This window comes from Leucopleurus acutus (assembly GCF_964270905.1).
Source record: "Leucopleurus acutus genome assembly, chromosome: 2".
Classification (NCBI taxonomy): domain Eukaryota; kingdom Metazoa; phylum Chordata; class Mammalia; order Artiodactyla; family Delphinidae; genus Leucopleurus; species Leucopleurus acutus.
The window spans coordinates 142,249,277-142,393,455 of record NC_139143.1 but is presented as its reverse complement, the minus strand read 5'-3'; positions in this window follow the sequence as shown (position 1 = coordinate 142,393,455).

Genomic DNA, 144,179 nt, shown 5'->3' with positions numbered 1-144,179 from the left:
TCATTAGTTATCAGGGAAATGCAAATTAAAGGCACAATGAGATAAAACTACATATCTACTAAGATGGCCACAATTAAAATATATTACAAAACTAAGTTTTATTGAGGATTTAGAGCAACTGGAACGTTCATGGATTAATACTGGGATTGAAAATGTTGTAAGTACTTTGGAAAAAAGTTTAGCAGTTTTTTTTTAATAAAGTTAAACAGACACTACTACTTGTCCCAGTAATTCTAAAACTAACTAGTTTCTAAAGGTAAATAAAAACATTTTGCTCACAAAAACACTGGTACAAAAATGTTCATAACAGTTTTATTCATAATACCTCCAGACTGAAAACATTCTAAATATCTTCATCAGATAAATGGGAAAACAGTTCTATTCATACACTAGAATATTACTCAGCAATTAAAAGGAACAAACTACTGATTCATGCAATAGTATTAATGATTCTCAAAACAATTATGCTGAGCAGAAGAATCCAGGGCACATACAGTGAGATTTCATTTATATGAAGTTCTAGAATGAGCAAAACTAATTTATAGTGACAGAAAGTAGATATGTGGTTTACCTAGGGCTTGAGGTAGAGGCATTGAGTACAAAGTATCTTGAGAACATTTCTTGGGATGATGTAAATGTTCTGTATCTTAGAGAACAAGTAGTTACATGGGATTTTTCATTTGTCAGTCTCATCAACGTGTACACTTAAAGTGTTGTAATTTATTATTTTAAAATTATACCTCAATAACGTTGATTTAAAAGTAAAATTAAAAATAACCAACCTGAAATGATGAGAAATCTTAAACTTATTTCTAAAACAGGCACCAAACATAAAAATTTTTATTACAACTCCTAATAAACATTCAATGATTAAATATTTCCTATATTACATAAAATTTTAAGATTATATAAAAAGATATAAAACTTACCAACTTGTTTTATGAGCCTAGTAAAATTCTGATACCAAAAATTAATAAAAATAGATAAAACAAAAGAGAAAAAGTTAGGGCAAATTTTTTTTTTTTAAATTTCGTTTATTTATTTATTTTTGGCTGTGCTGGGTCTTTTCTGTGCGTGGGTTTTCTCTAGTTGCGGCGAGCGGGGGCCACTCTTCATCGCGGTGCGCAGGCCTCTCACTGTCGCGGCCTCTCTTGTTGCGGAGCACAAGCTCCAGACGCGCAGGCTCAGTAGTTGTGGCTCACGGGCCTAGTCGCTCCGCGGCATGTGGGACCTTCCCAGACCAGGGCTCGAACCCATGTCCCCTGCATTGGCAGGCAGACTCTCAACCACTGCGCCACCAGGGAAGCCCTGGGGCAAACTTTTTTATGAACATAGGTAGAGTAATACTGAACAAGCTATTAGGATATCAAATTAAGCAGTTTAATAATAATAACAATAACAGCAACAAGTAGGGTTCACCACAGAAATGAAAGGATTGTTCACACCCTAAAAATGTTTTAAAATGTATCTCACTCCATTAAACAATTTAAAAAGAAATAACCAAATTATCATATTAAAGGACACCTGGAAAGCATTTGATAAAACTTAACACAGTCATGATAAATTATTTTAGCAAGCTTCTCCCTTCAGTCCTGAGACAAAGTAATAAGACAAGAAAAAGTAAAAAGATGTTTGACTTTTATTAACTGTAGATAATATGATTATTTATATGTACAAATTTAAGTGAGTCAACTGAAAATTTATTAAAAGTAATAAAGCAGTTCAGTAAGTTAGCTTGATATGTGATTAATAAACAAAAATCACAAGTTTCCTACTATCAACAAAACAATTAAAAACAATTTGGGAAAAAGCACATTACATTAAAAATCGAATAGCTAAATAGAATCTACAATACCAAGGAATTAACCTAGCAAAAAAAATGTGAGAGCCATATGAAGAAAATTATAAAATTTTAATAGGGCTATTCAAGCAGAACTGAATAAATGGAGAGGCATTTATTCAATTTTGTAAAGTTATTAATTATAACAAAATTAATTAATATCTATTTAAAAGTTTCTCCTGAAGAATTGTTGCACAAAATGCCAGAATTTTTTTGAAAAGAATACATATAATTACAACACACAAAATTAATTGTATATATGCACTTAGGCAAATTGGATTAGTTGCCTAATTAACATTGAATTTTCTTTTACTTTTACTAAGGTTACCATCTCTCAAGGCAATGTGCTCAGATAATAAAACACATTTGCTAACCTCTCTTGCAGGTAGAAGTGGCCATGTATTAATTACTGTACATACTAATATCACAAGGCAGGGATTTGGGGAAAGCTCCTTAAAAGAAGTCATGCTCAACTCCATACATGCCTTCTTCTCTTTGCCTTCCTTCTCATTTTAGTCTGGAATACAAATGCAATGCTGGGAGTGAAGCAATCATCTTGCAGCCATGAGGTAATGAAACATGAGGATGAAAACTATACTTAGGATAGTTGAGCAAAAAATGGAAAGGCTCTGTTCTTGATGTGAACAAGGGCCATATCAGCCTGGACTCTTGAACTTTTGGTTTCCTGTTTTGTAAGCACACTAAATTTCTCATTTCATTAAGCTACTGTAGGCAGTTTTCTGTTATCCTGTGACATAAAGAAGAATGCAATCTCTAAGTATAAAATGCTTCAAAGCTACAATAATTAAAATATCGTGCATTGTGATATTAATGATAGAATAGACAAATATGTGAGTGACAGTCCATAATTTACATTTATAAATATAAATACTATATATATATAGTATATGTATACATTAGTATTGGAGATATATATATATATATAATTATACGTGTAATATATATATTAATCTTCATAAAATAGGCATTGAAAATCTGTACCATATGTGGGGCAGCTAATTTAAAGCAGCCAGCAGATGAAGAAAAATTTCACCAGGACAAATCTGTCCATCTTTGGAAGTTTTCCCACATTCTGAGAGCCTGCCCCCCTTGTCCAAGCAGCTGCACAGTGATCTCCCTTTTTGGACTGTGGTGCTCTCTGTATATTCTGCCCCTCACATCATAGAGCATCCCCAGCTCATTGCCCTCTATGACCTAATTTGCTCATCTTTGTTTTTCATCACTATCTGCCCATGGGAGTCTTTGTCCTGCCCTGCCTCAAGCTGGTGTCAAATGATCCCTAACACTGGACCTTTCACAATTGGTAAATTCTTGCTGATTCACTCTTTAACTCAAAAGTCAATTTTCCTGTTAATGTTCAGGATTCCATCCTCTGCACTCCTTCCTGCCACCCATTTATGCTGATTGATTAGGTCAGAAAGCTCAAGCTTTTCATTTAGTTCTTCTTAACACCCCTGTCATTTAAGTCCATTAGTATTTGAATAGTGGACTTTAAAATATTATATTAAGTTTTATTGCTTTTTGACAAAGGCAGTTCAAGAATAATTTCTGAATACCTTATAGAAACCATAAAGTGTCAGAGTTACAAGGGTCCTTGGAGATCATCTGCTATTACCTCTTATTTTACAGATGGAGAAAGTGCAACCCAGAGAGGGGAATGATTTGCCCATTGCAGCACATGTCATTAGTGAAGGAGCTGAAGATAAAAGCCTAGAATTTTCTTGATTTTCACATTAATCTCCAATTGTTTGAGTTTTCTTCCTTGCTAAGGGCCACCCTATTTATTTGTCTTCCTGTAATCATTTGGGGATTACTGTTCTTCACTGTCAGGAGGAGATGGGCCCATAAAGAATAATCCCAGTTTCTTTCTCCATTCTCTCACTTGTTTTCCCCAGGACATGAGGACTGATTTATCTAATTGGAGAAGTGGCAAAAACCTAACAACTCTGATAAGTAGAAACAAAGTCACCGAAATGGCATTTCAGCAGTGTTGGCCCATCTCTCTCTCATTCTTTTGAACCACCTGGTCCTACACAGAGTGGGTTGCTGTGCTTTAACTCTCCATATTATCAAAGGATCAAACAGAGGCTGATCTTTGCTTCATCACAGCCAGCTACAACTACTTTGTAAAGTCAGCTTCTCATGTGTTCTGATTTGTATATTCAGTATGGGGGTAGGAGACCTTATCATAATTCTTCAATTTAACTTTACTAGTAATAAAACTAACTCTACTTCAATCCTTACTTTATTCTTTGTATCTGTTCATGAAAGACTAAAAACCTGGAGGGGAGAAGTGATGTATTAAGCTTGCCCTAATAGCTAGTATTTGTTTCTATGTTTTGAGCACCTAGGCATCAGGTTATGGATTTTAGGGCTGAGTGTCAGAGAGGGGAAGTGTTTGGAGCACTACAAGAGGCTGAATTACCTGGTTAATTACAATGGCATTCTAAAATGCAAATTTGGTTTTATTATTCTACTTGAAGTGATTCTAGGCTTCCCATGCCCTAGTATTTTCCAAATGGATGTGAATACCCTGCGGACGGATGTATAATATGGTAACAAGAGACAACAAGGATGTGTTAGAATATCTATTTCTCTTTATTTTTCATAACTTTCTTATTTCCTTTTTGCATATTTTATAATGTACATAATCTATCAGAGCAATACATGTTAAGTTTATACATTGAATGTGCATATATTGGGAATGAGTGCCTCAAAGCATTGACTCATGAGGGTAACCGATTAAACAAGTTTGGATACATCTGATCTAGGATTTCAAATTCTTCGTGTGAAATATAAGCCTATCTGCTATCAGGTTGACACTTTAGCCTCATTTCTTTCCAATCCTCTTCTTTGAAATCATTCTTTCAATCAGTATTTATTGAAGGCTTATTCTGTGCCAGGCACAGTGAGAGGCAATGGAGAATATTACTGAAGAAGAGTGACAGAATCCTGACCCTCATGGAGTTTACTTTCTCCCTGAGACTGCAGGGAGAAAATCTGATCTTGCCTGGGGGCCCAGGGAAGGCCTTCTTAAGAAAGTGGTATTTGAGTTCAGAAGGATGAGTTCTTTCTAGGCATAACAAATTACTGGAAGTTCCTAGAATTTGTTAAAGTATCCCACCTAACACTTATATGGGTTAGTCCAGCTGTTTTGAAAGCTCTTTCTCCAGCCCACACCCACTTTTTCGTATAAATTCTCATTCTCATGTTAGATTCTTATGGAAACCCACTCATTCTCTGAACTACTTACATTATGGCACTTACTTCCTATATCAAAATTTTCTTTGTGTATATTGGCCTTTGGCACTGATCTTGTTTCTCATTGGCAGCACATTGCTTGGAATGGTATGTTGAATTGGGTAGAAACTCCCTAGTATTCAGTCATATTAAACTATTTTCTATGTTATTTGTATAAAATATTCTCCATACCTGGAAAGTTCTTTCCTATTTCTTCACCTGTTTAAGTCTGGGTTACTCCACACAATTTAAATCTCTTAGGGAAGCCTTCTTTAGGCCACAGGAGATGGTGTTCTTTGCTTTCTTTCCCGACTTTCTAGATGGCCAGAGTATTTGAACATTCCACAGAATAAGTAATCAATAGTATTGCAATTATGTGTATTGCAATTATGTGTTTCTACAACAAATTCATGATCAAATTGATGGGAAGAATATTTCTTATTACCTTTTGTATTTTTTCCTAACATCCAACATTGTACCTAGCACACAGTATGTCCTCAAAATGATGGTTTGAGTAAAAGAATAAAAAAATGCACATTACTATCGTAACCTATAAGGCAATCCTAACATCTAGTTTCATGTAAAAGGGAGCAATAAGAACACAGTGGGGAGTAAGTTCTATGAGTGTGCATTTGTATGTTCATATGTGAACATATGGTGCCTTCATCTTAGTGTATGACTAAGGGTTAATGATATACATAATCTGTGTTTAGTTTTTGCTGTTTATTGTCTGTCTTCCTTTCTATAATTTAAAGCACACTGTGAAAAAGTCCTTGTCAAATTTACTGCCATGTCTTAGCTCCCAATAATTCCTGGCTCATAGTAGGTGATAGGTAAAAATTGTGTTAAATGATAAATAAATAATACTTATTTAGGGCTTGATATGTGTGAATAGTTTGTCTGGCATCTTGCATATACTTCCTCATTCAATACTCACAATAACCCCGTGTTGCTGATGAGTCAATTGAGGTTGGGGAAGTGAAGTGACAAGCCCAAAGTCCCCTAGCTCTTAAGTTCAGAGGCAGGCACTCAAACCGAGAACTCTCTGGCTCCAAAGTCTACATTAAAAGTGAAGCCAAATTACCCTTACATTAAAAAAAATTGCCCTTGGGTACATTTCTTAATTAACCCCACCCCTGTGTTTAGAGAAAAGAAAGCTGTGAACCAAGAATAAATTATATTGCCTTGTAAACTGTGAACTGCAAACTTGTGAAGTAAGGGTAAATTAATTGTGACCAGAACATGGCCCCAGCCCAGCCATATATGGCTCTCACAACAACTTGGAGATGACAGAGGAGGAGAAATGTGTCCACACCGAGCCCAATCTTTCTCCAGTTCATTTCTGGAGGACTGACAACAAAGCAGCCTTTCCTATGCAGCTGGCTAGGCTGGGAACTTGTCCAAATGCTTGAAGGTAACTTTGATTCTCAGTGGTTTGGCTGAAGGTAACTCTGACTTCAGTGGGGTTAGGTCGTGGGTAAGAGCTGGCTCCTTTGACATCACCTTGCAGCATGTGGCTCAGCCTCTGTCTGACTTGGGCACTTTGTGCAAGAAACTTTTTCTTTCCAAACAACATATCCTCCTTCTGACCTTACATCGAGAATCATTTTTATTCCAGAGTGATAACAAGTTTTTCCATGCTCCCATGGCTGCTGACTATAACCGAGGGCAAATGTGAAAGGCAAATGGATCCAGGGTGACATGTCCTGTCACTTTCTAGGCCGTAGACACTAGATGATGTGAGGTTATATATGGTTTCCTTGGCAGCCTTGAGTCTTGTCTGTGGCAATGGAGCTGGCAAATGAGTGATTGTGAATGTTCACACAAGAGTGTACAAAGGGAGAAGACTTCTTGAAACAAAGAAAGGAACTCCAATTTTATCCAGTCTTGATCATTACATACATTGTCCGATTGGAATGCATTTAATATGTTCATTTATCATGTTCCTACTATACTGTATGCATATGCACACAAGGAAATATAGTATATAATCTCTGAGAACATGTGTTTAACAGAAACCTACATGAAATGAGCCATGTGAAAATCTGAGGACTAGTTACCAGTCAGAGGCAAATGTAAAGGCTCTGAGGTGAGAGAATCCCTGTGTGTTCTAAGTGTAGCAAGAAGTCCAGTGTGTCCAGAGAAGAGGGAATGAAGGAAATGGTGGTAGGAGATGAAGTCCAACAAGAAGCCAGGAGTTAGGGAACCATTGTACCTACCTCTTAGACTGTTTTAGTCCATATAATGGAAAATCCATGGGAAGATTCTGAGCAGGAAAGGGGCATGACTTGACTTCCTATGCTAAAAGGAACACTCCGCTGGGGAGTGGAGAATAAACCTTGGGAAGGTGAGAACAGAAGCTGACTGACAGGTGAAGAAGCTATCACTGCAACCCAGGAGAGAGCAACGCTGGCTTAGACTAGAAAGTGGAGATAGAAGTGGATGGTGAGAAGCTACAGGATTCAAGGTATGTTTTGAAGGTGGAGCCTGAAAGATTTGCTAATATGTTAGATATGGAATGGGATGGATAAAGAGAAGCTGATGATGACAAGCTTTGGCTTGAACTGTGTATATTAAGGTGGGGAACAGGGTAGGAAAGGTGTGAATCTGGTTTTAAGTGGGAAATCAAGAGCTCTCTTTCAACATATTAGGTTTGAGATGTCTATTAACCATCCCAGGGAGATGTTAAGTAAGCAGTTAGTTATGTAAGTTCAGAATTCAATTGGGGCTAGAAATAAAAATTTATAGTTAGCATCATATATTTAAAGTGATGGAATTGGATGATATCATCTAGGAAGTAAATTCAGGTAAAGAAGAGAAATCTTAGAAAAAAAGTACTGCTCCCTAGTAACTCCAATAATTTATTAACAAAGGTATTATTCAACCCCAAATAATTCAACCTATTCTTTGTTGGGCCATTTTCTATGGGCTAATAGGGATTTTAAAATATATAAGACAAAGACTTTGCCCTCAAGGAAAAGAGGTTGGTGTACTGCAAAGAACATTGCCAATGAGCACTAAACCTGCCCTACCTCTTACCAGATGTGTGATGTTGTACAAACTACTTAATCTTTTTGGCTTTCAGTATTTCTGTCTTACAGGTGAGGTGCTAAGTATCTATGTTAGCAGTTTTATGAGAATTAAGTTACCTATTAAGTGTATGATAGTCTATAAATTCTAAATTATTTCTCTTCAAAGAATGCTCGTTTGGGGGCACTGTTCCCCCATACATCTTCCACGTAGTCCAGACTCCAAGCTGCATCAGGGCAGGGAGCACTTTTATCTTGTTTTTGTGCCTAGCATCATAGGTTCTCGATAACTATCTGTGGAGTAAATTAAGTGTGAAACCAGTAAGTGCATTTGGATAGGATTTAGGTGCCCGGATACTTACATGAATCAAAGTAAATTCAGTTCCCTCACCTCACAGAATTTCCACACAGCCCGGGCATTTCAAGACAGTGAAACTCAGAGAGAAAATACAAGCAAGATAAAATACATAATCCAAAATGAATGACATAGAATTTTTTTTCCAACACTGTATTTGCATGTAATTCAGTCATGCTGGACTACTTTTATGCCATTTAGAGCAAAGCAATGCATCTAAATAAAACAAATATCTAATTTTAAAAATATTGTAGAAATTTACCAATCTTTAATATTTTGATTAACATCACAACTACTACTAATACTAATATTTATTACTAATAATTAACAATTATGTATTATATTTTCTTAAAAATTCACTGGTGAGGAGTATTTAGCAACAACACACAATGGGATTTTTGAGAGATGCATACACATCTGTAGTACCCTAGTCTCAGGATTTCAGTAGCTCACTTTTCATCCTCTTCTTTGCATTCTTCTGAAGTCTGAAACTCTTCTTCAAGGACAAATGACTCCTGCTATCCCTGTATCTACATGTATTTTGTTTGTTTTTTGTTTGTTTAAATGCAAATTAATTTAGATTCTCTGTGTGTCCTGCCCTCAGATCATCCCCCCCCCAACTCTCCCTCTTTTTAAAAAAAATTTTATTGGAGTATAGTTGATTTACAGAATTTTATTAGTTTCAGGTGTACAGCAAAATGAACCAGTTATACATATATCCACTCTTTTTTAGATTCTTTTCCCATATAGGTCATTACAGAGTATTGACTAGAGTTCCCTGTGCTATACAGTCGGTTCTTATTAGTTGTCTATTTTATATATAGTAGTGTATATGCCTACTTTCCCTCTTGATGGGGACCTTCTTTCTTAGTAGTCACAGCAGGGAAGGTGTCCAAGCAAGGGAGGAATCCAGTGACTTGGAACTGCTTTTATAATCCTTATAAGATATGTTAGAAAGGTTGACTACAAAAGGAAACACATACTCCTTAAAGAAATAGGGTCTGAATGGAACCTATGACAGTGTCATGATCTCTGAGGGGAAGTTAAAAAGGAGAGGATGTGTGAATGGCCTTTTCTCACTGACAGGGCTTCTGCACTCTCTTCATATTCTCACCTACATTCATTTCCTCACTGTATCAGTCTGCTAGGGCTGCTATAACAAGTACTGCAGACTGGGTGGCTTAAAAAAGAGAAATATATTTCTCACAGTTCTGAAGCCTAGAAGTCCAAGATCAAAGTGTTGGGAGGACTGGTTTCTTCTGAGGTCTCTCTCCTTGGCTTGTAGCTGACTGTCTTCTCCCTGTGTCTTCACATGGTCTTTCCTCCATGTGTGTCTGTGTCGTAATCTCCTCTTCTTATAAGGACACTAGTCATATTGGATTAGAGCCCACCACAGTGACATCATTTCAACTTAATTACCTCTTTAAATGGGTACTGGGGGTTAGAACTTTAACATATAAATTTGGGGAGGGGACACAGTTCAGCCCACATGACCTATGTAGGAGGATTTCTGCACTGCTGTTTCTCTCTGATTTTCCATCTTGGGAAGATCTGGGAAGCCCCAACAGCACAGTAAATTAAAAAAAACATAAAATTTGAGTTAGTACATAGTATGACTACTAGCTGAGTACTGTAGTAGATGGAGGCTTGAAAGAGCATTAACTGTACTTCTTACCAAACTCTAACCTCTGGAATTTACACTTCTTATTCACAACTTATGAATGGATGAGTGAAGAAAAAAAGAGCTTCTAACTATACTGGCATATATTTCCACAACAATTTATTTTTACCCCTAGGTGTCAGGAATGTCTATTTCTTTCAAGAGGCTGACAAAAACTTCTCTGTTGAGTTGGGAAAATCTCAGAATCAAGCAACCAGATCCTTCCTTTTGCCCTGAGAAGTTCTGAGGAAGAAAATAGGTCAGCATTAACGAAAGCAATATTTTCAACTTGACAAACTGGTCTCTTTGTGTTCTTTGGCTGTACTCAATGACAGAAATGTAAAAACATGTTCAAATGAAGGAGGTAATAATCTGCCTGTGTCAAGTTTGGGGCTTGGTTTGGTTCTGCGTCATATTGAAAAAGTGACATTGGCATAGCAAGACATCTTCAGAGGTTGATTGACTGGAATAGGAAAGGACTGGAAACCAGGAGACATTTAGAAAGGTGGAAGAAATCAAAAATGTTTCACCTGTTAAAAAAAGGGAGGAGGGCAAAAAATACAACTATCTCTTTTTACATATTAAGAGAGTCATATGGAGGGAGGTGGGGACTAAGTTCATGTGTCTCCAGAAGGCAAATCTAGGACCAGTACATGGAAATATCAGGGAGTAGATGTAAGTTAAGGAATCTTCTAAAGGTAGGAGGAGGGTTAAAGTTAATGTTCATTTTGCTCTTCATATTTTGCTCTTCTGTATTTTCCAGTTTTGTTCTCTATAGAATTATATTTCATGTTATAATCAGAGAAGAAAACAAATACATGTTCTAAAGTAAAGAGAAGAGAGAACTAACATTTATTGAGATATTATTTGCCCAGTATTTGACATATGTTACTGGATAAAACAGTAATAGTCTAAAGTTAGTTGGGTATACATATGAAAGATTATTTTTTTCCAGTCACTGCTCTCAGATGTGCTATTTTTATCATCTATTAACTTTTTTGATGAGTGCTATAATTTTCTAATCACTTTAAATTTTTAAAAATTCAATCAGTACAACATTAAATTTCAAGCTGATTAACCAACCCCTCCTCACCAATCAGTTCAAATTTGACTCATGTTTCTAGGGGACTACAGCCACGTGGTGTATGTGTATGTGTATGTGTAGGGGGTGTGATCCATGCTTCCACACTTTCATTCCTCATACTTCTCCCTCCTCTCCATCTTGTTCTGTCTCCACAGGAGGAAGGGATTAGGAGAAGTGGGGGAAAATATTTATATTTAACTGGGTCTGCAGTTATATCTTCTATCAGATGTTGCTACTCCTCCTCAGGACACAGATTGGTCTGTGTGGCAGGTGTCCAAACAAAGGCTTTTTTGTAGGGCTCATGTGTATGTTCTTGCACAGTTTTACAATTGGTATATTCCACTCCTACTCTACATTTTTTCCTCCATAAAATACAACTACAGCAATACCATTGGAAATACACCTCATCCTCTTGCAGCCAGGGTCCCCATGCCAGTGTGGAGTTGCTCTCCTGGCTGGCACTGGCAAGGTGACTCCAAGTCATCTTCTCTGGAGTCTTCTGATCCTCAGGAAAGTCATCTGTTCTTATTACATCAAGTGGTGGGCATGAACTTGTTTGAAATCTCTATTCTCCACACTACCATCTTCCTCTAACCCTCTTCTTCCTTGCTGAAAGGGGCACTGGGTGGATCAAAACTCCATTGCATAAGCAGTTGTCTAAGCAGGGAATGAGATGCCAGTCTCTCCTCCTTGAAGGTAATCCTATTCTTTGGCATTGATTCTCTTGAGGTCTCTCTCATTGGCTTTGGGATGAAAAAGAAAAAGCAGCAGCACTCCTCCTACTAGGTCAACTACTCATATCTCTTATGATGCTCACTTTCTGTCATTTTCCTTCTTAAATTTGAGGAAAGGGAGAACTGGTTGAGCATAGGTGGTATGTTTGCCTACTTCTTACTGAGCACGGAGAAAGGCCCAGTTGTTGGCATTTGTTTTGGTTGTTCTCACCATGTAATATTGGATTTTTAATTTTTTTTTAATGCTCTGTTTGGAGTCCTACTCTCCTCTCCCACTCTAGGGCAATAGGAAAAATCCTGTTTATCATCTGTGATATATACCTGATACCATTTAGCCCTCATGAAAAACTATAAAGAAATACTATTGCCATTTTATTGACAAGGACATTTAGACTCCAAGAGGCTAAGAAAGTACCTACTGTTGCTCCCTGTAAGGGGAAGAGCCAGGTGGGGGGAACCCAGGCCTGGCTGACTTAAAGTTTTTCTTTGTCCACTCCACCAGTAGTGGCCATCTATGTACAGAATTATGAACATGCTTTTATCTAGAAGGCCCAGTTTTTACCATGACCAGTCATCTTCTCTTAGACTTGGGTTCCTCCTGTTCAAAAGAGGGATAAGTGTAGTGTCTATCCTCAGAGGACTATTTGGAGGATTGGAGGTTATTATAAATCTAAAATGTTTAGCTCTAAGAGGAAATACACACAATGTTCTGGGTTCTCATCCTGCAGAGAGTTGACTCAGACAGTACTACTGGATGCATCACAAAAGATGTTCTAATAGTTGAGGACCCTACCCCATAACCCTCTTCCTATGAAAAGGGAAGTGGTGTAGGGATTATCTGACTGACTTCCTGCTTATAAGGGGAAGAGCTTCTAGGTGCCCCCTCTGGTATCAACCTGTTTCCATAGAGTTCAGCAATGGTGAGATGGTTTCCTGCAAAACTTCTGACAAGAGTAAGGAAATGAGATTTCACAACCATCCCAGATTTGTCTCTCCTTGAGAGTTGTAACAATTGCTGTAATTTTGTCAAATTAGTAATGATCCACATGGTAGTGACAGCAATAATATACACAGTGGGTTATACATAGAGCTACACACAAATAATGAGCTCCTTGTGCCTGGAAAAGGTTGAACTGAAAGCTAGGTGGTCATCTTCTTACCATCTGAAGAGAGAATTCCAGCATTGGGTCAAAGATTAAAGAGAGGACCTATAAGTTTCCATTGAACTCTGGATTTCTCTCAGACTATGACTGACTTGAATTGGTTGCATGGATCCAAGCTTTCCTTCTTGGCTTAAACCACTCCATGCTGTTCCCATTTTGACCCAGCAAATGTACCCCATCTCCAAGGCTGTCCAGTTCATCTGCATCACTGAATGGTAATTCTGACAAAGAAGAAAAACAGAGCTCATTCCTTGAGCCAAACATACCACATTTATTTTTCCCTTTCCCAAATATGCAGACAGTTTATTTAGAGAGCCTAGTGGTTCAGCTCTTGTTATATATTATTCCTAATAGACGTGTTTGCTCACATCTCTGAGACTGCACTGTGGGGGAGCTGTGAGATGATTTCTTCCATTTTTCCAGATCATATTTAATACAGATGCAAGCCACATTTTTCGTAGTGTGACATAATCTCATCAGAATGATCAATTCCTTCCGTTGCAGAACCAATAGGCATACAACCTTGCCTAAGAGAAGTACTTATTGGATACTTTTGGATTCCCCATCACTATTTGTTACCAAAAGCAACACTACTCTAGGGCTAGACCCACACAGCCTTATTTCTTTGGGTTGACAAACACTTTTCAGGTTGGTTTAGCATGAACTGCTGGTGAACAACTGCATCTGTGAAAGTTAATGTCCTGTACCTTAGCCCAGATGAATAAATTCATCTCTTTATTGGCACCATGAAGACTTTCCATTTTTTGAACATTTAAAGTTCTTTTTTATGCATTAGGAGAAATTTTCAGCCAAGGCCATCTGATTTCTGAAACAGAGTTTTTGAATGTTCCCAGTTAAGTAGAAAAGGCAAAGATGAACAACTAAAATAATAAAAAGAAAGAAAAAAAAAGAAAGAAAGAAAGCCGACCAACTACACTAAAAAACATTTAAATCCATTTCTCTATGGGCTAAATTTCCTCAAACACAGAAAAAGCCAAGAGGTTGGAAGCTTGTTTTTTATTTCTTTTTTAAATGTTACTTTTTTCAATTTATTTTTATATTGGTAGATGATGTGAGACTCATTACATTTTATAGCCCTGAACAAAATCTTAAAATTTCTTACTAATATTATGCAATGACATAATGCCATTTGTAGAGGTGTCACATAAAGCAATTGACTTTTACTGGCTTCTGATGGCAGGACTTGCCATTTTATATTGTGTTTTATGTAAGCAGTTTCCATATTTATCGACCTCACAGGATTTCTCAAGTTGCTTAATTATGGTAGGAAGAAGATATCTCTGTGGCCTGACACAAGAGCTTATTAAAACTCCTTTTAAAAAGGGAATGGAAGAAGTGGAGAGGTGAATGAAATTAACATTTAATAAATGCCTGCTATGGGCTGGATGCTGTAAGGTACAGATGAAAGAAGAGGTACCTACCATGAAGTAGGCACTGCCTTGACAATACTCTGGAAGGTGTATTTAGTTTCCTAATTTCACAGACAAGCAAACTGAGGCTCAGTTGTTATGCCCAATGTCACAGCAGCTATTAAGTGGAGGTGCTAGGATATCCACTCAAATTTGACTTCAGGTCCATGCTATAAAGTCACAAAAGACAGCATTGCTCACATAATAGTGCCTCAGATTCTATTGCTTTGGAAGTGGGTAGGTTCTCCCTTTGAGAATTCCTACTCAGAGGATGAAGGTTCAAGAGGACCTATCCAGTGAATTAAAAATTGGAATTTATTTTTATCACCAAGATCTCTACTCATTTGTTTCCAAAGTTTAATTAAAGGAACTCTACATCACCAAAGGAAATGAGACTACATTTTGCAGAATGTTATTAAAAAATTATGCAAGATAGGAGAGCTCCCTATATCCTGATATTCTACCCTCATGTTACTGAGTTCCTTCCCTGGAAAGTCCATCTTTTTCTTTTCACCTAGTCCTGCAGCCTCCACATCTGGATGAGGCAGCTTCTTAAGTAAGAGAGAGAGGTGTAGCAGAGATTGGTGGGAAAAGGAATCCAAGTCACACTGACTAATAGACTATTAATGCTCTACCAGACCTAAGAGATTCCCTAATCAAGCTTTTGATTTTTATACTGGAAAATTTTGAGGCCCTGAAAGGGGAAATAAAAAGCTTTTACTTATAATCTTCCACTGATCCATCCCCATCAGTTGGAAGTAATGCTTGGCCAAAGGGTTAAAGTGTACATAGTTACAAACTGATGGTCACATTGCCAGCTGCAATGTCTTGGGAGGGGCCATGGTCCCTAGCACTCTGAGCTTACCACTCTCACATCAGTTACCACAAGGATGTCATGGTTTTATCTTGCTAGCATTGACCTCATTGTTTTCTGTGCATTTCCCTCACCTCTGCTCTCACTGGTCCTCAGGACCAACTTTCCTCCTCCCAGTCCAAAATGAAGCAAAAATAAAGATTTGAAGAATTCATTTATTTCTGTGGTTGAGGTAGAGTCTCAAATTTTTGGATGCATGCATGAAGAGTCCCTGAGATTAGATAATTCCCAAATGTGGGGGAAGAAAAGTGAAAAGGCAGAGTAGTGATTTAGGTGGGAGAAGGGTAGGTGGGAAGAACTGGATAAGGATTCCTTTAATTGAGAGGCAGAGAGAGCAACATTAGGACACGAGGGAACAAATAGTAGGAAAACAGAACAAGCTTTCCTTGAGCATGGATATTTCACCTGATGGTCAATTTCCCTTCAACATTACTGGGCATTGCTAGTCCAAGTCAATGAGAATCGACTGAGCAGAGAGAGGGATGCTGGACAACTTGATGAGGATAGCGTCATGGAGGAAGAAGCTGGCTCCCTGACCAATGTGCAAACAAGCAGATCGAGTGGTGCAGCAGTGACACCAACACCATCACATAAGATATGGTACTTGCACTCCTTCCTCTCTATTGTGAGCAACTGGTGGGAGAGCTGTGTCATTCCCTGTGTAGCCCCAGCCAGCTGTTATAGTTTCTCATGTACGGCAGGCAGTTGGAAAAAGTTTGTTGAATAAGTGAGCCAGTGTATGAAGTAATTTGTCCAAATTAACAGTGAGTTTAATGATCTGATTAGGATAGAACCCAGGGCTCCAAACTCAAGTCCAGTGGTTCTGCTAAACATCCTCTATTCAGTGGCACAGAGGATAGATAAATAAAATACAATACAGAACTGCTCTGATTGAAGGAGGGGTTACATAGAGTACAGTTTAAAATGCACTTTCCTATTTTAAGCATTGATAGTGTTCAGGTAGCAAGGCTAACCCCTCTCAGTCAGTAACTCTGGCTTCCAAGAAGTGTAACTTCTTGAGCACAGGATATCTCTATTCAATTTACGTTGACTAAGCCTAGGTTGCCTTACAATATTGAAGATAGAGGGTACTTGTAGCCTTGAGACCTACGATTTGAGGTTTTCCTCTCTCTTGGTTAGGATTGTTTCCTTACAAGCATTTGGCTACAGAGCTGTGGTCAGATCTAAGTAACTCCAATATCAGCTGGGAGAAATCAGTATTCCCTGAGGATTACAGCCATGCCAGCTGGGCCACTAGTTCAATTCCTAAAGATGGAAGGGACACTTAAGACCATCTAGTTCAGTGGTTCTCAGCTGGGAGTTATTTTGCCCCCAGGAGCCATTTGGTAATATCTGTAGACATTTTTGATTGACAGTTAGTGGTGGTCCTGGCATCTAGTGGGTAGAGGCCAGGGATGTAAACTATCCCACCATGCACAGGACAGCCCGCACAACAAAGAATTATCTGGTTCAAAATGTCAATAGTGTTGCTATCACAAAAACCTGACCTAGTCCGTATATCTTTCCAGAGTAGAATTCATCTACAGTGACTCACATACGGGATTTTCTAGCCTCTGTTTAAATATGTCAAGGTGTAGTGCTCACTGTTTCACTGGCAGCTTGTTCCACTCCTGGACAAGTCTTTGTTTAATTGCTTGTTCTTGGTGCCCTCAGAAGCTGAATGCCTGTTACCACACTGTTTCATAATTATCTGATTCCTATGTGTCTGTTGCACCCATTGGACGGTGAGCTCTTTGAGGGGCTGAGCCTAGTTCATATTTATCTTTGCATTCCCAGATTCTATACAATGCCTGATACCCAAAAAAATTGCTAGGTAAAAGATTCGGTGGGTAAACAAATGAATTAAAGAATTAGAGGTCTTACATTCCAAGCTATACTTTTTTTCAGGACTGAAATTCTCATGCTTAGTTCTAGGTAGTGAAGCTCTAGGCAATGAAATTTGTCTCTTGGACAGGAGGTAGGAGAGAAGGACCACATGCTGCATCAGGCTCTATCTTGCCATTTGCTTCTAGGCAATCCTTGTGAGTCTGGAAAACTATACATACTCTTACTTTGCATTTTTCTTTCACTGGAAGTAAATTTCCTATAAAAAGTGCCAACACTGGGGGCCAATGGAAAATATTTTATAATCAACAAGTTTAATTTGCTGAGTGCTATGCGTTAAAATCACTGAAGTAAGTTGGGTTGGCCAATTCCCAAATTCCATTGCCAAACTGAGAAACACTTTCTCAATTTTGCTATAAGTGGCCGTGAGCCATTGGACCACTGAGCTTGGACCAATATTAGAAGGAAGGAAAGAACATGGAAACCAATTCTCCCTTGGGGTTGAGAAGACCAGAGTAATTGACCACACTTTTTCAATTTCACTTTAAAGTCAGTAAATAATAATGGTAACTCACATTTGTAAAGAGCCTACATAGGATTTTTACATCTGTCCACCTTCTCAGACTATAAAAAATGTCCACCTAGGAGGTAGGGGTTCCAGGAAATATGGGAAACCACAGGACCATATGATGGATTTTTTTTAGAGAACCAATTATTTTTTTAAAGAAAATGTGGAACAATTTGTTATATTAAAACACTAATATATTGTGAAATAGAATGAACCATTGGCATAGTCTTTTTAGAGATAACTATCTTCAAAGAAACTCTGAATTCATAGTGGGGGTGTTTAGAAATATATTTCTAGACCATTCTCTCAATTACGTTTGAAAGAAAACAGTGGAAAAGTTGACACAATTTGGCAATATTATCTCCTTTAATGTCATGACTCATCCTTTACTTTTTCTGGAATTTTATTCTACCTTCTCTTGTTCAGTCTTCAAACACATTCTTACACATTCTCCAAGGCTCAACTCAAATATTTGCTATATTCTTTTTGAAGATTTCTTTGACTCCTGGCAGTGGCTCCCTTCTCCATGCTCTACCTGCCTACATTCAGTCGTGTCTCAAACTATAATGTAATTAGCTGTTTATACCTCCATCTTTCCTGATAGGCAGGAATATTCTGGTGGGAGGAAACCATATCTTAACCTCCATACCCCTTATGGTGACATTTCTATAGAAACAACCTGGAACAAATTAACCTCATAGTCAGGTCATGATAAGAAGCTTCTTTACAAATATTTCCAAGAGACTCTGATCATATATTGCTTTTCTTTTTTTAATAAACATTTTATACAATTTTAAAGGTTAGTTTCCATTTACAGTTATTACAAAATATTAGCTATATTTCCTGTGTAGTACAATATATCCTTCAGCCTGTCTTACACCCAGTAGTTTGTATCTCCCACTCCCTCATCCCTATATTGCCCTCCTCCCACTGATAACCACTAGTTTGTTCTCTATATCTGTGAGCCTGCTTCTTTCTTGTTATATTGACTAATTTGCTGTATTTTTTTAGATTCCACACCTAAGTGATATCATACAGTATTTTTCTTTCTCTGTCTGACTTATTTCACTTAGTATAATGCCCTCCAAGTCTCATTCCTTTTTATGGCTGACTAGGCTGACTAGTATTCCATTATATATCTATATATATCTATATATATATCTATATATCTATATCTCTCTATATATATATATCTCACGTCTTCTTTATCCATTCATCTGTTGATGGACATTTAGATTGCTTTCATATCTTGGCAATTGTAAATAATGCTGCTATGAACACTGCAGTGCATGTATCTTTTTGAATTAGGGCTTTTGTTTTTTTAGGATATATATTCAGGAGTGAAATTGCTGGATAATATGGTAGTTCTATTTTTAGATTTTGAGAAACTGCCCTTCTGTTTCCCATAGTGGCTGCACCAATTTACATTCCCACAAACAGTGTACAAGGGTTCCCTTTTCTTCACATCCTTGCCAACACCTGTTATTTGTGTTCTTGTTGATGATAGCCATTCTGACCCGTATAAGGTGATACCTCATTGTGTTTTTGATTTGCATTTCCCTGATGATTGGTGATGTTGATCATCTTTTCATGTGCCTGTTCGCTATCTTCATTTCCTCTTTGGAAAAATGTCTATTCAGTTTTCTTCATCTATTTTTTAATCAGGTTGTTTGTGTTTGTGATGCTGAGTTATATGAGCCGTTTGCATATGTTGGATAGTCACCCTTCATCAGTCAACTCATTTAAAAATATTTTCTTCCATTCTGTAGGTTGTCTTTTCATTTTGTCTATGGTTTCCTTTGCTGTGCAAAAGCTTTTAAGTTTAATTAGGTCCCTTTTATTTATTTTTGCTTTTATTTCCCTTACTTTAGAAGACACATCCAAAAAAAAATTTTGCGATTTACGACAAAGAGCGTTCTGTATATATTTTCCTCTGGGAGTTTTATAGTATCTGATCCTTCATTTAGATCTTTACTCCATTTTGAGTTTATTTTTGTATATGGTGTTAGAGAATGTTCTAATTTCATTCTTTTACATGTAGCTGTCCAGTTTTCCCAGAACAACTTATTGAAGAGACTATCTTTGCTCCACTGTATAATCTTGCCTCCTTTGTCATAGATTAATTGACCATAATTGCATAGGTTTACTTTTGTGCTCTCTATCCTGTATCTTTTACCTGTTTTGCTTTTCTTGATTAATCAACTTTTATTTAATTGTATTAATTATTATTAATTAATTTTGTATCCTGCAACTTTACCAAATTCATTGATTAGCTCTAGTAGTTTTCTGGTAACATCTTTAGGATTCTCTATGTGTAGTATCATGTTATCTGCAAACGGTGACAATTTTACTTCTTCTTTTCCAATTTGGATTCTTTTTATTTCTTTTTCTTCTCTGATTGCTATGGCTAAAAATTCCAAAACTATGTTGAATAAAAGTGATGAGAGTGGGCAACCTTGTGTTGTTCCTGATCTTAGTGGAAATGGTTTCAGTTTTTCACCAATGAGAACGATACTTGCTGTGGGTTTGTCATATAAGGCCTTTATTATATTGAGGTAAATTCCCTCTATGCCTACTTTCTAGAGAGTATTTTTTTTATCATAAATGGGTGTTGAAGTTTGTCAAAAGCTTTTTCTGCATCTATTGAGATGATCATTTGGTTTTTCTCCTTCAATTTGTTAATATGGTGTATCACATTGATTGATTTGCATATATTGAAGATTCCTTGCATTCTTGCAATAAACTTCACTTGATCATGGGGTATGATCCTTTTAATGTGCTGGTGGATTCTGTTTGCTAGTATTTCGTTGAGGATTTTTGCATCTATGTTCATCAGTGATGTTGCCCTGTAGTTGCTATTTTTTGTGTGTGACATCTTTGTTTGGTTTTGGTATCAGGGTGATGGTAGCATTGTAGAATGAATTTGGGAGTGTTCTTCCCTCTGCTATATTTTGGAAGCGTTTGAGAAATATAGGTGTTATCTCTTCTCTAAATATTTGATAGAATTCGCCTGTGAATCCATTTGGTCCTGGGCCTTTGTTTGTTTGTTGGAAGATTTTTACTCAGTTTCAATTTCAGTGCTTGTGATTGGTCTGTTTATGTTTTCTATTTCTTCCTGGTTCACTCTCAGAACGTTTTGCTTTCTAAGAATTTGTACATTTCTTACAGGTTGTTCATTTTCTTGGCATATAGTTGCTTGTAGTAATCCGTTATGATTCTTTGTATTTCTTCAGGCTCAGTTTTTACTTCTCCTTTTTCATTTTAATTCTGTTGATTTGAGTCTTCTCCCTTTTTTTCTTGATGACTCTGGTTAGTGGTTTATCAATTTTCTTTATCTTCTCAAAGAACCAGCTTTTAGTTTTATTGATCTTTGCTATTGTTTCCTTCATTTCTTCTTCATTTATTTCTGATCAGATCTTTATGATTTCTTTCCTTCTGCTAACCTTGGGTTTCTTTGGCTCTTCTTTCTCTAATTGCTTTAGATGTAAGGTTGTTTATTTGAGATGTTTCTTGTTTCTTGAGGTAGGATTGTATTGCTATAAACTTCCCTCTTAGAACTGATTTTGCTACATCCCATAGGTTTTGGGTCATTGTGTTTTCATTCATTTGTTGCTAGGTATTTTTTGATTTCCTCTTTGATTTCTTCAGTGATTTCTTTGTTATTTAGTAACATATTGTTTAGCTTCCATGTGTTTGTATTTTTTACATATTTTTTCCTGTAATTGATATAGTCTATGGCATCATGGTCGGAAAAGATACTTGATAAAATTTCAATTTTCTTAAATTTACCAAGGCTTGATTTGTGACCCAAGATATGTTTTATACTGGAGAATGTTGTATGAGCACTTGAGAAGAAAGTGTATTCTGTTGTTTTTGAATGGGATGTCCTATAAATATCAATTAAGTCCATCTTGTTTAATGTGCCATTTAAAGCTTGTGTTTCCTTATTTATTTTCCTTTGGATGACCTGTCCATTGTTGGAAGTGGGGTGTTAAAGTCTCCTACCTTTTTTGTGTTATTGTCGATTTCCCCTTTTATGGCTGTTAGCATTTGCCTTATGTATTGAGGTGCTCCTATGTTGGGTGCATATATATTTACAAGTGTTATATGTTCTTCTTGGATTGATCCCTTGATCATTATGTAGTGTCCTTCTTTGTCTCTTGTAATAGTGTTTATTTTAAAGTATTTTTTTTTCTGATATGAGAATTGCTACTCCAGCTTTCTTTTGATTTCCATTTGCATGGAATATCTTTTTCCATCCCCTCACTTTCAGTCTGTATGTGTCCCAAGGTCTGAAGTGGTCTCTTGTAGACAGCATATATATGGGTCTTATTTTTTTATCCATCAGCCAGTCTATGTCTTTTGATTGGAGCATTCAATCCATTTACGTTGAAAGTAATTATCGATTTGTATGTTCCTATTACCATTTTCTTAATTGTTTCAATTTTGTTTTTGTAGGTCTTTCCTTCTCTTGTGTTTTCTGCCTAGAGAAGTTCCTTTAGCATTTGTTGTAAAGGTGGTTTGGTGGTCCTGAATATTCTTAGCTTTTGCTTGTCTGTAAAGGTTTAAAAATCTCTGTCGAATCTGAATGAGATCTTTGCTGGGTAGAGTAATCTTGATTGTAGGTTTTTCCCTTTCATCACTTTAAATATGTCCTGCCACTCCCTTCTGGCTTGCAGAGTTTCTGCTGAAAGATCAGCTGTTAAGCTTATGGGGATTCCCTTGTATGTTATTTGTTGTTTTTCCCTTGCTGGTTTTAATATTTTTTCTTTGTTTTTAATTGTTGATGGTTTGATTAATATGTGTCTTGGCATGTTTCTCCTTGGATTTATCCTGTATGGGACTCTCTGTGCTTCCTGGACTTGATTGACTATTTCCTTTCCCATATTAGGGAAGTTTTGGACTGTAATCTCTTCAAATATTTTCTCAGTCCCTCTCTTTTTCTCTTTTTCTTCTGGGACCCATATAATTCGAATGTTGGTGCATTTAATGTTGTCCCAGAGGTCTCTGAGACTGTCCTCAATTCTTTTCATTCCTTAGTTATTTCTGCTATTTTATCTTCCAGGTCACTTATCTATTCTTCTGCCTCAGTTTTTCTGCCATTGATTCCTTCTAGAGAATTTTTAATTTCATTTATTGTGTTGTTTATAACTGTTTGTTTGCTCTTTAGTCCTTCTAGGTCCTTGTTAATGTTCCTTGTATTTTCTCCATTCTATTTCCAAGATTTTGGATCATCTTTCCTATCCTTACTCTGAATTATTTTTCACGTAGACTGCCTATTTCCTGTTCATTTGTTTGGTCTTGGGGGTTTTTACCCTGCTCCTTCATCTGCTGCATATTTCTCTGTTTTCCCATTTTGCTTAACTCTTGTGTTTGTGGTCTTCGTTTTGCAGGGTGCATGTTCGTAGTTCCTATTGTTTTTGGTGTCTGCCCCAAATGGGTAAGGTTGGTTCAGTGGCCTGTGTAGGCTTCCTGGTGGAAGGGATTGGTGCCTGTGTTCTGGTGGGTGGGGATGGATCTTTTCTTTCTGGTGGGCAGGGCTGTGTCCAGTGGTATGTTTTGGGGTGTCTGTGATCTTAGCATGATTTTAGGCAGCCTCTCGGCTAATGGGTAGAGTTGTGTTCCTGTCTTGCTAGTTCTTTGGCATGTGATGTCCAGCACTGGAACTTGCTCTCCATTGGGTGGAGCTGGGTCTTAGTGTTGAGATGGTTATCTCTGGGAGAGCTCTTGCCAATTGATATTACACTAGGCCGGGAGGTCTCTGGTGATCCAGTGTCCTGAACTTGGCTCTCCCACCTTAGAGGCTCAGTCCTGACACCAGGCCAGAGCACCAAGACCCTGTCAGCCACATGACCTGGGAAGCCATCCTGTCACAGAGTTGCCTGAGGGCTGGGCATCCTGTTGGGGGCTCCTCTCCTCGGGTCCCGGAGATGCCTGAGGGGCACCCTCCTATCAGGGCTTTCCTGGTCAGGTGCAGTAACCTGAGGGCCGGGGGTTGGGTCTGAGTTATGTGGGGCGCTGGGCACTCGGTGCTCACCTTCTCTGCTCCAGAGTGCAGCATCGGGGGGGTTCAGCCAATGTCTGAAGTCCAGGTTATGGCTTCCATCCAGGTTTACATCTGGCCCCCAGGTTTACAACTTCAAGGTTCTCCAAACAGCTATGTGATTGAGCCATCTAATCTCTGTCAGCCTGCCCCAAGTGAAGAAGAGATGAGCCTTCTTTACCACACCTTTTTTACTTTTCCTCTGTGCTCAGTGTAGTTCCACTTGCTCATAGGGGGCCGCATTCAGAGGCCTCATCCCCTGCACTTCAGACCAGAGTTTCTCATGGGAAATCAGCAAGTGAGTTTCAAGGCAACTTTCTATATAGCATTACTGAGGTAATACATAACTTTTGGTATTTTCCATCATCATCGCATGAGTTGGCTGTCACACAGTCCATGAAGAATTTAGAGTAAACTGCCCCCTGGGAATTCCCTGGTGGTTCAGTAGTTAAGACTCCATGCTCCACTGCAGGGGGCACAGCTTCATCCCTGGTGGGGAAACTAAGATCCCACAAGTCTGAATTCATGTAAAGTTGTTATATTCTCATCTGTGCCTCCAAATCTTTACTGCAAATATAGGTTGTAAGTATCTACTTCCAATATTTCTTCTTTAACATATAAAGAGATCAGTTACTTGTGGCCCAGAAGTCCGTGGAGCTGCCCCTTTGACCTCCATGAAGGCTATAGATTTGCGGCCACAAATGCACAGTTCACTCCCCGACTCTGGTTTGAGAAGTCATTCAAAGCCTTTGGGCCAGAGCCTGTTCCCACACTTGGCAGGACTCCTGAGGCAAGGGAGGTGGTGCGAGGCATTGGGGGTTGCTAGATAGGTTTCAAAAACCAAACTCTTTATGGGCAAGCCTGGAAAATGGGGCCCCTGTCACCCACTGCATGCAGGAGTTTCTCATCCCAGGACTCCTCAGCCACTCTGTCCATGTTAGCATTTTATAACTATCATCTCTTTTAACCCATGCCACACCTTGTGAAGTACCATTGATTCTATGTTGCAGATTAGGAAACTAAGGTCTGTACATGTAAATCACTTGTTCAAGGTCATACAAGATGTAATCCTTATATTTGGATGGAAGTTTTAATATAATTGAGGCAATATAATATGTACACACACACACACACACTCTCATAGTTTATTTTCAAAGAGATATTTATTATGTGTCAAAGCTGTAGCAAAGTAAAAAGAACAGAAGTTCTGAGTCCTGATCATGACTCTCTAACCTAATAGCTGTGTGACTTAAAAGTGGGATAAAATCTATTTTTCTCTTTACATCCATTCTCCTCCAGCACAGAGCATATTCCCAACACTGTGCCCTGTCTGAGTCCTGTGAGACTGACCTCCATGGACTGCTCTCTTAGGCTCTCTTACTGTCTGCCTTCTGGTTTGGTTTGGCCAGAGGGAAGCATCAGAGGGGAGATAAAGAACACAAGGCATTTCTTCACATCCTGCTACCTCACTTACTCACTGCTGGGCTGAGGCTTGAGAGCTCCCTCCTCTTAGAAACAGTGTTGGGAGGTGGCTCTCCAGTAGGTATAGCTTTTAGCGGGTTCTAGTAGCATCTTTCTCTCCTTGTCCCAGGCAGAGAGGTGGTAATGCTTCTCACATTATGAGGATCTCCTAGAGCTTTACTATTTCTCCTATTTCCCTTAACCCTGCTCACACTCTGTAGTTGAGAGAGCACTTTCATTCAACTCGCTTCAAACAGCCCATTGAGTGTACCATTTCTGTTAGGACAAAGACTGACATGTGTCAGCCAGCCCCCTTTGTCTGAACCTCAATTTTCTCATCTGTAAAATGGGGACACGAATTTTGTGAGGGTAAAATCATATGTGTTAAAAGTAAACATAAACTTTGTAAAAGTACTAAAAAAATTTTGTCATCATAAACTTATTGTTCTTTTCAATTAAAGTTTGCACTTTCAGTTTCCAAATATATACTAAAAATCTATTATCGGTAAGGCCCTATGCTAAATGCTGAGGGAAATCCTCTAAGCAGAGATTTAATTAGAGATGGGAAGAGTTGATTTAGGCTAAGAGAGGGAATAAGGGTCTTGTTAGATAAAAAGAGATGATTTGGCTGTTAAAGAGTAGTAGGATTTTTGCTCAGTGAAATTGGGGAAAGATGTAAAAGATTCTAGGGGAGGGGAAATGAGTTAGGGGTTTTGCAGAGGTTGGAGAAAGCAAGGCATATTCAAGGTGAGTGAGTAAACCAGTTTCATGGGAGATGAGGCTGGGCTGGAGGGTTGGAATAGATTTTCAAGGTCTTTGTAAAGTAATTATATGCTTTAGGAGCCTGGATGAATAAGAAGGAAATAAATTCCAATATATCTTAATATCTTTTTCCTACTATGGCATCTGTCCTATGAAAAGCTCTGCACTGAAAAATAAGTGATCCAGTGGGATTTGGATGTCTTCACAACATGATTCGATTGATTGTCCTAATGGATTTTGCAGCAGATTGAATATTAAAGTAGCCAAGAAAGGATTTGACTGAAAATAGCTAATTTAGGCCAACTGGTACCTTTTTCAACATATATTTATTGAACCTCTGCTATGGGACTTTATTTTGGGGCCCAAGAAGGTAAAACACATACACACATAGTTCATTTATTTGGGCCCTTCTCCATACCTTTACTCCTGCCTCTCCCCCACACATGCTCCTTAGGGTCCAGCAGAAGACCTGGCATATATTTTGTAGATACACAGGTGTATTATTTTTATTCCTTTTGGTTAAATTAAAAAATGAATGACTCATATAATTTATTTATTTACTATTTTTTTAAACATAATTTTTATTGGAGTATAGTTGATTTACAATATTGTGTTAGGTATACAGCAAAGTGAATCAATTATACATATATATATATATATATATATATATATATATATATATATATATATATATATCTCCACTCATTTTTAGATTCTTTTCCCATATAGGTCATTACAGAATGTTGAGTAGAGTTCCCTGTGCTATACAGTAGGTTCTTATTAGTTAGCCATTTTATATATAGTAGTGTGTTTATGTCAGTCTCCCAATTTATCCCTCCCCCCATTTCCCCGTAGTAACCGTAAGTTTGTTTTCTACATCTGTGACTCTATTTCTGTTTTGTAAATAAGTTCATTTGTACCATATATTTAAAATTCCACATGTAAGTGATATCATATGATATTTGTATTTCTCTGTCATATTGACTTTCACTCAGTATGACAATCTCTAGGTCCATCCACGTTGCTGCAAATGGCATTATTTCATTCTTTTTTATGGCTGAGAAATATTCCATTGTATATATGCACCACATCTTCTTTATCCACAGAGCTACACAACAGAACTTTCTGTGTTGATAAAAGTGTTCTGCATTTGTGCTGTTCAACATGGGAACCACTAGTGCATGTGGCTATTGAGAACTTGAAACATATCTAATGTAAATGAGGGACTGAATTTTAAATTCTATATAATATGATTTAATACAGATTTAAATTTAAGTAACCACATTTGGTTAGTGGCTACATGCATGGGACAGTGCCGTTCTAGAGAGAAGTAGTCACAAGTAGGAAATCCACATAGACTCCATTCATCCTGTCTTCATAACATTCCACAGTGAATGAAATCCTTTTCCATATAGTCTCTTTGCTACAGTGTTTGAGCCATGATTTGGGGTAATGTTCTAGGCCTTCCCATGAGTTTCTACCAAGTTGTTCCACTTTTAAAATGTTGTTTAATCCATGTTTACTCAGCTTCTCTCCTGAAGGTAAAATGTGGTTGGCAGGAAATGATTTTCCAGCTGTAATCATTGTGATTCACTGAATGTGTCTATACCTGCTGGGCTTAAAATAGCACAACCTTAATTTAATAGCACCTGTAGTCAATCTAAATAATTATAAAAAGGCTTGGTAAGCCTGTGGTGTTGCTGAGAGCAAGTTGCTACCAGAGAGTTGCTGTGTGAATGACCAACTGACCAACCTGCTAAGAACTTCTACTCAATAGATAAGATGGGTAAGCATAATGTGCTTATTGTTTTTATGATTATTTGAAAAATTGTGTGCATGTATGCAAGACAGAAAATATTGATGTTGAAAAACTTAGAATTCCCATTTGAAATATAGCGTCAAGGAAGCCTTTCCTAATTAAGCGTCCTAACATTATGCAACCTCAAATTACCTGTCTTTGATACAGCTCAGGCTCAAAATCTATGTTGCCTTGAAGTAAGCCTGAGATCAGCTAAGGAAAGGAAAATATGTTACTAGTTTTTCTAACCATACTGAAGTTATTTGTGGTCCTCTAAATACTACATGGTCTTGCACATTGCCACTCCTGTGAGAGTCCTATTTCTTCAGCTAGGAATGCCCCTCATCTCCTTTGTTGACTGATAAACATTAGTTTGGGTTGTCTTTCAAAAACCAGCACAAATAGTACATCCTTTATTGAGATTTCTCTGACTTCCCAATAAATGCAGTGAGATACTTTACTTGGGAATTTGCACATACTTTAATAAAAGCAAATTAATCGCTATGGATATTTGTTTTTTATGTGTGTGTACCATGAGAATGTGAGCCCAATAAGGACAGGAGCTGTATTTAATTAATCTTTGTATTCCCAAGAATTACTGCAAAGATCAATGATGTTTAATTCAAAGTTGTTAAATATAAAAACATGCTTCACCCTTTAGAGCTAGAATGTCATTTCAAGTTAGTTTTTGTTTGTGGTGTGTGATTGGAATAACCCAGAACAGAGAGAATCCCCAAATGTTTGGGATTATATACTATATGAATTTAAGGACGTTTTCCTTTTTAAGTGTGTTTTGTTTAAAATAATGTTAAAATTTATCCCTTCACTCATTAACAATGCTCTGAGCCTCTACTAATCTGACTAACTTGAAATAGTCTTTATCACTTACCACTACTACCATCACCTGCCAGGGATCCGTATATTCAATTATTCTCTTTGAGTATTCCAGAGGGATGGGATTTTCTATATAAAATATACTACTGAAATGTAAGTTCCATGAGAACACGTATTCCCTTTTTTTCCAGTTTTGAATGCTGACACAATTCATACCCTGAACAGTTACTTTGTACTTAATAAGAATTCAACATATATTTTATATTAACAGCAATCAACAAACGTAATCAAACTTGCCCATGTCTTTACAATCCCTCATTTCACCATCCAGTAGAGATACCATCCTGCTTAATTGTCCATGATCACTCTGCTACTCACAAGTTTCTGCCTATGCCACCGCCTGGCCCCCTCCTGACCTCCTCTAGACAATAGCACTCCATACCCCCAGGCCACTGTCCATCCCACTGCTGACCTTCTCTATAAACGAACATCTAGGATTTCATCACCATCAGGTCCACTCTTTCCACTTTACATGGCCAGGTCTTTCAGTGGGAGTTTCTGTAACACAGCTGATGCATCCTAGTGACTCCATTCCTCTCTCTAAATGACTCTTCTTTCCAGAACACACAGGTGACTCTGGGGTAATTGTGGTGGGTTTATCTTTGGGTGAGAGAATGCTCAAACGGAATCTGCTAGTGTAATTGAAAATACAGCTCTCTCCAACAATCAGGCACATTTGGTCTGGCCCATTCTATGAGAATTCACTTTACTGTGATTTTTTCCCTCTTAGGAACTTTATTTTCTTCTTCTTTAGTTCAAGTGCCTTCAGGAACATCCAGTTTATTGTATAGCTATGGATCTAAGTTTATGTCCTTCTCCATGAAGCTCCTAGGTCACCTGAAAATTAAAATATGTGTTTGGACATCTGTTTATGTCTTTCCCAAAGCTGGTCTTCCCAGAGAAGTCAGATTATCCCAAGTGTGGCTCATGGAACAGAAGCTTGAAAGGAGTAAAATTGAAAGTCTTTGTAGTAAGGAGGTTGGTAAGGTGGTCACTATTGTTAAAGAGGTCATTATTGAGGCTGAAGTCAGAAATGGAATGGGGTGGGGCCCCTTAGGCTCCCAGTTATAGTGTGTCATAAACCAAAGAAAAGAAGTTACAAGACTAGGTTACTGGATAGAACTTTCTATAATAGTGATTCACAATCCTGGTGGGGTATGAGAGTCACCTGGGAGTCTTAAAAATTTTTTTTTTTTAGGATGCACCTCAGGATTCCCAAAACTCTTTCACAGTGATGTATCTCACTTAGTATGTCCTGGGTTCTGGGAGGCTGGTCACAGAGGGCATAGGGTAGTGCCTCCCAACTTTTACATATATGGAACACTTAGAAAATGATAATGCTTAATGTTTGCACAGCACACTGTAGAGAATAAACACAGAAGCTTGTGGCCTGACATAACCATCCCAAGGGGCTCCAGCTGCTCCAGAGCCAATATGGTGCCTAGATTGCTGAGAAGATTAATCTTGGCACATTTAAATTTGTGTGCCACTGCACATGCTCAGTTAGGAAGCTTAGAGAAAGTGTGACCTATCTCAACCCTCCAGTTTATTCAGTATCAGATCTGAATGAGGGCAAATTAGCTTCTTAGTTCTGTATTCCTGGAACAATATGTCCTTAAAGAAGGTGAAAGAGAGCTGAAAAATTGTGGAAGGTAAGTGACTCAAACACAATTTTACATAGATAAATTCACAAAACAATAATATGCATGAAGATAAGAATAACTGAAACCTATATATTAACACCTTACTTTCATGTTTTGCTCAAAAATCTTAAAGTCCTAATTCCCTACCTTGGCATTGGGAGTTCTCTTTTGTCAAGACCTCTATTTCTAAGTGTATCTACTTTTGTCTTCAAATAACCTAAATTCTAGCCAAAAAATATCCCATGTGTTTACTGATGGGAGTTTGGTATTTTTAAACAGCTAGTTTAGACTCACAATTGCTTCTCTTCCTAAATCACTCATCCTTCATGAGCCAGCTCAAATTTCACTACGCTTATTGAAAATTTTCTGATCTCTCCAGCCACAAATCATATTTCTCTCTTTCATACTTCTGTAAACTTTTATCTGAGCCTCTATTATTCTGCTTGTCACGTACTATGTTATATCTATTTATACATGACCTGATTAGTGGGAATTAGACAGGCTTTGGTTGAAATCTAGCATTTGCCACTTACTAGATGGATGACCTTATAAAAATTATTTAAATTTGCTGAACTTCAGTTTCTTAGTCTAACGGATTAAATGTAAGAGTATCTATCATGTAGTAGACTTTTGGCAAACAATGGCTTCAATTCTCCATCTCAAACCTTTGCCCTTGCAAGTGGCTTTGTAGGTCATGCATCAATAGGTGGAGTCTGTGTCCCCACTTCTTGAACTTGGGCTGGTCTTGAGACTCACTTTGGCCAGTAGAATGTGATGAATGTGCCTGTTCTGAACTTAGGCCTCAAGAAAACTTGCGTGCTCCCACTTGCTCTCCTGGAATCCTGCTTAACTGTTGTTCAAACAAGCCAAGGCTAATTTCCTGAAGCATGTGAGACCACTTGGAGCAAAGATAAGCTGTCCCAGCTGAAGACATTGTAGGTCAATCAGCAACCAGCTGACTTACTGACACATGTATAGGTGAACACAGTTGGGATGAAAAGAACCCCCCGCCCCGCAACTTCCACTGAGCCCAACCCAAATTACCAAAACATAGATCTGTGAACTTTAATATATGGCTGTTTTAAGCTACTGGTGCCCCAACTTTAGCTTGCATCAGAATCACTTTGGAGGTTTGTTAAGATACAATTATTTGGCCCCACCCATCGAGATTCTGATTCATAGGTCTGAGAGGGGGGTCCCTAAATTGTATTTCTAGCAATTTCCCATCTGATTCTAAGGCAGGTGGTCCAGGTCCCGTGTTTTGAGAATGACTGTTTTAATGTGTTAGGTTTTGAAGTAATGTAGCAAAAGCTACCTGATAGACAGGGGCACTCAGATAGTAGGCACTCAAGTCTAGTTATTGCTATCTGTTATATTTCTTCAACTAGCCTATAATTTCCTTGAAGAAGATGACTATTATCTAGTAAATATATCCTCTCTTATCTCTTGAATTGCAGTACCTTGCATGTGATAAACATATTTTGATTCAGTATCCTACACAAATAGCAAGCAAGTGTCATACAGAATTCCTTTGCTCTTTATAAGTATAATATTCTCTTTCATAATTTGGGAAGATTTTCTAAAGATAATTTAATACCCTTTGATTCTAAAATTCCTTCTTATTTCTTACATTCATATGTCTATGAACTTCTGTCAAAAATAAATAATAGAAGGTCACAGTTTTATTATGGGATGGCTGCAGATGTATTGTGCTACTGTAGTTAGAAGGGTTGAGGATTCTGGTAAGAAGGTAGCTTAAGTAATCAGCCAGGGGAAAAAAAAAAGCCAAGGAGAGAATGAATAGCTTGGGAGAAAATGGAAAGATTAGTGGACCAGAGATCTCTATAAGATCTAAAGGCAGTTTTGGTGAGAATACAAAGGTAAGAGAACAGGAAAGGAAAGAGTATGGTCAGAATGTAAGCTATTAGAATTTAAGATCTGGAGAATGAACTTTTTAAATAATGCCCAGGAAATATGTATTTTAAAACAGATCCCAAAATGGTTCTGATATGCAACAAGGTTGGTAATGAATATTCTGCTATAATATGCTCTTTACTTTTGTTGAAAGCCATGGTAAGAGACAAACATATTATACCTACTTCTGCAAGGGCTAAAAACTGATGCTGAGAACATTACCCATTATATCATTCAATGTTTCCTACAAAACTCCATGTAAAAAAAATTCTGTCCAATTTAGTGCCAGGAAAAAAGACAAATTTACCTTCCCTGAGGAATTGCTATATTTCTTCCTTTATGGTACTGAAAGTTAGAGAATTCACCATGGTGGCTTCTTCCTCATTGTTGCTAAGCAGCTAAGAGCCAAGCCTGAATATCAGCCATTTCTAGATTGTTAAGTCCCCCTCCTCTTTCCTCTCAAGGCCCCTTGTGTATACCCCTGCATTACCACTGACACATCATATTTAAGTTACTCATTAAATATATTTCTTCATCATTTTCTTGTAAACCCCTAAAAGTAGGCACATTGGCTTTTATATCCATTCATCTGTAGTAACTAGCGTAGTGCCTGCTGTGAAGTAGACTATAGGGAAATTTTTTGCTAAGTTATTAACTAAATGCTGACAACTGTTAGATACTTGAATTACATTAACAATAATGGTAGGTAAGTTTGTTCTTACCTTCTTTCATGGCTTTTAATTATATACATGTATATAATATTAAATTAAATTATATTTAATTATAATATATATAAATTTATTATTATCATATGTGTTTCACTGCTGGGTGTTAGGAGGAAATCCTTTTTTCTCATTTCTTGTACTCCCCCTATGTAGAGGGATACCAGTTAGTCTTACATCTCTGGCTTTTTCTCTGTCCCTTTACTGAGTCTATCTAGGAAGGTAGAATGACTTATCTGATTGATAAATCTGAGAATCAACCAGATATGTTCAGCCTAAGAGTCCTCATTTTTACAGTTTCATCATTTACATCATTTAGATCTGTGTTTATTTGCTACACTCCCTTTTATTCCTCCATTCACATAGATCTAGTTTGTCCTCTGAAAGCTCAACTCCCTTTGTAAATACATTCTTTGCTCTTTCATTTCATGGTACTTTTTGTTTATCCTTTGTCATTTCCAGAACTAGAACAGTTTCCTGAGCCCCCATTTCCTCCTCATCTATAAAGTACGCTTCAGTTACCTTATCTACTGCTTTTGGCCCTTCCACAGTTTCTGAGCCAGCTTATTTCCCGAGACTAAGACATCACAAGTATGCTTCTTTAAAGAATTTGTGATTTATTTATCCCATTTTCTCTGTATAAGGAGACTTGCATCTAACTTGATAGTGCCCCACATTTCTTTTTATTTTATTTGCCCATTAATGAAATCTGCTTTATTTCAAATGGCAAAACAACAATGTGGTTCTCCAATATTCACATGTATAATTAGCAGGTCTTACAACAAAGAGCCCCAGAGGTAATATAAAAGCAGACAAACCATGTAACTCCAGACTAGTCTTTACTTGGTTCCGAATGAAGGTCAAAATTTGTAATCTGAAGACCAAAAATATCTTGGAATGGTATATAGACCTAGTTGGTGAACATGTTAGATGGTATGAAACCATATTAGATGATATAACTCTAATGTCTGAATGTAGTGTATATAAGAGCTATTTAGTAAAAGACTATAAGAAAAACATGTGAAAATAATCTGAATCAAAGATTTTATGATCCCATACTCAACCCAGGGGTGTTTGGAGTTCCCAGAACAGTACTCCCTGTTGTGGCTCAAGTTCTTAAACAATGAGTTAGCAGAAGGGGGCCAAAATATATTGACTCTGCCTTTACTTTGATAAGACTAAGTTAGAAAATAGTTTATACATGGGACAGTAAACTCTAATATTGATCCAGATTACATATATTTACTCACTTAATTACAGACATCGCCAAACATACACAGGCCTCCTCAAGTGTGTTGGGCCTCCATAAAATAGTGGCAAAGTGGCACGTATGGGTAGGAAAGAGTATGTACTCTTGGGATTTACATGCTCCAAGAGGAAAGAGGAAGGGACTGCACCGAGCAACCTCAGTTTACACTTGCTGAATTTACCTGTCATATTCACATATCTGTCACTCCACTCTCCTTGGACCGGAGTGTATAAAGAGACAACATTCAGAAGTATTAGAGAAATTGGGGCAAATAGACTGAGATTAATCAACAAACAGTAAAATAAATTTGAATGAAAGAATGGAAAAAATAATTGGGAGGAGTCCACTGGAAAATGTATATATTTAGGTAGGAAAGACTACTTTGAAATCCCTAGGTATTGCCATTAGAATACTACATTGAGAACCAAAATGAAAACCTTATGAAAGGGCTTGTGGATAAACTGACTTCTAGTAACACCTCTAAGATCCAGGCCATTGCCTGAGGGTAGCTTAACAGTGACAGTGTCATCAGCATGCAATCATACCAAGCTAATACCCACACAAGTATAAATTTAGAATTGCTCAGTGAAGCACCATGCTATTATGACAATAAAGACAACAGAGAGGCTGACATTTATGAGCTCTTCCTCTGTGCCAGGCATGAGCTAAGTGCTATATATATTACCACACTTGATCCTCTAAACAATTCTGTACATTACATATCAATATTCTCATTTTATAACTAGGGAAAACAAGGCAAAGTAACATACTAAATAAAGCTCATAAAGCTGGAAGTAGCAAAGTCAGGATCTGACCCAAGATTGGCTAACTATAAACCCAGTCTTTTTTTTTGCATATGCCAAAGTAAACACATCTGTAAATATTATGGGGCTGGATTGTGAGAACTCTAGGACTTCTGACTTTCTATATTTCTATGACCTGACACTGTGAAAAGTTCCTGCTAGTTAAATGCTACCCCAGATCATCGCTTTTCTTCTTTCCTCTTTTCATTCCTTTGTTTCTTCTCTATTTGAAAGTTCCAGTGGGCTAATTGGAAAGGTCTTCCATAAATATAGTAAAAGTCATTATGAGGTTATCCAAAGGACAAAATGAGGAGGGAGGGTGTGCTACAAGTGGAAAATTATTGTAAGTTTGAATTACAACCTAGTTGGACCTGCTTAGGGCTCAGTAGAGGATCACATTATATACCAAGACACTGCTAAATAGATTTTACTTTAAATTCGAAGACACAAAGAAGATAATTTTAAAATGGAAGATAAATATTTCACATATGTTTTTAGATCTCATAATTTGAAAGACTAATCTCTGAAAAATTATGTAGAATCCGGATCATCATCATTATAGGAAATATTCCAGACAATTTCTAAAATATATGTATTTCCCCAATTTAACTAATATTGTTCTAGAAAGAGCACTGAACTTGGAAAGTAAAGGTTTGGATCTTACTGTGTGAAATAGGATATGTTGGTTAGTCTCTCTGAGCATCAATTTCTTCATCTGTACAGAAGGTTAAGTAATATGTTTCACAGACTTATTATGAATGATCAAGAAAAAAAATGTATGTTAAAGTGTCTGGCTCAGTGCAAGGCCTCTAGCTGATATTAATGATATATTGTATTTAAATCAGTGGAGGTACATCATTACATTTCTTCAAATTCTCAGATCACTTTCTTGACAAATGTCATAATCTTACAAAAACCTGAAAATAATTTGTATTTATTCAGTCATTAAATTACCAATTGTTTTTTGGGTGCCTATGATAAGCTAGATACTGTGTTAGCCTCTATGGATATAGAAATTAAAGAAATGTCTTCAAATTGCTTATGATTGAGTAGAGAAGAAACAAGAAAATAATTATAAACAGTGTGCAAAATGCTATGGTAGAAGAAATCCCCCAGAAAGAACCCCTAACCATAAAAGAGAAATGATCCAAAAACAAATTGGTAAGTGGAGTCTTTCTTAGGAAACTCAGTAGATTTCTACTTTTGGCCAAATCATGTTGTTCTTATGTAACTCTGACTCTTATAACTGGAAGATACTTTGTCTGAGGTATTGAAATGCACACTGGACTTGGGAATAAAAGAACTAAATTTTAGGTCTGGGTTTGTCATTTAGCAGTTGCCTGAATGGGCAAGTCAAAATAATTTGTGAATTTTAGCTTTTCCTTCTGGGAAGCATGTGTGTGTGTGTGAATTAAACAAAAGAAATTTTCATTCATGTAACATTGCAAAATAGCTAATCAAATGGCTAAGTTCAGAAGGTCAATAATAGTGGTGGACTTTAGGAACTGTGAAAGGGCAAGAAAAATCTCCAAGTTTGCTTCACACATGGCAGTGAGCTGAATGGCACTACAAGTCAAAGACTGACTATATGTGCCATTATTTAATGCCAGCCGAGGGCCTGATTCTGTCTCCTGGAGCCAATGATGGCATTTCAGGCAAAGATGGCAAATAAAGGGTATGCATGCTGACACCCCAAAAAGTGTCAGACAAGACACACCTCTGAATATAGTCCCCTGAGTTCAAACACAATCTCAAAATCCTTTCTCAACACTTTTAGTCCAGGTAATCACTACCAGTCTGAGTTATCTGTCATTTTAGATTCCTAATCAAACTCTGACAAACAGCCTCTCTGACATGGCTTAAGTGCTGCCTTTTAGCTAATCAGGGTACTGCCTGGAAACTTGCAGTGAGCTGGAGGAAATATTAGGAGAAAGAAACATTTTACACATTCATTCCAAAAACATTCAGAAATTATAATTAAATTTGTACTGTAACCAAAGACAAGATGGTGTCTACAAGTGTCCTCACAGCTGCTGAGCTTCATGCCCAAGCTTCCTAAGTTTATTCTGAGTTTCCATAACTGTCTGCTACCTAAAGTCATCTACTTATGTATTTCTAATAATATACAGGGATGAAAGCCACTCATAATAGCTTAGTCACTGAGACTATATTTTTTGAATATTGACTGAGTATATATATATGTATATATATATATATATATATATACACACACACACACATTTACAATGTACCTAGGTATATACATGTGTGTATATGTACATACATATATGCAGGTTACATTTATTTATAGGCATTTTATATTGTTAATGCTACTGTTACTATACTGTTTTTATTTCAATTTCTATTATTCAAAGCTAGTGTATTAGCTCGGGATGCCTTAACAAGATACCACAGACTCGGTGGCTCGAACAATAGAAATTTAGTTCTCATGGTTCTGGAGGCTAGAATACAAGATCAAGGTGCCAGCAGCGTTGGTGTCTGGTGAGGACTCTTTCTGGGGCTTGCAGATGCTGGCTTCTTGCTGTTTGTGTACATGCAGAAATCTGCAAGATCTGTGAGATCTACTGTCTCTTTTAAGGACAACAGTCCTATTGGATTTAAGGCTCTACTTTTATGACTTCACTTAGGCCCTATAAGAGGGTCATACAAGTTATCTCCAAATACAGTCACAATAAGGGTTAGGACTTCAACATATGAATTTTTTTGGGACGTGATTCAGTTATAACAGTACATAAGAATATAATTTTTATTTATTGACTTTGTGTTGTGAAGCCTTGCTAGACTCAAGTATCAGTTTTAGGTAGCATTTCTGTAGATTCCTTAGTATTTTATACTTAGACAATCAGGCTCTCTGCAAATAAAGACATTTTCATTTCTTTATATTAAATCTGATGGCTTTTACTTTTTAACCTAGGCTTCTTGCACTGGTTAGTATCTCCAGGATAATATTGATTAGGAGTGCCTTGTTTCTGAATTTAGGGAGAAAGAATTCAGTGTTTTTCCACAAAGTTAGCAGTAGGTTTTTCCTAGTTACCCTAAATCAGGTTGAGAAAGATCTCGTCTATTATTAGTTTGCTAAGAGTTTTTTAAATAAATGAGTTTTGAATTTTATCAAATGCTTTTTTGCACATGCTGAGATGATCATATGGTTTTTTATTTTACTCTTTTAATAAGGTGATTTTAACTTATTGATTTTTCCAGTGTTAAACAAATTTACATTTCTGAATTCCACATGGTTATAGTATATTATCATTCTTACATATTACCAGAGTAGATTTAATAAAATTCTCAAGAATTTTATTTATGAGAAATATTGGTCTTTAGTTTTCTTTTTTTTTTAACATCTGTATTGGAGTAGTTTTATTTTCTTACAATGCTTTTGGTTTAAACATCTGAGTAATATTTGCTTCATAACAAGAGTCAGAAAGTGTCCCATCTCTTTAGTTTTCTAGAAGAGTTCATGAGTGATTGATCAATTGGTATATATAAATGGCTGATAGTTGTATGGTCAGGCCACTCAAGATGGCTGTTGTCTTGCTCTCTGTACATCCCCTGCTCAACCAGTTCCTGCTTCATCTACACCCTACTCACACGACTATTCAATCCTCTTATTCATAGGGCTTAATCAGTAACTACCTACCTGCTTGTCCCCCTGTCCCAGCCGCTGGTTTCCTTGGTAACTGATGATCCAACCTGACGTAGATTCCCCCTATAAATGGTAGCCTCCTTCTCCTAGGAGTATTGAAGACTTGCTGCCATGTCCCTCCTGCTCTCTGCCACACATGGTGGGGTGTTGCTCCAGGATGATGCTTCCGACTTGTAAGATTCCCTATCCATATAATAAACCACTGACGTCTCTGTTGCTCTCTCTGGGCTCTTCAGTTTTGTGGCTGGGCAATTACAAGGCTTGAAGAACTACAGAGGGCAGCCCAACAATAGTGTTCACCAGTGAAGTCATCTGGGCCTGGATATTTCTTTGTTGGGAGGCTATTAGCTACAACTTTAGTTGCCTTAATATATTGTATTTGGCTATTAAAAATATCTGTTTCTCCTTGAGTGATCTTTGGTAGCTGTGTCTTTCAAATAATTTCCCCATTACATCTAAATTGGCCAACTTACTGGCAAGATGTTCATAGTATTCCCTTTCTTTTAAATGTCTTTAGGCTCTGTAGTGATGTTCTTTCTATTATTTCTAATATTAATAATTTTTATATTCTCTTATCTTTAATTAGTTGGGTTAGAATTTTATAAAGTTTATTTACCTGTCATTGGAAGAGTTTTGGTGTTTTTTCCTGTTGTTCTTCTGTTTTCTTTTTCATTGATTTTTGCCCATTTTTATTATTTCCTGCCTTTGACTTTCTTTTAATTTAATTTGCTCTTCATTTTTCTATTTTAAGGTGAAAGATTATATAATTGTGTTGAGAGATTTTGTTCCTAGTATAATCACTCAGTGCTATAAATTTTCCTCTAAGCACTGTTTTAGTTGCCCCTCACACATTTTGATGCATTTTCATTTCTATCCAATTAAAAATATTTTCTAATTTCCCTTGTGCTTTCATATTGTGTATTTAGAAATGATTTTTTTTAGTTTTAAATATTTGAAGGAGCTTTCAGATGTAGTTATACTGTTGATTTCTACTTTAATTCCATTGTGGTCAAAAAACAGGCCTCTCATGACCGTGATACTCTTCAGTTTGTTGTGACTTGTTTTATGACCAGCAAATGATCTAAGTAAAATTTTTTTTTTTTTTCCGGTATGTGGTCCTCTCATTGTTGTGGACTCTCCTGTTGCGGAGCACAGGCTCCGGACGCGCAGGCTCAGTGGCCATATCTCACAGGCCCAGCTGCTCTGCGACATGTGGGATCTTCCTGGACCGGGGCACGAACCCGTGTCCCCTGCATCAGCAGGTGGACTCTCAACCACTGTGCCAGAAGGAAGCCCCTAAGTAAATATTTTGAGTGCTCTTAAAAAGAATATATATTCTGTTCTTGTTTTCAGTGTTCTATAAATGTTAGTTAGGTCATGTTGAGTGATGGTGTTAAGTCTCCTATGTTCCTATTAAATTTCTGTCTACTTGCTCCATCAATTATTGAGATAGGAATGTTAATCTCTAGCAATAATTGTAGATTTGTCTATTTCACCTTTTATTTTTATCAGTTTTGCTTTGTTTTAAAGTCCTGTTATTAGATGCATACAAAAGTAGGATTATGTCCTTAAAGAATGGATCCTTTGATCATTATGAAGTATTACTTCTTAATGTTATTTATTGATCAGATTTGTTACCTAACAGGCTTTAGGAAAATGAATCTCAATAATGGATTAGTTTTAATGGAGGGAAAGAATCTTAATCAGCCTTCTTCAGTTACCACAGAGAAGCAAGCTTATAATAGGTTGAAAGAGGCCTAAACATGAAGGTATAGGAAGTTATGACATGAGGCAGTCATCCTAGAACACAGATTCTTTCCTGCTTAAAAAAGTTCTATGGAGCCACCTTTTCTATAGGGTGGCAATTTTAAAAAAATTGAAGTATAGTTGATTTATAATGTTGTATTAGTTTCAGGTGTACAGAAAAGTGATTCCGTTATACATAGATATATCTATTTTTTCAGATTCTTTACCCTTATAGCTTATTACAAAATATTGAGTGTAGTCCCCTGTGCTATATAATAGGTCCTTGTTGGTTATCTATTTTGTATATAGTAGTGTCCTTTTGTTAGTCCCAAACTCCTAATTTATCCCCCCTTTTCCCCTTTGGTAACCATGAGTTTATTTTCTATGTCTGTGGGTCTATTTCTGTTTTGTATATAAGTTCATTTGTATCATTTTTTTTAGATTCCACGTATCAGTGATATCATATGATATTTGTCTTTTTCTTTCTGACTTGCTTCACTTAGTATGATAATCTCTAGGTCAATCCATGTTGCTGCAAATGGCATTTGTTCATTCTTTTTTATGGCTGAGTAATATTCCACTGTATATATGTGCCATATCTTCTTTAACGATTCATCTGTCAATGGACATTTAGGTTGCTTCCACATCTTGGCTATTGTAAATAGTGCTGCAATGAACATTGGGGTACCTGTATCTTTTTGAATTATAGTTTTGTCTGGATATCTGTCCAGCAGTGGGATTGCTGGATCATATGGGAGCTCTATTTTTCATTTTTTAAGGAACCTCCATACTGCTTTCCATAGTGGCTGTACCAATTTACATTCCTACAAAGAGTGTAGGAGGGTTCGTTTTTCTCTACACCCTCTCCAGCATTTGTTATTTGTAGATTTTTTGGTGATGGCCATTCTGACCAGTGTGAGGTGATACCGGATTGTAGTTTTGATTTGCGTTTCTCTAATAATTAGCAATGTTGAGCATCTTTTCATGTGACTTTTGGCCATCTGTGTGTCTTCTTTGGAGAAATGTCTATTTAGATTTGCCCATTTTTTGATTGTTTTTTTTTTTTTGATATTGAGCTATATGAGCTATTTGTACACTTTGGAGATTATTCCCTTGTCAGTCACATAATTTTCAAATATTTCCTCCCATTCTGTATTTTGTCTTTTCATTTTGCCTATGGTTTCCTCTGCTGTGCAAAACTTATAAATTTACTTAGGTCCCATTTGTTTATTTTTGTTTTTGTTTCCATTACTCTAGGAGAAAGATCCAAAAAGATATTGCTGTGATTTATGTTAAAGTGTGTTCTGCCTATGTTTTCCTCTATAGGGCACTTCTAAGATTTTCCACTAGAATGTCCTTCCGTGGCATAGGGACTTGGTCAATCTTGTTCATCAATGTATGCTCAGCATCTAGAAGAATGTCTGGCACACAGTAGGTACTTAATAATTATTTAATGACATGAAATCTAAACATCTTAGGTTGGCATTCAAGGCCTTTCACAATGGGCCTTAGTCTCATTTATCATCACCTCTGGCCTTGTGAATCCTGTCAGGGTAAGGGATGAGAAAGAATTGGAATGAGTTGTCAGTACCAGATCTTCAAAGACAGAGCTGCAACCAAAGATAGTTTGAAGATCAATGTACTAGAAAAAGGCAGGACAAAATTTTAGCTATCTGGCAGGAATGATATTAAGTGTTATAGGGCTACACTAAGAGAAATGTCAGTGCTGGGTCAGTGCAGTTACGTCCGTTTGGAGTCTTTGGGGATCAGGAAGTAAAGGAGATTAAGTATAGGTTATATTTGGGATGTATGAAGTAGCACATTAATTTCCTTTGACAGTGGTTGTGGGCAACATCGCTTTTATTAAAGGCCCAGGCTCCAGTAGACTATTAATGCATCTTAAAGGCTCTCTGTGTTTGGCCCTAGAAATGCCACCGTCACATAACATGGCACTTCTTGCCATTACATGACCACTATACACATTCATACTACCTTTGCTTTGCTCCTGTCATTTCTTCTTTCTAGAAAGAAACTCTCTCCCCTATACCTGCTTTCCTGACTTCCTGGCTGGGTGAAATCTTCCTTTCTTATCCTTCATGATTCAGATAAATTAGTAATGTTTTCTGAATATTTTACTGGTCCCCTCCAGACAAAAATTTCTCCCTTCTGTTTTTCAAACCCTTCATATCTGGCACCCTCATAGCAACTATCATATTCTATAACAATTTCTATTTATGTGTCTGTTCCCTATATATAATGGACCCTTTTTTATAAATAAAAAACATACCTTTGATCCCTAACATTTTTTTATTGAAGTATTGATTTACAATATTGTATTAGTTCCAGGTGTATAGTGATTCAATAATGTTATAGATTATACTCCATTTAAAGTAATTGCAAAATAATGGCTATATTTTCCTGTGCTGTACAATATATCCTTGTTGCTTATTTATTTTGTACATTGTAGTTTCTATATCTTAATCCCCTACGCTTATCTTGCCCCTCCCCACCTTCCCTCTCCCAATGGTAACCACCAGTTTGTTCTCTATATCTGTGAGTCTAATTCTGTTTAGTTATATACAGTTGTTTTATTTTTTAGATTCCACATATAAGTGATAACACACTGTATTTGTCTTTCTCTGTCTGACTTATTTCACTAAGCATAATACCCACTAGGTCCATCTATGTTAAAAGTGGCAGAATTTCATTGTTTTTATGGCTGAGTAATATTCCATTGTGTGTATGTGTCATGTCTTCTATATCCATTCATCCATTGATGGACTCTTAGGTTGCTTCCATATTTTGACAATTATAAATAATGCTTCTATGAACATTGAGGTGCACAAACCTTTTCAAAATAGTGTTTTGTGTTCTTTGGATATATACCCAGGAGTAGAATTGCTGGATCATATGGTAGTTCCATTTGTAGTTTTTGAGGAATGGCAATACTGTTTTCCATAGTGGCTGCACCAATTTACATTTCCACCGACAGTGTACAAGGGTTCCCTTTGCTCCATGTCCTCACCAACATTTGTTATTTGTAGACTTTTTGATGATGGCCATTCTTCCCAGAGTGAGGTTATAACTTATTGTGGCTTTGATTTGCATTTCCATGATGATTAGTGATATTAAACATCTTTTCATGTGCCTACTGGCCATCTATATGTTGTCTTTGGAAAAATGTCTATCCAAGTCTTCTGCCCATTTTTTAATCAGGTTGTTTTTGATATTGAGTTATATGAACTGTTAATATATTTGGTTATTAATCCCTCATCAGTCATATCACTTGTAAATATTTTCTCCCATTCAGCAGGTTGTCTTTTTGTTTTGTTGATCATTTCCTTTGCTGTGCAAAAGCTTTTAAGTTTAATTAGGTCCAATTTGTTTATGTTTGCTTCTGTTTCTCTTGACTTAGGAGGGTGATACAAAATAACATTGCTATAATTTATGTTAAAGAGTGTTCTGCCTATGTTCTCTTCTAGGAGTTTTATGGTTTCACGTCTTACATTTAGGTCTTCAATCAATTTTGAGTTTATTTTTGAACATCGTGTAAGGAAATGTTCTAATCTCATTCTTTGACATGTAGATGCCCAGTATTCCAAGCACCATTAATTGAAGAGACTGTCTTTTTTTCATATATTCTTGCCTCCTTTGTCATAGATTAATTGACCGTAGGTGTGAGGGTTTATTTCTGGGCTCTCTATCCTGTTCCATTGATCTAGGTTTCTGTTTTTTCTTTTGCTAGTGCCATGCTGTTTTGATTACTGTAGCTTTATAATATGGTCTGAAGCCAGGGAACATGATAATTAGAACCTTGTTCTTTTTTCTCAAGATTGCTTTGTTTATTTGGCCTTTTTGTTGTTCCATATAAATTTTAGAAGTATCTGTTCTGGTTCTGTGAAAAATTTCATGGCTATTTTGATAGGGATTGCATGAAGTCTATAGATTGCTTTGGATAGTGTGGACATTTTAACAATATTATTCCAATCCATGAATGCAAGATATCTTTCCATTTCCTTGTATCATCAATTTCCTCATCAATGTTTCATAGTTTTCAGAGTATAGGTCTTTTCACATCCTTGGTTAAGTTTATTCCTAGATAGTTTACCCTTTCTGATGTAATTTTAAACAGGATTGTTTTCTTGCATTCTCCTTCTATAGTTCATTTTTAGTGTATAGAAAAGCAACAGAGTTCTGTATATTAATCTTGTACCTTTACTGAATTTATTTATTTGTTCTAAAAGTTTTATGGGGAGACTTTAGGGTGTATGTATATGTGTGTGTGTGTGTGTGTGTGTGTGTGTGTGTGTGTGTGTGTGTGTGTATATATATATATATAATCATGTCATCTGCAAATAGTGGCAGTTTTACTTCTTCCCTTCAAATTTGGTTCTCTTTTATTTGTTGTCCAATTGCTCTGGTTAGGACTTCCAATACCATGTTAAATAGAAGTGGCAAGAGTGTTCATTCTCATCTTGTACCTGATTTTAGAGGAAAGACTTTCAGCTTCTCACTGTTGGTATGATGTTAACTCTAGGTTTGTCAAAAATGAACTTTACTGAGATATGTTCCCAACATTGAGAGTTTTTATCATCAATGAATGTTGAATTTTGTCAAATGCTTTTTCTGCATTGATTTTGATGATAATCTGATATTTTTTAGTTCAATTCCATTCATTAATAATCATTTCTCACTATATATTATAATAAAAGACAATTGCCAATCAGAGCTTCTCATGAACAGGAAAGAAGCAACATCACACCAGTTTATTAAGAATTCAACTGAAAACAAAATAAATTTAAATTCTGGTTAGCTTGTGCATTGTGATCTTAGATAAACACATATTTTATTCTACTTTAAATGTTACTGAAAATATCTTATATAGGGGAGCAAAATTTGACACCCCAAAATGTGTCTCTTTGACATGAGGATTAATTTAGGCTGATTATTATTTTTTATTAATTTTTATTAGAACATAGTTGCTTTACTACATTGTGTTAGTTTCTACTGTACAGCAAAGTGAATCAGCTATATATATACATATATCTCCTCTTTTTTGGATTTCCTTCCTACTTATGTCACCTAACAGAGTATTGAGTAGAGTTCCCTGTGCTATACAATAGGTTCTCATTAGTTATCTATTTTGTACATAGTATCATTAGTGTATATGTGTCAATCCCAATCCCCCAATTCATCCCACTCCCCCTTAACTCCTTGGTACCCATACGTTTGTTTGCTACATCTGTGTCTCTTTCTGCTTTGCAAATAAGATCATCTATACCACTTTTCTATATAGATTCCACATATGTGCATTAAAATACAGTATTTGTTTTTCTTTTTCTGACTTACTCTGTATGACAGTCTCTAGGTCCATCCACATCTCTACAAACGAACCAATTTTGTTTCTTTTTATGGCTGGGTAATATTCCATTGTGTATATGTACAACATTTTCTTTATCCATTCCTCTGGATGGACATTTAGATTGCTTCCATGTCCTGGCTATGGGATGCAGCAAAAGCAGTTCTAAGAGGGAAGTTTATAGCAATACAATCCTACCTCAAGAAATGAAAAAAGTCTCAAGTAAACAACCTAATCTTACACCTAAAGAAACTTGAGAAAGAAGAACAAACAAAACCCAAAGTTAGTAGAAGGAAAGGAATCATAAAGATCAGAGCAGAAATAAATGAAGAAAACAATAGTAAAGATCAATAAATCTAAAAGCTGGTTCTTTGAGAAGATAAACAAAATTGATAAACCTTTAGTCAGACTCATCAAGAGAAAAAGGGAGAGGGCCGAAATCAATAAAATCAGAAATTAAAAAGAAGTTACATCTGACATCACAGAAATACAAAGGATCATAAGAGACTATGACAAGCAACTATATGCTAATAAAATGGACAACCTGGAAGAAATGGACAAATTCTTAGAAAAGTAAACCTTCCAAGACTGAACCAGGAAGAAACAGAAAATATGAACAGACCAATCACAAGTAATGAAATTGAAACTGTGATTAAAAACCTTCCAACAAAAAAAGTCCAGGACCAGAAGCCTCCACAGGCAAGTTATGTCAAACATTTAGAGAAGAGCTAACACCTATATTTCTCAAACTCTTCCAAAAAATTTCAGAGGGTGGAACACTCCCAAACTCATTCTACGAGGCCACCATCACCCTGATACCAAAACCAGACAAATATACCACAAAAATAAGAAAATTACAGGCCAATATTGCTGATGAACATAGATGAAAAAATCCTCAACAAAATGTTAGCAAACCAAATCCAACAACACATTAAAAGGATCATACACCATGATCAAGTGGGATTTATCCTAGGGATGCAAGGATTCTTCAATATATGCAAATCAATCCATATGATACACCATATTAACAAACTGAAGAATAAAAATCATATGATCATCTCAATAGATGCAGAAAAACTTTCAACAAAATTCAACACCCATTTATGATAATAGCTCTCCAGAAAGTGGGCATAGAGGGATTATCTGATATTTTAAATCCTTTTGTTAATGTGATGCTTCACATTGATTTGAAGATATTGAAACATCTTTATATCCCTGGAAAAAATCCCACTTGATCATGGTGTTTGATCCTTTTTATATATTGTTGAATTTGGTTTGTTTAATATTTTGTTGAGGATTTTTGCATGTATATTCAGGAGAGATATTGGTCTGTAAATGCTTTTTTTGTAGTATCTTTGGTTTTGGTATCAGGATAATGGTGGCCTTGTAGAATGAATTTGAGAGTACTTCATCATCTTCAATTTTTTTGGAATAGTTTGAGAAAGATAGGTACTAGTTCTTCTTTATTTGTTTGGTAGAATTCCCCTATGAAGCCATCCAGTCCTGGAGTTTTGTTTGTTGAAAGTTTCTTTTAATTACAAATTTAATGTCACTATTATTCAGCAGTATCTTCAAATTGTCTATTTCTTCCTGATTCAGTTTTGGCAGGTTTTATGTTTCTAGAAATGTGTCCATGTCTTCCAAGTTGTCCAATTTGTTGGTATATAACTGTAGCATTACAATTGTTTTGTATCTCTGTGATACTGGTTTTTATTTCTCCTCTTTCATTTCTTATTTTGAGTCTTTTTTTCTTGATGTGCCTGGTTAAAAGTTTATCAATTTTGCTTATCTTTTCAAAAAGTAAGCTCTTGGTTTCATTTATCTTTTCTATTGTCTTTTATTTCTATTTTATTTAGTTCTTCTTTGACCTTTATTTCCTTCTTTGTGCTGACTTTGGGCTTTGTTTTTTACTTTTTCTAATTCTTTTTGATGGTAGGTTAGTTGTTTTGTTTTTTGGATTTTTCTTGTTTCTTGAGGTAAGTCTATAACACTATAAACTTCCCTCTTAGAACTGCTTTTGCTGTATCCCATAGAGTTTTGGAAAGTTGTGTTTCCATTTTCATTTATCTTGAGGTATTTCCTGATTTCCTTTGATTTCTTCATTGACCCACTGGTTTTATAGTACCATGTTGTTTGTCTCTACATATTTGTGCTTTTCCCATTTTTCTTCCTGTAATTGATATCTAATTTCATACATTTGTGGTAAAAAAAAAATGCTTTACATACTTTCTATCCTCTTAAACTTGAGACTTGTTTTGTGGCCTAGCATGTGATTGATCATGGAGAAAATTCAATATGCATCAAAAAGAATGTGGATTCTTTCATTTTTGGTGCAATGTCCTGTAGATGTCTAAGTCCAACTGGACTAATGTGTCATTTAAGACCACTGTTAGCTTATTGTTTTTTTTCTATCTGGACAATCTGCCCATTGATGCAAGTGGGCTGTTAAGGCTCCCTACTGTTGTTGTATTACTGTCACTTTCTCCCTTTATGTTTGTTAATATTTGTTTTATATAAATAGGTAATACTGTATTATGTACATATGAATATGATATGAATATTTCTACGCCTGCTTTCTTATCACTTTGATTTGCACGAAATACTTTTTTCCCAGCCCCTCACTTTCAGTCTGTGTATGTTTTTAGCTATGAGTGAGTCTCTTGTAAGCAAAATATAGTTGGGTCTTGTGCTTTTTATCTCATCAGCCAAATTATGTCTTTTAAATGGAGCATTTAGTCCATTGACATTTAAAGTGATTATTTATAGGTATGTACTTATTACCATTTTCTTGCTTATTTTCATGCTTTGTAGTTCTATTTTAGATTCTTACCTTGTGGTTTTATGATTTTCTTAGTGATATGTTAGTGTTCCTTTCTCTCTACTTTGTGTATCTATTGTAGGTTTTTGATTTGTAGTTACCATGGGGTTCCTATATGTCGACCTATAACTATATCTACTTGTTTTTAACTGATAGTCATTTAAGTTTAAACACAATCTAAATGATATACATTCTTTGCTCCTTTCCCCAACATTTTGTGTTTTTAATGTAAGATAACATCTTCATGTTTATCCCTTTAATGATTATTGTAGTTATAGTTAATTTTACAATTATGTCTTTTCATCTTTGTACTAGCTTAAGTGGTTGATCCTCAGCCTTTACTGTATATTTGCCTTTACTTGTGGGATTTCCCCTTTTCTATACATATTTACTTCTTGTTGTAGCCTTTTCTTTTTCCCTTACAGAAGACACTTTAACATTTCTTTCAGGTACTTTTAGTATTGATTAACTCTTTTAGTTTTTGCTTATCTGAGAAGTTCTTTATTTCTTTTTCAATTTAAAATGATAATCTTGCTAAGTAGAATATCCTAGGTTGCAGGTTTCTCCCTTTTAGCACTTTGAATATATCATGCCACCCCCTTCTGACCTGTGAAGTTTCCACAGAAAAATCAGCTGATAGCCTTATGGGATTCCCTTAAATATGACTCTTTGATTTTTCTCTTGCTGCCATAAGAATGTTTTTAACTTTTGCCATTTTAATTATGATATGTTTTGTTGTGGATCTGTTTAGGCTCATCTTGTTTGGGACCCTCTGTGCTTTCTGTAAATATATATCTGTTTCCTTCTTCAGGTTTGGGTAGTTTTCAACCATAATTAAAACAAATACACTTTTTACCCCCTTCTCTCTCTCTTCTCCTTCGGGGACTCCTATGATGTAAATGTTGGTATGCTTGATGTTGTAGCAGATGTCCCTTAACCTGTTCTCTTTTTTTGGTTATTTTTTCTTTTTGCTATTGTGATTGGATGATTTCCATTATTCTGTCTTCCAGATCACTTATGCATTCTTCTGTGGCACCTAGTTCTCTATTAATTGCTTCTAACGTGTTTTTCATTTCAGTTATTGTATTCTTCAGTTCTGACTGGTTCTTTTTTATATTTTCTAGTTCCTTTTAAAATTCTCACTGTGTTTATCTATTCTTTACCCTAATGCAGTTAGCATCCCTATTACTAATGCTTTGAAATATTTATCTGGTAAATTATTTCTGATTCACTAGTCATTTTTTCAGGGGTTTTCTTGTTCTTTCAATTTTCTTATTCTTGTCCTCTGTCTTCTCCTTTTGCTTAACTTTCTCTGTGAAATTAGGTGAAACATTTATTCCACTCTTTAAGAGGTGTCCTAATGTGGAAACATCCTGTGTGCCCAGTGGCTTTGGTGAGAGAGCTGGATCTGACATGAGCATGAGTCACATCTTTCTCTAGGGTGTGCTGGCAGCTGCTACCTTGGTAGAAGGTGTGGGGCTGGAGATGGAGGGCCAGAGCTAGATATGAGCTGGGGCTTTTCCTCTACTCAGTGGCCAGCACCATCCTACTGGGGATGTGGTTAGGTCCCAAGTTTCCAGAAAAGAATTCCTGAGATTTATGTCTGAGCTGACTCTGTTCCATTTAAGTGTGTGTTCTCCCAGCATCAGCACCCTCACCCAAGACAGGAGCAGTGCTAGAGCAAGAGGGGCTTGTGTGGGTGCTTGGCATGGGTTAGTGTATGGACTGTGTTGGCCCTAATCACAGTCAGAGACTTGGACCACTTCTAATGTGCTGCCTTCATAAGCATCAGTTGTGGCTACTCCCCCCCTGCTCTGGATCTGAGCTACCCTTGTCCCTCAAAATTGAGCCTTCCCCTCAGCCATATTGGCCTGCTATGGCTGTATGGAGCTGTGTCGTGAAGCAAGTGAGATCAGAGAGGGTACATGGCTCAGTCTGGGGCACATGCCAGGGTGGTCTTAGGAAACTGACCACCATCCCTTTCTGTTTCAATCTGCTTTCAAACCAGCCAAGGGGACTTTTCTTCCTGGTGCCAGACCCCAGGGCTGAGGCACCTAATATGTGGCTTGAAACTTCACTCCCCAGGGAGGATCTCCACCCATGTGATCCCCTCCTTTTCTGCGACCCCTCCCAGGGACACAGATCCCACCTGATCACTTCTTTCCCTTCTTACCCGATTCCGTGTGGATCTTACTTACAGCCTTGGTTGTATAGGAGTCTTTCTTCCAGTCTCCAGTTAGTTTTCAGTGAGAATTGTTTTGCAGGTAGATGTGTTTTTCATGTAGATGTGTTTTTGAGGGGAGGTGAGTTCCACTTCCTCATACTCTGCCGTCTTGATCTTACTCCCATATAATCCTTCATATTTTTAATTATCTGAGTCTCTACGGCCTCGGATAGTGTTAGTCATGTAAATCAATAAGTATTTTCTAATGAGTTGCTTGAGTGAGTGAATGTTATATAATCACAAAGTTTCCAATTCAAGCATTGTGGGATCTGTGACATTGATGGCTACTCTTGTCTTAAAATGTATTTCATGCCTGTCCTGGAGCCTAACAATTTATCTCCTAGCAAAAATTGAATGAGAGAATACAATGAACATAGTGAGAGATTTCTGGTTTTGTTTAACTTGCATAACCTGAATAAGTAATCCACAGAACAAATCCAAAAAGGCCAAAACTCCGTAAAAACAAAACAAAAAAACTGCAATAGTATTTAGGAAAATGTAAATTAAATGAATCATGGAATGTGCTTCCCACTCATTAAATAGGCAAAAAAAATTTTTAAAGTTATAATAACCTGTGCCTATGGGGATGCAGAGAAAAACAAATCACTGATATATTACTGACAGAAATTTTGAATGCAATTTAATAATAGCTATTATAATAAAATATATACATACCCTTTGACCTAGTAGTCCTAACTCCTGAAAATCTATTCCATAGAGAAAAGTTTGTGAGGATATATATACTGAATGTTCTTTTCAGCATTAGTTGTAGATTAAAACACACTGGTTGAAAATAGTGTCCAGCAATAGCGGTTGGTAAATGTTTTGTTAAGTGCGAAATGCAAGATGAAGGGAACAGTGTGTGGCATGACCTTTATTTTAGAAAAAACAAAAACAAATATAAAATTACTGCTTGCTTAGGACTCCTGCTTGAGTATAGAGAAAGATGGGGAAAGATATGGATTCCAGGTGATCTGTTTTCTAGGGTTTGGGGAAGTGGTATGAACTGAGGAAGGATAAGGATAAAAGAGATGGCAAGAGACCCCAAAGGAATAATTGGCATTAGAACATTCTAGTTTTTCTATTGATCTATCTATGATATTGTGGAAGTAGATAAAAGAAAGTTCTAGAAAGTGATATGAAAAAAATAACATTGATTTGAAAATAGAATGGAGCTATGGGTAAATTTCTTCTAGCATTTTTGTCATTTTGATATCCATAAAATATATTGAAACAAAATATGCAACAAAGTTACTCTGAAGAAAACTGTTGACATAGTTATAAAAATCCCTTTTAGCATATATTTTTTGGAAAATCAAAGCAAAGGAGGGAAATATACACACACACAGACACATTCATTGTATTAGGAAGTATGAACTCCATCCAACAACACCATGACACACAGAAAGGTGTCCTTAATTTGGCTACTGTTCTACTCCTGCAGCTCTCTACACCAACTCCCTACACTGATCCTAGGAGCAATATCTCCTCAGATCCTCTAGGTTGTAAGCTCATTGAAGACAAACACTTTGTCTTTTCATGTCTGTAATCATCACACCTGTGAATGTAGGTATTCAATAAATACATGATGAATTATATTGAAAGGAAAGGAATGGAACTGAATGAATACCATTTGAGGAATCTAAATAGGAAATGTATTTCTGAAAAACAAAATTGGGAGACATGGACCAACATAAGTCAAGCAGCATTTACTGCTTGACAATGAAAATGAATGCAGTAAATTTGCATTTTCTATTAGGAGTAGAACTAGAATATCTAAAATGTTTATAAATAAAGATGGCCTTGATGAATGCAGTTGCACTGAGTCAGTTACAAAAAGACTATTGCATTCTAGAAATGCAAAACAGTAACAGACTTTCAATAAAACAAGTGTCCATGGTCACAACATATAATTGACCTATGCATAATCTGTTCTTTGATATAAAACCTAGATGTAATTCACTTTCATTTAATCCAGTTTTTCCAGAATTGTGAAATGCTCTCTAGACCTGCTTTTTTCCTACTTTAAAGAGAAAGTGTGTGATTTGTTCTACTGTTGTCTCTCTACCATCCCCGCCCCCAGCACTGTGCCACCTAGCCCCTTCTCTCAGCTGGCAAGCACAGGCCCCAGATGCCAACAGTGAAAGATATTTTATCTGCTGCATCTGGTTCCTTAGCAGATTCGACAGGCCTCTGTGCTGGCAGCCTCATAAATGCCTTTGGGCTTGTCACATGGTGAAAACTCCCAACTGGTTGTCTGAATTGCCAACCGTGCTTCAGCTCACTGGAGGGAAGGGGGAAATAGCACATCTTGTCTACCTACTGATAACCTCTCGTGTAAGTGATCAATGGCTTCTGAACTGAAAAATAATCCTAAAGAGCAGCCCCAACTTGGGTTAAATTTCATCCTCTTGATACAAATTTGTTAAGTAGTACATAACTGAGTTTTGTTTCCTTAGCCAGAGAGGAAATCCCCAGCAATTTGGACTTCAGCATGTCTATTCCGAAATTAAATTAAGAAAGCATCAGCATTTTAGAATTGGAAGGAAAATTAAGAGTCAGCTAATCCACCCCCTTAATTTATCTGATGAAGAACTCGGGCTCTGAAAACGTAAGGGATTTGGCCAAGGTACCAAGCAGGACAAAGGAAGAGATTGATCCTGGAGGAATGCTGGGGGTGGGGAAGTATGAAAGCAAGTGAAAGAACAAAGTTTGCTTGTAAGTGGCTGAGTGGAGAAAAGCTTTGGAGATGGTGTGGCAGAGAAGTGAGTCCAGCAAACAGGGAGATCCAATTCCTGTGCTAACTCTGACACTGCTTAAGGTCACATAGCTTGGATGTGACAAGTTATGTAACCTCTTTTAGGCCCAAGTTCCTTCATCTGGAAGAAAAATGAGTTAATCACAGATTCTAACTTGTTTGATTATTTTGAGGATTAAATGAGATAATGTGTAATGTATCTGACAAGGATTAGGCATATGTCCACTTTTTTCAATACATTTTTATTGAGAGTTTATCATGCATTGGATATTATGCTAAACACTTGATAAGTAGTGCTTATTATTGATATAGTTGATGAAACCAGTAAATGAGGACAGGCTTGTAAAACTAGGACAAGAGAGTGAATCTTCTGAGCAGTTTCCCGTTAAGATGCATGCAGGCAGCAACAGCATCCTCACACAGACATTCACATCCACTGCCGCACTGCTCCAATTCCCTCAGCTGCAGTGAGCTCTGGTTTCCAGCAGGGGACATCCACGGCCCAGACAAGGGAAACTCGGGCCAGCTCAGCCTTAGAGATGATGAATGAAAATGATAAAGCACAGAGACAAGCCTGAGACTGGCTTGTTATGGTATTCATTCCACAAAGACAAGAGTTCTGGAAGGGATGAACCCCACAAGTTTCTTGAGCACTGAGCTTACAGGAATGTCAGTGAATTTTAACTTCTCTTAATCCTTTATTTACAAGTTTAGGCCCTGAGAAAGACTTTTGTTTAGGTTAATAGGGAATAATTCTCTTTTGCCCAGGGCAGAGCAAGAGAGCTAGGTTTTGGTGACTCTAACTCACACAAGGTCATTTTTGGAAAACACATCCTGAGAAGTACTATAGGGCTTAGGATATGTATTGACTGGTGTCTGGACCCTAGAGTTTATTTATCATCTATTCAGGAACCAGAGAGATAATGACTAGAAGGTAAATGTATTTTGGGTTAGCTGTATGTTAGTAGTTAACAACCAGCTCTCTGAGAAAAAAAATGTGTACCTGTGTGTGTATGTAAAGTTTATTATACATTTTACTGATATACAGGATGTATGTCACATAATTTACATAAAATATAGAAGAATCTTTATTATAAATGCCATATAGCAAACTGATTCTCATAGAATGTTTTAGTTGGTTTTTGCTGAACTCTTGTATCCACAGTCAAATTATTTTTGCAATTCAATCGTGATTTGACAAAATCAGACTGCAAATATATGCTTGATTTCTATCTACAAAGAGGTCACTCACCTCGTTGAAGAATGAGTATGGTGATGACATGATTGTTGGTTTGGATATTTTCATTTACATTAATGTAAAGGAGAACAAAAATGAAACTACAAAGACATATGTTGAAACTTCATATATTTATTAATGGCATGATCTAAATCTTTGCTAAATCCTCTAATAGTATTTGAATACCAAAATAATTTCCTCAATTATTTGTGTTTACAGTATTATAGAAACTGCACACTTTTGAGTTTAATCTTCCTTATTAACCTATCAATTCAAGTCTAGAAAAATCAACAAAACAACAAATCAAGGCTTGATTTATAGCATTCACCATTTCCATGGTGTAAATACTCCTACCATACACTTCAAGCTATCAAGGTAGTGTCACTGAACAGAGTTGAAAAGATATACACAGTAGTACACCATTATATAGTGTTTCTACCATACAGTTATAATAGACATAAATAATCTAAGCACAGAGATAATAATAAAATGTATTAAAATTATTAGGAAAATGAATTTTAAGTGTTAAACGTTTTTATTCATAAAATCCAGAGATTATCTGTCTTGGGTAATCTTTTTGTAAAAATGAGTCGACACTGCATAGGATTTAGCATATAGTAGCACTTAATACATAATTGTAAAGGAAAGAGAAACCTAGAGCCAGAGAGGCATTTTGAAAAATACTGTATCTAAAATGTTTTTTAAAACTTACTGAACAATTATCATATGAAAAACACCATGCTAAAAGCTTTACGTGGATTAAATCACATAATTCTCATAATAAATTATAAAGGGTATGTATGTATGTATTATTTTCCCCAGATGAGAATCTCTGTCTAACAGATGAGAATGCGAGACTCAGAGAAAGAAAGTGAGTTGTTGAAGTTCACACAGCAAGAAAATATTAGGGCTGGAGAATGAAAACAGCGTTGACTTTAACGATTATGAAACAAAGCAGTGGCAATAACAAAATGTCAGTCTGAATAAAAGCAATGGAAAGAATGGAAAGAATTGGTCTGGGAAGAACACTGAACTTGAAAGTGAAATCTAGCCTTGGCTCTGCTCTGTGAATTTAAACAAATCATTCCACTTCCCAAAATTTTCTGTGTAACAGAGGCTGTGAAATGTACCCCATTCCATTTTAAAGCTGGAACTTCCCTGGATGTCCAGTGATTAAGACTTCACCTTCCAATGCAGAGGGTGTGGGTTCAATCCCTGGTTGGGGAACTAAGATCCCACATGCCTCGCAGCCGAAAAACCAAAACATAAAACAGAAACAATATCGTAACAAAATTCAATAAAGACTTTAAAAATAGTCCACATCAAAAGAAATCTTTAACAAATAAAAAAAAAGTAAATAAAGCTGGGACATAGATGCAGAATGTGCCATCTTCTTTAGCAACCCAATCTGGCTTTGCCAAAGTCTGGCTTCCAGAAATATCAAAGTTGGAATCAACCACTGTGTCCAAACCTTGCTCACCCCGTCCTACTACCCTTTGTCCTTGTACTCTTCATCCCAGCAGAAGTTAACAGATTAGAGAAAAAGGACAAAGAGGCTAAATTCTCTGTTCAGTTTAAAGATCCATAGTCAAGGTGAAAGATCAAGAAATTTGGTCTATTTCTCTTGACTATCTGAAGGTTCCACAATAAGGGAAACACATGGGCAGAAATCAAGTCTGCAGAGGGAAAATGTTGAGTCTTTGGGAACAAATATCCTGTGGTTGCTGGTGCTGGAGAGCAGCATAAAACCATGTGAGGGCTTTCTGGAATACCCTTTTCTCTCTGAGAAAGTACTGTGCATCACTTAGAAGATAACTGAATCTTCTCAATGTGGTCAGATGTGGATGGTCTACTTACAGTATCTAGATCATCGGCCATTGTTTGGCAACATTTCAACCTCCCAATCTATTCATCCACCAAGACAACCTTCTTCACCCATTTCCAATGGTCCAGAGCACTTGTAAATCTCTGCAATCTAATGTGGGGCCCTGGGCATGGAAGGATGACCCTTGCCAGGGCCAAGTAGGACTAGACAGGAGCAACTTGAGCTCTGTTAGGAGCTCAGATGTTTGTGGAACACATCTCCCACCCTTAGCCTAGCCCACCTCCACCTCTCCTCTAGCACTCTATCCACTGATACCATGTGTATCCCTTCAGATGTCTTCACTCCCATATGCTCTCTGGACATGCCTTTATCACACGCTTCTTACTTTATGTGCTTTCCTCGCCAATAGACTGTGAACTACTTCGGAGAATTGTCTGTGTCATAATTCACATTGTAACAGTAGAACTCAGCACAGAAACTGAAATATAAGAGGTGTTAAAATTATTTATAGAATAAATGAATAAATGCTGTGTGGCAGACATATAATCAGTTATTCCACTTCTGGTTATTTATCCAAAGGAAATAACCACTGACTCAAAAATATATATGCACCCCCATGTTCACTGCAGCGTTATTTACAATAACCGATACATAGAAGCAACTTAAATATCCATCAATGGATGGATGGATAAAAAAGTGATACATTGCAGATAGTGGAATATTATTCAGCCATAAAGAAGTAAAACTTGTCATTTACAACAATGTGAATGGACCTTGAGGCATTATGCTAAGTGAAATAAGTCATACAGAGAAGGATACATACTGTATGATCTTATTTACAGGGGGAATTTGAAAAACAAACAAACAAAAACTGAGTTCATAGATACAGAGAACAGGTTGATGGTTACCAGATGCAGGAGGTGGCAGGGGTGTGGGGGTTGAAATGGGTGAAGGTGGTCAAAATGTACAAAGTTCCAGTTATGTCATGAGGATGGAAAATGTACAGCGTAGTGACTATAGTTAATAATACTACATTGTATATCTGCTGTTAAGAAAGTAGATCTTAAAAGTTCTCATTATTAGAAAAATTTGTAACTGCATGGTGATGGATGTGTAACTAGACTTGTGGTTATTTCACAATATATACAAATATCATTATGTTGTACACTGAAACTAATATACTAATTTTATATGTCAATTACACATCAACAAAAAACTTTATAGGGTAATAATTATTAGTGTACTTTTAACAAATGAGGAAGTTGAAGCCTAGAGAAGATGTGAATTGCTCAAGAGTGGCTAGTTACAGAGTAGAGTTCTCTGTGCTATACAGTAGGTCCTTATTAGGTGTCTATTTTATATATAGTAGTGTGTATATGTCAATCTCAATCTCCCAATTTATTCCTCCCCCCTTCCCCTCTGGTAACCATAGATTGTTTTCTACATCTGTAACTCTATTTCTTCTTTTGTAAAGAATCTAAAAAGAGTGGATGTATGTATATGTATAACTGATTCACTTTGCTGTACAGCAGAAAGTAACACAACTTGTAAATCAACTATACTCCAATAAAAAATTTTAAAAACAGTGGCTAGATAGAATTGAAGAATGTCCCAAATCCCAAGTATGATTCCCATTTTAATACCCATATTTCTACACTCTGCTAACTTGATAAGTTGATGTTGGTTAAATTGCTCTAATACTATTATTTTTACTTAAAATTTTCTCAACACTGAAGTATGACAGGATTAACTTTTTAATGTTTAGGCTGAACCTCAGAAGTTTAGATAAGAATTCCAGAAACCAGTTGTAGAAAGCTACTCAGAGAAAAGGGATAAAAGATTTCAGTAGGATTTTTACTCCTTCTGCCAAAAGCATGTATGAGTTGTTCAAGGATGGGTGGGGTGGAGGTAGGCAGGCAGGACTTGTGTGTACCTTGGTTTTTCATGAAAACAAAGTATGGGTTGTGGTGGTTGGTGCTTCCATTCTTCTTACCCTGTGAAGAAATATTTTAAGACAAAATGCTCTAGTTATAGGCCTTGATGCTCATTCAACAAACAGGCTTCTCCATTCCAATTTTAAATTACTTCGTGTCTATTGTGAATTGAGGCTCACATTCCTGTATCTACAGATGTACTTAAATGTTCATTTACCATGTATTTATGTTTCTAAAAATATTGACATTTACATTCTTCTGGAGAGAATAAGAGCTATGTTAAATTACTTCCAAGGATGAGTCCATGGAAAAGAATGGTTTCCCAAAATTTTTTGCATTTCAATATTTGTAACCATGGCAGGTAACTCTTTTATTTGTCAAGACTCTAACCGAAGGGCCTGTATAGCAGAAAGCAGCATTAGAATTTGTCTAATACTTCGAGATACACTGCATATCCCAAGTTAGTCAACTATAGTATGACTTTGACCATGATGTTTCCATACATTGAGCCAAAAAATTCATATTTGGATGAAAATGATAATAGTAGCTAACATTTATTGAGTGGCTATTTGATCTTGGCATTATGGTAACCATTCTACATTTCACTTAATCCCCATCCCAAGCCTATGAAGTGATGACTATTCTCACAGTTTTATAGGTGAAGAAACTGAAGTTTAAAGAGCTTAAGCCACTTACTCAAAGTCACACAGTGTTCCAAAGCTGGGCCCTGTCCTCAGGCTTCTCTGGCTGCAGATCTTCTGTATTCTTACCACATTTCAAAAGTAGACTAAAAAGTCCGACTTCAGACTCTAGGCAATATGTTGAAGTGTATTGAAGAGGGCATCCACAGTCACTGAAACAGGAAACCTGGAAGTAACTATCTGCATGGCTTAGAACAATTATTTGAGTCTTAATTTTCTTACATTTAGAAAGTTTAATGATGTACATCTCACAACACTGAAGGATTAAATGGAAAGTGGGTAAATATCTAACATATAGTTTTCCATAATACATAATTTCCTTTTATGATCTAAGTTTATGATCTGGCATATTTCTTTTGTTTCTGTTCTAACTAGAGCTAGAGAACACTGTTCAGGAACTAAGACCACTCTCCCTACAGCCCCTTCTCTCCACCTCTTGCCTGCTTTTTGTTGTGTATACACACACACACACACACACACACACACACACACACACACACACACACAGAGCTCTCTGTGATCTAGTTCCAGAGCCTTCACATACCTTTTTTTCTTACCTGTGTATACAGTTGCATAATTTCTTTAGGGAAGAAATGCTGTGAATCATTTTGATTTTAGGAAAATAAGCTCCAGGACAATGATCCAGAAAGTAGAGTTATGAGGGTAGGGAAAAAATTGCTCTCATCAATAAACTAAGAAGAATTTGCTGGTAGTCAGATGAGGAAGGAGAAGGAAAAGAGAAAAAGATGTAGGGGCTAAGAAGTGACATGAAAAATAAAAATGTTAAAGTGATAAAGAAAGCCGAAGTTTTAGAGGCAGAAACCTGAGGATGAAATTCAGATGAATTCAGAGGATGAATTCAGAAATTCTCAGTGTTGGGTAGGGCTCAGGGACTAAAAAAAGAGAGATCTTCTTCCAATTCCAGTTGAGGGAGTACACCAAACATTGGTTTCCATCTTAAAACTTACCCCCTTGAGATTAAATATAAAAGTCCAAAAAGGAACAAAGGAAAATGGAACAAAATATTTCAATACATTTCTGAAAGGAGAAAAATTAAGAGAAGTTTGGTGAATACAGAAAATGGAGATATTGCTGCCTAGAATATAGTACTCTGGGCTACAAACGGTGTGTAGCTAGATTGGTCAGTTGATCACCAATCATATTTCTGCTTTTAGCATATTGGAAGGTTTTGTTTCTCTTTCATTGGTGATTAAATTTGGGTCATTGACTGGGTTTGTAGCAAGAGAATGTGGGCAGAAGTAATGTTTGATGCTTTGCAGCCTGGCCCTGATGTGCCCTGAGCAATCCTCCATGGACTCTTGCTTTCCCACTGTCTGAGTACAGAAATTTCTCCAGAGGATTCAGAGTATTGCTAATTGTACAATAGCAAAGAAAACCCATATGTGTTACCCAGGCCTTCCAGTTTAAACATCAGTAAGCAACCAAGTGACATGAAAAAGGCCAATCAGAATGAGTAATGTGCTAATTAACATTAAAGTAAGTGTAAAGAAGATTATACTGTTTCATCATTGACTAACAAATATTTAATGAACACCTGCTATGTGCCACGCTTTTCCAGATGGTGAGATTGGTGAAAAAAGACAAGGTGCCTGTCCTCATGGAGTCTCATTTTCAATAGGCCATGTTAAAAAAAAAACAAACATAAAAATCAATAAATGTAATTTTCCATAGAAGTAAATTCTCTGTAAAAAAACAAAAACAAAACAAAACAAAAAAACAGGTAATGATTCAGAGATCCATTGAAAGAGGGCTATGTGTAATCAGGGATAGTGTTATTGATTAGGTGATTATAAATTTGAAAGTAATGTTGAGAAAGGGCCAGTCATGCAAAGATCCTGGGACACTGTATGTGGGAGAAAGGTCAAATTATGGAATCTAAAAAATAAAAATAAAAAAGTTTCTGATGAACCTAGGGGCAGGACAGGAATAAAGACACAGATGTAGAGAATGGACTTGAGGACACACGGAGGGGGAAGGGTAAGCTGGGATGAAGTGAGAGAGTAGCATTGACATATACACACTATGAAATGTAAAATGTAAAATAGATAGCTAGTGGGAAGCAGCTTCATAGCACAGGGAAATCAGCTCAGTGCTTTGTGAGGTGGGATAGGGAGGGTGGGAGGGAGATGCAAGAGGGAAGGGATATGGGTATATATGTATATGTATAGCTGATTCACTTTGTTATACAGTAGAAACTAACACAACATTGTAAAGCAATTATACTCCAATAAAGATGCTAAGAAAAATAGTGCAAAGTTCATGGAGCAAGGAAGAACTTGGTATGTTCAAGAAACGGAAGCTCACTCTAGTTGGAGCATAAGAGAGCATAGGTTGGAAGAACTCATTTTGGGGCATTCCTCAAAGACCCCCAACATAATATATATCTTGTTTTATTAGAGCACATTAAATAAAATCAGCAATTGGTTCCTGATTTACTTTCAGGAAATCTTGGCTCCATGGCTGGGGAAGAGTCCTCAATAAAATATCTTGTTTAACTTACCCAACTTACAGATGAAGAAACAGAGGTCCAGAAAGGGGTGAGGAATTATGTATGGACATCTAGCCTGTTAGAAGCAGAATGAGGTAGAAATTCTTCAGCTCTGTTTCCTAAACCTGGATAATTATGATTTGAAAAACTAGATTAAAAGCAAGATACATCAATCCTACTCTAGGAGATGCCAATTTAGAAGATGTGGCATGATGTCCAGGAATCTATATTTTAAAAAGAGATTCAGGTGGTTCTTAAGAACTGTGAAGACACAGTGGAGAGACCCATGAGCTTGCACTCAAAACCTAGATTCTCATTCCTATTCCTCCACTGGCAAAGAGTGTGACAGCATCTCTAAGCCTCTGCTTCTTCATCTTAGTAATGGGGATAATGCCAGCCTAGCCTGTCTTCTGGCATTTGTGGAAGAACCATTGCCCCAACTCTCTCCTGATTTTGATAAAGGGAGAGTTTAGTAAATAATAGCTATAACCATGATAAATGTTTATATACAGGACATAAAGAGCTTTCACTTTGATCCTCATTGTCTTTCTTATTATTGGGATGCACAAAGCTGACTCAGTTCCCAATGTAAACCCTGGTTCTTCTCTCTTCTGTCTCTCTATTCTCTATTCCCTATTATCTTTCTACCATTTTTTATTGCCTCTCTTCATAAGACTTTATTAGCTATTTATTTTTAAGTGAAACTCATTCAGAAGTACTCATTTGTCAATGGAGATACTAGTTGAGGTACGCTTCGGGCAGAGAAATGCAAGGCGTGGACAGTTGTTATTTCACACTATGCTAAAAGAAGAGTCAGACTAAAATCTCTGGTTTACAATATGATTCTTTGAAAGGAGATTTTGTTCCCCTTAAAGGGAAATAATTTTAGAAGATGCTGCCTCCGCTCTCCCGTACTATTTTTTTTTTTTTTTTTTTTTTTTGCGGCACGCGGGCCTCTCACCGTTGTGGCCTCTCCTGTTGCGGAGCACAGGCTCTGGACGTGCAGGCTCAGTGGCCATGGCTCACGGGCCCAGCCTCTCCGCGGCATGTGGGATCCTACCAGACCGGGACACGAACCCGTGTCCCCTGCATCGGCAGGCGAACTCTCAACCACTGTGCCACCAGGGAAGCCCTCCCCTACTCTTTTTCAAGTTTCCCTCCAGGATATATGAAATACTGTTTAAGAGCTAAACTTTTCCCCATTGCATCATAGATTCCAGCAAAACTCCAGGCTGGTAAAAGTGGTGTAGGGTAAAATCAGCACAAATGATGCTGACCAATCCAGTTTTATTATCTAAACAAAGTGAAAAGGGCAAAAAAGCTAACCTGGCTTTAGACTATGTAGGCATTTTAGTCTAGGGCAAAAAATGGCATCCATTTCATTACCTATGCCAACCCCAAATAGATGAGAGCAGCTGCTTCAGGGCTATTCAGGAAGGAAACTTGAGGCTGATATGGACTTTATCCTAAAGAGAATCCTGACTGGTGAGACATACTTATCATGAACCCGGGAGGAGGGTGAGGTTGTGATGTGCCAGAAATTTGCTCTGTCTGGAGTGGAGAGAGGGCTGTGCTAGATAAGAAAAATCACATGGGTTAGAAGCCAGAGGATTTGATTCTTTTTTTTTTTCAATTGAGGTGTAATTAACATATAACATTTTAGTTTCAGGTGTACAACATGATGATTTGATATTTGTATATATTGCAAAATAATCACGATAGTAAGTCTAACATCCACCATACATACTTACAAAAAATTTTGCTTGTGATGAGGACTTTTAAGATCTACTCTTATAACAACTTTCAAACATGCAATACAGTATTATTAACTATAGTCATCATGCTACATATTACAGCCTCATGACTTTTATTACTGGACGTTTGTACCTTTTGATCCCCTTCACCCATTCTGCTCACCCCCACCACCACCACTGCCTCTGGCAACCACCAATCTGCTCTCTGTATCTATGAGCTCATTGTTTATTTTTTAAATAAATTCCACATATAAGTGATCATACAGTATTTGTCTTTCTCTGACTTACTTCACATAGAATAATGCCCTCAAGGTCCATCCAGCTGTTGCAAATGGCAAGATTTTATGGCTGAATAGTATTCTGTTGTGTATATATGCCAAAATTCCTTTATCCATTTATCCATCAGTAGACACTTAGATTGCTTCCATGTCTTAGCTATTGTAAATAATGCTGCAGTGAACACTGGGGGTGCATGTATCTTTTCCAATTAGTGTTTTTGTCTTCTTTGGATAAATACCCAGAGGTGGGATTGGTGGTTCATATGGTAGTTCTACTTTCAATTTTTTGAACCTCCATACTAATTTTTATAGTGGCTGCATCAATTTACATTCCTGCTAACAGAGTACAATAACTCCCTTTTATCCACATCCTTTCCACCGCTTATTTCTAGTCTTTCTGATAGTGGACATTCTAACAAGCGTGAGGTAATATCCTATTGTGGTTTTGATTTGCATTTCCTTGATTAGTGATATTGAGCATTTTTCATGTGTCTCTTGGCCATATGTACGTCTTTTTTGGAAAAATGTGTGTTGAGGTTTTCTGCCCATTTGTAATCAGGTTTATTTATTTATTTTTTTTGCTAATGAGCTATATGAGTACTTATATATATTTTGTATATTAACCCCTTATCAAATATATGATTTGTAAATATTTTCTTCCATTCAGTGGGGAGAAAATGTCCCATTCATTTCCCTGATGATTTCATTTGCTGTGCAGAAGCATTTTAGTTTGAGGTAATCCCACTTATTTTTGCTTTGTTACCTTTGCTTTTGGAGTCAGATCGAAAAAATCATTGCAAAGACTGATGGCAAGGAGCTTGACACGTATGTTTTCTTTTAGGGGTTTTATGTTTCAAGTCTCACATTCAAGTCTTTAACACATTTTGAATTAATTTTTGTGTATGGTATAAGATATTAGCCTTGTATCATTCTTTTGCAAGTGGCACTCCAATTTTCCCTGTACCATTTATTGAAGAAACTTTCATTTCCCCACTGTATATTCTTATTCCTTTGTCATAAATTAATTGACAATATATGCATGGGTTATTTATGGCCTCTTATCCTATTTCATTCATCTATATGTCCATTTTTATGCAAATACCAACTGTTTTGATTACTATGCTTTTGTAATACAGTATGAAATCAGGGTGCCTGATGCTTCCAGTTTTATTGTTCTTTCTCAAGATTGCTTTGGCTCTTCAGGATCTTTTGTGGTTCCATACAAATTTTAGGATTGTACTATTTCTGTGAAAAATGCCATTGGAATTTTGATAAGGATTGCATTGAATCTGTAGAATGCTGTGGGTAGTATGGACATTTTAGCAATATTTTAACAATATGACTCTTCCAACCCATAAGCATGGAATACTTTTCCCTTTATTTGTGTCTTTAATTTCTTTCATCAATGTCTTATAGTGTTTAGTGAACAGCTCATTCACCTCCTGGGTTAAAATTATGTCTAGGTATTATTTCTGATGCAATTGTAAATAAGATTCTTTTTTTTTCTTTAAAAAAAAATTTTTTTTACATCTTTATTGGAGTATAATTGCTTAACAATAGTGTGTTAGTTTCTGCTTTATAACAAAGGGAATCAGTTATACATATACTTATGTTCCAATATCTCTTCCCTCTTGCATCTCCCTCCCTCACACCCTCCCTATCCCACCCCTCTAGGTGGGCACAAAGGACCAGGCTGATTTCCCTGTGCTATGCAGCTGCTTCCCGTTAGCTATCTATTTTACGTTTGGTAGTGTATATATGTCCATGCCACTCTCTCACTTCGTCACAGCTTACCCTTCCCCCTCCCTATATCCTCAAGTCCATTCTCCGGTAGGTCTGTGTCTTTATTCCTGTCTTACCCCTAGGTTCTTCATGACATTTTTTTTTCTTAAATTCCATATATATGTGTTAGCATGCGGTATTTGTCTTTCTCTTTCTGACTTACTTCACTCTGACAGACTCTAGGTCCATCCACTTCATTACAAATAGCTCAATTTCGTTTCTTTTTATGGCTGAGTAATATTCCATTGTATATATGTGCCACATCTTCTTTATCCATTCATCCGATGATGGACACTTAGGTTGTTTCCATCTCCTGGCTATTGTAAACAGAGCTGCAGTGAACATTTTGGTACATGACTCTTTTTGAAATATGGTTTTCTCAGGGTATATGCCCAGTAGTGGGATTGCTGGGACGTATGGTAGTTCTTTTTGTAGTTTTTTAAGGAACCTCCATACTGTTCTCCATAGTGGCTGTACCATTTCACATTCCCACCAGCAGTGCAAGAGTGTTCTCTTTTCTCCACACCCTCTCCAGCATTTACTGTTTCTACATTTTTTGATGATGGCCATTCTGACCAGTGTGAGATGATATCTCATTGTAGTTTTGATTTGCATTTCTCTAATGATTAATGATGTTGAGCATTCTTTCATGTGTTTGTTGGCAGTCTGTATATCTTCTTTGGAGAAATGTCTACTTAGGTCTTCTGCCCATTTTTGGATTGGGTTGTTTGTTTTTTTGTTGTTGAGCTGCATGAGCTGCTTGTAAATTTTGGAGGTTAGTCCTTTGTCAGTTGCTTCATTTGCAAATATTTTCTCCCATTCTGAGGGTTGTCTTTTGGTCTTGTTTATGGTTTCCTTTTCTGTACAAAAGCTTTGAAGTTTCATTAGGTCCCATTTGTTTATTTTTGTTTTTATTTCCATTTCTCTAGGAGGCGGGTAAAAAAAGAACTTGCTGTGATTTATGTCATAGAGTGTTCTGCCTGTGTTTTCCTCTAAGACTTTGATAGTTTCTGGCCTTACATTTAGGTCTGGGCTTATTTTTGTGTATGGTGTTAGGGAGTGATCTAATCTCATACTTTTACATGTATCTGTCCAGTTTTCCCAGCACCATTTATTGAAAAAGCTGTCCTTTCTCCACTGTACATTCCTGACTCCTTTATCAAAGATAAGGTGACCATATGTGCGTGGGGTAATCTCTGGGCTTTCTATCTTGTTCCATTGATCTATATTTCTGTTTTTGTGCCAGTACCATACTGTCTTCATTACTGTAGCTTTGTAGTATAGTCTGAAGTCAGGGAGCCTGATTCCTCCAGCTCCATTTTTCATTCTCAAAATTGCTTTGGCTATTCGGGGTCTTTTGTGTTTCCATACAATTGTGAAATTTTTTGTTCTAGTTCTGTGAAAAATACCAGTGGGAGTCTGATAGGGATTGCATTGAATCTGTAGATTGCTTTGGGTAGTAGAGTCATTTTCACAATGTTGATTCTTCCAATCCAAGAACATGGTATATCTCTCCAACTATTTGTGTCATCTTTAATTTCTTTCATCAGTGTCTTATAATTTTCTGCATACAGGTCTTTTGTCACCTTAGGTAGGTTTATTCCTAGATATTTCATTCTTTTTGTTACAATGGTGTATGGGAGTGTTTTCTTGATTTCACTCCAGATTTTTCATCATTAGTGTATAGGAATGCCAGAGATTTCTGTGCATTAATTATGTATCCTGCTACTTTACCAAATTCATTGATTAGCTCTAGTATTTTTCTGGTAGCATCTTTAGGATTCTCTATGTAGAGTATCATGTCATCTGCAAACAGTGACAGCTTTACTTCTTCTTTTCCGATTTGTATTCCTTTTATTTCTTTTTCTTCTCTGATTGCTGTAGCTAAAACTTCCAAAAGTATGTTGAATAATAGTGGTGAGAATGGGCAACCTTGTCTTGTTCCTGATCTTAGTGGAAATGCTTTCAGTTATTCACCATTGAGGATGGTGTTGGCTGTGGGTTTGTCATATATGGCCATTATTATGTTGAGGAAAGTTCCCTCTATGCCTACTTTCTGGAGGGTTTTTATCATAAATGGGTGTTGAATTTTGTCAAAAGCTTTCTCTTCATCTATTGAGATGACTATATGGTTTTTCTCCTGAAATTTTTTAAGATGGTGTATCACGTTGATTGATTTGCATATATTGAAGGATCCTTGCATTCCTGGGATAAACCCCACTTGATCATGGTGTATGATCCTTTTAATGTGCTGTTGGATTCTGTTTGCTAGTATTTTGTTGAGGATTTTTGCATCTATTTTCATCAGTGATATTGGCTTGTAGTTTTCTTTCTTTGTGACATCTTTGTCTGGTTTTGGTATCAGGGTGATGGTGGCCTTGTAGAATGAGTTTGGGAGTGTTCCACCCTCTGCTATATTTTGGAAGAGTTTGAGAAGGATAGGTGTTAGCTCTTCTCTAAATGTTTGATAGAATTTGCCTGTGAAGCCATCTGGTCCTGGGCTTTTGTTTGTTGGAAGATTTTTAATGACAGTTTCAATTTCAGTGCTTGTGATTGGTCTGTTCATATTTTCTATTTCTTCCTGGTTCAGTCTCGGCACCTTGTGCATTTCTAAGAATTTGTCCATTTCTTCCAGGTTGTCCATTTTATTAGCATAGAGTTGCTTGTAGTAATCTCTCATGATCTTTTGTATTTCTGCAGTGTCAGTTGTTACCTCTCTTTTTTCTTTTTTAATTCTATTGATTTGAGTCTTCTCCCTTTTTTTCTTGATGAGTCTGGCTAATGGTTTTTCAATTTTGCTTATCTTCTCAAAGAACCAGCTTTTAGTTTTATTGTTCTTTGCTATCATTTCCTTCATTTCTTTTTCATTTATTTCTAATCTGATCTTTATGATTTCTTTCCTTCTGCTAACTTTAGGTTTTTTTTGTTCTTCTTTCTCTAATTGCTTTAGGTGCAAGGTTAAGTTGATTATTCGAGATGTTTCCTTTTTCTTAAGGTAGGATTTTATTGCTATAAACTTCCCTCTTAGAACTGCTTTTGCTGTATCCCATAGGTTTTGGGTTGTCATGTCTCCATTGTCATTTGTTTAGGTATTTTTTGATTTCTTCTTTGATTTCTTCAGTGATCACTTTGTTAAGTGGTGTATTGTTTAGCCTGCATGTGTTTGTATTTTTTACAGATCTTTTCCTGTAATTGATATCTAGTCTCATAGCATTGTGGTCGGAAAAGATACTTGATACAATTTCTGTTTTCTTAAATCTACCAAGGCTTGATTTGTTACCCAAGATATGAACTATCCTGGGGAATGTTCCATGAGCACTTTAGAAAAATGTGTATTCTGTTGTTTTTGGACGGAGTGTCCTATAAATATTAATTAATACATCTTGTCTAATGTATCATTTAAAGCTTGTGTTTCCTTATTTATTTTCATTTTGGATGATCTGTACATTGGTGAAAGCAGGTTGTTAAAGTCCCCTACTATGAATGTGTTACTGTCGATTTCCCCTTTTATGGCTGTTAGTATTTGCCTTATGTATTGAGTTGCTCCTATGTTGGGTGCATAAATATTTTCAATTGTTATATCTTCTTCTTGGATCGATCCCTTGATCATTAAGTAGTGTCCTTTTTTGTCTCTTCTAGTAGTCTTAATTTTAAAGTCTTTTGTCTGATATGAGAATTGTTACTCCAGCTTTCTTTTGGTTACCACTTGCATGGTATACCTTTTTCTATCCCCTTACTTTCAGTCTGTATGTGTCTCTAGGTCTGAAGTTGATCTCTTGTAGACAGCATATATATGGGTCTTGTTTTTGTATCCATTAAGCCAATATGTTTCTTTTGTTGGGAGCATTTAATCCATTTACATTTAAGGTAATTATCGATATGTATGTTCCTATTCCCATTTTCTTAATTGTTTTGGGTTTGTTATTGTAGGTCTTTTCCTTCTCTTGTGTTTCTTTCCTAGAGAAGATCCTTTAGCATTTGTTGTAAAGCTGGTTTGGTGGTGCTGAACTCTCTCAGCTTTTGCTTGTCTGTAAAGGTTTTAATTTCTCCATCAAATCTGAATGAGATCCTTGCTGGTTAGAGTAATCTTGGTTGTAGGTTTTTCTCCTTCATCACTTTAAATATGTCCTGCCAGTCCCTTCTGGCTTGCAGAGTTTTTGTGGAAACATTATGTGTTAACATTATGGAGATTCCCTGTGTGTTATTTGTTGTTTTTCCCTTGCTGCTTTTAATATGTTTTCTTTGTATTTAATTTTTGACAGTTTGATTAATATGTGTCTTGGCGTATTTCTCCTTGTATTTTTTCCTGTATGGGACTCTCTGTGCTTCCTGGACTTCATTAACTATTTCCTTTCCCATATTAGGGAAGTTTTCAACTATAATCTCTTCAAATATTTTCTCAGTCCCTTTCTTTTTCTCTTCTTCTTCTGGAACCCCTATAATTCGAATGTTGGTGTGTTTAATGTTGTCCCAGAGGTCTCTGAGACTGTCCTCAGTTCTTTTCATCCTTTTTTCTTTATTCTGCTCTGAAGTAGTTATTTCCACTATTTTATCTTCCAGGTCACTTATCCATTATTCTGCCTCAGTTATTCTGCTATTGATCCCATCTAGAGTATTTTTAATTTCATTTATTGTGTTGTTCATCATTGCTTGTTTCATCTTTATTTCTTCTAGGTCCTTGTTAAATGTTTCTTGCATTTTTTCTGTTCTATTTCCAAGATTTTGGATCATCTTTACTATCATTATTCTGAATTCTTTTTCAGGTAGACTACCTATTTCCTCTTCATTTTCTAGGTCTGGTGGGTTTTTATCTTGCTCCTTTAACTGCTGAGTGTTTTTCTGTCTTCTCATTTTGCTTATGTGACTGTTTTGGGGGTCTTCTTTTTGCCGGCTGCAGGTTCATAGTTCCGTCTGTGTTTGGTGTCTTTCTCCAGTGGCTAAAGTTGGTTCTGTGGGTTGTGTCTGCTTCCTGGTGGAGGGGACTAGTGCCTGTGTTCTGGTGGATGAGGCTGCATCCTGTCTTTCTGGTGGGCAAGTCCACGTCTGGTGGTGTGTTTTGGGGTGTCTGTGGACTTATTATGATTTTAGGAAACCTCTCTACTAATGGTTGGGGTTATGTTCCTGTCTTGCTAGTTGTTTGGCATAGGGTGTCCAGCACTGTAGCTTGCTGGTCATTGAGTGAAGCTGGGTGTTGGTGTTGAGATGGAGATCTCTGGGAGATTTTTGCCATTTGATATTATGTGGAGCTGGGAGGCCTCTTGTGGACCAGTGTCCTGAAGTTGACTCTCCCACCTCAGAGGCACATCACTGACTCCTGGCTGCAGTACCAAGAGCCTTTCATCCACACGGCAACCACTGTATATTGTTCCAACTCTCTGCTCCCAGGTCTGCCCTGGTTTTTGCCTCAGTCCAATCCAATATTGAGAATGGTCAGACTGTCACTTCAGGAAATTAGTTCTGGAAGATGGAGGTCTTAGATTAGGATGACAGGACTGTTGAGTTCTCACAGGAGCTCTCTTTCTGGTTTGTAGTATGACCATCTTCCTGCTATATCCTCACATGTCAAAGAGCAAGATTATTTTCTTAATTTCTCTTTCTGGTAGTTCACTATTAGTGTATAGAAATGCAACAGATTTTTGTATATTAATTTTGTTTTCTGCAACTTTACTGAATTTACTTATTCTAACAGTTTTTTTTTGGTGTGGAGTCTTTAGGTTTTTCTATATGTAATATCATATCTGTAAATAGTGACAGTTTTGCTACTTCCTTTCCAATTTTGACATCTTTTATTTCCTTTTCTTGTCTGATTGCTGTGGCTAAGACTTCCAATACTGTGTTGAATAACAACGGCGAGTGTGGGCATCCTTGTCTTCTTTTTGACTTTAGAGGAAATGCTTTCAGCTTTTCGGTGTTGAGTATGATGTTAGCCATTGGCTTGTCATATATGGCCTTTATTATGTTGAGGTATAATCCCTCTACCCACTTTGTTGAGAGTTTTTCTCATATATGGATGTTGAATCAGAAGGTCTTGATTCTTGGCATGTTTAGGATAATTTCTAGCTTTGTGATCTCAGACAAAAAACTCCATCTCCTCACTTCTGAAAGTGAGCTAATCTCCCTGGGTGAATGAATGAAGAGTGGGTGTTATAAAATAATTACAAATATAATTAATGGGATTGGCATTTCACTTATATTTTACTTTACATTTTTTTGATTACTGGTGAAATTTTCTAACTGACCTCTAAGACCTGGTCCTTCACCCACTTTAGGACACAGACCTTAGATAAAATCTGAAGAATACTCTGGCTTTCCCTCCCTACCACAATGTCTGACCCTATTAATTGGAGTTCAGTCTTCTCCAGCCAGTATTGTTTAAGTTACCTCCTTTAGTAACTCAGTGACTTTTTGTTTCCTCTGACCAAAACTTACATCAGATGCCTCTCTTGCATAGTGTATTCTATCTTTCCATTTACACATAAGAAAACAAATCTAACTACATTTATGTCTTTATAGAGATAATCTTCAATCAGCTTTAGCTTTAAATAAATTACTTTCAAATTTTGGAAACTTAATTCCTATTTTAACATTATTATAATACTACATCTTTGAAATGCCTACTCATATTTTGCTCTTCTATACTGTAATGCAGGACATGATTCTCAACTGAGCATCTGTGGTTACTGCTGGCAATTGTGCTAATTATGTTTTAGTGGTACACTATGGCTATTCTGTCTCCTGATCATTGTGAATTATCTTAAATTTTAGATTTAAACCATCAATACAAAAAGCTGTTATCAATGACAAAAAAGAATGCATCTCTGAAATCACTTGTTGATATCCCTTACTTCTGAGTTTACAAATTTAAATTCTACCCACCAGCCCTATGATTATAGCAATAAAAACCATTTAGCCTTCTTGCTTCTCAGCTTTCCAAAACCACAGGATTCTCTAAAAAGTGGTGAAAAAATATCACAACTCCCCAACTATCAGGCTGTCATCACTACCTAAAGACACAGGTGATGGTCATCTCATTTTGCATTTACATAAACCCATCTATCCTTCATTTAATGTGCTAAAAACCAATATCTATCCTAGGGCCCAGGATAGAATAATTGTTACAACAATTTCCTTGTGTAAAAGCATCTACAGAATTTTTTTGTAAACACTGTATGACTCTTTTTTTAAAACATCTTTATTGGAATATAATTGCTTTACAATGGTGTGTTAGTTTCTGCTTTACAACAAAGTGAATCAGTTATACATATACTTATGTTCCCATATCTCTTCCCTCTTGCATCTCCCTCCCTCCCACCTTCCCTATCCCACCCCTCTAAGTGGTCACAAACCACCTAGCTGATCTCCCTGTGCCATGCTGCTGCTTCCCACTAGCTATCTACCCTATGTTTGGTAGTGTATATATGTCCATGCCACTTTGTCACACTTACCCTTCCCCCTCCCCATATCCTCAAGTCCATGCTTAAGTAGGTCTGTGTCTTTATTCCCGTCCTACCCCTAGGCCCTTCATGACATTTTTTTTCTTAGATTCCATATATATGTGTTAGCATATGGTATTTGTTTTTCTCCTTCTGACTTACTTCACTCTGTATGACAGACTCCAGGTCCATCCACCTCACTACAAATAACTCAATTTCGTTTCTTTTTATGGCTGAGTAATATTCCATTGTATATATGTGCCACATCTTCTTTATCCATTCATCTGTTGATGGACACTTAGGTTGCTTCCATGTCCTGGCTATTGTAAACAGAGCTGCAATGAACATTTTGGTACATGACTCTTTTTGAGATATGGTTTTCTCAGGGTATATGCCCAGTAGTGGGATTGCTGGGTTGTATGGTAGCTCTATTTGTAGTTTTTTAAGGAACCTCCATACTGTTCTCCATAGCGGCTGTATCAATTTACATTCCCACCAACAGTGCAAGAGTGTTCCCTTTTCTCCACACCCTCTCCAGCATTTATTGTTTCTAGATTTTTTGATGATGGCCATTCTGACCGGTGTGAGATGATATCTCATTGTAGTTTTGATTTGCATTTCTCTAATGATTAATGATGTTGAGCATTCTTTCATGTGTTTATTGACAATCTGTATATCTTCTTTGGAGAAATGTCTATTTAGGTCTTCTGCCCATTTTTGGATTGGGTTGACATTAAAAATACATCCAGTGTGTGACTGCAATTCTCTTGGGACTGTAACTCACTCTCCAATCAGTTAGTATGAGTCCAGGAGGAAAAGTGGTCATCCTAACTCATTTGGCTACAGGTTTTAACAGGTGTAAAGAACATTAAATTCACTCAGAACAAGGCAGCATTTCCGATGGGCAGGAAAGTGACAGTTAACACCCACCTGGTTTCACCCAACTAGAGGAGGCTGAATATTAAGGCATTATTGCTTTTTTGCTCTTATTTCAATTTGTGTCCTTGCTCATTTGTTATACATTATTCCTATGCTTGATCGTAATGTTACTTGGGGTCCTCCATAGCTAGCATACCATATCAGTGTGGACTCTGTCTGCTTTCCAGAGTTCCTTAGCACCCGGCAGAGTCTTCTCAGATGTAATTTTTGCTTCTAAGTTTGGCCCCCATGTGTGTAACGTTAATTTCTCTGGCCTCATATAATTCATTCAGGGACTTACACCAGCTGAGAACCACATATGGGAGTCCAGATTTACAGAGCTTTTTGATTTTATGCCTTGCCAGCCCAGAAGAAACAATTTTCTGGTTGAATTTTGACTGTTTGCCCTGGTTGTATAGTCCACTAGTAAAGGCAGATTAAGAAACCACAGTCAACAAGAGACGCGTCCAACAGCAGGTTGAGCCAGTCAGCAATCTTCCACAACTTTTCTGCTGTCCTTGCTTCAAGAGTCACGCAAATGCTCTTTGTCCACTCTCTTTGAAATCTCAGCTGCTATTTATGCATCCTGCTGCCATGGGTCCAGCTCACAGTCTGATTTCTCTATTTCCCAGAGAAGTTTTCCTGTCTCCCAGTTTTCCCAACTGTTCCTTTTAACTGTGTGCCCTAGGCAAATTATATTTTCTCTCTGAGCTTCATTTCTTTTCTAACTGTAAAATGAAAAGATTGGATTAAATGAGTACTCTTATGTCTCAAATAAAATTCAAGACCACACTCTAACCTCATAGAATACACTCGCTCTCAAGAGTTTTGCACAGCAGAAAATGACACTCAGCATTTGGAACAAGAGATACCCAGATGTGGAGTTGGACATCCCTAGCACTGGTTTACCTCCTTTTTTCTGGCTTTCAAATAATGTGTCTTCATCTCTGCTCAGAATCTTGACGTTCTTTTTTTTTTTTACAACAATTTATTGCCAGGAGAGGAAAAGGAAGATGCAAATTATTTTGAAAGGAGATGGCCAACATAAAGCACATCTGGAATAGAATGACTTGCCAAGTCTCTCCAAACAGAAAGAGTTTAGCAATTCTGAGCATAAGGTAGGCAGCTCCACACATACTTTATTTTTCTGTAATTGAAATCTAACCTTTCTTTCTCCCCTATATTTTTCACTTAGGCCACCCTAAAAGCTATATTTCTTCTGTTCTATCTACTTATGAGGTTTTTTTCCTCCAAAAATAAGAAATGAGATGACAGGACCATCTATAAGATTACAAATTTGTCTTGGAATTAGAATGGGAGCAACTCCTTATGCCAAATGTATTTACAGTCATCATTTATCATGAGTGTCAGTATGGTTAAAAAAAAAAAAACGTGATGCACAAAACTGTGATGTCCCTGGTTTAAAATTAAGAAACTAATTGAGCAAATGTGACCAAGGAGAGCAGCATGGGTAAGGGGTGCAATTAAAGAAATAATAAGCTAGAGAGGTGCTTGAGAAGTAGAACATGGCCATCAAATTGCAAGGGGGTGGAGGGATTAGAAATAAATCAAGAGTTCTGGATCAAGTAAAATGGGGGCAATGAAAAGCACAAGCAAACTTCCAGCTCCACAGCTAAAGCAAGATTCACTTTAATTAAGCAAGGTGAGAATTGTGAGTACAGGCACGCCCTAATTTTCTTAAGATTCTAATTGAGACCCACATCCTAGCTCCAAAGCCACTTTTACTTGAAAACACTCATGTAGGTTAAAATAATTCATTACACTTCAGTTAGTCATTGACCTACAAATGCATTTACTTGGTAATTGTTCCTGGTCCACTTAACTTAATCATTTGGTTGTATCTCTATGCTTCAGAAGAGTACACCTACTGCGTTATGAGTTTTACCATCTTTTACAACCAAAAAAAAAAACCAAAACTTTTTTTCTGTGTAATTGACATACAATAAACTGTGCATATTTAAAGTGTACAATTGATATGTATTGACATATGTATACAATTATGAAGCCATCACAGTAATCAAGATAATGAACATACCTATCACCTCCTAAAGTTTCATCATGTCCTTGGTAATTCTTCCCTCCTGTCCTTCCCTGATCCCAGCATCTCTTAATCTGCTTTCTGCTACTATCAATTAGTTTACATTTTCTAGATGTTTATATAAATGAAATCATGTATCATATATATATTTTGGGTCTGGATTCTTACAGAATAATTATTTTGAGATTCATCCATGTTTTTGCATGGATTAATAGTTCTTTTTATTCATTTTAATTGCCAAGTAGTATTTTCTTGTATAGATACATATTGCAATTTATTTATTAGTTTATAGACATTTGGGTTATTTTCAGTTTGGGGCAATTACAAATAAAGCTACTATAAACATTTGTGTGCAAGATTTTCCATAGATATATATCTCCTTTCTTCCTGATAAATGTCTAGGAGTAAAATGGCTGGATAATATGATAAATATGTTTAACTTCTAAGAAACTTCCAAACTATTTTCCAAAGTAGTTGTATAATTTTACATTCCCAATAGCAGTGTATGAGAGTTCTAGTTTCTCTGTAAACTCACTTACACCAGGCATTCTTACCATCTTTCTTACCAACAAAAAAACAAAAGCAAACAAACAAAAAGCTTTAAGGATGCTGTCCATTCACTAATTGAATGCCTACTATATGACAGGCCCATTGACTGGTCAATAGGATTTTTTGTGACACCATATAAAATAGGGAGAATCAGTTTTGCAAACTGAAGAAGAAAGTATGTCTGTTAGGATCACAGAAAAAGAAAAGAAACAACAACAACAACAGTGGAGCTAGGGACAGGATTTGGGGGCTCAAGAGTCATGTTTCAATAGTGCATTTGATTTTCAGAATAGCTGCAATAAGGGAGAAAATGTCATAATCCTTTAAATAGATCACCTAGATTTGATTTGAATGCACAGTGAGAGCAGGCCTATAATATGTCAGTTATTTTAGATGCCTACATGAATATTATCTGCCTTATGAGCTCAAAATAAAGACTAAGGCTTTATATGATTGCTGGTGTAGATAGGGAAAGAGAGGATCAGGGATATTAAAGGACTTGCCCCCAGTGTTACACAGCTAGAAAGATGTGTAGGCACATAAACAATTCAAATGTATACTTCCAGAGCTCTTTTCTACATTACACATTTGAGATTAGTTTACAGCTCAGGTTGACTGTATTTCCTATATAACCAGCTGGTTCATTTCCCCATATGTAGGATAAAACTGATAAGCATTATAGCTACTACCAAGAACCTACTATATGCATACTATTGGAACATGTCATGGATCCAATGGAGGGAAGAAGGTGTTGACACCTCAAGGTTGAATATTACATGAATTTGCTTTACCTGGTTTCCTTGCTACTGGAGCATAAAATAGAACTCAATATTGACAAATGGGTTCTAAAGAAAAATATGCCTCTTTAATATGAAGAGATGCACAAGAAGAAATTATTCTCCTACTTGATAGATATGACTATGTCTTTAAGGAACCTATATAGCAACCAGTCTGCAACCTTTAGCAGAGAAGTTGTGATCACATTGAAGATGGTGTAGCAGAAAGGTACAAAGCACAATGACCAGTGTTGTTAGGTCATTGAATTTACCAACCTTGAATATACCTTTCATGGACTGAATATTTGTGTCTCCCCCAAATTCATATGTTGAAGCCCCTAACTCCCAATGTGATGACATTTAGAGGGTGAGGCCTTTGGGAAGTAATTAGGTTTAGATGAGGTCATGAGGGTGGCCCTTCATGATGGGATTAGTGTCCTTATAAGAAAAGGAAGAGTCACCAGAGATCTTTCTTTCTCTCTGCCAAGTGAGGACACAGAGGGAAGGCAGCCATGTGCAGAAAGAAAGTCCTCACCAGAAACTGAATCTGCTGGCACCAGGACATTGGACTTCTGGACTCCAGAACTTTGAGTGGCTTAGACAACAGACATTTATTTCTCAGTATATGATATTTTGTTATGGCAGTCTAAGCTAAGGCACTGCCCTAATGCAGACTTCTTATGAAATAAAATTTCCTTGCAGTTTAGTTCACTATTAGTTGGTCATTCTGTTCCTTGTGCTAAAGCATCCTAATTGATTCAGCTTGAAAACTACAGGTCAGGCACCAGACTCAGTACCTTCAAATAAATTATCCCATTTAATCTGTAAGACAAGGCCATGAGATAATTATTGGTATACTCATTTTGAAGACAGGGAAACAGAAGCTCAGAGATTAGATGACCTACCCAACTTTAGACAGATAACAAGTGGTAAAGAGTCAAACCAAAGACTATTTGACTGTAAAGTCCATACATTTTTTTTAACATCTTTATTGGAGTATAATTGCTTTACAATGTTGTGTTAGTTTCTGCTTTATAACAAAGTGAATCAATTATACATATACATATGTTCCCATATCTCTTCCCTCTTGCATCTCCTTCTCTCCCACCCTCTCTATCACACCCCTGTAGGTGGTCAAAAAGCTGATCTCCCTGTGCTATACGGCTGCTTCCCACTAGCTATCTATTTTACTTTTGGTAGTGTATATATGGCCATGCCACTCTCTCACTTTGTCACAGCTTACCCTGCCTCCTCCCCATATCCTCAAGTCCATTCTCTAGTAGGTCTGTGTTTTTATTCTTGTCTTGCCCCTAGGTTCTTCATAACCATTTTTTCCATTAGATTCCATATATATGTGTTAGCATACAGTATTTGTTTTTCTCTTTCTGACTTACTTCACTCTGTATGACAGATTCTAGGTCCATCCACCTCACTACAAATAACTCAATTTTGCTTCTTTTTATGGCTGAGTAATATTCCATTGTATATATGTGCCAAATCTTCTGTATCCATTCATCTGTTGATGGACACTTAGGTTGCTTCCGTGTCCTGGCTATTGTAAATAGAGCTGCAATGAATATTTTGGTACATGACTCATTTTGAATTATGGTTTTCTCAGGGTATATGCCCAGGAGTGGCATTGCTGGGTCATATGGTAGTTCTATTTTTAGTTTTTTAAGGAAACTCCATACTGTTCTCCATAGTGGCTGTATCAATTTACATTCCCACCAACAGTGCAAGAGTGTTCCCTTTTCTCCACACCCTCTCCAGCATTTATTGTTTCTAGATTTTTTGATGATGGCCATTCTGACCAGTGTGAGATGATACCTCATTGTAGTTTTGATTTGCATTTCTCTAATGATTAATGATGATGACCATTCTTTCATGTGTTTGTTGGCAATCTGTATATCTTCTTTGGAGAAATGTCTATTTAGATGTTCTTCCCATTTTTGGATTGGGTTGTTTGTTTTTTTGATATTGAGCTGCATGAGCTGCTTGTAAATTTTGGAGGTTAGTCCTTTGTCAGTTGCTTCATTTGCAAATATTTTCTCCCATTCTGAGGGTTGTCCTTGGTCTTGTTTATGGTTTCCTTTTCTGTGCAAAAGCTTTGAAGTTTCATTAGGTCCCATTTGTTTATTTTTGTTTTTATTTCCATTTCTCTAGGAGGCGGGTCAAAAAAGAACTTGCTGTGATTTATGTCATAGAGTGTTCTGCCTGTGTTTTCCTCTAAGAGTTTGATAGTGTCTGGCCTTACATTTAGGTCTTTAGTCCATTTTGAGTTTATTTTTGTGTATGGTGTTAGGGAGTGTTCTAATTTCATACTTTCACATGTGCCTGTCCAGTTTTCCCAGCACCACTTATTGAAGAGGCTGTCTTTTCTCCACTGTATATTCCTGCCTCCTTTATCAAAGATAAGTTTACCGTATGTGCATGGGTTTATCTCTGGGTTCTCTATCCTGTTCCATTGATCTATATTTCTGTTTTTGTGCAAGTACCATACTATCTTCATTACTGTAGCTTTGTAGTATAGTCTGAGGTTAGGGAGCCTGATTCCTCGAGCTCCATTTTTTTTTCTCAAGATTGCTTTGGCTATTCAGGGTCTTTTGCATTTCCATACAAATTGTGAATTTTTTGGTTCTAGTTCTGTGAAAAATACCATTGGCAGTTTGATAGGGATTACATTGAATCTGTAGATTGCTTTGGGTAGTAGTGTCATTTTCACAATGTTTTTGTTTTGTTTTGTTTTTTAACATCTTTATTGGAGTATAATTGCTTTACAATGGTGTGTTAGTTTCTGCTTTACAACAAAATGAATCAGTTATATATATACTTATGTTCCCATATCTCTTCCTTCTTGCATCTCCCTCCCTCCCACCCTCTCTATCCCACCCCTCCAGGTGGTCACAAAGCACCGAGCTGATCTCCCTGTGCTTTGCGGCTGCTTCCCACTAGCTATCTACCTTACATTTAGCAGTGTATATATGTCCATGCCTCTCTCTTGCTTTGTCACAGCTTATCCTTCCCCCTCCCCATATCCTCAAGTCCATTCTCTAGTAGGTCTGTGTCTTTATTCCTGTCTTACCCCTAGGTTCTTCATGACATTTTTTTTCTTATTCCATATATATATGTTAGCATACGGTATTTGTCTCTCTCTTTCTGATTTACTTCACTCTGTATGACAGACTCTAGGTCTATCCACCTCATTACAAAGAGCTCAATTTCGTTTCATTTTATGGCTGAGTAATATTCCATTGTATATATGTACCACATCAATCCAAGAACATGGTATAGCTCTCCATCTATTTGTATCATCTTTAATTTCTTTCATCAGTGTCTTATAATTTTCTGAATACAGGTCTTGTCTCCTTCAGTAGGTTTATTCCGAGGTATTTTTTTCTTTTTGTTGCAGTGGTAAATGAGAGTGTTTTCTTAATTTCACTTTCAGATTTTTCATCATTAGTGTATAGGAATGCAAGAGATTTCTGTGCATTAATTTTGTGTCCTGCTACTTTACCATATTCATTGATTAGCTCTAGTAGTTTTCTGGTAGCATCTTTAGGATTCTCTATGTATAGTTTTCTGGTAGCATCTTTAGGATTCTCTATGTATAGTATCATGTCATCTGCAAACAGTGACAGCTTTACTTCTTCTTTTCTGATTTGGATTCCTTTTATTTCTTTTTCTTCTCTGATTGCTGTAGCTAAAACTTCCAAAAGTATGTTGAATAATAGTGGTGAGAGTGGGCAACCTTGTCTTGTTCCTGATCTTAGTGGAAATGGTTTCAATTTTTCACCATGTTGGGGGGACGATGTTGGCTGTGGGTTTGTCATATATGGCCTTTATTATCTTGAGGAAAATTCCCAAGTCCATACTTTTTTAATTACAATACGACAACTCACTGGAGAGGCTGTGGTATAAATGTAAATTTAATTTAAAAATATATAAACTTAATTAATTATGAAGACAGGAACATGCTGGCTATTTTATTAAGGTGACACAGTTTAACTATACTTATATATATATATATATATATATATATATATATAACTTAACTATACTTATATATATATATATATAAAACTTGAGGCTTATAGCAGTCTTGAAAAAGTCCAGATAATCATTCCTTCAGTTATGTTTTTCAAAACTGAATCTTTAGTGCATGCTATATGTCAGACACAAAACTAGCCTCTGTGAGATACAAAAGCTTGGGATACAAAGAAGTAAAATACGTGATTCCTGCCACAATATTTGGGTTGGAGAGTCAGTAAACAATATGACAGATGCCTCAGTTAAGGGTACTATATATAAAATGTTTGCTACAAAGTGTTTTGCAATTTACATTGTGTTTTAAAATTCAAAAACTTTATCACACACGATCATTTAGAGTAGAATGAGCAGTTAATGATAAGGGTTAGTTTCTGTGTATGAGAAAGGAGGATACCTGAACAGATCTGCCTTTAGAGTTGGAGGAGGGGGGCAAGTGGATGGATCAGCTGGAAGGATGCCCCCAGATACTTGTCAAAATCATTCCTGAATGCAACTGTGAGTCTCTCCCCAGGGAATTTCACCTGAGTTTCCTGGGCCTGGATAGAATTGATGCAGCAGTCTGTGATGTCCAGAAGTCTGATTGAAACTTTCTGAGAACAGAGATTCACATTGAAATAAATAGAATAGGAAACCAGTGTGTGGTAACCTAATTCTTCCCATATAGCAGGTTCTTGGTGGAAAATAACAAAACAAATTTTAAAAGGAAATTCTTGTACCAAAGCAACCAGTTCGAAACAGCGATGTGTATCAGACCACAGAAAACTCTCCCCCAGTGGAAGTTGTGAGAAAAAAAAAAAAAAACCCTCTCTACTAGAGTCACTTAAAAGTAGCCTGATTAAAATAATTAGAAATTTACTCTAGGGAACAATCCATTAGTAGTCAAGGATGTACCAGATGAATTGATATGTCCCTTAAAGTCCTCCTTTCCATAAAATAACTTTCTGGGCATTATGTTTTTGTTGTTGCCTTCATTAATTTTTTTTTTAGTTTTGTTTTCTTCAAGACACTACCATTCACTGGCTAAGTATTAATAAAGAAGTACTTTCTAGAGTGAAAATAGATCTCTTCAGGGCAAGCATGGAACACTACCCTGATCTCTCTGGCGTGTTATAGGTATCTTATTTGGGATGAGGGGGAAAGGTTTGAATATCTTCATCAGCCCCTCCACCCCCCTTCTTGAGGAGCCTTAAGGGACTAGAGTTGTCTCTTGTTGGCGCCAGTCACCCGCTTTTTGACTGAGGCTGGCTTGTCTGATTTATCTATTTTCTGACATGGTTTTTCTTACAGGCTGAAGGAAAACATAACTTTTGTGGAGAGCAGGTGCTCTTTTCCACAATATTCAGGTGGTTTGGAATAATCCCAACTGTAGTACACTTAAACTAACTACAAATGTATCCTTCTGTTAAAAAGTAAGATTCAAATCAGGATCTGGGCCATGTGAGCAATCTGGAACCTCTAGAGGAAGCCTGGGGAATTCCTCAACAACAAAATACCTCTGTAACTCAGTCTAGATAACTAGTGGACTCTAAATTGTGACTATTTGCAGAAAAAGATGAAAGGTCCTATGGAAACGTTTGCCTAAAAGCAACTTTAGTTTTCCCTAATTTGGTTATTTTACTCACCATGTATGATTCCCCCTTGCTGGCCTTCCTGTCCTTTCCCTATTTCACTTTTGTCTTTATTGTATAGTCCTTTATTGAACACATGTCTGCTAAACTCTTGGACTGTAAAGATCTTTCAGGGAAAATCTTTCTTTCTTGTTTGTACTTGTTAGGTACAAATTAAGATGCTCTAACAAAAGACTCCAAAATACGGTGGCTTGTGTAAGATAGAAGTTTGTTTTTCTCATGCAACAGTTTGGAGATAAGTGATCCAGGGCTGTTGGAACCTCTGCCCTACAAAATCATACAGAAATGCATATTTCCTCTAACTATGGATTTGTCCTTCTCTAGGAAGTTTTCTTCCTCATCAGAGTTCAATGTTAGAAGATTCTCTCTCTAAATGTAAAGGAGAAAAAAGTGGATACTGGGACAATTATCATCTTTTCCATAAGGACAAAGTAGAAAAGACATTGAAAAAGAAACCAGAAAACCTCAGTAACTGGCCTGGTCACTGTGGAAGGTTGCTTGGTCTTTTGTTTCTTTGTTTGTAAATGAGGGGTTGAACAAGATATTTCTGAGGTCCTTTACAACCTCAGTGTTATATGAATCACTTTCCTTACACACTTTATTTACTTCTGACCTCTATTTTCATAATTCAAAAAGGAAAAAGTGAACGTCAATTTGCTTACCAACAGTGAGCAGTGTTTTCTTTCTTTCCATTTCTGATTATTTTTTAAAATGGAAAATGAAGTGTCATTGCTTTTACTTTGATAAGTTGTAATATGCCTTTTCCATCATTCCTCTTGCTCTCAGCCTTCTCTCATATTAGCAGGTAAACTGGTTGTTCCTGAAAAATAAATCACTTCAGGGAATGTTCTTTGAGGAAAATTTAAAGAAAGGCAAACTTTGTTTTCTTTTTTTAAAAAATAATAATTAGATGCTATTCCCTTGCCTTACTTCTTATAGAACTATTAAACAAATCCTTATGAAAAAGGAAAGGAACAAAGAGAAAAGCAGTAGAGATGAGAGTCTCTGGAAAACTCATTGGATGGAAAAAAGAATCAGAGAAATTTGGAAGACAAATATAAACCCTATGAAAATCTATTGTGATTATTATATTAAATCTAGAGAAATATTCAATTTCCTACATACCACAAACATCATCTTTCAGAAAAACCCTCATAACTAGAGTAGACTGTTTCTTCTTACTTTTTTATAACAGCTTTATTGAGATATAATTCACATACTATAACATTCAACCTTTTAAAATATAAAATCGGGGGCTTCCCTGGTGATGCAGTGGTTGAGAGTCCGTCTGCCGATGCAGGGGACATGGCTTCGTGCCCCAGTCCGGGAAGATCCCACATGCCGCGGAGCAGCTGTGCCCGTGAGCCGTGGCCGCTGAGCCTGCGCGTCCGGAGCCTGTGCTCCGCAACGGGAGAGGCCACAACAGTGAGAGGCCTGTGTACCGCAAAAATAAAATAAAATAAAATATAAAATCCAGTAGTACTTAGTATGTTCACAGAGTTATACAACCACCATCACTACTGAATTTTAGAATATTTTTGCCATGCTCAAAAGTATCTATTAGCAGTCACTGCCCACCCGTCTCCTTCCCATCTCCAGCCCTTTTTCTACTTTCTACATCTATGAATTTGCCTACTCTGGACACTTTATATAAAACATATCTGGGTTTAGTTTGGGGCTCTCATTTTTATTTCACTGTTCTATATGTCTATTTTTAGTATAGTAACACACTATCTTGATTACTGTAGCTTTGTAGTAAGTTTTGAAATCAGGAAATGTGAGTTCTCTTAATTTATTCCTTTTTCAAAATTGTTTTGGATATTCTGGGCCTTTTGAATTTCTATATGAATTTTAGGATCAGCTTGTCAGTATCTTGAGAAAAGGCATCTGGGATTTTGATAGGGATTAACCAGCATTTGTAGATAAATTAAGTTTTCCAGTTTGTGAACAAGAGATATCTTTTCATTTATTTAGGTTTTACTTAATTTCTCTCAATAATGTTCTATAGTTTTAAGTGTACATGACTTGCATTTCTGTGGTTAGTTTTATTCCTAGGCATTTTATTCTTTGTGATGCCATCATAAATGAAGTTTTCTTTAATTTTATTTTCAAATTGTCCATTACCAGTGTTTAGAAATACAATAAATGTTTTGATATTGATCTTGTATCTTGAAGAATTTATTACTTGTAGTTTTCTTGTGGATTCCTTAAAAATTCTATATAAAAGAACTGCAGATAGCTTTACTTTTCCCTTTCCGATTTGGATGCATTTTTTTTTTCTTGCCTAGTTGCTGTGGCTAGTACAATGTTGAATAAAAGTGAACAATATTGTCTTGTTCCTAATCTTAGGAGGGAAATCTTCACTCTTTTATACCGTGTTAGGTGTCAGTGTTTCATAGATAACCTTTATCAAGTTGAAGAATTCTCCTTCTATTCCTAATATGTTGATTGCCTTTTATCATAAAAGAGTGTTACGTTTTCCATGTGCACTTGAGAAGAATGTGTTTTTCTGTTGTTAGTTGAAGTGAACTTCAGATAACTATCAGATTTGGTTGATTTACAGTGTTGCACCTTGCTGATCTTCTACCTAGATCTACTATTATTGAAAGTGAAATACTGAAGTCTTTTACTTCTGTTGTTGAATTTTCTATTTCTCCCTTCAATTATATCAGTTTTTGTTTCATGTATTTTGGGGTTCTGTTGTTAGATGCATCTTGTTTATAACTGTTATGTTTATAACAATGGATTGACTTTTTATTATTATAAAATATCCTTTTAAAGTTAAAATAACAATTCTTAAAATCTATTTTGTCTGATACTATATAGCCACTCCATATCTGTTACTATTTTCATGCCATATGCTTTTCCATCCTTTTACTTTCATGCTATTTGTGTCCTTGAATCTAAAATGAGTCTATTTAAAGTGTGTCTTTGAAAGTAAAATGTATTGTTATATCATTTTTTTCCATTCCATCAAGCTCTACCTTTTAAATACATTTGGCATTTTCTATAAGTTTTACATCTTTTTTGTTCCTCCTCTATTTCTCCATTACTGTCTTCTTTTGCATTAAATTCATATTTATAGTATACCAAGTAATTCCCTTACTGATTCCTTTACTCTGTATTTTTTAGTAATTTTATTAGTAGTTGCCTTCAGGATTACAATTAACATCTTCACTTAGTTCACATTATTACTAATTTAGTTTCAATAGAATACAAAAAAATTTGCTCCACTATATTGCCTGCCTCCTGTGTCCTTTTATTATACAAATTACATAATTATACATTATAAGTCTCTCAGCACAGTTTTACAATTATTGCTTTAGCTGTTGTCTTTTAAATTAGATAACAGAAAAGGCTTACAAACAAAAACTACATTTATACTGTGTTTTATAATGACCTGTTGTCTTCATATGGATTTAAGTTACTGTCTGTTGTCTGTTCATTTCAGCCTAAATGATTACTTTTAGTATTTCTTGTATGGCAAGTATGCTAGTGATGAGGTCTCTCAACATTTATTTATTTGGAAATATGCTAATTTCTCCATTTTTGAAGGATAATTTTGTTTAACATTGAATTTTTGGTTGACAAAGCACATAAAATGTCATCTTACTGTTTTCTGTCCTTCATGGTTTCTGATGAGATGTTAGTTGTTAATATTATTGAAGATCTCTTATTCATGATAAGTTGCTTTTCTCTTGCTAATTCCAAGATTCTCTTTGTTTTAGCTCTCAACAGTTTGACTATGGTGTATCTAGGTATGCATCTCTTTGAGTTTATTGTACTTGGAGTTAATTGAGCTTCTTGAATGTGCAGAATAATGTTTTTCATCAAATTTTGGACACTTGGGGCCCATTATTTAAAATATTTTTTATGCTTTTTTCTCTCTCCTTTCCTCTTGGACTCTTATTTATGTTTGTTTGTATGCTTGATGGTGTCCCACACGTCTCTGAAACATTATTCTTCATTCGTGTTTCTTTCTATTCCTCAGACTGGATAATCTCAATTGACTTTTTTTTTAAATTCACTGATTCTTTGCCTACTCAACTCTCCTCTTGAGCTCCATTAATGAATTTTTATTTTTTAAATTTCTTTTCACATCTTTATTGGAGTATAAATAATTTACAATGTTTGTGTGTACCACAAAGTGAATCAGCTATATGTATACATATATCCCCATATCCCCTCCCTCTTGAACCCCCCTCCCACCCTCCCTATCCCATCCCTCTAGGTTGTCACAAAGCATCGAGTTGATCTCCTTGTGTTATGCAGCAACTTCTCACTAGCCATCAATTTTACATTTGATAGTGTATATATATATATATATATATATATATATATATATATATATATATATAGTTGATTTACAATATTGTGTTCATTTCTGGTGTACAGCAAAGTGATTCAGTTATATATATACTTTTTCATATTCTTTCAATTATGGTTTATTACAGTATTCTGAATATAGTTCCCTGTACTATACAGTAGGACATTGTTGTTTACTTTCTATATAGTAGTTTGTATCTGCTAATCCCAAATTCCTAATTTATCCCTCCCCCATCCCCTTTCCCCTTCAGTAACCATAAGTTTGTTTTCTATGTCTCTGAGTCTGTTTCTGTTTCATAAATGAATTCACGTGTCATATTTTCATTTCCACATGTTAAGTGATTTCATATGGTATTTGTCTTTCTTTCTGAATTACTTCACTTAGTATGATAATCTCTAGGTCCATCCATGTTGCTGCAAATGGCATTATTTCATTTTTTATGGCTGAGTAGTATTCTATTTTGTATATATACCACATCTTCTTTATCCATTCATTTGTTGATGGACATTTAGGTTGCTTCCATGTCTTGGCTATTGTTTTTAGTACTATAATGTGGCAACACTGGAAGACAGATTTCCTCTTCCTCAGAGTTCTTTTTGTTGCTGCTTTTTATTGTTTTCTAATTGCTGCTGCTGTTTATTTGTTTAGTGACTTTCCTTGTCTAATTCTGTAAACTATGTATTCTTTTTCATGTGGGGTTATTGATGTTTCTTCTTGATTAGCTCATTAGTCAGATAATTATTAAACAGATTTCCTTAAATTCATGAAACTGATAAGTATCCCATCCTTGACTGAGGGTCTCTCTATGTGATGGGACATGCTTTTTAAGGCTCTGGCAGGAAATTTTTAATTCTGCTATAGTTTTAACTCTCTGCTTATACAAAGCATCAAGGTCAGTTAGAGGTGAGAGGTTATGGCCTTCTATGGTCTTTTCTGGGCACATGGGCTTTTGAATTCTTAGGAATATGTCAGAGGTTTTCAATGCACCCTATGGACATCTCATTCTCCAATTTCTCTTTTTAAGTTTTTTTGTCAGTCTTTTGTTAGCCACAAACGGTACCACCAACACAGACAGCTGAAATGCTAAGCAATTCCCAGTGATTATTTTTGACAAACATCCTGGAGATAGGTCTGTTAACACAGAGTAAGCCTTGAATCAGGTCAAATAGAGAAAAACTCTGAGAGTACAGCTTTTCAGGAGTTGTCAGAAAAAGTCAAATAGTGACAATTCACTGAAGATGGGGGTTTTAGGGAAACTCTGACCATACAGAGTCAGAGTACAATGGCTGCTAGGCTACTACTTTTCACTGTTGTTGATGTTGCAAGGATATTGGTTTTCAAGGTGATTGTGGAGCTGAGGAGATAGGGATGGGAACAGGGAAAGTGAAAACACCACAAGGCTTGCTGTTCTTACCATGATAATGCCATTTTCCTTAAATAACTCTCATCATATTGTTAATTTCCAGAGTGCTGAAAAAGTTTTTTTTTTTTACAAGTGTTATCACTACTTATTTAAAGAAGCATATTTTTCAGGTCTTTACTCCCCCATTCTGTAACTGCTATTTTATTTCACCTACTTTTGCAACATATCTTTTACTGCATTGCTGTGGTGCCAAATCCATTCTTGGATGTTTGGGGCCAAGTACCTATTTGGTTCTCTCAGGGTTGAAATATTCTGAACTTTATATTTTATACTTGAGTTCAGATTTCATTATCTTTTGGATCTAAACTGGGTGATTGGAAAAACTTGGAGCCTTCTGAAGACATGTGTGGGAGAAGAGAAGATTGACAGCCCTATTTTCCTCAGCACTCTCTGTCATCTATGAACACCAGTTGATTCTTCTCAAAATGGCTTTTGCTGTGGTGCATTGCTCCTGAATAGCCAGCTTGAGAACAAGATTCAATTATGTTCTCTGGGATGAAATGACTTTCTCAAATAAAGAAAATCCAAGTTAGACATGATTCTTTCCCCTCTTCCCCTTGCAGGAGAGTACAACCAGAATTTAAGGTATCAGGCCAAAGATAGGGCTCCAGTTATTTCAGGGCTGACATCACTGTCTCTGATTTTTGTGCCTAATTTATACTCTATCCATATTCTAAACTCTATACTCTTCTTTCATTTTTCTTTCTACAATTATTTATTCAACATTTACCATATGACAGACATTTGGGCTGATCCCTGATGACATAAAAGTATATTAAACATATTATATTCTCTCTTCCCAACCTGAGTTAATATACCCTAGTCCTCTAATTGGCTCCCCCAGTATCTTGCCCTGTAATCTTGTAGAAGTCTTTTCCCTTCTGATCCTCCTTATATTCCTCAAGTTTTATATGGCAGGCTTATATTAGGTATATTTCAGACCTTTTCCCCACATTGGATAAATTACCTCTATACTCCCATTTTCTCCTCTACTCAAAAAGTTCAACAGAATGAATGGTCAATCTTATTTTCATTTAAGCTATCATTTATTAAACATATTCCAGGAACTAGGCCAAGCATTTTTATATTGGGTTATTTCATTACATATATGTGTATATGTCTTACATTCTTATAATACCTAGCCTTATACCAGATACTATTATTATTCCATTTTAATAGAAGAATAAACTAAAGCAGAATGCTTGACTTACTTGTCCAAGATCAGATGACCAATAAGTAGTTGAGCAAATATTCAAACTCAGGAAGTCTAATTTCACAGTCTGTGGCATTACTTATTATAGAATACTATATTTCTATGAAAAAGTTATGAAGAACACAGTCACTGCAGTGACACTGTCCACAGAGTGAAAAGGCAAACTATGGAATGGGAGAAAATATTTGCAAATTATATATCTGTTAAGGGATTAATACCCAGAATATATAGAGAACTCCTAACACTCAACAACAACAAAAAATTCAACAACTCAATTCAAAAATGGGCAAAGCACTTGAATAGGACTTCCTACTCCATGATTCCCCATCATCCTGCTTCTTTCCAATTTGGAGGCTATTTATAGTGTGAATTCTTAGAACTGTATCTTCCCAATTTTTTTCTTCAGTACTACTCCCAACGTTTGGGTGCAGGCAAGTCACCACACTATTCAGCTTGTTCTACTGAATCTTCTGTATTTGATTTGTACTTTAGCATTATTATTCTTATTGCTGGCTGCAGCTTCTGATGATTTATTTGGCTATTTTTAAATAGTTTTTTTTTTAATTTTGTGGTTATAACTTTTTATTTCTTTTTTATTTATTCTGGGAGGGAAAATTCCTGATCTAGCTTTATTCTATATTCTTAACCTTAACATTTCCCTTATTTAACTTAAAATGTTCCTATTGTAATAAAATCCCATTCCTCAAGGATACATTTCTAATGTGTCTTAGAGGTATGTATATCATAAGTTTTTTCTTTTTAACTTTTATTGATGTATAGTTGATTTACAATGTTGCATTAGTTTCAGGTGTACAGCAAAGTGAATCAGTTATACATATACATATATCCACTCTTGTTTAGATTATTTTCCCATATACATCATTACAGAGTATTGAGTAGAGTTCCCTGTGCTATACAGTAGGTTCTTATTAGTTATCTATTTTGCATATAGTAGTGTGTATATGTCAATCCCAATCTCCCAATTTATCCTCCCCTCTCCTTATCCCTTAATAATTATGTTTGTTTTCTACATCTGTAAAATTATTTCTATTTTGTAGATAAGTTCATTTTTATCATTTTTTAAAGATTCCACATATAAACGATATCATATGATATTTCTCTTTCTCTGTCTGACGTACTTCACTGAGTATGACAATTTCTTGGTCCATCCACGTTGCTGCAAATGGCATTCTTTCGTTCTTTTTTATGGCTGAGTAACATTCCATTGTGTATATGTACCATATCTTCTTTATCTATTCCTATGTTGATGGACATTTAGGTTGCTTCCATGCCCTGGCTATTGTAAGCAGTGCTGCAATGAACATTGGGGTGCATGTATCTTTTTGAACTATGGTTTTCTCCGGGTGTATGCCTAGGAGTAGGATTGCTTGGTCATATGGTAGTTCTATTTTTAGTTTTCTAAGGAAACTTTATAATGTTCTCCATAGTGGCTGTACCAGTTTACATTTCCACCAACAGTGTAGGAGGGTTCCCTTTTCTCCACACCCTCTCCAGCATTTATTATTCATAGACTTTTTGATAATGGCCATTCTGACTGGTGTGAGGTGATACCTCATTGTAGTTTTGATTTGCATTTCCCTGTTTTTGCATCACTAATAATTAGTGATGTTGAGCATCTTTTCATGTGCCTTTTGGCTATCTGTATGTCTTCTTTGGAGAAATGTCTATTTAGATCTTCCACCCATTTTTTGATTGGGTTTGTTTTTTTGTTATTGAGCTGCATGAGCTCTTTGTATATTTTGGAGATGAATCCCTTGCCAGTTGCTTTGCTTGCAAATATTTTCTCCCATTCTTAGGGCTGTCTTTTTGTCTTGTTTATGGTTTCCTTTGCTGTGCAAAAGCTTTTAAGTTTAATTAGGTCCCATTTGTTTATTTTTGTTTTCATTTTCATTAATCAAGAAGGTGGATCAAAAAATATTTTTCTGCTATTTATGTAAAAGAGTGTTCTATGTTTTTCTCTAAGAGTTTTATAATATCTGGCCTTACATTTATGTCTTTAATCCATTTTTATTTTATTTTTGTGTATGGTGTTAGGAAGTATTCTAATTTCATTCATTTACATGTAGCTGTCCAGTTTTCCCAGCACCATTTATTGAAGAGACTGTCTTTTCTCTATTGTATATTCTTGCCTCCTTTGTCATAAATTAGGTGACCATAGGTGCATGGGCTTGTATCTGGACTGTCTATCCTGTTCCATTGATCTATATTTCTGTTTTTGTGCCAGTACAATAGTGTTTTGATGACTGTAGGTTTGTAGTATAGTCTGAAGTCAGTAAGCCTGATTCCTCCAGCTCCATTTTTCTTTTTCAAGATTGCTTTGGCTATTCGGGGTCTTTTGTATTTCCATACAAATTGTTACTTTTTTTGTTCTAGTTCTGTGGAAATGCTATTGGTAATTTGATAGGGATTGTGTTAAACTTGTAGATTGCTTTGGATAGTGTAGTCATTTTCAAAATATTTATTCTTCCAATCCAAGAACATGGTATATCTTTCCACCTGTTTGTGTCATCTTTTATTTCTTTCATCAGCATTTTATAGTTTTCTGAGTATAGGTCTTTTGCCTCCTTAGGTAGGTTGATTCCTAGGTATTTAATTCTGTTTGATGTAATGATAAATGGTATTGTTTCCTTGTTTCTCTTTCTGATGTTTTGTTGTTAGTGTATAGGAATGCAAGAGATTTCTGTGTATTAATTTTTGTATCCTGCAACTTTACGAAATTCATAGAAGGGCTCTAGTAGTTTTCTGGTAGCATTTCATAGATGGGGGCTAGTAGTTTTCTGGTAGCATCTTTAGGATTTTCTGTATATAGAATTATGTCATCTGCAAAGAGTGACAGTTTTACTTCTTCTTTTCTAATTTGGTTTCCTTTTATTTCTTTTTCTTCTCTGATTGCCATGACTAGGATTTCCAAAACTATGTAGAACAATAGTGGTAAGAGTGGACATCCTTGATTCATTGCTAATATTAGAGGAAATGCTTTCAGTTTTTCACCATTGAGAATGATGTTTTTGCTGTGAGTTTGTCATATATGGCCTTTATTATGTTGAGGTAGGTTCCCTCTATGACCACTTTCTGCAGGGTTTTTATCATAAATGGTGTTCAATTTTGTCAAAAGCTTTTTCTGCATCTATTGAGATGATCATATGGTTTTTATTCTTTAATTTGTTAATATGGTGTATCACACTGATCGATTTGTGGATATTGAAAATTCCTTGTATCCCTGGGATAAATCCCACTTGATCATGGTGTATCATCCTTTTAATGTGTTGTTGGGTTCTGTTTGCTAATATTTTGTTGAGGATTTTTGTGTCTAAGTTCATTAGTGATATTTACCTGTTATTTTCTTTTTTTTGTGATATCTTTTTCTGATTTTGGTATCAGGGTGATGGTGGCCTCATAGAATGAGCTTGGGAGTGTTCCTTCCTTTGTGATTTTTTGGAAGAGTTTCAGAAGGGTAGGTGTTAACTCTTCTTTAAATGTTTGATACAATTCGCCTTTGAAGCCATCTTGCCTGGACTTCGGTTTGTTGGAAGATTTTAAAACACATTTTCAATTTCAGTACTTGTTATTGGTCTGTTCCTATTTTCTGTTTCTTCCTGGTTCAGTCTTGGAAGGTTGTTTCTAAGAACTTGTCCATTTCTTTTATAAAGAAAGAAATCTTCTTGTTCATAATTTTTTTTAAAATTTATGAAGGCTTGATTTGTGACCCAAGGTGTGATCTATCCTGGAGAATGTTCCATGTGCACTTGAGAAGAAAGTGTATTCTGCTTTCCAATGGAATGTCCTATAAAGATCAATTAAATCTATCTGGTCTTATGGATCATTTAAGGCTTGTGTTTCCTTATTAATTTTTTGTGTGGATGATCTGTCCATTGGTATAAGTGGGGTGTTAAAGACTCATTTAAGGCTTGTGTTTCCTTATTAATTTTTTGTGTGGATGATCTGTCCATTGGTATAAGTGGGGTGTTAAAGACTCCCATTATTATTGTGTTACTGTCGATTTCACCTTTTATGCCTGTTAGCATTTGCCTTATATATTGAGGTGCTCTTATCTTGTATGCATATACATTTACCATTGTTATATTTTCTTCTTGGATTGATACCTTGGTCATTAAATATTGTCCTTCCTTGTCTCTTGTAACAGTCTTTATTTATTTATTTGTTTGTTTATTTATTTTTTAAAGAAGATGTTGGGGGTAGGAGTTTATTAATTAATTTATTTATTTATGCTGTGTTGGGTCTTCGTTTCTGTGCAAGGGCTTTCTCTAGTTGTAGCAAGCGGGGGCCACTCTTCATCACAGTGCTCAGGGCCCTCACTATCGCGACCTCTCTTGTTGTGAAGCACAGGCTCCAGACGCGCAGGCTCAGTAGTTGTGGCTCACGGGCCTAGTTGCACCATGGCATGTGGGATTCTCCCAGACCAGGGCTCAAACCCGTGTCCCCTGCATTAGCAGGCAGATTCTCAACCACTGTGCCACCAGGGAAGCCCAACAGTCTTTATTTTAAAGTCTATTTTGTCTGATATGAGTATTGCTACTCCAGCTTTCTTTTGATTTCCATTTGCATGGAATATCTTTTTCCATCCCCTCACTTTCAGTCTGTATGTGTCACTAGGTCTGAAGTGGGTATCTTGTAGGCAGCATATATATGGGTCTTGTTTTTGTATCCATTCAGCCAGTCTATGTCTTTTGGTTGGAGCATTTAACCCATTTACACTTAAGGTAATTATTGATATGTATTTCCTATTACCATTTTCTTAATTGTTTTGGACTTGTTTTCATGGGTCTTTTTTCTTCCCTTCCTCTTTTGTTCTCTTGTGGGTTGATGACGATCTTTAGTATTGTGTTTGGGTTGTTTTTTCTTTTTTGTGAGTGTGTCTATTGTACTTTTTTGGTTTGCATTTCCCATGAGGTTTTGATAAAGCAGTTTATATATATACAAGGCTTTTATAACTTGCTCGTCTCTTAATTTCAAATGCAATTCCCATTTCCTGCATTTGATACCTTCTTAACATTGGCATTTCCCTTATTTAATTTAAAATGTCCTTATTGTATTAAAATCCTGTTCCTCAAGCCTACATTCCTAATGTGTCTTAGAGGTGTGTATATTATGAGTTTTTTTTAAAATTAATTAAGTCTTTGGGTAGGCACTTAACTAGTGGAAAATATTGTGTTTAGATTCTTAGGTTCAAGCTCTGGTTCTTCAAATATGCAATCTAGGAAAGTCACTTATTTTCTCTGAATTTTGTTTTTTCATAAGCAATTAAGAAATACCTGTTTTCCACCTCATGTTTTTTGAGAGAATCAAGTGAGGTATTGTAAATGGAACTCCCTTGTAGATTCTCTAATGTATAAATTAAGGGAATTGTGATGATGATATGATGATGGTGCTGATAATGATGATGAATTGCTTTTTAGTAATAAGGAGTGAAAAAGCTCAAGGGATTACATCAAATTGTTCCTGGCTTATTGACACTTATCATGACAGTGTGACCCCATGGATTTCCATGGAGGGAAATCTTAAGTGTCGGGGAACTTCCTCTCATCTTAGTGGCAAGATCTGGTAAAATATAAGAAACAAATGAGAAACTTAAGATGTCTGCATTTTCAATAAGCAAAGCCACAGTTTATTTTCAATTAAATTATTTTCAGTCATATGCAATTACCAAATGCAGTTAGGCCATTCATTATGTAGAGAAGAGAAATGCAGCATCACTTGTGTTATTTTTAGTGACAGTAGAGCAACTGAATGCAAAGTACCATGTTACTTTTCTCCTAGTTTTTGTGTCTATGAGTTAATTTTCACAGTTGAAAAGAAACAGTGCTCTCTTTCATGTGGGTTATATTTTCCCAAGTTTCTAGGCTTGTACTGGAGTACAGTTCATCCATCTTCCATGACACTCCAACCTGACTGCTTCTCTGATACCAGTATCTGGTGTTCTCTGTAAAATATAGAAGGCAGTCTCCTTGGAAAATTAAGACTAATTTTTCACAGCACTGGTGAAAATTCAAATAACAGTGGATAAATGTCAACTTTCTGAAATACTATAGAAGATAAAATTTTCCAGTTGTACTCCTGAGACCCACATTATAATTCCTCCACTTTCTTAGTGACTTTAGCAAACTACATTTTCCTCATCTATAAAATGGAAATATAATAGAACCTATCACATGGGGTTATTGTAAGTATTCAATGTGTTCATATAGCTAAATAACAAGAGCATGGTACCTAATAAGCTTTCAGTCTATAGTATTGACTACGAGATAGTAATGATGGTGTTTAAGCTTCATTCACTTTTCTACTTATTCATTCTACAGACATCTTGTTGAGTGATTTCTATGTGTCAAAAATGAGGTTAGAGGAAGTGGAAGTGGAATGATTTGTCCTCCTCACTCAGCCTCTTATAACGACATCCAAGGTATATCAGTTCTAATCCTAAATATTTTGAAGTTCTATTTCTCTCCTATTTAATCCCTTCACCAACCCCCCAATCTTTGTTTCTTTATATCTTTCCTGGAGTATTTCCAGAGACTCTTAATTGGTCTTCTTGACTCTTGCCTGACCCCTTCCAATACAACCTCCACTCTGATGCACAAGATAACATTCTAAAACATGTCTCATTCTGTTACTCTCTTACTTACACGTTTGGTTTCTCTACCTCATCTAGAATACAGCACAATCTCTAGATCCTGAATAGATATCAATGTCATGATATCTGCTGACTCTCTCTCCAGTCCTATTTTTGACCACATTTCCTTATATGCATCCTATCCCATCAGCTTTACTGAAATACTTAACACTTAGAAATGTATTGTACTCTCATTTCCCAACATTTATGAGGACTAGTCCTCTTGCCTGGAAAATGCTTTCTTGAGCACAATCCATTTTCAGACAAAATTAGTTTTTCTACCTTCCATGCCCTCTCCACTATGTAGCTCTAATTTGAGCATTTAACACTTGTGTTGGGTCTGTTGAACATTGGGGTGCATGTATCTTTTCAAATTATGTTTTTCTTCAGGTATATGCCTAGGAGTAGGATTGCTGGGTAATAAGTTAGTTCTATTTTTAGTTTTTTTAAAGAACCTTTATAATGTTCTCCATACTGGCTGTACCAGTTTACATTTCCACCAACAGTGTAGGAGGGTTCCCTTTTCTCCACACCCTCTCCAGCATTTTTTTTTGTACATTTTTTGATCATGGCCATTCTGACTGGTGTGAGGTGATATCTCATTGTAGTTTTGATTTACATTTCTATAATAGCCATTTTGAATATCTTTTCATATGCCTTTTGGCCATCTGTATGTCTTCTTTGGAGAAATGTCTATTTAGGTCTTCTGCCCATTTTTCAATTGGGTTGTTTGTTTTGATGATATTAAGCCACATGAGCTGTTTGTATATTTTGGAGATAAATCCTTTGCCAGTTGCTTTGTTTGCAAATATTTTCTCCCATTCTGTGGGTTGTCTTTTCATTTTGTTTATGGTTTCCTTTGCTGTGCAAAAGCTTTTAAGTTTAATTAGGTCCCATTTATTTATTTTTGTTTTCATTTCCATTACTCTGGGAGATGGATTGAAAAAGATATTGCTGCAATTTACGTCAGAGAGTGTTCTGCCTATGTTTCCCTCTAAGTGTTTTATAGTGTCCAGTCTCATATTTAGATCTTTAATTCATTTTGAGTTTATTTTTGTGTATGGTGCTAAAAAATGTTTTAATTTCAAGTTTTTACATGTAGCTGTCCAGTTTTCCCAGCACCATTTGTTGAAGAGACTGTCTTTCCTCCATAGTATAATCTTGCCTCCTTTGTCATAGATAAATTGACCATAGGTGTGTCGGTTTATTTCTGAAGGGTTTTGGGGAGGGATCATTAGGGAGTTTGGGACTGACATGTACACACTGCTATATTTAAAAAGGATAACCAACAAGCACCTACTGTATAGCACTGGGAACTGTGCTCAATATTCTGTAACAACCTAATAGGGAGAAGAATTTGAAAAAGAATAGATACATGTATATGTATAACTGAATCACTTTGTTGTACACCTGAAGCTAACACAACATTGTTAATCAACTATATACTCCAATATAAAATAAAAACTTAAAATAAAGTGATTATTTTATTTTATTATTATTATTATTTTTTGCTTTATGTGGGCCTCTCACTGTTGTGGCCTCTCCCGTTGCGGAGCACAGGCTCTAGACACACAGGCTCAGCGGCCATGGCTCACGGGCCCAGCCATTCCATGGCATGTGGGATCTTCCCGGACTGGGGCATGAACCCGTGTCCCCTGCATCGGCAGGCGGACTCTCAACCACTGCGCCACCAGGAAAGCCCTAAAGTGATTATTGATAGATATGTCTTCATTGCCATTTTGTTACTTGTATTCTGGTTGTTTTTATATTTCTTCTGTTATTATCTTCTTTTTTTAGTTTCTTCCCTTGTGTTTGGATGATTTTCTTCAGTTATATATTTGTGTTCCTTTCTCTCTAGTTTTTGTGTATTCTACTGTTGGATTTGATTGTTGGTTACCATGAGGTACATATATGTTGACCTATAACTACATCTACTTATTTCAAACAGGTAGTCATTTAAGTTCAGGCACATTTTAAAAGATCTACATCTTTTACTCCTGTCCCTACATTTTATGTTTTTTATGTCATATTTTACACCTTCATGTTTATCCCTTTACTGATTATTATAGTTATTGTTGATTTTACAATTTTGTGTCTTCATAATAACTTATTTAAGTAGTTGATCCTCAGCTTTTACTATATATTTGCCTTTACTAGTGGAATTTTCCCTTTCCTATATACATTTACTTCTTGTTATAGCCTTTTCTTTTCCACTTAGAGAAAACTCTTTAACATTTCTTTTAAGGTAGGTTTCATATAGAACTTTCAGTTTTTGCTTGTCTGAGAAGTTCTTTATCTCTCCTTCAGTTCTAAATGATAATCCTGCTGGGTAAGTTATCCTAGGTTGCAGGTTCTTCCCTTTCAGCACTTTGAATATATCATGTCCCTCACTTCTTTCTATAGATTGCAACACTTCTGCAGAAAAATCAGCTGATAGCTTTATGCTATCAGCTTGCATATGACTTTGTATTTCTTTTGCTGCCTTTAGAATTCTCTCTTTATTTTAACTTTTTCCATTTTAATTATGATATGTCTTGTTGTGGATCTGTTTGGGTTCATCTTTCTTGGGACCTTCTGTGTGTCCTGTACCTGGATATCTGTTTCGTTCTTCAGGTTTGGATAATATTCAGCCATACTTGTTTGACCCCCTTTCCTTGCTCCCTTCTCCTTCTGGGGCCCCTGTAATTCGAATATTGGTATGCTTAATGTTGTCCTAGATATCACTTAAACTGTTCTCCTTTTTTAAATTTGTTTTTCTTTTTGCTGTTCTGATTAAGTGATATCCATTATTCTATCTTCCAGATCACTTATGCATTCTTCTGCATCACCTAGTCTGCTGTTAATTCCTTCTAGTGTATTTTTTCATTTCATTTATTGTATGCTTCAGCTCTGACTGGTTATTTTTCATATTTTTAGTTCCCTGTTAAAATTCTCACTGTATTCATCTATTCTTTTCCCTAATTCAGTTAGCATTCTTATTACTAATGTTTTGAACTATTTATCTGGTAAATTGTTTATTTCTGTTTCATTATTTTATTTCAGGTTTTTTGTTGTTGTTCTTTCAACTGAAATGAATTCCTCTGTATTCTCATTTTTCTTAAATTTCTTTGTCTCTATGAAATTAGGTGAAACACTTGTCCTTTGCAGTCTTGAAGGGGTGTCTTTCTTTGGGAGCTTTTCTATCCAGGGTGTATTTGCCCACTGGCTTTGGTGGGAGAGCTGGATCTGACATGAACACAAGTCACATTTTTCTCCAGGGTGTGCAAACAGCTATTACCTTGGTAGGATGTGGTGCTCGGGATGGAGGGACGAGGGCCAGATCTAGGCCTGAGCTGGGACTTCTTTTCTGCTCAGTGGCTGTCACTCTTTATCATGCTGGCGTTAGGTCCCAACTTGCTGGAGAAGAAGTCCTGAGAGTTGTGTCCATGCTGACTTTGTTCCCTTTAAGTGTGAACTCTCCCCAATCCCAGCACCATCATCCTTGCCCCAGAGCAGAGCTGGTGTAGGTGGGGCTGGTATGGGTGCTAGGCATGGGTGTGGGTGTGCGCCAGGGCTGCAGTCAGTGACTCAAACTATTTCTGATGCACTGTCTGAGTAAGCACCAGTAGTGGTTGCCCCTGTCCTGATCAGACATTGCTCTGGGTCTGAGCTGGCTGTTTCTCTCCCAGCTGAGCTCTCCCTTTGTCTGCTGCTGCTCTCACTCTGGTGTGCAGCTAAGCCACAGAGAAGGCAGGGCCGGTGCTGGCACTTGGCATGGGTCTGGGCATGAACTATGATGGTTTAGTTGCAGTTAGAAACCCAGACTACTTTTGATGCACTGCCTGTGTAAGTTCCGTAGTGGCTGCCCCTGCTCTGCTCAGAGATTGCTCTGAGTCTGAGTCACCTTTGCGCCTCAGAGCAGAGCTCTCCCCTTGGCCACCACAGCCCTTGCCCCAGTGTGGAACTGCATTGTGAAGCAAGCAGCGCCTGAGCAGTCACTTGGCTCAGGCTGAGGCCCATGCCAGGGCAGTCACAGGAAACAGACCAGCTCTTGTGCTGTTTCAATTTGCCCTCTCTGCCCTGTTGCAGGAGTAAGCAATCATGTGTGCACTCTTCACGGGCAGATTCCAGGCTTCCTGCAGCCCTTATGTTAATCCCACAGGCCCTCCAACCAACCAAGAAGACTCATCTTCTCGGCATCAGACCACAGGGCTGGGGCACCCATATGTAGCTCAAACTGCTCACTCCCCAGGGAGGATCTCCACCCGTGAAATCCCCCTCCTCTTCTGAGTCCCCTCCTAGTGGCACAGGTCCCAACTTGATCATTTCTCTTCCGTTCCTACTTGATTCCCCATGGATATTTCTAACAGCCTTGGTTGTACAGGAGTCTTCCTGCCAGTCCCCAGTTAGTTTTCAGTGAGAATTGTTCCACAGGTAGATGTTTTTTAGATGTGTTCATGGGGAGAGGTAATTTCTTTTTTTTTTTTAACATCTTTATTGGAGTATAATTGCTTTACAATGGCGTGTTAGTTTCTGCTTTATAACAAAGTGAATCAGTTATACATATACATATGTTCCCATATCTCTACCCTCTTGCATCTCCCTCCCTCCCACCCTCCCTATCCCACCCCTCTAGGTGGTCACAAAGCACCAAGCTGATCTCCCTGTGTGGCTGCTTCCCACCTAGCTATCTATTTTATGTTTGGTAGTGTGGGAGAGGTAATTTCTATGTCCTCCTACTCTGCCATCTTGATCCCTTCCTCTAAACTTATACAATGTTACATGCCAATATATCTCAATAAAACTGGGGGAAGTGGGAAGAAAAGCAAGTCTCAGCAATTGCAAATCTGACACTAAAAGTAGAAAGTCTCTGATTTAGGACCATAGTATCTGACATTTCTCTCAGTCTGGCTTTGACTCTCTTTAGAATCTGTCTTGTTTCTTCATCTTCCCTAGCTGGATTGGGTGTCACATTACTTGGATTGAAAAAGGATGATAAACCTGTTACTACTCAAAAAGAAATTGCATTTAAAACCATAATTTATAAAATTCTGCTGGACAAGTTTTACCAACAATAACAAAGGTATGGAATACAAATGTGAAGCTTCTCTCTGTCATTAGACAGCTACCCTAATATCATGCAAATGTCACTAGAGAACAGATTTATGTATAATAGAGAAATGAAAATATATAGAAGTATAAATGTACATATATATTCAATCATATAAATATATGATTTAAATGATTTTCTTGGCAGATAAGTAATAGGTTTAAAATTAAATCATAATTCATTAGGTAATTTTGGTAAGATTCTCTGCTCACTGCCAAATTGTTCATAAATTCCTACTGGAATCAATTACTTAATATTACTACCTTATATCAACTACACAATTCCTATTCTTTTCCAAAATATAATATTTCAAAAAAGGAAAGTTCAACATCTCAAGTCAACTGTGGCTCACATATATATCTAATAGTAATTTCCTAAATTTGTATTTGGGCTCAACATGTTACAAAGTGCTTTAAGGTTAAATCTCATTTGTTTTTCGCAGGGATAGGTACCCTTGCCTCACCAACTTGGAATGTCTTAATGGCTAGCATGAACTTATTGGCCAAAATGTTTTGGTAAATTGGGTTGTAATAATTCATTTATTCTTCTGTATCAAAAGATATTTTCCATCAATTACTCTACATTTTCCTTAATCTATGTCTCTGAGCTCTTATACATGCTAGATATTATCATTATAAAAGAATATGGGGGCTTCCCTGGTGGCGCAGTGGTTGAGAGTCCACCTGCCGATGCAGGGGACGCGGGTTCATGCCCCGGTCCAGGAGGATCCCACATGCCACGGAGCGGCTGGGCCCGTGAGCCATGGCCGCTGGGCCTGCGCGTCCAGAGCCTGTGCTCCACAGCGGGGGAGGCCGCAACAGTGAGAGGCCCGCGTACAGCAAAAAAAAAAAAAAAAAAAAGAATATGGATTTAACAAGTAGTTGATTGATTAATGTCTGTTTCTTTTGTTTGCATTTAATGGGGCTAGTGTTGCATAATTTCTCCTTGAACAAAACCTCTGAATTAACATCTATGTATATTAATCTTGCTAAGGCTCAGTTCTCTCACTTGTAAAATGGGTAAATAAATAGTACATAACACATAGTGTTTATTTTATGATTTAATGATATAATCTATGTGAATTCTGAGCACAGTGCTAACTAAGATTGAGCAAAAGAAAGAAAAAAGAGAAATGGTGACTACTGTTCTCTTTCAGCAAATGGATTAGTTCCAATCACTTCAGTCATTTTGCTGTTTACTTGAGAAAAATTGTATAAATTAAAAGAAGCATATATTTACATCTCAAAGTTAAATGTGAGTGGATACTCGGGGACAGTGTAGTGACTTCTCTAGACAGCTTTTTAACTTTGTCTTCCAAAGGGCTATCTATTGGCCTGGCAGCTGAATCATCGAAAGTCATAATTAGGTGTGGAGACACTGGACGGCAAGTAAGCGGGCTGTACAGTGGCTCTCAGGAGCAGAGATGAGGTAACACTGCCATGTTTGTTTGTGGACACTTTGTTAACCACAGTTGTCGTGGCTATTTGTATAGCATGTCTACTGAGGGTAATAAGTGATGAAAAACATGGAATTTGGGGTCATAATAACTTGGGTACAAATCCAAGTTTCTTATTATCTATTTGATTTCAGACAAGATACTTAATGCCTTTGGTCTATTTCCTCATCTATAAAATGGAGATAATAACACAGTTGAATTTCACAAAGATTCATTACATAAAATCTACACTAAAATATACATTATCTCTCGCACATAATGGCTGTTCCCCTGATGTTTGTCCCTTTCCTTTCTCAGATTAATCCTCCCCTCCTTCCACGCCTATCAAATTGCCTTTATAATCTGGCTCATAGTAACTCAGCCTCATTACTTGGTCACAATACCTCTACTGCATATCTGTGTATTATAAAGAGGAAAGTAAACTACATACACACAATGAAACTGGCAAAGATGGGGAACTTTGTAGTCAGATACATTTATGTTCACGTCCTGGCACCACCACTACCAGCTGTAGATTCCTAAGAAAATTATTTCACATGGCTAAATCTCAGTTTCATTGTCTTTAAAACGATTTATGTGAACTTACTTTCTTGTGTTGTTGGTAAAATTGGAAATAGTGCATGTAAAAAACCGGGAATAAAGCGAGCTATAACAGCTATCTCTGACCTTCTTACTTTGTTTCCCCTATGATAGGTAGATTTATATATAGATATCAAAATAGTACGTACTTGAATGGCAGAATAGATCCAAAGACCAACTCAGGAGGTGAGGGCAGCTTGGATGGGTTGGTGAAGATCGGATTCATAACAGGATGGAGTTTTGACTTAAAGCAGTGTGTGGTGTTGGATCAAGTCAATCAGTGTAACATGTGGGATAGCCTGGAGCTTTGATGGTGCCTTAAAACAGCTGTTAAAGTGCGTTCTCTTTTTTTAAACATCAACTGGAATTATTTAGCCAGGGAGTGTTTGCATTAACCAAAAAGCCGCCCTGCCTGCAGAGCAACTATTAATTGGATTAGATGCAATCTAGCCATCAAGTCTTGATTTATTATGCATGTAAGTCAAATGGATTAGCAGGACAGACAGGCAGACATTGTGAAAAATGAATGAGTAGAGTTGACCAACAAATATTTTATCCCCAAAATGTGGATGTCTTGTTTGTAGAACATTCATTCATCCATACATTAAACAAATATTTCTAGGGTGCCTGATATGTGTCAAACTCTAAAATGTGCTCTGAGGCCCCAAACATGATGAAGATAGAGACTTGGCCCTGAAGGATCCCAAAGTCATGTCGTGGTGTCAGGTTTATATAGACAGACAATTATAGTACAAAGATGTGAGTGCAATGTTTGATATATGCCCAGGTGTTTTAGAAGTACAATTAAATTCCTGATTCATCTTTGGAGGGTTGGAGAAGATCTCAGAACTAAATCTTGAGTATTAGAAGATAGTTAAGAGTCAGGAAAGCCAAGCAGAGAGAGAGGGCATTCTAGGCAGAGGGGATACCATGAGCAAAATCACAGTGGCATGTAATATGTGTGCACAGAAAATATTTGTTGTTGTGAGCACATGAATGCAAAGAGTAAAGAGTGATACGTATAGAAGTAGGTATATTAGACAACCTTGGAGGGTTTTGTTGACTGGGTAAAGGATCTTAGAAATCACACTGTAGGAATATTTAGAATTTTTCAAGCTGGTTTTGCATTTTAGAACATTTTGGTGATGGATATATGAGAAATGCATTTGAGGGAGAATAAAATAATGGTTATTATTTTGGTACAGGTGAGAGATGATAAGAGTGAACTACTGGCAGTGGAAGTAGAAATGCATAGAAAGATTCTGATTCAAAAGATATTTAGACAAGGAAATCTTGAGGGATTTAGTGATTTATTAGATGATAGGATTGAGAACAAGACAGAAGTATGCATGACTCTCAGTTTCTAGATTTAGTGACCAATCACTTGTGTAATTGCTTATTCTACGTCTGTTCATTCTAAATATTACGTCATAAACTTCATGACAGCAAGAACTAGATCTGTTTCTCTCTTGACATATTAAGAGAATTTTTCATAGTCCCTAACACATGTGGATGCTCAATAAATGTTTGCTGAATCAGTGTATCATAGAAAATGAAGGATGATTAAATGGTGAGAGGGGAAAATGATGAACTCCACATTGGATGTGTTGGTTTGCAAATTTAAATGAAACATGAAGACAGAGATAAATAGCAGGTGTGTGTGTATAATCAGGAATAACCAGGTCAGGAATCACTGAAATTCTCTGTCAGATGATTAGGAGTCTCTTACACTGGTAGATCTCTTCTTTATTGGTGATCAGTTGAATGCATTTCCTGGTTGGTCAATTGATTTTTTTCCATTTGATTCATTTCTGAACAGAAACATTTCTTTAGTGCTTGGGCTAAATGAGATTTTCAACTATACTGCATTAGATTCCCACTCTATGAAGAACTGTACAATCTGGGGATTAAGTCTCAGTTCCAGAGGTTTGGTCATGTATTTTAATTTACATCAGGAATGCTCTAGGTTAGTCCTGAAAGAAAAAGAAAAAAAAAAGATATCTTCCCCAGATAGGTAGGGAATAACAGGTTGAAAGAAAAATAACTGAATTGGAAACTGACCAAGACTGATGACTTCATGGCAAATGGTAATTTGCATTGTACCCAGGAAAAGCTGTAAATAGAGATATTTGAAGCCACAGAAACCTGACAAATAATGCCTGACCACATTGCCAAATCCTGACATTAAGACAACAAGGCTACAAAATCAGATATGAGCTAAGTCTGAGGTCATCATCAAAGAAGTTACATCTGCAGTGCTAACTTCACCCTACAGGCAAGGGCTGTAATTGATTAGTGATGTCTGCCATGGGCATAGGAGAGGGATTGATAGTACTTGAGTCAGGTATTTGCCATCACTAATGTGGACAAAAGCCATGTGAAGATAGAAGAAAATGAATCACTGAAGCACAGGAAGGACCTTAAAAGGCATTTGATGGTGGGATATACTTCACAATATGCATGCCATGTAGACATTCCCTGGAGTCCTCTAAAAATGGAAGCACTACGCTTAAATGGCTGATTTTTATTTCTGAAAATTTGACCATTAGAAAGATTTTCTTTAAGGGAAATCAGGCTTATTTTAACCTTTATTGTCACAAGTTATTTTGATGACACAAAGTAAGCTTAATCTTTAAGATGAAATAATATCCACAAGCATAAGCCCAGAAGTAACTGAATTATTTGAATTTTCTCTTTGAAAAATAGAAAATATTTAATCAAAATAATCCTATGTTGACTAAGTAATCAGAGCCATAGTCTTATCTCTGCTTCCTCATTGGCCAATGTCTAGAGTTTCTGGGGAAAATAGTTTCTTGTTTTCAGAGACCTCTATTTAAAGTGATCCTGGGGTCTCCTTCAGTTGTTCATTTAAGGTTTTTTTTTTTAACCAATCCACATTTATGGAGATGTACTATGTGCTCAGTATTGGACTTAGTTTTAAAAGAAATGTGTCTCACTGTCCCTGCCTTCATGAGGCTTTTCATATACCAGAAAATGTTATCACCTTCTCTTCCTTTATCTAGTGCTTTCCTAATCAGCAGCCCATTATTTACAGATAGGAGGTTCCCAAATTGCAAGACCTAAGGGAGTTGTCCTCAGAAAGGACCCTAAAAAATTATCTTATTTCCACATAAAGTCAACAAATTTATTCAGGAGTATAGCTGGGTTCTCTTCTCCTCCTCATTTTCCTTTAATCCCAAAGAGGAATCCATTAAGCACTTGATTTCACAATGACTGGCACTCTTGATAAGGCAGCAAGCAGAAGAATTTCCTTATTAAAAGGGAGCTATGTTTTATAACATGTGACCCAGTTTTCTCCTGATCATGACTGATAGGCCCAGAAGTGGCCATCTAAGCCAAAGAGAGACAATTGATAGACTCACCATATATACACTGGTGCAAAAGCTCTGTCTGATAATGATGACTTCATGGACCAAATAGATTTCTTTGGGCATCTGAGCTGTAAACATGAGGAGATGGTTGTTTAGTTGATTCTGGTAGAAGAGGAAAAGGGAATACATCATGAAAAGTAGACACAGGAAAAGAACTTAGTCATATTAGTGGCAGAGAGCCCCAACATAAGAGTGAATTGATGCCTGCTTTTAAAGGGAGAAGAACTACTGAAGGGGCCCCTTGAGCTACTAAAGGTGTCATCTGACTACTGAAGTTATTATTCTGTCTTAAATATAGCCCCATTTTTATGAGGCTCAGACATGTGATTGATGCTCCTGTTATCTATATTCCATTCGTATACTTACAAAATGCATCCACATTCATACCAACTTTTGAAACAAATGAGTCTATTTCCTATTTGGCCACAAAAATTTATGTAAGGCACATTTACACTCAGTTTCTCTTAGGCACATCTACTCCACGCATGATGGGCAGTAACTCATTGTGCAGCATCTTGTGAAATTCCAGTAAGAGAAGATTCCTACACATAGCACCATGCCCTAAGGAGTGACAGTGACAAATGACTGTACCCAAAGAAGAACAATAAAAACTGTGATCCATCACATATAAAGAACATCTGAAGGCTCTTGACATGATAAGCTTAAGAAAATAAAATGCAGCTAACTTCAAATATATAAAGAGTAAATATAAAAATGGTGCCTCAGTCTTGTATTATATGTGTAAAAGGAGAAGAAATAAGATTAATGTGTGGAGACACATGAAGATGGATTTTATTTAAATACAAGTACATTTCAACATTATTACCTACCTCAGTTTGCCCCCACCCACTCCAGGCCCTCCCAAAACGAATGGACTAACTGCTTGAGTTAGTAAGTTCTCTTCTCCATCACTTGAAGAGTTTGAAAGAGGCTGAGTGTCTATTTTTCACACTGGAAAGGTTGTTTCTGCATGATTGAGAATTTGAAAGAGATAAGTGACAAGGTTGCTTCTAATCCATGACTCCATATCAAATGGCTTCTAGTTTTTAAAACTAAGAATTGACCTCAGGAAGAGCTTTTCTATTTTAAAGCTACCAGGTAAAATAAAAGCAGTAATTCTACTGGAAAAGTTGGACACCAACAGTAATCCATAGACAGAAAACCAGGTACTACTTAAAGAAAGTGCCTCACTGGAATAAGATCATGTGTCTCTAACTATGATTTACACAGATGTTTTAAATTTTTAACAGATCTTGAAAGATTAAAAGAATCTACATTAGGATCAAGAAAGTGCCAGAAAAACTTCCTTTAGAATGTCACCTTTGTTGTAGATGGAAAAGTATTGGGTTTAATCTATAAATCTGGGGTTTTTTTTGTAATTCAAATTTATATTCCAAAAACAGTGTGTTTGATAGATTATTTTTAATCTAGCAAGGTCTAAAGAGCTCTATTGACTGTAGCTTTATGAAACAAGCATTAGATTAGGAAGGACAACTTCAGTTGTAGAAGTTTTGTGATAATTTTAATGTAATCATTCAGTTGCTGAATAAAAAAATTAACCATGCATATTAAGGAAAATGGTTATTGAAAATATAGAATAGTAAAAAAAGAATAGGGAATTTAAGAATTTTTATTTGAGTAGAATGTAGCAATGAACAGGAAAAACAAAAACAAATAAGACTCAAGTCATAAATATCCTTATTGGTTACAAAAGATGTTTGGAACTTATTCTGTGGGTTCTCAACTCCTCTCCATCTCCCAGAGAGCAAAATAAGTCTATATTCTAGTAGTAAGGTATATATTTGGCTCTGTTTCTTTCTATGTTACATGGCTGTCATTGAAGGGTCTAGGCAGTAGAGAAAACACCAATACATAAGCACCATAAGTAAATTCTCAAAGTTCACTAGCCCTCATACCCTTCCTTCTCATCCATCTCCTCCTCCTTCTTCAGTGAATCCACTTTCTTTGAGAGATAATTTAATTTAAATGTTGCAGTGATGGTCTTTAGGAATATGCACACATATTATGGCTTTCTCTCTCTTTTGTTCCACTTGTAATTAGATGCGACCCTGTGACTTTCCTTGACCAATGCATTTGAACACACATTATGTGTGTATCTTTTGGGGCTAGAAAATCTATTTGCTGATGCTAAACCCTCTAGAACTCTTTTCTTTCTGCCACAGCAACATCGAGCTTCCCGTTTGGCCTGGGTAGTGAATAAACACAATGAGGACACAGAGAGAAATCTCTAACTGACCCACATTGCACATGCAGCATGAATGAGGTGGGGGGGAAATATCCAAAAATGTTTCTTGTTTTATCCAACTGAGAGTTTGGAGTTTTCCTGATATGGAAGCATAACATAAAAATCCTGGTTAACATAATTGTAGATATTGAACTTTGTTTCCTTAGGGAACATTGTGAAATGTGAAAAATATTTAGGAAGGGTAGTGAGGGGAGGAGTCTCCCTCCAACACCCCACTGGGAGAACTGAGAATTCTGGACTTGGAAGATTGGGTAAAAGCGTTTGACCTATGGCTGTGTTAGTCTCAAATGAAAAGAGCCTTTAAGTTTGAACCTAAAAGAACTATAAACATAAAAAAGAACCTTGAGCAAGTTGGTGGCACCAGCCTTATTCCACTGGGCTAGAAAAATACTTGTTTGAGTGAATGATATGGGACATTTGCTCTCATTATAGCTGTTGACACCCTGCCTCAGTTTCTTTTAGCTTTAGTGTTCAGAACAATCCCATCCCAGCAGTTGTTGGTAGAAAATTATTCTTGTAATAAAAAGTGCTCCATGCAAGTACAGGGGTGGAGAAACAAGTTTTTAGTGTCCAATCCCCTTCCTGCCATAAATGCTAGAGAATTAACTTGAGAAGAAGAAAATATATTATTAAAAAGTAGTTAAGAATACTTTAGGTATAAAGCAACTGATTTCAAAAAAGAAGAAGAAAGTATGTATGGATTTATAGGTAAAGTTATTTCTCAGTCCTGTGTTATGAATAGATACAACTCCCACAGAGATCAAGGCAATATAGAAGACTTAACAAGCCACTTGGGTAGAGCATTGAACTTCAAGTATTGGCATATTAATTTCAATAATTATCCAACACTTTAAAAAATGAATTAGAAAGGCAGAAGCAGTTTAGCCTAGTGGAAATAGCACTAAAGAGGGGTTCAGAAAGTTTGTCCTAGGGCTGCCACAGATTAGCAATGTGACCTTGGACGTGTCACTAATCCTCATCAATACTCAGTTTCCCCAGATATAAAATGAGTGGGTTAGAACCAGGCAGTCTCTGAAATCCTCATAGCTTCTGAGTGCTGTGATTCTCTGACCCTTTGATTTGGTGTTTATTCCCCAGTCTGACATTAACTAGCTTGAACAAGTCATTTAGTATTTCTGGACTTCATTTGCCTCGTGAGAATAATAATAGCTTATCTGCCTGAAGGAAGGGGCTGGAACCCATTATCTCTCAAAGTCCCTTCCAGCCCTAACATATTTTTCTATGAAATAAATATTTCAGGAGCGCATTATTATGTCTGTTAATGTTTCTACCAGTGGTGTTGATAGGAGCCATATGAATTTTGGAAGAGTGAAAGGGTTGGAATGTAGGGAAGAGAGGAGATAAGAAAGAAGAGTAAAAGGACAAATAAAGACGAGATGATGGAGAGATGAATGTAATGAGTATGGGCAAGGATAAAACCCGGCTTTGACCTTTGCTTTGTCTATTGTTTAAGATGCTTTCAGTTAAAAAGCAAAACAAAGCATCAGTAAAAGCACAGATGACCGAAATCAAACTGGGTACAAATAGAGAGTGTATTGCCTTGTGAATCTTACAACTTCAGAAATATGGCAGCTTCAGGCATAGTTTGAACCAGAGATTCATGATGTCATTGAGATTCCAGTCTTTCCTCTAAAATTCTCTTAATTCTGCCTTCCTCAAAGGGTTGACTTCATTCTTACACTGGGTTCCCTCATGGAGCAGTTTCAGACTTTGTTATACACATTATACTGTCCACAGAAGTACTACTTTTATTTCCTCATTTCAAAGGAAAGATGCTTTGTTTTATTCACTACTATACTCTCAGTGTCTAGAACGCTGACACACACAAAGAAAGCCCTGAATGAATATGAATTAAATGAATGAATAACACTCAGCTCTTAAGGTTTTTTATAAGACTTAATGTAGAAAACGCATATGAAGCACAGTGCTTGATGTATAATAAACACACAAGAAATAGTAGTCAAAATACTAGGTGAGGTAGCTTGGAGTTAATACGGGAGAAAAAGAGGATAATAGCTGACCTTTATTGAGTATTAACAATATGTCAGGCACTGTTCTAAGATGTTAAATATAATAAATCACTTAATTTTCAAACAGCCTTAGGAGGTAGTGGTATTAGTTTTCCCATTATCTAGATAAGGAAACTGAGATGCAGAAAGATTGTGACTTGGCCGAGTTTACACACCCAGACTCAAACTCATTGTGACAATAACACATAGGTTATAATCTTTCACAAAACAGCAAACATAGTAAGTCCCAGTTGAGGATGTATGTATTCTCAAATCATCATGAGTTTCTCAGCCAATATAGGAGGCCATCATGTCTTTTACATTTAAGCTTAACCTGTGTTAGAAATTCTGAAGTAGAGTATAGGGGTCTGTAGCTTTCAGGGTCTGTGCTGACAAATTTTGGGTTCTTTACTCCTTGGTTTGCAGAGTGTCTTCTCCCCATCCTCTCTCTCTTTGGCACTTCTTGGTAGAGACAGTTTGGAGGAGAGATGGTTAACTTGATTAATTAGGTTGACTTACCCTCAACTCTGTAACTCATGGTGGTGTGGAAAGAAAATGGATTAGGGAACTGGATAGACCTGAGCTGAGTTTAAATCTCAGCTCCACCATTTTTCCACTGAGTGAGTACACGAGTCAGTGCAATAATTTCTGGGAGGTAGTCCTACCATTTCCCCCTTTCATGTCTACAGCCCTTATGTTTAACAAGAATTCATCATGTGGGAACTCATCAAACCATATGACCTTGAATTGAAAGGAATCAGGAATGGTTAATTTTTTTCCTGGCCAAGGCCAGCCATGTACAGAAAAGCTATCACTTCAGTCCACAATACAAGGGGATATATTGATCTTTTGAAGGAATGGGTTGCTTCCTTGGGACAATGGCCTGACCCAGTGTACTTTGGTCTAAGACCCTGCATGGAGGTAGTGATTTATAAGGGCCTGTAAGTATCAATAGTGGCAATTTTCTCTAATGCAGCATATTGCTACCTGCCAAGTGACACTGGCCAATGGCACATTACAGACAGACAAAGTGATTTAGAGAAACCAGGCAGCTTTCCCTCAACTCAAGCTTATTTCAAAACCTTCAAGCATAAGTATAACAGCAAAGGTTCTGAAGGAGTCTAGTTGTGTTATGAGTGATTTAGGTTTCTCTGATTATCTGCTCTGTCTCCAGGAATGATTTTGGAGAACAGTGTCATAAGATACTAGTGACCTAATTTCCCTGCTGCAGCAATAATTATCCCCAAGCTCAGCATCATTATTTCAAGCACATAATACAATGTTTTACATATAATATGTACTTGATAAATACTTATCAGTGATTAAATGAATGAATAAATATCCCTGGTTGCCTTGTTTAGGTAGGTCAGAAAACTTTTGGGGTGAAAAAGCTTGAAGTGAAAAAAGTTATGTGACTTTGAACAAATGACTTAACTCCTACCTCATTGCCTGATTTTATCTTCCATATCAAGTGGTTTGCAAAGCCCTAACATTCTTTTTTCCTAAATATTTACATTTGCTCCTGAATTCTGGGCCTCACCACCTCTTGCTTACCCTTCCTGATTTGTTCTCCTTCACTCATATCTTTCCTCCTCTGGTTCCACCCTCCTGAGTGCTGTCAGATGATCTGATCATGTCTTTTCCTCCACTTCAAATCTTTCAGCAGCTCCCAAAAGGCAAATTAGACTCTGTTGATGTATTCAAATACAAAAGTGCCTGTCTTCTGTAAAATGTGGCTTTTTGTAAGAGGTTTTGATGGGCCAGGGCCACCCAAACTTATCAGCTGACTGCTCAGTGGCACAGGGAAAGGAGCACCCTCCCCTTTTCTCACCATTTTGCCAAGTATGGTGAGGAAAGCACTCTCTCAATCTAGATCATAGACCTATTAACTAAAAGGGAAATCCAAATGTCATTTCCAGTTTCCTCCGGAAGCTTTGAGTAAGACACAGAGCTGAGGTGACTGATTCCACTTTATATTTTGCTCCCAGCAAAATGGTATGCTCTGAGTTTTAAGCACTGAGGGCCCAGCAAGCCACTAAATGCATTTTCCCAGGCATGTTTCACCCTCAATTTTTCTAACCTCTTACTATCATGGGGGAAATTTAATCCATATGTTTCTGGTTCATTTACACTTAACTCATCAAAATGTTGTGCTGTAAGAGCGATTTGATGTCAAGGAAGCCTTGTGGGCCTCATTTATACATGTCTTTTCTTTGAACCAGGAAGTTAAGGTTTGCCAGAAAAAGCAGAAATCAACATTTTAAAGGCTGCTTCTTTTTCTAAAGTGAAACTTTAGAACCTCTTACAATGTGAGAATTTCTAAACCCAGAACGCCAGGGTTTTATTGCTTAGACATCAGTGTGCCCTCTAATCCTTTTTCCTTTCTCTCCTTACCCCTAGCCAGACAGTGTGCCGCCATTCTTAAAGAATATTTGAGAAATGAAGAGTTAATTGGGGAAATGGGAGTAGAGCAGGGGGCAAAAAAACAGTGACAAGGAATTTCAGAATCCTGAAACTCAAATGAAGTAATTGACTGTGGAGGACTTCATATGTCATCCGGGATAAACACAGTTCCTTCTGACTTGCTGAGCTAATGGAGATGAATATAACACCATGTGGCTTACCCTGCAGACATCAATTAAGTCTCTTGTAATTGAGACATCTTTGTTGGTCACCCTAGACCAGTGCTGTCCAGTAGAACATTCAGCAATGATTGGAATGCCCCACATGTGTGCCGTCCGATACACTAGCCGTGTGCAGCTATAGGGTATTTACAGAATGACTGTTGTGATTGAGAAACTGAATTTTTAATTTTGTTAAAAAATATTCAACTGAGAAAACTTGAAGACCTAATTGGCTTCATTAAGCTATTCATGAATTGGGTAGCATCCCATCTAGCAACTAGAAGGGTACTCCAAGGGGTTGTACAAAGTGGAAGATTTTTATTGGAAAAAGGGTGGGGCCAGGGGACTATTAGCGAAATAAAAATAAAATTAAAAATAAAGGGTTATTTTTAGACCAGGACATTTTTTACGGGGGGAAGGGAAGGGCAAGGGTTTTATTATGCAGATTGCCTCTTTTTCTTCTGGGGTGGATAGAAAGTCCCACATGGCCCATTACCTCTTTGTTGCTGACCAGAAAATTCAAGACTGATTGATTAAGATTGCATTTCTGGTGAAGGTCAAAACTGTAGTTAGGTTAGATATTATATCTAGGTTTGGTATCATGGGCTTTAGCCCACATGACACTCTTTGGGACCTGGGGTTTTTAACAGTTTTAACTAAATTATATTTTAAATTTAAACACTCACATTTGGACAGTGCAGCTATAGACTCTATGGTGATGAAACAACCACAGCATCTTTTGTGTTTTTGCTACCTCTTAAAATATATTAGGACCTTTATGATACAGCATAAATAAATTTTTAGTATTAAAAATTTAGCTAATGCCATTTTCTGAATAAGGGTGGAAAAACCTAATTGAATCAAGAATATATATCAAAATCCAATAACAGAAGCCAATCCAAAGCTTTGGCTGAATTTGTTTAATAAGGGAATATTCTCTTAGAAAAATATTCCTATCTATTGTATGGAAAACAATTAGACCCAGCTAGCTTTATGATTACAAGTGATTGGAATAAAAGAAAATATGCTTCTTTGGGAGTCAGTGCCCATGGAATGGCCCATATTGTAGTTCTATGTTGTGTTTCTTTAATCATTTTCAAAATATTGATAAGACAGATAGATGATACTTTAGGATGTAATAGTACATGTTCAGTAATAGTCCAGATGCATGAAGATTACTCAAAAGTCTCATGACCATTTCTAATAGCTGAAAGAATACCATGTCTTAAAGATGGCTTAAGGTCTACACAACAAAGCTCTAATCTTCAGAGCAATTGAAAGCTAAAAAGGGGAAGATTAATGAGTCAACATACTTTTGGTCCATTTCATATAAGGAAGCTTTTCTTAGAGGCCTAAAGCAAGAGAGAATTAAGCATATTGCTGTGACTAGTGGCTAGAGTGAGAACCAAAAAATGTCTTTATTTTCAACAGGAAAGATTTTTTTTAACACCAATCACAAAGAGTTAAGAACTCTTGGGGCAATCCAATCCCCCACAGGGAACCTCTCATACTCCATTTAAAAACTAGCCTGCCCTTCTCTCTACATGTTATAATTTTGGCCAAGTTGTGGAAAATATGCTGACTGTTCTTGGCTAGTGAATATTTGGAAAGATCTCAAAATCATTCAATAGGAAAAGTAAAAGGTATTTGAAATCCTTTGAAATATTGAAGAAAAATTACAGTTATGCCTGAGTCACTGGGACTCATGAGTCACGTACCCCCTAACTGTATCCCAATGAATTAACTAATTAATTAACCATTTCTTGGGCTCCTATCTTATGCAAGGCACATTATAAAAGCAGCTTTTGTTGAATATCTCGAAACTTTATTCATTCATTCATCGATTAATTCAACAGCAGTTTTTGAGACATTGAGCCTTGTGTTCTGCTATGCTAGGCCAAAGAAGAGGTCATCTGTGTACTCAAGAGACTCAATCATTAGTCTCAGTAGATTACAAATATGGACTACTCAGTCTCAGTGTTACTACTTGATTATGTCAAAGAGCCTCAACTAGGCAAACTTTTTCACATATGCCTTGGAAACACCTTCTGTCAATTACCACAATTCAGTTTTTATTCTTTTTCTGTTAACAATGGCCATGGAGCTCAGACGACTGCAGTGTACAGTTGTGCTGCCTACTTTCCCTCTGGGTGTCACTATTAGGGAGGCTATGAACAAAAAATATTTCAGAGGTCATAAATGGCACTATGCCTGCAGTTTGCTGAACATCTTCCAGATGGTAACACTGTTTGGTGAACAGAAGTTCTTTGAAATTAGACTAGAAAATAGTGGTGACTACTTCCTATAGATCCCGACTTGTTGCTAAGAATGTTTTTTGTTCCTATTTTGTCTGTCTCTCTAAGTACTATATTTTGAACATTTTCAGGTCAAATCTTCTATTTGGATAGGAGTTTGCATTCATATGTGCTAACTATGGGTCAGATGCTGTTCTAAGTGTTTTACTGTGTTTTTTAAAATCCATAGTCATAAAATTCCTATGAATTTTGTTATTCATATTAGTTATTCTCATTAAAGAAAAAGGAAAATGAGACTAGAAGATAATTGACCCAAATTCACACAGCATGTAATTAAAGGAGCTAAAGCATATCTTTGCTCCATGTCCTGCTGTATACTAAACTCATGCTTTCAATCTCTCCCTTATCCTACTACATCATAGGCTTAGTACATAGTCTTTTTAGTAGGAAATTATCAAGGTGACATACTTTTCAGATAACATGTTCAGACAAGCCATTTCTAGAAAATTTGTATTTCTGGAAAAAATACTAAAATTATGCTAAAGGATAAGAAATATTTTGCTAAAATCCCAATATTAATATTTTTGGAGAACTGTAGATGAGATGACCTTTAGAGAACTCTTACCTTGCTATAATGCTGAAGCAGAGACACACACTGAGGTTTAATATATTAATATTAATGATCACTTAGAGAAGGTGGGCATTAATCACTAGCTAAAATGCTAATAAAAAAACTATAAAAATACCTAATGTTTACTGGATGCTTATATATGCTGCATATGGTACTTTGTCACTATTATCTCTGGGAGCACAGAGAGAAACTCAAGGCCAGTCATTTACAATGACCATCAGGAATCAAACCCAGTGCTCTCTAGCTTTAGAGTATATTCTCTCAACATTCTACTGTACTACCTTGAGATAACAAGTGGGAACACCTTATAGGAGGTCAAGTACTGTAGGAATATAAGAGTAGGTAGGCTGCACACCTATATACTTCATTTTCTGGGTGATAGCCAACTGGGTACTTTAGAATGTAATGTGGATGTACCCTCTTCATATAAAGATTTCTCAACAGAATTCATCACCTAACTGGGGCCCCAAATCACTGTTCCTAGATGGAAAAGGAATGAAAAACACACAGCTATTGAGTGAGTTCTTGACTCAGCAAAGAATAAATACCTGTTTGACAGGCGCTTAACTTCCTTACAACAGTGGAACGTGACACTAGAGAGGAAAAGAAGCTTAAGGAGAGTAGGAGAAAGATCACCCTGATTTAGCATCACTATTTGTATTCCCTGTAAAGATCTTAAGGGCTGAGCCACACATCAGAAGGTCCAAGGGTCCTCACTGTCTATGGTTTGAAGTTTAATACTATTGCCAAAAACCAACTGACATCAGTGACTCTTACCTACAAAGCTCTGATGGAAAGTGTGTACTAAGGGGCATTCATCCATTGAGCAGGGCCATAATTTTGTGAAAGGTAGTTAGCATTGGCAGGTGAGCCATAATATATCTGACCTTCAATCATAAATCAACAGCAGGTAGAAAAACCACTGGACAATATACCTCCTGCCACCAGGTTGCCCATAAAATACAACATAGTTCCCTGGGCAATCACAGATGGATAAAACAGTGTGCTGTTTATAGCATCCTGAATCTCTGGGTTGGACTGAAATGAAAAGCTTTGGTAATCTTCCCACCCCAAAAATCTTTGCTCCTTGGGCATACTGACATGTCAGCGTCTGTTTAAATGCCACAGCTGCAGACCAGTGTCTGAAACCACTGGCTACCCTAAAAATTAGAAGGTGGCATTCAATAGAAACAGCCCCTCCTAAGCCCCAGGTGAAATGGTCCAAGTTTAATGTTCCAAAGAGAGACACAGATTTGTTTCTTACCATATCAAAGGCAAAGAGATCATTTACAACTTGTAGTTCTGCACCCTCATTCATCAAAGCTATACATCTCTGTACCAGAGTTCATAGTTTCAAAAGATGGGCTTTATTTCCCCATCAAAACTTTGTTGGCCACGTACTATGTACAGGTGCTAATGATACAAGGACAAATAAGACAAATCGCATCCAGCCATTTAGAGGCTTTACATACAAGATGACTGTTTGACTTGATTTTCAAGTCTGTATTTCATATTTGGAGGCCTAAAAAGAGTATTTGGTTCTTTCTGGGAGCAGAACAGGAAAAATCTTTACAGAGGTAGGGTTTTCTGAGTGTTGTAAAATGTGTGTGGGATTACCTAGTAGAAAAGCCAGATATGAAATTCATTCCAGCAGAGGAAGCTACACGAGCAAGGGGAGACACATAACATGGTAGGAAAGCTGTCAGCAGTGGATATAGCCGCAGGTGACCTGGGACATGCGGGCTGTGAGATAATGCTGAGCAGAGGCTGGGGTTGGATCACGGAAAGGTTAGGCTAATGAATGTAAGCCCTGTGATTCACAGGGGAGCCACATGAAATTATAGATAGCTGGCCTCATGCTAGAAGATTATGATTTACTGAGTCTGGGTCGGGGGTGGGGGAGCAGAGAATCTGTATTTTCAGCAACATCCCTCACAGCCACCAATAACAACTAATGCTGATGCAGCCAGTCTTTGAAGAGTTTAAGCAAGGAAGAAACATGATCCAGTTTATACTTTAGAAAGATCATTTCAGGAGTAGACTAGAATACAAATTTGTAGGGGCAAGGGCTGAAGTTAAGGAGCCCCTCTTAAGTAATCATTATATTGCCACACATTTGGGATGAGAAACTGATGCTGAGAGAGGTTACGTGACTTCCCCAAATCAGTACAGCTGGTAACAGAGGCATAATTTGAAACCAGATATTTCTCATTCAAAAATCTGGGCTTTTTCATTTACTATGATGACTATGATGTACTTACTTTACCCCACCGCTGCAAGAATGCTACGTTGGCTAAGTCTTAGCCTAAGGTTGGAAGCAAATGAAATAAACTCTGGCCAGTTAAAGCTCCTAAAATAACAAGCACAGGTGATCACAAGACATAGCTGCACACTGGTTGGAACTAGGCATTTTTGCTGATTTCCCCAACCTGCCTGTAATTCACGTGCAGCATAACTGAAACTCATGTAAGTGGCATTACATACAAAAAGACAATTGGAAAAGTGGTACATACGTTAAGCACATTGTCCTCTACTGGCTGCACTGTGATGTAAAAGATGAATCAAGTAAACAATGGCTATAACTAGAAATTACTAATAATTTAGACTTTCATTGAACTAGGCTTTCAGTTTGCATGATCTCATATAATTATCAGAAGAATTTTATGAAGTATGTAGTATTAATCCTACTTTATTTGGGGGCATTTATTTATTTTTAGTTTCTTCTAATTTTATTGAGGTGTAATGACAAAAATTGTATATATTTAGGGCATACAATGTGATGATTTGCATTGTGAAATAATTTAATTTCTACATTCAAGCTAATTAACACTTCCAATACTTTAGTTACCTTTTTGTGTATGTGTGGTTAGAACACTTAATCCTTACTCTCCTAACAAATTTCAAGTGTAAAATACAGTATTATTTTTTTTAGGCGATTTATCTTTCACTTCATTTTTTGTATAATCTAATAGGAAAACATGTTTTAATTTTAAAATATTCAAATGCAGAGAATTTCTGACGGATACAACTTTGGTGGGAAGAAAGTTTCCCCTGGGACACTTTTTGAGGTTTTGTCATTTTTTTCCCCTGGCTTTTTTTTTTTTAATTTTTATTGGAGTATAATTGATTTATAATGTTGTGTTATTTTCTGCTATACAGCAAAGTGAATCAGTTATACATATACATATATCCACTCTTTTTTAGATTATATTCCCATATCGGTCATTACAGAGTATTGAGTTCCCTGTGCTATATATGGTAGGTCCTTATTAGTTATCTATTTTATATACATTAATGTATATATGTCAATCCCAATCTCCCAATATATTCCTCCCCCTTTTCCCCCCTGGTATCCATAAGTTTGTTTTCTACATCTGTGAACATTGGGATATATGTATCCTTTCAAACCATGTTTTTCTATGTATATATGCCCAGGAGTGGGATTGCTGGATCATATGTAGCTCTATTTTCAGTTTTTTAAGGAATCTTCATACTGTTCTCCATAGCGGTTATACCAATTTATATTCCCACCAATAGTGTATATTCCCTTTTCTCCATACCCTCTCCAGCAATTATTGTTTGTAGACTTTTTATTGATGGCCATTCTGACCAGTGTGAGGTGATATCTCATTGTAGTTTTGATTTGTATTCCTAATAATTAGTGATGTTGAACATCTTTTCATGTGCCTCTTGGCCATCTGTATATCTTCTTTGGAGAAATATCTATTTCGGTCTTCTGTCCATGTTTTGATTGGGTTGTTTGTTTTTTGATATTGAGCTGCGTGAGTTGTTTGTATATTTTGGAGATTAACCACTTGTTGGTAGCTTCATTTGTAAATATTTTCTCCCATTGTGTGGGTGGTCTTTTCATTTTATATATGGTTTCCTGTGCTGTACAAAAGCTTTGAGTTTAATTAGGTCCCATTTGTTTATTTTTATTTTCATTACTGTAGGAATTGGTTCAAAAAAGATTTTTCTGCGATTTACGTGAAAGAGTGTTTTGCCTATGTTTTCCTCTAAGAGTTTTATCATATCTGGTCTTACATTTAGGTCTTTAATCCATTTTGAGTTTATTTTTGTGTATGGTATTAGAGAATGTTCCAATTTCATTCTTTTACATGTAGCTGTTCAGTTTTCCCAGCACCACTTATTGAAGAGACTCTTTTCTCCATTGTATATTCTTGCCTCCTTTGTCGTGGATTAGGTGATCATATGTGTGTGGGTTTACCTCTGGGCTTTCTATCCTGTTCCATTGATCTGTATTTCTGTTTTGTGCCAATATCGTACTGTTTTGATGACTGTAGCTTTGTAGTATAGTCTGAAGCCAGGGAGCCTGATTCCTCCAACTCTATTTTTCTTTCTCAAAATTGCTTTGGCTATTTGGGGTCTTTTGTGTTTCCATACAACTTGTAAAGTTTTTTGTTCTAATTCTGTGAAAAATGCTATTGGTAATTTGGTAGGGATTGCATTGAATTTGTAGATTGCTTTGGATAGTATAGTCATTTTCACAATATTGATTCTTCCAACCCAAGAACATGGTATATCTCTCCATCTATTTGTGTCATCTTTGATTTCTTTCATCAGTGTCTTATAGTTTTCTGAGTACAATTCTTTTGACTTCTTAGCTAGGTTTATTTCTAGGTGTTTTATTGTTTTTGATGTGATAGTAAATGGGATTGTTTCTTTAATTTCTCATTCTGATCTTTCATTGTTAGTGTATAGGAATGCAACAGATTTCTGTGTATTAATTTTGTATCCTGCCACTTTACTGAATTCATTGATGAGTTCTAGTAGTTTTCTGGTAACATCTTTAGGATTTTCTATGTATAGCATCATGTCAGCTGCAAACAGTGACAGTTTTACTTCTTATTTTCCAATCTGAATCCCTTTTATTTCTTTTTCTTTTTTTCTCTGATTGCCATGGCTAGGACTTCCATACTTGTCTTGTTCCTGATCTTAGAGGAAATGCTTTCAGTTTCTCACCATGGAGAATGATGTTGTCTGTGTAAAATACAGTATTATTAATTATATTCACCATGCTGTACATTTGACTCCCAGAAGTTATCCATATAACTGAAAGTTTATACCCTTTGATGAACATCTCCCCATTTCCCACACCCCCAGCTCCTGGCAACTACCATTCTATTCTTTGCTTCTGTGCATTTGACTTTTTTTAGATTCCACATATAAGTGAGATCATACAGTGTTTGTCTTTCTGTGTCTGACTTATTTCATTTAGCCTAATGTTCTCCAGATTCACGCCTGCTGTCACAAGTGGCTGGATTTCCTTCCTTTTTATGGCTGAATAATATTCCTGTGTGTGTATGTGTGTGTGCATTCATCTGTTTATGGACACTTAAGTTGTTTCCATGTCTTGCCAACTGTGAATAATACTTCAGTAAATATGGGAGTGCAGATATCTCTTTAAGATACTGATTTCATTTCCCTCTGGATATATACTCAGTGGTATATTGCTTATGGATTGTTGGATCATATTATTTTTCAGTTTAAGAAAGCAAAGCCTAGAGAGTTTCAGTATTTTGCTTAAGACCATATAGCAACTGTTGGAAACAAACCTTAGTCTGTTTGACTCTAAAGCCTCTTCTCTTTTCCACTTTCTCACAATCATTCCATTTTACAATAGTCTAGTTGTGGGTCATTGCCTACCTAGCCTAGACTCCAGAATCCCTGCCACTTTGATGACCCCGAGTGACTACAGGTGCCAGATTATTTGTACTTAAGTGTTATTTATAACTTTTATGTTTGTCACATGTTGGGATACTTTTCTGTTATTTTATTTTTCTATTAATACTAAGCATCAAGTAAGGGTAATAGTATACATCACATGAAATATATAACAAATATATCCCTAGGAGTATGTGGAGAGGGAAATGGGATCTGCCCTTCCTAAACTAATTAGTAACGGTCTTCATTGGGAGTGTTTACTGATTACAAGTCCAGAGGGTAAGACCAGTTTTCCTTGGCTAAGCAGATAATTCCTAGGATCAGAAACACAACTCCCCTAGAGTCAGACTTCTAACAGATTTCAACCTTGGTGCCAACTGTGTTTAATTCCTTCATTCAACAAGTATATATTGAACACCTTTTTTTTTTTTTTTTTTTTTTTGCGGTACGCGGGCCTCTCACTGTTGTGGCCTCTCCCATTGCGGAGCACAGCCTCCAGACACGCAGGCTCAGCAGCCATGGCTCACGGGCACAGCTGCTCCACGGCAAGTGGGACCTTCCCGAACTGGGGCACGAACCTGTGTCCCCTGCATCGGCAGGTGGACTCTCAACCACTGCGCCACCAGCAAAGCCCTTGAACACCTTTTATCACCACACCCTGGGAATGACACAGTGAACAAACCAGAGTCTGCTGCTAAGGAGTTTTATTCTAGTAACTGCTTGACCCAGGTATAGCCACAAGAAGGCAACATATATTTGTTTCTATTTGCTATCTTTCACCCAGATTACAGGCTCGTTGAGGAGAGAGAACTGATGTAACTTGATTTCATTTACCCTAATGTCCTCCCTAGATATGAACAACAGAACACAGAATTTATTCCATGAATTGTTGTTGAATGAATAAATGGCCTTGAATGAATAAATGGCCTAGAGACCCATGTATATTTTTGCCTGGGTGACACTCTGCTGCCAACCAGCATACCACTTTTCATGAAATCTGGCCCAGGGGAACTTTGTGTCAGTGTGTGAAGCCTGCTGGTGGGAAAATAACTTGAGCTATTTATGCAAAGGGTCTGTTTTTGCCTGAAGGCCCCTATGACTTCAACATCCCTGTGGTCAAAGACAAATGCAGAAGACCCTTTGGGATAGGAGGCACACATTCAAAAGCCAGTGAATGCCCTGCAATAGAGAAGTATTCTTTTCTCCAAATATCCCACCTCTGTTGAACAGCCAAATATGGCGCTGGGCACTGAGCAATCCAGTAGTGACCAGACAATTTGCCCTTGAGAATTTCACAAACTAGTGGGAGAGAAATAATCAAAATAGCTTACATGTATTGAGTACTCAACATTCTGAACTCCATTAAATATCTAAGGAATCCTATCAGATAGATGGTAGCTATTCTTTGGTACTGGTGAGAAGCCTCAAGTAGATTGGCTAGTTTGCTCAAGGTCACACACAGCTCATACATGGCAGACATAGGATCACAATTTTTAGATACATAATACCATAATCCATGTACTTAACCAGAATTACACAGCCTCCCTGTAATAATTCCAGACACCTCTGGGTACATGCTTTTGAGGGCCTGCAGAGCCAGGCTGTCAAAAACCTGACTGCCTGGGTTCAAGCCTTGCCTCTGCTACTTGACAATGTATTTAGTCTGTGTCTCTATTTCTTTACTCATAAACATGGATAATATTAGTACCTACCTCAGAGAATTTTTGAGGATACTGTGAGTTAAATGAGATTCTCAAGCTTTACTGATGCTTACTTATTAAATGCTACCCCTTTCATTAGGGCAATGAGTTTTCACTCCTCTGAAAGTGGTTGTATTGATGGCCCTGTTTGTAGGGGCAAAAACCAGAAAAAAGAGGATGGTTTCTTTCCTTCACATTTAGGATACTGAATTATTAACCTTTCCTTAATCTGAATGTAGCATTAGACGCAGGCTATGCTCGTGCACAGAAGCAGTTAAAGAAGAGAGGAAATTATTCCTGCCTCCACCACTTTTTGCCTTCAACCTATCTTTCCCAACTATTGTGTAAATTATGTAAAACCAAACCTTCCACTAAATCTACTCCACATTTGGCATTCTCTCTCAGTAACATGGACACAAAGAGCTGAGAGCAACTCAGACATGCAGTATTTTCAGATGAAATGTCAAAGTTTATTAAGCACGTGACCAACTCCAGTGTTTTTACAGAAACCTGAGCATATGCAATTTATACTAGGACATTAAAAATTCCCAGAAACATCAGATTATTTTTATATAATTCTAATTTAGCTTATTTATGTATTATTCCCCAAAATGACTTTTTAAAATTCTGGGCCTTTGTTTCTGAGTGAGATTTACTGAGTTTTTGCTCCTCTGTGGGACTAAACAATAATAATAAACAACCTAAAGTGGGCACTAGCAAAACAAATGAATAAATTTCATTCAGGAAGCTGAGTAGAGACTTCTCAGGGTAGGCAGAAATAGCAGAATCTTTAGAACCTTCAGACTGAGGAAATTAAGCTGCCCTTCATCATGAATGCTCAGACAAAAGAAAAATGTTTAAGACTGTGTGTTCACATATGCATGCACATGTGTGTATGTGTTCATGTTTCTGCATGCATGTGTAGTATGCATGTGCAATCATGAACAAACGTGGATACATCCGTATACTGGAGTCAGACTTGGTCAGAGAACCCTCCGAGGATGTGGAAAGGAGCTCAATAACACAGAAATGCTTGTCACTCATGAGGTCATAAGATATCTGACTTAGTGAATTAGATGAGATTTCTTGGGGCAATAGTCATACCTCTTACCTTTTAATAAGAATTTACTAGACTACTCCTCACTGTATATAAATGACTTAAAGTCCTCTTTAAAACCCAATGAAATAGGCATTAAATTTCCTGTTTTACTGGTGAGGAAAATTAATCTCAGAAAGCTTGAAGGCAGGAATTGAATATAAATTTCAATGGCTCTAAAGTCTCACTCTTTCCACAAAACCCTACTTCTGGGGAAAGTCTCTATATTCTTTTTTTTTAATTGAGGAATAGTTGATTTACAATATTGTATTTATTTCAGGTGTACAACATAGTGATTCAAAAATTTTATAGATTATACTCCATTTAAAGTTATAAAATATTGGCTATATTCCCTGTAATGCCCAGTATATCCTTGTAGCTTATTTATTTTTATACATCATAGTTTATACCTCTTAATCCCATACTCCAGTCTTACAGCCTCCCCATTCTCTCTCCCCGCTGGTAACCACTAGTTTGTTCTCTATATCTGTGAATCTGTTTTGGTTTTGTTATGTTCATTCATTTTATTTTTTATATTCCACATATAAGTGATAACATACAGTATTGTCTTTCTGTTACTTATTTCACTAAGTGTAATACCCTCCAGGTCCGTACATGTTGTCACAAATGGAAACATTTCATTCTTATTTTTATGGCTGAGTAGTATTCCATTGTGTGTGTGTGTGTGTGTGTGCGTGTGTGTGTGTGTGTATACACACACACACACCACATCTTCTTTATCCATTCATCCATTGATGGACACTTAGGTTGCTTTCATACCTTGGCTGTTATAACAAATCCTGCTATGAACGTTGGGATCCATGTATCTTTTCAAACTAGATTTTTTTTTTAACATCTTTATTGGAGTATATTTGCTTTACAATGATGTGTTAGTTTCTGCTTTATAACAAAGTGAATCTGCTATACATATACACATGTCCCCATATCTCCTCCCTCTTGCATCTCCCTCCCACCCTCCCTATCCCACCCCTCTAGGTGGTCACAAAGCACCGAGCTGATCTCCCTGTGCTATGCAGCTGCTTCCCACTAGCTATTTTACATTTGGTAGTCATTTTCTTTGGGTATATACCCAGGAATGGAATTGCTGGCCTATATAGTAGTTCTATTTTGAGTTTTTTGAGGAACTTCCATGCTGTTTTCTATAGTGGCTGCACCAATTTACATTCCTACCAACAGTGTACTAGGGTTCCCTTTCCTCCACATCCCCACCAGGATTTGTTATCTATAGACTTTGTGATGATAGCCATTCTGCCCACTGTGAGGTGGTATCTTATTGTGGCTTTGATTTGCATTTTTCTGATGATTAGTGGTGTTGTGCATCTTTTCATTTGTCTGTTGGCCATCCATATGTCTTCTTTGGAAAAATATCTATTCAGGTCTTCTGCCCATTTTTTATTGGATTGTTTGTTTTTTGGATATTGAGTTGTAGAAGCTATTTATATATTTTAGATATTAACCCCTTATCAGTCATATCATTTGCAAATAATTTCTCCATTCAGTATGTTGTCTTTTTGTTTAGTTGATAGTTTCTGTTGCTATGCAAAAGCTTTTAACTTTAATTAGGTCCCATTTGTTTATTTTTGCTTTCTTTTCTTTTGAATTAGGAGATGATCCAAAAAAATATTGCTATGATTTATGTCAAAGAGTGTTCTGCCTATGTTCTCTTCTAGGAGTTTTATGGTTTCAGATATCATATTTAGATCTTTAATCCATTTTGAGTTTACTTTTGTATATGGTGTGAGGAAGTGTTCTAATTTCATTCTTTTACATGTAGCTACCCTGTTTTCCCAGCACCACTTATTGAAGAGACTTTCTTTTTTCCATGGTATATTCTTGCCTGCTTTGTCACAGATTAATTGGCCATAGGTGTGAGGGTTTATTTCTGGGCTTTCTATTCTGTTCTAGTGATCTATGTGTCTTTTTTTTGGTGCCAGTACCATGCATTTTGATTACTATAGCTTTGTAGCATAGGCTGAAGTCAGGGAACTTGATACTTCCAGCATTGTTATTTTTCTCAAGATTGCTTTGGCTACTTGAGGTTTTTTGTGGTTCCATATAAGTTTTAGTATCATTTGTTCTGGTTCTGTGAAAAATTTCATGAGTATTTTGATAGGGATCAAAATACTAACTAAAGCAACCTAAATCTATAGATTGCTTTAGTTAGTATGGACATTTTAACAATATTCTGATGGTTGATATGATTTCATCTTTTAAAATTTACCAAGGCTTGCTTTGTGGCCCAGCATGTGATCTGTACTGGAAAGTGTTCCATGTGCACTTGAAAAGAATGTTTATTCTGCTGCTTTCAGAAGGAATGCTATATAAATATCAGTTAAGTCCAATTGGTCTAATGTGTCATTTAAGACCATAGTTTCCTCATTGATTTTTCTCTCTGGATGATCTGACCAATGATGTAGGTGAGGTGTTAAAGTCCCCAACTGTTATTGTCAATTTCTCTCTTTAAGTCTGTTAATATTTGCTATATGTATTTAGATGCTCCTATATTAGGGGTATATATATTTATAATTGTTATATCTTCTTCTTGGATTGATTTCTTGATGATTACATAAAGTTCTTTCTGTTTTTTGAAATAATCTTTGTTTTAAAATCTATTTTGTCTGATATAAGTATTGCTACTCCAGCTTTCTTTTTATTTCTATTTCTATAGAATACCTTTTTTCATCCCCTCACTTTGTGTATGTCTTTAGATCTGAAGTTAGTCTCTGTAGGCAGCATTTATATGTATCTTGTTTTTGTATCCATTTAGCCACTCTGTGAGTTTTGATTGGAGTATTTAGTCCATTTCATTTAGAGTAATTATGGATAGATATGTACTCATTGCCATTTTTTTGTTTTTGGATTGTTTCTATTTCTTTTTTTTCCCTTTTTTCTTTTGTTATCTTCCCTTGTGATGTGATGACCATCTTTAGTGTTATGTTTGGATTCCTTCCTCTTTTGTGTGTATCTATTACAAATTTGTGGTTTGGGGTTACCATGAGGTTTCTATGTTTTTATATATATATATATATATATATATATATGTATGTATATACAGATATATGAGCATATACATAAATATATGATCATCTTAAGTTGCTGAAATTTAATTTCAAATGAATTTTTAAAACTCAGCATTTTTTTTTCTCCCCTCCCTCATCGATTACTGTTTTCAACATCATATTTTACATCTTTTGGTTTTGTGTATCCCTTAACTACATATTGCAGGTATAGATTATTTAATTCCTTTCTTTAATTTTCCTATTAGCTTTGTATCTGGTTGGTTTACTACCTTTAGTGTATATTTGCCTTTAATAATGAGCTTTTTCCTTTCATAATTTTCATGTTTCTAGTTGTGGCCTTTCCTTTTTCACTTAGAGAAATCCCTTTAACATTTCTTATAAAGCTCTTATGGTGATGCTGAACTCCTTTTGCTTGTCTGTAAAACTTTTGATCCTTCCATTAAGTCTGAATGAAAGTCTTGCCAGGTAGAATATTCTTGGTTGTAGGGTTTTCCCTTTCATCACTTTAAATATATTGTGCCACTCCCTTCTGGCCTGCAGAGTTTCTGCTGAAAAGTCAATGGGAGTTCCCTTGTATGTAAACTTGTTGCTTTTTCCCTTGCTGCTTTTAACATTCTTTTTTTTTATCTTTAATTTTTGCCATTTTAATTACAATGTGTCTTGATGTGCTCCTCTTTGGGTTAATCCTGTTTGGGATTTTGTGCTTCCTGATCCTGGATATCTATTTCCTTTCCCATGTTAGGGAAATTTTCAACTATTATGTATTCAAGTATGTTATTTGCCACTTTCTCTCTCTCTTCTCCTTCTATAATGTGAATGTTAACGTGCTTTATGTTATCTCACAGGTTTCTTAAACTGTCCTCATTTCTTTTATTTCTTTTTTCTTTTCAGCTTCAGTGATTTCCACTACTCTGTCTTCCAGCTTACTGATCCATTCCTTGGTATAATTTAATCTACTGTTCATCCCTTCTAGTGTATTTTTCTTTTCAGTTATTGTATTCTTAATCTCTTTGGTGGTTTTTTTAAATTTTCTAACTAACTCTTTGTTAAAAAATTCTAACCTCTTACTCTGTTCATCCATTCTTCTCCTGAGTTCTTTGATCATCTTTATGATCATTACCTGAATTCATTATCAGGTAGATTGTCTATCTCCCCTTTACTTAGTTCTTCTCAGGGGTTTTTACCTTGTTCCTCTGTTTGGAATATGTTCCTCTGTCAGCTCATTTTGCCTAATGTGCTGTTTTTATTTATCTGGTAGGTTACTTACATTTTCTGACCTTGGATAAGTGGCCTTTTTAAGGATATTTCCTATGCATTCCAGCAGTGCACTCTCCTCTGGTCGCCAGAACTATATGTCCTAAGTTTACCCCTTATGTGGGTTGCATGTGTCCTTCTGTTGTGGCAGACTGACGGTGAGCAGTCTGGTAGGTGTGGCTGGCCCCTGGTCTAGTTTGGCCGCAAGGCCCTACCTTGGGTGGAGACTGCCAGTCTCTGGTTGGTGGGTCCAGGTCACAAGATGGCTGGCTGTGGAGCCCTGGTGGTTGAGGGGCTAATGCTGGCTCACTGGCAGGCAGAGCTAGGTTCTGAGGTGGGTGGTTGTGGGCCAAGCTTCCTGGATCTAGCATTGGCCTGCTGGTGGATAGGACCAGCTCCTACAGGGCTGGCTGTGGGTTCCACATTGCCCCAAAGCTGGTGCTGGCCCTCTGGTTAGTGGGAAAGGATTCAGAGCTCCTGGCTGAGGAATCCAAGGTATATTGGAGCTGGTGTCAGTCTGCTGGTGGGCAGGACTGTGGCCCGGGGTTTATGTGGCTACTGCCAACTCACTCGTGCGTGGAGCTGGTCCCAGGAGTCTCTGGCTGCAGGGCACTGAGGGGTCCTGAAGCTTGTGTCAGCCTGCTGATGGGTGGGATGGAATCGCATTGTGGCTTGCTGAGGGGCTCAAGGTGTCCCAGAGTTGGCATTGGCCTGCTTATGTGTTGGCTGAGTCCTGACAAGGCAGGCTACAGGACTGCGGTTATCCTGGGGCTGGTGCCACATGCTAGTTGGCAGGGTTGGGTCCCAGGGGATACCATGGCTGGTGCCTGCTCACCAGGGTGAGGCTGGGTCCTGGGGCCATTACTGGCTCACTGGCAGGCAGAGCCATGTGCTGGAGTCTCTGGCAGGAGGAACCACTGGTGGGAAGAGCTGAGTCCTGGGCACTCTGGCTGCAAGGCCTGGGGGTTCTGGATTTGGTGCCTTCAGCTTATGGGTAGAGCCCAGGGGTTCTGGGGCTAGTACAGACACATTAGTGAGAAGAGCTGAGCCCCAGGATCAATGGCTGCAAGTCCCTGGGGGTCCTGTGTCTAGTGCATGCATGCTGGTATGTGAGGCTGGGTCCTGGGGTAGCTGTGGACTCAGGAGGTCTTAAGGTAGCCTGCCAGCTGGTGAGTGGGGCTGTGTCCCCATTCAGTTAGTTGCTCAGACTGAAGTGTCCCCAAATTGATGTCTATAGGCTGGTGGGTAAGGCTACCTGTAGCCTGGTGTTAATAAGCTAGAGGGTGGATTGATAATAAGCAAAATGGCACTTGTCAGTACCAGTGTCTACATGGTAGAATGAGCTCCCACAAGTGACTGCTGTCACTGTCTGTATCCCAAGGGTGAGCTCCAGTTGCCTCCTGCCTTTCTGGAGACTGAAAGATCAGCAGGTGGGTCTGACCCAGGCTCCTTTCAACTTACTGCTCTTTCCTGGGTCCTAGAGTGTGTGAGGTTTTGTGTGCACCCCTTAGGAGTGGTTTGTCTATTTTCCACAGACCTCTGCATCTCCCAAAAGTAAGCCCTACTGGCCTTCAAAGCCAAACATTCTGGGGCTCATGTTCCTAATGTGAAACTCCTGGGCTGGGGAGTGTGATGTGGGGCTCAGACCTATTGCTTTTCAGGGAGAACCTCTGCAATTGTAATCAATCATCATCCTGTTTGTGGGTTGCCCATCCATGGGTACAGGTCTTGACTATACCATGACTTCGCCCCTCTTATCGGTCTTGTGGTTCCTTCTTTATATCTTTAGTTGTAGAAGATCTCTCCTGTTAGATTTCAGTCTTCTCAGCAGTAGTTGCTCTGTAAATACTTGTAATTTTGGTATGCCCATGAGAGGAGGTGAGCTCAGGGTCTTGCTACTCTGCCATATTGACCAAGCTCTGCCAGTCTCTGTACTCTTTATTTATTTATTATTTTTAACATCTTTATTGGGGTATAATTGCTTTACAATGGTGTGTTAGTTTCAGCTTTATAACAAAGTGAATCAGTTATACATATACATATGTTCCCATATCTCTTCCCTCTTGCATCTCCCTCCCTCCCACCCTCCCTATCCCACTCCTCTAGGTGGTCACAAAGCACTGAGCCAATAACCCTGTGCTATGTGGCTGCTTCCCACTAGCTATCTACCTTACGTTTGTTATTGTATATATGTCCATGCCTCTCTCTCGCCCTGTCACAGCTCACCCTTCCCCCTCCCCATATCCTCAAGTCTGTTCTCCAGTAGGTCTGTGTCTTTATTCCTGTCTTACCCCTAGGTTCTTCACGACATTTTTTTTTCTTAAATTTCATATATATGTGTTAGCATGCAGTATTTGTCTTTCTCTTTCTGACTTACTTCACTCTGTATGACAGACTCTAGGTCTATCCACTTCATTACAAAGAGCTCAATTTCGTTTCTTTTTATGGCTGAGTAATATTCCATTGTATATATGTGCCACATCTTCTTTATCCATTCATCCGACGATGGGCACTTAGGTTGTTTCCATCACCGGGCTATTGTAAATAGAGTTGCAATGAACATTTTGGTACATAACTCTTTTTGAAATATGGTTTTCTCAGGGTATATGCCCAGTAGTGGCATTGCTGGGTCATATGGTAGTTCTATTTGCAGTTTTTTAAGGAACCTCCATACTGTTCTCCATAGTGGCTGAACCAATTCACATTCCCACCAGCAGTGCAAGAGTGTTCCCTTTTCTCCACACCCTCTCCAGAATTTATTGTTTCTAGATTTTTTGATGACGGCCATTCTGACTGGTGTGAAATGATATCCCATTGTAGTTTTGATTTGCATTTCTCTAATGATTAATGATGTTGAGCATTCTTTCATGTGTTTGTTGGCAGTCTGTATATCTTCTTTGGAGAAATGTCAATTTAGGTCTTCTGCCCATTTTTGGATTAGGTTGTTTGTTTTTTTGTTATTGAGCTTCATGAGCTGCTTGTAAATTTTGGAGATTAATCCTTTGTCAGCTGATTCATTTGCAAATATTTTCTCCCATTCTGAGGGTTGTCTTTTGGTCTTGTTTATGGTTTCCTTTGCTGTGCAAAAGCTTTGAAGCTTCATTAGGTCCCATTTGTTTATTTTTGTTTTTATTTCCATTTCTCTAGGAGGTGGGTCAAAAAGGACCTTGCTGTGTTTTATGTCATAGAGTGTTCTGCCTATGTTTTCCTCTAAGAGTTTGATAATTTCTGGCCTTACATTTAGGTCTTTAATCCATTTCGAGCTTAATTTTGTGTATGGTGTTAGGGAGTGATCTAATCTCATACTTTTACATGTACCTGTCCAGTTTTCCCAGCACCACTTATTGAAGAGGCTGTCCTTTCTCCACTGTACATTCCTGCCACCTTTATCAAAGATAAGGTGTCCATATGTGCGTGGCTTTATCTCTGGGCTTTCTATCCTGTTCCATTGATCTATATTTCTGTTTTTGTGCCAGTACCATACTGTCTTCATTACTGTAGCTTTGTAGTATAGTCTGAAGTCAGGGAGCCTGATTCCTCCAGTTCCGTTTTTCGTTCTCAAGATTGCTTTGGCTATTCGGGGTCTTTTGTGTTTCCATACAATTGTGAAATTTTTTGTTCTAGTTCTGTGAAAAATGCCAGTGGTAGTTTGATAGGGATTGCATTGAATCTATAGATTGCTTTTGGTAGTAGAGTCATTTTCACAATGTTGATTCATCTAATCCAAGAACATGGTATATCTCTCCATCTATTTGTATCATCTTTAATTTCTTTCATCAGTGTCTTATAATTTTCTGCATACAGGTCTTTTGTCTCCTTAGGTATTTATTCCTAGATATTTTATTTTTTTGTTGTTGTAATGGTAAATGGGAGTGTTTTCTTGATATCCCTTTCAGATTTTTCATCACTAGTATTTAGGAATGCCAGAGATTTCTGTGCATTAATTTTGTATCCTGCTACTTTACCAAATTCATTGATTAGCTCTAGTAGTTTTCTGGTAGCATCTTTAGGATTCTCTATGTAGAGTATCATGTCAACTGCAAACAGTGAAAGCTTTACTTCTTCTTTTCCGATTTGGATTCCTTTTATTTCCTTTTCTTCTCTGATTGCTGTGGCTGAAACTTCCAAAACTATGTTGAATAAGAGTGGTGAGAGTGGGCAACCTTGTCTTGTTCCTGATCTTCGTGGAAATGCTTTCAGTTTTTCACCATTGAGGATGATGTTGGCTGTGGGCTTGTTATATATGGCCTTTATTATGTTGAGAAAGGTTCCCTCCATGCCTACTTTCTGCAGGGTTTTTATCATAAATGGGTGTTGAATTTTGTCAAAAACTTTCTCTGCATCTATCGAGATGATCATATGGTTTTTCTCCTTCAATTTGTTAATATGGTTTATCACATTGATAGATTTGCGTATATTGAAGAATCCTTGCATTCCTGGAATAAACCCCACTTGATCATGGTGTATGATCATTTTAATGTATTGTTGGATTCTGTTTGCTAGTATTTTGTTGAGGATTTTTGCATCTATGTTCATCAGTGATATTGGCCTGTAGTTTTCTTCCTTTGTGACATCCTTGTCTGGTTTTGGTGTCAAGGTGATGGTGGCCTCGTAGAAGGAATTTGGGAGTGTTCCTCCCTCTGCTATATTTTGGAAGAGTTTGAGAAGGATAGGTGTTAGCTCTTCTCTAAATGTTTGATAGAATTCGCCTGTGAAGCCATCTGGTCCTGGGCTTTTGTTTGTTGGAAGATTTTTAATCACAGTTTCAATTTCAGTGCCTGTGATTGGTCTGATCATATGTTCTATTGCGTCCTGATTGTCTTGGCAGTTTGTGCATTTCTAAGAATTTGTCCATTTCTTCCAGATTGTCCATTTTATTGGCATAGAGTTGCTTGTAGTAATCTCTCATGATCTCTTTTATTTCTGCAGTGTCAGTTGTTACTTCTCCTTTTTCATTTCTAATTCTGTTGATTTGAGTCTTCTCCCTTTTTTTCTTGATGAGTGTGGCTAATGGTTTATCTATTTTGTTTATCTTCTCAAAGAACCAGCTTTTAGTTTTATTGATCTTTGCTATTGTTTCCTTCATTTCTTTTTCATTTATTTCTGATCTGATTTTTATGATTTCTTTCCTTCTGCTAACTTTGGGGATTTTTTGTTCTTCTTTCTCTAATTGCTTGAGGTGCAAGGTTAGGTTTTTTATTCAAGATGTTTCCTGCTTCTTAAGGTGGGCTTGTATTGCTATAAACTTCCCTCTTAGAACTGCTTTGGCTGCATCCCATAGGTTTTGAGTCGTCGTGTCTCCACTGTCATTTGTTTCTAGGTATTTTTTGATTTCCTCTTTGATTTCTTCAGTGATCACTTCGTTATTAAGTAGTGTATTGTTTAGCCTGCATGTGTTTGTATTTTTTACAGATCTTTTCCTGTAATTGATATCTAGTCTCATGGTGTTGTGGTCGGAAAAGATAGTTGATACAATTTCAATTTTCTTAAATTTACCAAGACTTCATTTGTGACCCAAGATATGATCTATCCTGGATAATGTTCCATGAGCACTTGAGAAAAATGTGTATTCTGTTGTTTTTGGATGGAGTGTCCTATAAATATCAATTAAGTCCATCTTGTTTAATGTATCATTTAAAGCTTGTGTTTCCTTATTTATTTTCATTTTGGATGATCTGTCCATTGGTGAAAGTGGGGTGTTTAAGTCCCCTACTATGAATGTGTTACTGTCGATTTCCCCTTTTATGGCTGTTAGTATTTGCCTTATGTATTGAAGTGCTCCTATGTTGGGTGCATAAATATTTACAATTGTTATATCTTCTATTTGGATCATTCCCTTGATCATTATGTACTGTCCTTCTTTGTCTCTTCTAATAGTCTTTATTTTAAAGTCTATTTTTTCTGATATGAGAATTGCTACTCCAGCTTTCTTTTGGTTTCCATTTGCATGGAATATCTTTTTCCATCCCCTTACTTTCAGTCTGTATGTGTCTCTAGTTCTGAAGTGGGTCTCTTGTAAACAGCATATATATGGGTCTTGTTTTTGTATCCATTCAGCCAATCTGTGTCTTTTGGTGGGAGCATTTAGTCCATTAACATTTAAGGCAGTTATTGATATGTATGTTCCTATTCCCATTTTCTAAATTGTTTTGGATTCGTTATTATAGGTCTTTTCCTTCTCTTGTGTTTCTTGTCTAGAGAAGTTCCTTTAGCATTTGTTGTAAAGCTGGTTTGGTGGTGCTGAACTCTCTCAGCTTTTGCTTGTCTGTAAAGGTTTTAATTTCTCCATCAAATCTGAATGAGATCCTTGCTGGGTAGAGTAATCTTGGTTGCAGGTTTTTCTCCTTCATCACTTTCACTATGTCCTGCCACTCCCTTCTGGCTTGCAGAGTTTCTGCTGAGAGATCAGCTGTTAACCTTATGGGGATTCCCTTGTGTGTTATTTGTTGTTTTTCCCTTGCTGCTTTTAATATGCTTTCTTTGTATTTAATTTTTGACAGTTTGATTAATATGTGTCTTGGCATATTTCTCCTTGTATTTATCCTGTATGGGACTCTCTGTGCTTCCTGGACTTGATTAACTATTTCCTTTCCCATATTAGGGAAGTTTTCAACTATAATCTCTTCAAATATTTTCTCAGTCCCTTTCTTTTTCTCTTCTTCTTCTGGAACCCCTATAATTCGAATGTTGGTGCGTTTAATGTCCCAGAGGTCTCTGAGACTGTCTTCAGTTCTTTTCATTCTTTTTTCTTTATTCTGCTCTGCAGTAGTTATTTCCACTATTTTATCTTCCAGGTCACTTATCCGTTCTTCTGCCTCAGTTATTCTGCTATTGATCCCATCTAGAGTACTTTTAATTTCATTTATTGTGTTGTTCATCGTTGTTTGTTTCATCTTTATTTCTTCTAGGTCCTTGTTAAATGTTTCTTGCATTTTGTCTGTTCTATTTCCAAAATTTTGGATCATCTTTACTATCATTAGTCTGAATTCTTTTTCAGGTAGACTGCCTATTTCCTCTTCATTTGTTAGGTCTGGTGCATTTTTATCTTGCTCCTTCATCTGCTGTGTGTTTTTCTTTCTTCTCATTTTGCTTATCTTACTGTGTTTGGGGTCTCCTTTTTGCAGGCTGCAGGTTCGTAGTTCCCGTTGGTTTTGATGTCTGTCTCCAGTGGCTAAGGTTGGTTCAGTGGGTTGTGTAGGCTTCCTGGTGGAGGGGACTAGTGCCTGTGTTGTGGTGGATGAGGCTAGATCTTGTCTCTCTAGTGGGCAGGTCCACGTCTGGTGGTGTGTTTTGGGGTGTCTATGGACTTATTATGATTTTAGGCAGCCTCTCTGCTAATGGGTGGGGTTGTGTTCCTGTCTTGCTAGTTGTTTGGCATAGGTTGTCCATCACTGTAGCTTGCTGGTCATTGAGTGAAGCTGGGTGCTGGTGTTAAGATGGAGGTCTCTGGGAGATTTTTGCCTTTTGATATTATGTGGAGCTGGGAGGTCTCTTGTTGACCTGTGTCCTGAAGTTGGCTCTCCCACCTCAGAGGCAGAGCCCTGACTCCTGGCTGGAGCAGCAAGAGCCTTTCATCCACACGGCTCAGCATATAAGGGAGAGAAAGTAGAGAAAATTAGTAGAAGTAGGAAGAAAGAAAGAAAAGGAAGGAAGGAAGAAAGAGAGAAAAGAAGGAAAGAAGGCAAGAAGGAATGAAAGGAGGGAGGGAGGAAGGAAGGAAGGAGGGAAGGAAGGAAAAAAGACAGAAAGAAAGAAGATACAGTAAAATAAAAAAGTATAATAAAGTTATTGAATTAAAAAATATTTAGAAAAAAAAAAGGATGTATAGAACCTTAGGACAAATGGTGGAAGCAAAGCTATACAGACAAAATCTTACACAGGAGCATACACATACACCCTCACAAAAAGAGGTAAAGGGGAAAAAATCATAAATCTTGCTCTCAAAGTCCACCTCCTTAATTTGGGATGATTCGTTGTCTAAAGGAGGGAAGGAAGGAAGGAAAGAAAGAAAGAAGGTAAAGTATAATAGTTATTAAAATTAATTATTATGAAAAAAATTTAAAAAAAAAACAATGGACGGGTATAACCCTAGGACAAATGGTGGAAGCAAAGCTATACAGACAAGATCTCACACAGAAGCATACACATACACATTCACAAAAAGAGGAAAAGGGGAAAAAAATCATAGATCTTGCTCTCGAAGTTCACCTCCTTAATTTGGGATGATTCGTTGTCTATTCATGTATTCCACAGATGCAGGGTACATCAAATTGATTGTGGAGCTTTAATCCACTGTTTCTGAGGCTCCTGGGAGAGATTTCCCTTTCTCTTCTTTCTTCTCACAGCTCACAGGGGCTCAGCTTTGGATTTGGCCCTGCCTCTGCGTGTAGGTCACTGGAAGGCGTCTGTTTTTTGCTCAGACAGGACAGGGTTAAGGTAGCCGCTGATTCTGGGGCTCTGGCGCACTCAGGCCGGGGGGAGGGAGGGGCACGGCGTGCGGGGCGGGCCTGCGGCGTCAGAGGCCGGCATGACGTTGCACCAGCCTGAGGACCGCAGTGCGTTCTCCCTGGGAAGTTGTCCCTGGATCCCGGGAACCTGGCAGTGGTGGGCTGCACAGGCTTCCCGGAAGAGGGGTGTGGATAGTGACCTGTGCTCACACACAGGCCCTTTGGTGGCGGCAGCAGCAGCCTTAGCATCTCCCGCCCGTCTCTGGTGTCCGTGCTGTTAGCCACGGCTCGCGCCCGTCTCTTGGGTCCGTGCTTTTAGCCGCGGCTAGCGCCTGTCTTTGGAGTTCCTTTAAGCAGCGCTCTTAAACCCCTCTCCTCGCGCACCAGGAAACAAAGAGGGAAGAAAAAGTCTCTTGCCTCTTCGGCAGGTGCAGACTTTTCCCCGGACTCCCTCCCTGCTAGCCGTGGTGCACTAACCCCTTCAGGCTGTGTTCGAGCCGCCAACCCCAGTCCTCTCCCTGCGCTCCGACTGAAGCCCGAGCCTCAGCTCCCAGCTCTGCCCACCCCAGCGGGTGAGCAGACAAGCCTCTCCGGCTGGTGAGTGCCGGTCGACACCGATCCTCTATGTGGGAATCTTTCTGCTTTGCCCTCCACACCCCTGTTGCTGTGCTCTCCTCCGCGGCTCCGCGGCTCCAAAGCTCCCCCCCTCCGCCTCCCACAGTCTCCGCCCGCGAAGGGGCTTCCTAGTGTGTGGAGACCTTTCCTCCTTCACAGCTCCCTCCCACTGGTGCAGGTGCTGTCCCTATTCTTTTGTCTCTGTTTTTTTCTTTTTTTTCTTTTGCCCTACCCAGGTACATGGGGAGTTTCTTGCCTTTTGGGAGGTCTGAGATCTTCTGCCAGCGTTCAGTAGGTGTTCTGTAGGAGTTGTTCCACGTGTAGATGTATTTCTGGTGTATCTGTATCTGGTGTATCATCCGCATCTTACTCTGCCGCCATCTTCCTAGCACCCCCTGTACTCTTTAATAACAATATCACTTGTGGTGCTTAGGAATTCCTGTGTCAGTAGGCTTTCCCAGATTTAATATGAAGGAGAGAAAATATTATTTTAATTAGGTGTATTATATCTGAAAAGCAATAGCTAAAGACCTAAAGATGGACACATCATCAAACATACTTTGAAAAGTCAGCAGGTTTTTATATAGGCTATTATAATAACCCTATGGTCCACAGCTTGCCTTGAGCACTACCTTCCAATTACCTAGTCTGTTTTTTCTATCTGGTTTTAAAAATATATCTTCACTAGTCCCTCTCTTCCAGCCAAGGTGCTCAATAAATATTAGTTGAATGAGGATAACAAATATAATTCAAGGGTTATGGAATAGCCTCATGAATTTTAAAGTTTTATTTCATTGATCTCTTTGAAAAGTCCTTTCTTAAGAACAACATAAGTGGCATTGGATTCAAATGAATGAGATTTGCTATTCCATGAAGAAACAAAGCAATGAACCCCATTTGTTTTCTCAATAAGATCTCAAGGATAAAGCCTTGTTGTATATTGTATGAGTAATATTAGCTACTGTAATCAATACCTTGCAAATTTCAATGGCTTAACACAATAAAAGTTTATTCCTTGCTCATAAAAGAGCCTAACATTTCTGTTTCTCTTTGGCATACAGGTTTCCTTTATGCAGTAATTCAAGGACCAAGTCCCTACAGTCTTGTAGATCTGGAATGCCAGAGGGCTTTGGAGTCAGATAAGGGAAAAGAGGGAGAGAAAAGCCCTCTTTAAAACCCTGGCCCAGAGAATTATGCTGAGACAAGATGCTGGAGTAGAGGATGTGATCTGACCTCTTCTTATGGAAACACCAAAATCACAACTGTCAACTGAACAACCATTGACAAAAAAAACACTGGAACCTACCAAAAAAGATACCCTACATCCAAAGACAAAGAAGAAGCCACAACAAGATGGAAGGAGGGGCACAATAGCAATAAAATCAAATCCCATAGCCACTGGGTTGGTGACCCACAAACAGAAAAATAATTATACCACAGAAGTTCTCCCACAGGAGTGAAAGTTCTGAGCCTCACATCAGGCTTCCCTGCCTGGGTGTTTGCCAGTGAGAGGAGGATACCCCAGAGACTCTAGCTTTGAAGGCCAGTGAGGTTTGATCACAGGAATTCCATAAAACTGAGGGAAATAGAAATTTCACCCTTGGAGGGTGCACACAAGTTTTCATGTGCACTACAGCCCAGGGAAAAAAGCAGTGGCCTCATAAGAGACTGGGCCAGACCTACCTGCTAGTATTGGAGGGTCTCCTGCAGAGGTGGGGTGGTGGTGGCTGTGGCTCACTGCAGAGACAACTAAGTGAAGTGGAGATAGGCAATATATCCAAAAAAGAGAATTCAGAGTAATGATAATTAATAAAGATTATCCAAGATCTCAGAAAAACAATAGAGGTACAGACCAAAAGATACAAGAAATGTTTAATGAAGACCTAGAAGAACTAAAGAGCAAACAGAAATGAACAATATAATAACTGAAATGAAAAATACACTAGAAGGAATCAATAGCAGAATAACTAACTGAGGCAGAAGAAAGGATAAGTGAGCTGGGAGACAGAATGGTGGAAATCATTGCCATGGAACAGAATAAAGAAAAAAGAATGAAAATAAATAAGGACAGTCTAAGAGATCTCTGGGACAACATTAAATACACCAACATTCACATTATAGCAGTCCCAGAAGGAGAAGAGAGAAAGGACCTGGGAAAATATTTGAAGAGATAATAGCTGAGAACTTCCCTAACACGGGAAGGGAAACAGTCACCCAAATCCAGGAAGTGCAGAGAGTCCCATGCAGGATAAACCCAAGGAGGAACATGCTGAGACACACAGTAATCAAATTGATGAAAATTAAAGACAAAGAAAAAATATTAAAAGCAACAAGGGAAAAGCAACAAATAACATACAAAGGAACTCCTGCTGAGGCCATCAGCTGATTTTTCAGCAGAAACTCTGTAGGCCACAAGGGAGTGGCACAATATATTTAAAGTGATGAAAGGGAAGAACCCACAACCAAGAATACTCTACCCAGTGAGGCTCTCATTCAGATTTGATGGAGAAATCAAAAGCTTTACAGACAAGCAAAAGCTAAGAGAATTCAGCACCACCAGACCAGTTTTGCAACAAATGCTAAAGGAACTTCTCTAGGCAGAAAAGAAAACGCCACAACTAGAAACAAGAAAATTACAAATGCAGACTTCCCTGGTGGCACAGTGGTTAAGAATTCACCTGCCAATGCAGGGGACATGGGTTTGAGCCCTGGTCCACGAAGATCCCACATGCAGTGAAGCAATTAAGCCCTTGTGCCACAACTACTGAACCTGTGCTCTAGAGCCCACAAGCCACAACTACTGAGCCTGCATGCCACAACTACTGAAGCCCACGGGCCTAGAGCCCATGCTCCACAACAAACCACCGCAATGAGAAGCCCACGCACTGCAACGAAGAGTAGCCCCTGCTTGCAGCAACTAGAGAAAGCCAGCGTGCAGCAACAAAGACCCAACGCAAGCAAAAATAAACATAAATAAAAATAATTAAAAAATAAAATGAGTCAGAATAAAAAAAATTATGAATGGAAAACTCACTGGTAAAGGCAAACATACAGTAAAAGTAGAATATCATCTGCACACAAATATGATATCAAAACCAGCAATTGTGAGAAAAGGAGAGCACAAATTCAGGATATTGTAAATGCATTTGAAATTAAAAACCCAGAAACTTAAAACAATCTTGTTTATATATAGACTGCTATATCAAAACCTCATGGTAAACTGCAAACTGAAAATCTACAATAGATACACACAAAAAAAGAAAAAAGGAATCCAAAGACAACACTAAAGTTAGTCATCAAATCACAAGAGAACAAAAGTGGAAGGGAAGAAAAAACACCTACCAAAAAAATCCAAAACAATTAACAAAATGACAATAAGAACATATATATTGATAACTACCTTAACATAAATGGATTAAATGCTCCAACCAAAAGACAAAGACTGGATGAATGGATATAAAAACAAGACCTGTATATACATTATCTACAAGAGACCCACTTCAGACCTAGGGACACATACAGACTGAGAGTGAGGGGATGAAAAAAAGTATTTCATGCAAATGGAAATCAAAAGAAAGCTGAAGTAGCAATACTCATATCAGACAAAATGGACTTTAAAATAAAGACTGTTACAAGAGACAAAGAAGAACAATACATAATGACCAAGAACTCAATCCAAGAAGAAGATATATAACTATTATAAATATATATGCACCCAATATAGAAGTACCTCAATATATAAGGCAAATACTAACAGCCATAAAAGAAGAAATCAACAGTAAGAAAATAATAGTTGGGGGACTTTAACACCCCACTTTCATCAATGGACACATCATCCAGACAGAAAATCAGCAAGGAAACACCTTAAATGACACATTAGACAGATGGACTTAACTGAAATATAGAACAGTATATCCAAAAGCAGCAGAATACAGATTCTCAAGTGCACATGGAACATTCTCCAGGATTGATCACATGCTGGGCCTCAAAGCAAGTCTCAGTAAATTTAAGAAAATTGAAATCACATCAAGCATCTTTTCTGACCACAATGCTATTAGAAGATTAGCATTAATTTGAAAGAATTGAGATTAGAAATCAACTACCAAAAAAAATGTAAAAACACAGACACATGGAGGCTAAACAATACACCACTAAACAACCAATGGATCACTGAAGAAAGCAAAGAGGAAATAAAAAAACACATAGAGACAAATGAAAACAAAAGCACAATGATCCAAAATCTATGGGACGCAGCAAAAGCAGTTCTAAGAAAGAAGTTTATGGCAATACGATGTTACCTCAGGAAACAAGAAAAATCTCAAATAAACAACCTAACCCTACACCTAAATCAACTAGAGAAATAAGAACAAACAAAATCCAAAGTTAGCAGAAGGAAAGAAATCATAAACATCAGAGCAGAAGTAAATGAAATAGAGACTAAAAAAACAATAGAAAACATCAATGAAACTAAAAGCTAGTTCTTTGGGGAAAAAAAGTGATAAACCATCAGTCAGACTCATCAAGAAACAGAGGGAGAGAGCTCAAAACAATACAATTAGAAATAAAAAAAGGGGGAAGAGGGCTCAAAACAATAAAATTAGAAATGAAAAATAAGTTATAATTGACATCACAGAAATAAAAAGGATCATAAGAGACTACTAAAAGCAACTATATACAAATAAAATGAACAACTTAGAAGAAATGGACTAATTCTTAGAAAAGTACAATCTCCCAAGACTAAACCAGGAAGAAATAGAAAATATGAACAGACCAATCACAAGTACTAAAATTGAAACTGTGTTTAACAATCTTCCAACAAACAGAAGTCCAGTTTGCTTCACAGGTGAATTCTGTCAAACATTTAGAGAAGAGTTAACACCTATCCTTCTGAAACAATTCCAAAAATTTGCAGAGGAAGAACCACTGCCAAACTCATTCTATGAGGCCACCATCACCCTAATAGCAAAACCACAACAAAACAGATACCACAAAAAAGAAAATTACAAAACCATAATTCAGAAAGAGTCATGTACCACAATGTTCACTGCAGCTCTATTTACAATAGCCAGGACATAGAAGCACCATAAGTGTCCATCGACAGATGAATGGATAAAGAAGATGTGGCATATATATACAATTGAATATTACTCAGCCATAAAAGAAATGAAATTGAGTTATTTGTAGTGAGATGGTTGGACCTAGAGTCTGTCATACAGAGTGAAGTCAGAAACAGAAAAACAAATACCATATGCTAACATGTATATATGGAATAT